The 144,179-nt window shown below is 43.1% G+C and overlaps 1 protein-coding gene and 1 non-coding gene across 3 annotated transcripts; both read left to right on the forward strand.

Moving 5' to 3' along the window:
- Positions 1–24,600: 24,600 nt before the first annotated feature.
- On the forward strand, positions 24,601–24,707 carry LOC140719844 (U6 spliceosomal RNA). The gene has a single exon (XR_012097027.1). It is a non-coding gene; the product is annotated as a U6 spliceosomal RNA (small nuclear RNA).
- A 7,656-nt stretch (positions 24,708–32,363) lies between these two features.
- LOC140719551 (uncharacterized) lies at positions 32,364–108,214 on the forward strand. Of its 2 annotated transcripts, none has more exons than XM_073034246.1 (9): positions 32,364–32,561; positions 76,963–77,045; positions 80,608–80,664; positions 83,674–83,735; positions 85,339–85,431; positions 87,614–87,782; positions 93,144–93,220; positions 98,941–99,039; positions 104,327–108,214. In XM_073034246.1, the coding sequence occupies exons 2-9, from the start codon at positions 77,009–77,011 to the stop codon at positions 104,585–104,587; spliced, it is 855 nt and encodes a 284-aa protein (XP_072890347.1). In that variant the 5' UTR covers positions 32,364–32,561; positions 76,963–77,008; the 3' UTR covers positions 104,588–108,214. The 2 variants fall into 2 exon arrangements, with proteins under 2 accessions (XP_072890347.1, XP_072890348.1); XM_073034247.1 differs by lacking the exon at positions 32,364–32,561 and adding an exon at positions 63,476–63,586.
- Positions 108,215–144,179: the final 35,965 nt, after the last annotated feature.

A 144,179-nucleotide genomic window follows, 5' to 3' on the forward strand; every position in this document is an offset into this window, starting at 1 on the left:
TGAGGGTTAGAGTTTAAGAGTCGTGATGTAATGATGCAGCTCTATAAAACTCTAGTTAGGCCACACTTGGAGTACTGTGTCCAGTTCTGGTTGCCTCAGTATAGGAAGGATGTGGAAGCATTGGAAAGGGTACAGAGGAGATTTACCAGAATGCTGCCTGGTTTAAAGTGTATGGATTATGATCAGAGATTAAGGGAGCTAGGGCTTTACTCTTTGGAGTAGAAGGAGGATGAGAGGAGACATGATAGAGGTGTACAAGATATTAAGAGGAATAGACAGAGTGGACAGCCAGCGCCTCTTCCCCAGGGCACCACTGCTCAGTACATGGCTTTAAGGCAAGGGGAGGGAAATTCAAGGGGGATATTAGAGGAAGGTTTTTCACTCGAGTGGTTGGTGCGTGGAATGCACTGCCTGAGTCAGTGGTGGAGGCAGATACACTAGTGAAGTTTAAGAGACTTCTAGACAGGTATATGGAGGAATTTAAGGTGGGGAGTTATATGGGAGGCAGGGTTTGAGGGTTGGCACAACATTGTGGGCTGAAGGGCCTGTAATGTGCTGTACTATTCTATGTTCTATGTTTATTCCCCTAAACTATCTAAGTCTCCCTGCAGGCTCTCTGTTTCCTCAACACTACCCACTCCTCCACCTATCTTTGTATCATTGGCAAATTTAACCACGTCCATTAACTCCATAGTCCAAATCATTGACATACATCGTAAAAAGCAGTGGTCCCAACACCAACCCCTGTGGAACTCCACTGGTATCTGGCAGTCAGCAAGAATAGGGTCCCTTTATTTCCACTCTGTTTTCTGCCAATCAGCCAATGCTCCACTCATGCCAGTAACTCCCCTGTAATTCCATGGGCTCTTACCTTGCTAAGCAGCTTCATGTGCGGCACCTTGTGAAAGGCCTTCTGAAAATCCAAGTACAGCACATCTACTGCATCTCCTTTGCCTACCGGGCTTATGATTTCGTCAAAAAATTGCAGTAGGTTAGTCAGGCAGGATTTTCCTTTCAGGAAACCATGCTGACTTCGGCCTATCTTGTCATCCCTAATAACTGATTCCAACAACTTTCCTACCACTGATGTTAGGTCTATAAGTTTCCTTTCTGCTACCTCCCACCCTTCTTAAATAGTGGTGTAACATTTGCAATTTTCCAGTCATCCGGTACAATCCCAGAATCTACCGATCCTTGAAAGATCATTGTTTTAATGCCTCCAGAATCTCTTCAGCTACTTCCTTCGGAACCTGAGGGTGCATTCCAGCAAGTCCAGGAGATTTATCCACCCTCAGACCATTAAGCTTCCTGAGCACCTTCTCAGTTATAATTTTCACTGCACAAACTTCACTTCCCTGACACTCTTGAATGTTCAGTATACTGCAGATGTCCTCCACTGTGAAGATTGATGCAAAATACACGTTCTGTTCCTCTGCCATCTCTGTGTCTCTCATTACAATGTCTCCAGCATCATTTTCTATTGGTCCTATATCTACCCTCAACTCTATTTTACCCTTTATATATTTAAAAAACTTTTAGTATCTTCTTTGATTCCTTCATAATTCATCTTTCCCTTCCTAATGACCTTCTTAGTTTCCTCTGCAAGTTTTTAAAAGCTTCCCAATCCTCTATCTTCCCAACAACACACACAAAATGCTGGTGGAACACAGCAGGCCAGGCAGCATCTATAAGGAGAAGCGCTGTCAACGTTTTGGGCCGAGACCCTTCGTCAGGACTAACTGAAAGAAAAGATAGTAAGAGGACTATCTTTTCTTTCAGTTAGTCCTGACAAAAGGTCTTGGCCCGAAACGTTGACCGTGCTTCTTCCTATAGATGCATTTTCTTCCAGTTAGTCCTGACGAAGAGTCTCGGCCGGAAACGTCGACCATGCTTCTTCCTATAGATACTGCCTGGCCTGCCACGTTCCACCAGCATTTTGTGTGTGTTGTTTGAATTTCCAGCATCTGCAGATTTCCTCGTGTTTGCTCTATCTTCCCACTAGCTTGGGCTTCCTGGTATGCCCTCTCTTTTGCTTTTACTTTGGCTCTGACTTCAACTTGTCAGCCACGGCAGTGTCCTTCTTCCATTTGAAAATGTCTTCTTATTTGGAATATATCTGTCTTGCACGTGTCTCATTTTTATGTGAGGATTATCATCTTTCTCTCCACCATCAGATTTCCGAATGGTCCACAAAGCATGGAGGCTGCCTCACTATTTTGCACTCTTTTTTTTCATTCTTTATTTTTTGTAGTAAGTTGTTAGCATTGCTCGGTACTGCAGCTGCAAAACAACAAATTTCACGACATGCCTCAGTGATAATAAAACTGATTCTGATTCTGAAAGGCATGTATTAATGCTTTTGTTCTGCAGTGAAAGCTTATAAAGCTAATATTTTTACGGCTTTGGTCAAAAGCATTTCAATGAAAACTCACCAACAGGGCTTTGAATAGAAACACGTTTCCCCATAGAGAATGGCCTTTCCATGTACTGGAATACAGAAGCAGCATCTATAATTGTGACACAGTCTGATTTCTTTCATTTAACGTTCAGAATAAATGGGTGAGAGCTCTGGAAAATCACTGTCTCAAAGAAAGACTTCACTGAGGGATCTTTTTATTCACTGTGAGCTGTGTAATTATCGGCAAATGCTAGTGGGGTATCCCTGGACACTCATTATTATTTGGTCTTCTCTGAAGAGCTATTATTTTAATTTCACTGTTATGCTGGCAGAGAGAAAGAGAGAGGGAGAGAGAGTGAAAGACGGGAAACGGAGAGTGGAGAGGTGAGAAGAGGGAGGAGGGGTAAAGGGAGAGGGGAGAGGAGGGGGAGAGGAGAGGGGGAGGGAGAGAGGAGTGGGGAAGAGAAAGGGGCAGAGGAGAGCGGGAGGGAGAGAGGAGTGGGGAGAGGGAGAGGGGAGGGAGAAGAGGAGAGGGGAGGGAGAGGAGGAGAGGGGAGATGGGAGATGGAAAGGGAGAGGGAGAAGGAGATCATGAATATAGTTTTAATATTTTTAACGTGAGGAATTTGATACGTTATGATAACAGACAGTGTATGTAGCATTGCAGGAATTTTCCAACTAGTGTTGTAGGTCAAACATCTTAGAAACATAGAAACATAAAAAACCTACAGCACAATACAGGCCCTTTGGCCCACAGAGCTGTGCCGAACATGTCCCTACCTTAGAAATTACCTAGGGTTACCCATAGCCCTCTATTTTTCTGAGCTCCATATCCCTGTCCAGGAGTCTCTTAAAGGACCCTATTGTTTCAGCCTCCACCACCGTTGTCAGCAGCCCATTCCAATCACTCACAACTCTCTGCGTAATCTCCTCTGTACCTACTTCCAAGCACCTTAAAACTGTGCCCTCTCGTGCTAGCCATTTCAGCCCTGAGAAAAAGCCTCTAACTAACCACATTATCAATGCCTCTCATCGTCTTATACACCTCTATCAGGTCACCTCTCATCTTCCATCTCTCAGATTTATGCCGCTTCATCATAAAACCAGGAAAGGAGCTGTTTACTGAAGTTTGAACAATGTTAAATTCAATTTGCAACTCGTCAGCAAATGAAACAACACATCCCTGTGAGAACGCTCAGGCCTGTGTGGATAAGTAGCAGGTAGCATTCATCCCAAAAAGGCACCAGGATATGAAGATCTCCAACAAGAGAGAGTCTAACCCTTGACAGTTAATGGGATTGACATCACTGAGTCTTCCACCGTCAAAATCCGGTGATCGATACTGACCATAAAATTAATTGGGCCAGCCGCATCAGTACTGTAGCCACAAGAGCAGATCCTGTTGTGAGTGACCCACCCACCATAAGCAAGGATTGTGATAGAGTACTGTCTACTTGCCTGGACGAGTGCTGCTCCAACAATACTTCAGAACCTCGACACCATCCAGGAGAAAGCAGTATCTGGCATCCCAGCAACCAGCTTAAAGTCTTGTTCCTCCCCTACTACTGCACATTGGCTGCATTATGTACCATTCACTGCAGTTATCCAACCTTCTCTAACAACGCCTGTGACCTCAAGGTCCCGAGCAGGACAGAGAACATCACCACCTGCAGGTTCCCCTCCAAGTAACACACCATCCTGGCATTGACAACGTCACCATTCCTTCAATGCCACACTCAGGGGACTCCTCGCCCCACAGCCCTGTGGGACTATCTTCACCCAAAGCAGTCTAGATAAATATTGGCCTTACCAGAGATACTGAGGTATCACTTGAAAACAAACAAAAATGAAAAATACACATTTCATATCTAAAGTGAGAGGCAGAAATCAGACTAATGACTGGTGTTGCAGTTTCTTGCATGAGGTATATGAGAAGTGATTTGAAATGTGCAATATTCTTAAGGGATTTGACAGGATGGCTATTGATTTGAATTTTCATCCCCGAGGGCTGCGTGTCTAGAACACTTTCTCAACGTAAAGGATCAGGAGCAAAATGAAGCAGAAATGTCCTCACCCTGAGTGGAGATACTTTGGAATTCTGTTGCCTGAAGGATCCAGGGGGCTCACCTACTAAGGGCAGTCAAGGCTTAGGCAGCAGTTGATGCTGGCCATGACCAACCCTTCAAAGCATTTTGTCACAGTAGATGTGAGTGCATCAGGGTGATAGTTGTTGAGGCAGCTCGTCCTGCTCTTCTTAGTCACTGGTGTGATTGTCATTCCTTTGAAGCAGCTGGGAACCTTCGGCTGCAGCCGTGAGAGACTGACGATGCCCCGAACACTCCGCCAGCTGATTGCCGCAGGTTTTCAGGGCCCTGCCAGGCCCACCATCGAGGCCGATGCCTTCACCCTCTCAAAAAAACCTTCTGATATCAGCCTCCGGGGACACAGGGTCACCAGATGCTGCAGGCACTCGCAGGTGTAGTTTTATTCTCACTTTCAAAGTGTGCACAAAAGACGTTGACCTCATCTGGGAGTGCCTTCACAGCCATTCAAGATGTTAGGTTTCGCCTTGTGGGAAGTAATCGCCTGCAAACTCTGCCAGAGTGGATACGCATGCGATTTCACCTCTAATTTCAATCAGAATTGTTTTCACGCTCTTAAAGTAACCTTCCAGTGTACGTACTTGGGCTTCTTGTATAGTTCTGGGTCATCGTTCCTGGATGCCATAGATAAAGCCCTCAGCAGACTATGAATCTCCTGGTTCATCCTCAACTTTTAGCTTGTAGTTTGGGCATGTCTGGTATGTCCTTAAAGCTATCACACACATCCGCACAAGTCTTGATGAAGTCATTGACAACTGTGGCCTAACTGCGAACTGTGATGAATCCATGAACATTGTCCAGTTCACCAATTCCAAGCTGTCCTGTAAGCGCCTCTCCACCTTCCCATGACCACACTTCCTTGGTCGTCGCCACTGGTGCTGTGATCTTTAGCCTCTGCCTGTTCGCCAGGAGAAGAAGTGCAGCCAGGTAATCGGTCTTTCCAGAATGCGGGCATGAGGTGGCACCGTAAGTGTTCTTGATGGTGGCGTAGCAGTGGTCAAGCTTTTTGGCTCCTCTGGTTCCAAAGGTTGATATGTCGGTGATAGTTGTTCAGAGTCTTCTTCAAGCTGGACTGGTTGAAACCCCCTACAATAATAGGGAAGATATCAGGGTACAGTGTTTTGTGACTACTGATCACAGTGCTCATCTCCTTCAGTGCCTGCTTGACGTTGGCCTGAGGTGAAATGTACGCTGCTACCAAGATAACAGCGAAGAACTCACTCGGCAGATAAATAGACGACACTTGCTCTCTAAATGTTCCAGGTCAGGTGAGCAGGATTGAGAAAGACTGCCACATCTGAGCATCGTAATGAGTTAAGCACAAACCATACTCCTCCTCCTCTACCTTTAAAAGACTCAGGTGTCCTTTCTTTGCAGTGAAAGATGAAACCCTCATTCTGCAGTGCTGTGTCCAAAATGGCGGGGCACAGCCATGTTTCCATGAAGCAAGGTATACAGCAGTTGCTTATCTCGCCTTGATACTGCGATCTTGCTCTGAAGTTCTTAATTTTATTTTCAAGAAACTGTACATTCGCCAGCAGGATAGTCGGGAGTGGGGGTCTAAGTTACCTGTAGCCCAGCATGCCTTCTGACCTTCCATTTCTTAAAGGGAACTGCACTCGCAACCTGAGTCTGCCATCCAGGGTCCTTACTGGAGAAGCTGCAGCAAGATTTCCAATAGCTCTGCTAGAATCGATGGTCCAACAGGACAGTTTGAAATGAGCCACACTTCCGCTGTAAGGAGAAGACAGAGTTGATCTGATAAAAATATAGAAATGTCTGACAGAGCAAAAGAAAAAAGAGGTTTTGATTTGCAGGAGTAAGAACAAAGACCTGTTGATATAAGCCTTATTTAATAAAATCAAAGAAGATTTCAGGGGAAAAGTCTTTACCCAGGTGGTGATCAGAATATGGGTCATGACACTATAGGAAAAGCCTTAAGTGAACAGCATTGCAGATTTGAAGAATATTAATTAAATATATACAGGTTAGATTAAGATTTAGATAAAGAAGGCATAAACTAGCATGGGCTGGATGGGCCAAATAGCCTGTTCTGCTCTTATAATTATGACACAAATTACCATCCTTCATGTCTGCTGTATTGTGGTAAGCAACATTTTCCACTGTGAAACTACAAGCTCTATTCTATCTTCAACAAACAATTACTGGAGTTACTGCCAATAGATTAACATTGTTCAAAGAATCAAACTCCGTATTTTAAGTACCTTCAAAGCAAATACTTCATAAGGATGTAATTTCCTAATAACTGAAGAAATACCATTTAAAATGCTTGCAGTAAGTGTTGTATTTGTATTTATACTGTGTTCAGAAGCTCGTGAGAAGTTGTACTCTGGGATTTCTGTCATGGCCTTTAGGCAATTCCAGCTCTCCCTTGTACCGTGCCTCTGGTGTACCATGCCCTCCAAAGGAACTGAATTGCTTTATTTTTATGAGTCACACAACTGGGATTAAAACTATACCTGTAAATGATGCATGCCCTCTGTTTCTGTGTGCGCCGTACATAACCTCATGGGACTGGAGGAAAGAATACCCACAACAGTTGCAATAAAATAAAACAGAAACGCTCCATTAAGTAAACATCTTGCGCAAGTCCAAATATTATTTATTCTCCATGAGATTCAGATCATTTGTGGTACCTCGGGGTTTTCTTATCCTGGCTGGGGTTAAAGCGGTGGTCACACGGGTGAAGTTCGCTGGGATAATTAGCTGCCTGCCCAGGTTTGACACAATGAGACAGTTGTCCACTGGAGGACCTGCTGATCTCTGTACTGAATCAGCTGCTGGGCGTCTGCCAACTCGGAAGTACAGGACTGTGAAAAAGTCTTATGCGCATAGATATATATATATATATATATATACTGTAGCTAGGAGGTCTAAGACTTCTGCGCAGTTCTGTAGTAATTTTATGTATTGCTCTGTGCTGCTGCCCCAAGAAGGAATTTGCACTGTTACATTACTGTGGCTTGTTTGCAGGATGCTAACCATTCCTGATTGCCTTTGAGGAGGCTGGTTGCTGGAGTCATCCGTAGGTCTGATCAATAAGGATTGCCGATTTCCTTCACTGAGGAACAGGGGCATTGATCGTGTGGCTAGCCAGAGGCTTTTTCCCAGGGCTGAAATGGCTAACAGGAGGAGACGTAGTTTTAAGGTGCTTGGAAATGGGTAACAAGGTGAAGTCGGGGGTAAGTTTTTCACGCAGAGAGTGGTGGGTGTGTGGAATGCACTGCCAGCAGTGGTGACAGTGCTGGTGGAGGCAGATACAATAGTGTCTTTTAAGGAACCTCTTAGATAGGTACATGGAGTTTAGAAAAATGGAGGGCTATGCGCTAGGGAAATTCTAGGCAGTTTCTAGAGTAGGTTACATGGTCAGCACAACATTGTGGGCTGAACAGCCTGTAATGTGCCGTAAATTTCTATGTTCTATAATTTCCTGACAGATGGGAGTAATGATAAACCTGATTCTGAAATGGGTCTCTATTGCAGACTGAGTGTGGGAAGGGGGGAGGGAGAGGGGAATCATGGTTGGGAAAAGGGGAACGGAGAGGGCAGAGAGCAATGAGCAGCAGAGGGATATTCTGTCACTGCCTGTAAAGAGTTTGTACATGCCCCCCATGACCAGTTGCTGCGGTTTCATCCCACAGTCCAAAGACGTACCAGCTGGTAGGTTCATTGGTCATTGTATGTTGTCCCATAATTAGGCTGGGATTAGATTGGGAGATTGCTGAGCAATGTAGCTCGCGGGGCCTGAAGGGCAAACTCCACGCTGTATTTCAGTATATAAACAAAACATAAATAAGCCAATTGTTTGGAATCAAATGACTTTGCCTGGCGTCTCAGGGCTGAGTGTGTCCTGGTACTCCTTCTCTGCAACCTGTCGCGCACCTTCCCCACGGCGCTCCGCCCTCACCTTTCCCAACATCCTCTGCTCCTGCCGGATTTACAAACTTGCTCTCCACTCCACAGTACTGTGTAAATGTCTTAGGCACCCCAGCTACAGTATATATATGTGCTAAGACTTTTGCACAGTCTATAACTTGTGCCCACTCTGATTCCAAATGAAAGCATAACCCTGAAGCTTCATGAGAGGCCTCCTTTCTGTCATCTGGGAAGACGGGTCTACTGATACAATGTTAGAATATTAAACAAGAGAAAATCTGCAGACACTGGAAATCCGAGCAACACGCACAAAATGCTGGAGGAACTCAGCAGGCCAGACAGCATCTATGGAGAAAAGTACAGTCAACGTTTCAGCCTGAGGCCCTTCAGCAGGCCTGGAGGAAAAAAGATGAGGAGTGCAAGTTAGAGGATGGGGGTGTAAGGGTGAGGGGGTAATACAAGGTGATAGATGAAACCAGGAGGGGTGAAGTAAGGAGTTGAGAAGTTGATTGGTGAAAGAGATACTGGGCTAGAGAAGGAGGAGTCTGATAGGAGAGGACAGGAGGCCATGGAAGAAAGAAAAAGGAGGAGGAGCTCCAAAGGGAGGCGATGGGCAGGCGAGGAGGTAAGGTGAGAGAGAGAAAAGGGGATGGGAAGTAGAGAAAGGAGGAGAGGTTATTAACAGAAATTCGAGAAATTGATGTTCATGCCTTCAGGTTGGAGGCTACCCAAATGAAATCTAAGCTGATAATCCTCCAACCCGAGTGTGGCCTCATTACGACAGTAGAGGTGGCCATGAATGGGCATGTTGGAATGGGAACGGGAAGTGACATGAAAATGGGTGGCTACTGGAAAATCCTGATCTTCTGGGAGACAGAGCATAGGTGCACGACAAAGCGGTCTCCCAATCTGCGTCAGGTCTCGCCGATATACAAGAGGCCACAACAGGAGCACCAGATACAGTAGATCACCCGAACAGACTCACGGGTGAAGTGTCACCTCACCTGGAAGGACTGTTTGGGGCCCTGAATGGTAGTGAGGGAGAAGATGTAGGGGCAAGTGTAGCACTTGTTCTGCCTGCAAGGATAAGTGCCAGGAGGGAGATCAGTGGGGAGGGACAAATGGACAAGGAGGTCGCATAGGGAGCGATCCCTGCGGAAAGCAGAAAGTGGGGGGGAAGGAAAGATGGGCTTGGTGGTGGGATCCTGTTGGAGATGGTGGGAATTACGGAGAATTTTGTGTTGGACATGGAGGCTGGTGAGGTGGTAGGTAAGGACAAGAGGAACCCTATCCCTAGTGGGGTGGGGGAAGGATGGGGTGAGGACAGACACGCACAAAATTAAACTTGCTGCCTGTTTTACCCACCTTTAAAATGCCCTATTTCTCTCCCCCATTCTGACACCAATTCTCCAAACCGTCTTCTTTTCCTGACAACCCCTCCCAGACTACTGAACTTTCGTACCTCTCCCAGACCATAGCCAGACTGCCCAGGTACTTCCCTGGGTCCCACACGGAGCTGGAGACCCTGACTGGAGCACTCACTCAGCCGGAGGCCTCTGTCCTGAGACTTCCAGATGTGATGAGGGAAACTCAGTGGCCCTCTGAAATGTGAGGGAAGTGACTGACGGTTGTGCTGGGCGATTCAGCTCAGTAATGTACTCTACCAAAGGTGGGAGAATTGAAGGTTAGCTTATCGCCAGTTCCACCTCACTTTCCACCATATTCAAAGAAAGGGAGGCAAGTGTTAGATTTGGTTGGAAAGGTGTAGGTTTGCCACTCAAGGTGATACAATGCCATCGAGGTTGTACTCTCCACCAAAATCTTGGTCTCAGGTCCCTGAACCGAGATTTCAACAATATTACTTGAACCACCGAGTCTTCGATTTTGACCCGTTGGGTCCGTGTTGACCAACAGGCAGCTTATAATGTGTTAATCCCAATCTGTTTCCCCACCTTCTCATCAGCTCCTCCCAAATTGTGCCTCTCGTCTATTCATTAAGCACAATTTTCCAGTGGCTAATTAACCTATCAAACCACACCTTTTTGGGATGTGGGAGGAAGCCCACAGGGAAAATGTGTAAATTCCACACAGATACCACTGGAGATCAGGATGGAAGCAAGGTGGATGAAACTGTGAGATGCCTTTTTTATTATCTGAGCAGCTGCGATGGCCAAAATGTATAAAATAGACTCAATAATTCTTCATACATTACTCTACACGTATATAGAGCTAGGGTGCCTAAGACTTTTGCACAATACTCTATTAAATTGGCTTTATTTCTTACATCCTACACATACATGAGGAGTAAAAATCTTCATGTTACGTCTCCGTCTAAATGTGCAATGTGCAATCGTAGTCATTTATAATAAATAGAACAGTCAATGTAACATAGAAATCCACTCAAATCAGTGTGAGTTAATCAGTCTGATGGCCTGTTGGAAGAAGCTGTCCCAGAGTCTATTGGTCCTGGCTTTCACGCTGTGGTACCGTTCCCCGGATGGTAGTAGCTGAAATAGATTGTGGTTGGGGTGACTTGGATCCCCAATGATCCTTCATGCCCTTTTTTTCACATCTGTCTTTGTAAATGTCCTGAATCGTGGGAAGTTCACAACTACAGATGCGCTGGGCGATGTATCTCTGCAGAATTGTGTGATTAAGGGAGGTACAGTTCCCATACCAGGCAGTGATGCAGCCAGTCAGGATGCTCTCAATTGTGCCCCTGTGTAAAGTTCTCAGGATTTGGGGGCCCATACCAAACTTCTCAACTGTCTGAAGTGAAGGAGGCGCTGTTGTGTCTTTTTCACAACACAGCTGGTGTGTACAGACCACACAAGGTCCTCGGTGATGTGGATGCCGAGGAACTTAAAGCTGTTTATCCTCTCAACCCCAGATCCACTGACGTCCATAGGAGTTAGCCCATCTCCATTCCTCCTGTAATCCACAACCAGCTCCTTTGTTTTTGCGACATTGAGGGAGAGGTTTTTTCTTGACACCACTGTGTCAGAGAGATGACTTCTTCCCTGTAGGCCACCTCATTATTGTTTGAGATTAGGTCAAATCAATGTAGTGTCGTCAGCAAATTTAATTAGCATATTGGAGCTGTGGGTAGTGACACAGTCCTGGGTATATAGAGAGGAAAAGATGGGTCTTAGTACACAGCCCTGATGGGCTCCTGTGTTGAGAGTCAGAGGGGTGGAGGTGAGGGAGCCCACTCTTACCACCTGCCGGTGATCTGACAGGAAGTCCAGGACCCAGCTGCACAAGGCAGGGTCAAGGCCGAGGTCTCTGAGTTTCTTGTCGAGCCTGGATGGTATTACGGTGTTGAATGCTGAACTGCAGTCCAAGAACAGCATTCTCACATAAGCATCCTTCTCCAGATGTGTAAGGACAGTTTGTAGAGCAGCGGCTACTGCGTCATCTGTTGATCAGTTGTGTTGGTAGGCAGATTGTAGGGAGTCCAGGCTGGGTGGTAGCATGCTGCAGATGTAGCCCTTGACCAGCCTCTCAAAGCATTTGCTTATTATTGAGGTGAGTACAACAGGACGTCAGTCGTTCAGGCATGTTACTTTGGTCTTTTTTTTTGGTGCAGGGACAATGGTGGATAATTTGAAGCAGGACGACACTCTATACAGGGAGAGGGAGAGATTAAAAATGTCAACGTGGAGCGGAGATTGAGTTTGTAAATCTGGCAGGAGCAAAGGGTGTTGGGAATGGGGTGGGTGGAGCATGTTGGGAGAGGAGTGGGACAAGCAGCAGAGAAGGAGGGCCAGCGGTGGGTGAGGGGGCGACGTGGCTGCAGATCGATCCAGCCCTGAGACACCTGGCAAGCTCATTTGATTCTGAACAATTGTTTTATTGATCATTACAGAATCTCTGGTGTTTCCTGCTCCCTCCCTCTCCCTTCCCTTTTCCCAAATCCCCTCTCCCTGCCTCCTTCCAACTCTCAGTCTACAATAGAGACCCATATCAGAGTGAGGTTTATCATCACTCACATTTGTCGTGATTTTTTCTTTGGTGGCAGCAGCACAGTGCAATACATAAAATTGCTAGAGTACTGTGCAAATGTCTTAGGCAACCTAGCTACATATATGTGCCTAAGACTTTTGTACATTTCTATATCTGTACAGCAATCTCCATTTCCAGTTCAATTGACAAATAATATTAAACGTTCTTCTCTCTTGAAACATTAATGAGGTGAAACCAATTATTATAAGCCAGTATCACTGGACGTTACTGACAACGAATGTCAACATTGTTAACAATTGCTTTCTGTGGTGTAACTACATGCTAACCAGCTGATGTAATGTCATATCATCTTACATTTCTATAAATAGCTGAGCAAAGAGCTATTTTAATAAGGAGTTGTGTCTTTTGTGGATAAGAGGAGAAAAAGGAGACATAACTGGCATGAAAGAAAGGATTAAAATCATTTGAATAAACTAAATATGAGACTGATCACATCTTCTGTTTTGTGTCGTGGCTTGACGGATGCATATTATCTAATGTACCTTCCCTATCCTTTCATAACACAATGCTTAAGAATAGAGAAAGTCCCAGTTTAATATGTACTCTAGAAGTCTATTTAACTACTGTATTAAGTTATTAACCTGCACTCTTATGCTCAAGTGTCAGGCGTGAAACTTGAGCCCACAGTCTTGTAGCTCAAAGTTGAGTATGCAGAATGCTTACTTGGAAATTAAATGATGGTATTTAAGAAATAAAATAATAAGCTATACAAGAACGTAGAACAGTACAGGCCTTTCGGCCCATGATGTCATGCCATCCTTTCAACCTATTCTAAGATCAATCTAACCCTTTCCTCCCACATAGCCCTCCATTTTTCTTTCATCCAGGTGCCTAGCTGAGAGTCTTGTACAGTAAAAGTCCCTAATATATCTGCCTTTACCACCACCTCTGGCAGTGCATTCCACACACACACACACACACACACACACACACACACACACACACACACACACACACACACACACACACACACACACACACACACACACACACACACACACACACACACACACACACACACACACACACACACACACACACACACCACTCTGTGTAAAATATCTACCCCTGACGTTCTCTATACTTCCCCCATTTCAGGTATGCTTCTCCAAGCGCTCGTAAGTCCTGTCTCTAGCAATCTGATCTAAGACTCAATGGTCTATAATTTCCAAGTTCATCTCTATTGCGTTTCTTGAACAAATGAATAACATTTGCCATCAGCCAGTCTTCTGGTACTACTCCTGTGGCCAGTGAGGGCACAACGAACATTGCCAATCTCTCCCCTTGCTTCCCCACGGTAACTTGGTTATCCACGCAACCCCTTGTTTTTTCCTCTTCATGGGACAGACTTTCCTCTGATATCAATTACAAACCTACGGACTCCCATAGCTATTTACATCTCCTTTCACTCAATCGTTTGGAAGAATATGATTCCTTTTTCTCAGTTCCTCCATGTCTATGGCATCTGCTCTCAAGATGAGGTCTTACACTCCAGGATATGCGCGATGTTCCTCCTTTTTTTAGAAAAGAGGGTCTCCCCACTTCTCAACCCCACCATTGTTATTGATGGAACCCTCACCCAGGTCTCCTCTAGTTTCTGCTTACTCTACCACTGCACACCGTCACCCCCACCACCACCTCCTCCCCACAGACAGAACAGGGGGAGACTACCACTATTCGTTTCCTTTCGCCCCACCAACCTACACATCCAGAAGATCATTCTCCACAACTTCCAATTGCTACAACGCGATCGCACCACCAACCATGTCTTTGCCCACCCCTCCCCTTTCTGCTTTCAGAAGGAACCACTGTCTCCATGATTCCCTGGTTGTCTGCACACCCTTATGCCTTAAGTTACCTTCTCCTGAGGCAACTAACACTGTACTCATAGGAAGAGTTTTACATTCCTCTGTACCTGCTCCCTCTCCACCATCCAGGGCCCTAAACAGCCCTCCCGGTGTGGGAGTCTTAGGTTCCACACCGCCAGGTTCAGGAATAGTTATTACCCTTCAGATATCAGGTTCTGAAACCAGTGTGGATAACTTCACTCAAGTCAGCACTGAATGAATTCCACAAGTAACACACACAAAATGCTGGTGGAACGCAGCAGGCCAAGCAGCATCTATAGAGAGAAGCACTGTCGACGTTTCGGGCCGAGACCCTTTGTCAGGACTCACCAGCATTTTGTGTGTGTTGCTTGAATCACCAGAATTTTGTGTGTGTTGCTTGAACTTCTCTCTATAGATGCTGTCTGGCCTGCTGCGTTCCACCAGCATTTTGTGCGTGTTGCTTGAATTTCCAGAATCTGCAGATTTCCTCGTGTTTGCTTTTTAAATTTACTACTGCGAAGCCTCTGCCAGTGATGCCGTTAGTCCTGACGAAGGGTCTCGGCCCAAAATGTCGACAGTGCTTCTCTCTATAGAGGCTGCCTGGTCTGCTGTGTTCCACCAGCATTTTGTGTGTGTTGCTTGAATTTCCAGCATCTGCAGATTTCCTCGTATTTGAATTCCACAAACAATGGATTCACCTTCAAGAACTCTACAACTCTTGTTCCCAATATTATTATTTTTTTTTTGTATTTTGCTGTTTGCCTTCTTTTGCACATTAGTTCATTGTGTGTAAGTTTCAATTGAATGCCCATAAAGAAATGTATTTCAGGGTAGTATATGGTGACATACACGCAGTGGCCACTTTATTAGGTATCTCCTGTAGTTAATAAAATGTCCAACTAGCGTACGTTCGTAGTCTTCTGCTGCTGTAGCTCATCCTCTTCAAGGTTTGCTGTGATGTGCATTCACAAATGCTCTTTTGCACACCACTGTCATAAAGCATGATTATTTTAGTTGCTGTCACCTTCCTGTCAGCTGGAACCAGTCTGGCCTTTCTCCACTGACCTCTCTCATCAACAAGGCGCTTTCATTCACAGAACTGCCACTCACTGGATCATTTTAGTTTTTTTGTGCCATTCTCTAAATTTTAGAGACTGTTGTGCGTGAAAACCCCAGGAGATCTGCAGTTTCTAAGATACTTAAACTGCACCGTCTGGCACCAACAATCACTCCACGGTCAAAGTCAAATTAGATTACATTTCTTCCCCATTCTGATGTTTGGTCTGAACAGCAACTGAAACTTGTTGTTCACGTCTGCATTGAGTTGGTGCCATATAATTGGCTGATTAGATATTTGCGTTAATGAACAGGTGTACAAGTGAATGCAATAAAGTGGCCACTGAAGGTTCACATACTTTGATAATAAATTTTCTTTAAACTTCGATCTTCGATGAGGCAGACATTCACATGCAAATACATCAGCTGTGTTTATTGTAAGAAATATTCAGAGCAAGTGCACACTCATTGAATGAGAAGGAGGATCTCTCATTTCCAGATCTCAATGGGTATAGAGAAGGGTAGAGAACAGATATAAAAGAAAGCTTATGACAGCCACTAACCGTTCAACACCAGAGAAAACCTGCAAGAGTGTGAACTTATAAAGAGAAATTAGGATGAACCGAAATGTTGACCATTTATCCCCCTCCATGGATGCTGACTGACCTCCTCCAGAATTTTGTGTGTGTGTTAGGGTGACAGCTATGGTGCCTGAAAATATATTGGCCATTATGATCATGGAGGTCTGCAGATGTCCTTGGATTTGCGAAGGGAAAGAGGATTAGAAGGGAAAGAACTGGACTGGTTAGAGGTACCTAAAATGACAAACAGTTCTCTGAGTACTTTGCATCTTTCAGCACAAAAAACAAGAATGATCTGGATATTGACATTAAGGCGGAGGGGTGTGAAGAACTAGGGATGATATAGAGAAGATATATTATGGTGTGGTTTATATAGAGATAGGAGCAGGTGTGGGCCATATGACCCAGCACGCCTACTCTACCATCCAGTAAGATCCTAATCCAGCATCTTTAAAAGTAAATGGATTGTCATAAAAAAAATAGATTGTATTCCAGGCTCATTCAAAGCAAGGAAAGCCAATGAAGATGCTGTGACTATCAGCTTCCTGCATGGTGACAGAGAATTGGACAGTTGTGGTGTGGCATTCTGCTTGACATGGAAAAAAGTGATAGACCAGGTCTGAACAAGCCATTCAATTAAACATTGTAGCAGGCAAATTGTAGGAAATATTTCTCAAGTTCTGCAGGGCTCAGTTCCAGTCTGGTGCTTAATATGAATTTGGATTTTACTGTAAGGAATATAGATAATATCAGAATAGGGGTGGGGAGGCGGGTTATACTAAGCAGAAGAATATGTGACAAAATATTAAGTTCAAGGGACTGGAGTACATGTCTATAAATTTTATTTTATTTATTTATTGAGATACAGCACGTAGTAAGCCCTTCCAAACCTTCAAGCTCTGGTGCCCATCAATCCCCTGATTTAATCCTAGTCTAACATGAGACAATTTACAATGATTTATTAGCCTACCAACCTGTGCGTCTTTGGACTGTGGGAGAAAAGCGGAGCACCCGGCGGGAAAAGCCACGCGGTCACGGGGAGAAGGTAGAAACTCCTTCCAGGCAGGGGCGTGAATTGAAACCTGGTTTCCTGTACTGCAGAGCTTTGTGCTAACCACTATGCTACCATGACGCTTTATTAAAGGTGACAAGGCAGATAAACAAGGTGATCAAGGAATACTTGCCTTTGCTGGCTGTGGCATGCGCGTAATATTAGAGCAGGGAGATCAGGCTAGAATTGTCTGGTCACAGCTGGAGAACTGAGAACTTGCCACATTGCAGGAAGAATGTGATTACAACAGAGAAGTGAAATGAGATTTACGGTGCTTCCACAGGTATACTCCTGTAACTCCACTTATGTAGCTTCCTAATTTTCATTAATTCTGGCTGCTTGAAGAATTTCAAATTTTTGCCATTGGTAGTCATATGAGCACACATACAAGCTTATGAATTAGATTTTAAAAGACACTTAGACAAATACATAGATAGGAAAGCTTTAGAAAATTATGAGCCAACTGCGAGCAAATGGGGCTGTAAGTTTATTGTAAAGAAGAAACACTATCCATGGTGCAATTGGTTGCTTTTAAACAAAGGAGACTGGGGAAGAATTAACTGAGGTGTTTAAAATAATGGGAGATTTTGACATAAAGGAAAATAGAATACAGATTTGTGAAAAGGTTTCTTGATTTAATGACAGGGTCTGAAGATAGGCACCAAACAGTGGGTTGAAGACACCAACCATGTGCTTTAGTCAGACCTTCATACTATGACACCATAGTGGAGAAAGGACAGTGTTTCAGAATAATACAAATAATATTAGAAATTTCCTTATGTTAATTATGTCCCCTCCCTCATTTTCCCCTTTATTATTTTGCTCATTCAGCAGTTGTACCTTTCTCTAGTAGCCATTTTTTGAGAAGGAGCCCAGATGGAGACCAATTTTATTTGTTCTTAGAGACAGCACAACTAATAGTTTTTGTGGCTTCACTGATGTCTGTATCCACATACAAAACATCAGAGGTCACTTAACATTGACAAGAAGTTGTTGCAACACACATACAAAATGCTGGAAGAACTCAGCAAGTCAGGTAGCGTATATGGAGGAAAATAAACGGCCGATGCTTTGAGCTGAAACCCTTCAAAAGATCTGGAAAGAAGGGAATAAAAGGCCATGTAACTAATGCCAATTTCAGCAGATGAGCAAAGTTCAAGCCCAGACTACAGGAGGGTAAGATGGCATGCAGAATACAACGTTGTGAAAAAATAGTGCTTTTGCAAAGGATTTTTCACTTATTGAGTAGGGTCCAGGGTTTCTATGAAGAAGGACTGATGGGCAGGCAAAGTGAGATGTTTGGTGCCATGGCAGGACCGTTTGAAAGCATGTCTTGCAAGGCTAGAGGGGAACAAACTTCCAGCCTTGTACTATGGTTTGCATTGGGGAAGTTTCTCTCTCCACAAATGCTGTCTGACCAACTGTGTATTTACAGTGTTTTTTTTTTAAATTTTATGTCCCTTCATTTTGTTAGTAGCTCTTTCAAATTAGTCATTCTTGCAGCCCAGGGAATTGTTACTTTCGAAGCATTTACTCCATTCTCCTTTGAAAATGAATGCATTTGCAATCATAACAGCTCACTGTGTAAGTTTGTTTCCTCATATCTATAATTAGTCTGGAGCGAAAGACCTTTGAGCTATTGACAGAAAAGACCGCATTGATGTCCACTCTGTAAAAGGAGGAATGCAGGCATAGTTACGGTTTGTTTAACCTCTATCAAACAGGGTGAGGGGCAGAAAGCTTCAAGGGCACATCAGAATGAACTCATTTCAATAATTCTGCAATTCATCTCAAGGTATGTTTTATTTTACAGAAAGTATGTGCCTTAAATCCCTGAAGTGTTCTGGCAGGAAGCAGCAATCTTCATTATAGTCACGACTAGCATTGGATTACGCATTGGCAACAATGGGACATTTCAGCATAAGGTTCATGTTTGAACTCATTGTATTACAAATATATCAAACCTTTTGTTTGAATGCTGTAATACAATACTTGTCTCAAGAATAACATTTCTAATTCACTTGGCAAAGAACAAGAAGTCAAGCACAATTATGCCTATGTGTAATGGATTTAGTTATGATGAGAAACTAGTTATTTCCTGCTGATGAAAAGTTTATAGATAATCCAAAAGAGGAGTTTTTAAGTTGTGAAAGAGGAAAGGAATGACTCTCTTTGCCAATAGAGGAACAATAAAGATCCAGAATGTCTTAATGATGGCAGTTAAATATTGAGAATGGTTGAAAAAAAAAGAAATCTTTTGTGCAATGGATTGTGAGAACCTGGAATGTAATGCCCGCAATGCTATTGTTCAAAGGCAGGTAAGGTGTTGAAAAATGAGAGAATTGTTTACCTACAAGGGATTAATAAAACATAGTGAGGAAAGGATGAGAAAATAGGTCTAAATGATTGTCATGACTTGCAAAAACTAGAACCAGGACCAAAGGGTACAACTCTATCCTTGATGTTCAATAATATTATATTCAGTGTTTATCAGACATAAATTTAATTAATTTTTAGGCATCTGTTAGTCTCGAGAGACCATGGATTTGCGCCTTGGAAAGTTTCCAGGTTGTAGGCCTGGGCAGTGTTGGATGGGAGACCAGCAGTTGCTCATGCTGCAAGTCTCCCCTCTCCACGCCACCAATGTTGTCCAAGGGAAGAGCAAGGGCTGATACAGCTTGGCACTGGTGTCATCGCAGAGCAATGTGTGGTTAAGTGCCTTGCTCAAGGACAAAACACGCTGTCTCTGCTGAGGCTCGAACCAGTGACCTTCAGATCACTAGACCAACGCCGCAACCACTTGGCCACGTGCCAACTAATTTAATTAATGGTGGTGATAGATCACACCCATAACCTCATAGACTAAGATGCATTCAATTGAAATGTACTTATCATTTATATATATATTACTCCAATATTAACACCAGTGTTTTACATTTTCAACTATCTTCAATTTCAATGTAAATATCACATTATTACACTTACTTTAGGGAGGAGCACTGTGAGAATAGATCATCATTATATGTCATTTCATATGACGTGGACAGTCACGGTCTTGACCGTGATTGTTCTTGGCAAATTTTTCTACCGAGTGGTTTGCCATTGCCTTCTTCTGGGCAGGGTCTTTACAAGTCGGGTGACCTCCAGCTATTATCAATACCCTTCAGAGATTATCTGCCTGGTGTCAGTAGCCGCATAACCAGGACTTGTGATATGCACCAGTTGCTAGACCAACCATCCACCACCTGCTCCCATGGCTTCACGTGACCCTAATCGGAGGGGTAAGCAGGTGTTACACCTTGCCCAAGGGTGACCTGCAGGCTAGCCAAGGGAAGGAGCACCTCACACCTCCTTTGCTAGAGACATTTCTCCACCATGCCACCCTATGCAAATAGAAGCGGATCCAAATGTCCAGAATGGTTTGGTACAATATATTATTGGTTCTCTACTCCTAAATGCATCTAGCTGGCTTGTACCGAATCACTGCAGTTAAGCTGAAGGGAAGGGCAATAGAGCAGTTAGAAGTTGATAAATCTGTGTTTTTGTTTGCCCTGATAACAAAGTGATTTTCTTGGCAACCTAGAGGTTTATGAAATGAGAGCAATAACATGGCAGTGGCATATGAATACTGTTAGTCAAGGGTAAAGTTAAGTTGAAGATCAGTCTCTCTGAAGTATGGAGTATTTCCTGTGCATACCATGACACCTACATCTTCAGCAAACATCTAGTTGAAGTGGGACTGAAAACCAGCACATACGTGACTAGTTAGTCCAAGTTTTCCCTCACTGTATCTCAGCAGAACAAGCACTCCTCTGATAAAGGGATTAAATTCAGTTTTTTTGATTGTGCAAAGTGTGTGATGGTGAATTCGTTGCCCAAGACCAATCCCCTGTCCACTTTTAAATTCCTCCTACTTAATTTTGTGCTATGCGCTGGTATTTTAATCCCAGCAATGCGGGACGCATTCTTCAGGAGGTTGCTGACGTGAAAGTAGTTGAGATTGTTTGCATCTTGTGGGGTACTGTTGAAATATGTGGACCAAGGACAGTCAAGGTCCAGTGACTTGTCTCTTATAAATCTGATTCCTACACTAGAATTGTTTTCAAACTATTTCAGATTGCAAATTGCAAATGACAAGAATTAATGCTTTTTTTTTCCTCTCAGGGGATTGGGAGCCTTTGAAGTTGTCTCCCTAAAGGATGAAGAAGCCACTTGGATCCACCTGAGTAGCAAATTGGACCTGCTCCAATTCGCCTATCAGCACAACAGATGCCAACTCATTGATTCTTCGCTCAACCCTAGAACATCTGGACAGCAAAAATACATATATCTGGAAGCTCTTTATCGACAACAGCTTAGTATTCAGTGCCATTGTGCACTCCAAGCAAATCACTAAGCTTCATGACCTTGGACTCATTACCTCCTCCGCAATTGGATCCTCGGTTTCCTCAATAGCAAAGCCCAGTCAGTTCGGATTGGCAATAACATCTCCTCCACAATCTCCATCAGCACAGGTGCACCACAAGGCTGTGCGCTTAGCCCCCTGCTCTACTCGCTTTACATTTATGACTGCGTTGCTATGCACAGCTTCAATGCCATATTCAAGTTTGTTGATGACACCACTGTTGCAGACTGAATCAAAGGTGGTGACGAATCAGCATTGAGGAGAGAGATTGTAAATCTTATTGAGTGGTGACACAACAAGAACCTTTTACTCAATGTCAGCAAGACGGAGGAGCTGGTCACTGACCTCAGGAGGAGGGAAGTTGAGGTCCGTGCACCAGTTCCCAATAGAGGGTTGGAAGTGGAGAGAGTCAGCAACTTAAATAGTTTGGTGTTATCATTTCAGAGGACCTGTCCTGGGCCCAACACATAAATGCAATTGCAAAGAAAGCACAGCAGTGTCTCTAGGAGTTTGTGACGATTTGGCATGACACCTAATACTTTGACAAACATCTACAGATGTGTAGTGGAGAGTATATTGACTGACTGCATCACAGCCTGGTATGGAAACACCAATTCTCTTGAACAGAAAATTCTACAAAAAGAAGTAGACACGGCCCAGTCCATCATCGGTAACACCCTCCCTACCATTGAGTACATCTACACAAAGTGTTGTCAGAAGAAAGCAGCGTCCATTATCAGGGATTTCCACCACCTATGTCACGCTGTTTTCTTACTTCTGCCATCATGAAGAAGGTACAGGAGCCTCAAGACTCTCAACAGCAGGTTCCGGTGCAACTATTACCCCTCAACCATCAGGCTCTTGAACCAAAAGGGATAACTTTACTCAACTTTACTTGCCCCATCATTGAACTGTTCCCACAACCTATGGGCTCACTTTCAAGGACTCTTCAACTCATGTTTTCAATATTTATTGCTTATTTATTATTATCATTTCTTTTTGTATTTGCAGATTATTGTCTTTAACACATTGGTTGAATGCTCATTTTGGTGTGACCTTTCATTGATTCCATTATAGTTATTATTCTATTATGGACTTATTGAGTATGCCCACAAGAAGATGACTCTCAGGTTTGTATATAGGGACATATATGTACTTTGATAATATATTTACTTTGAACTTTGAAGAGCCATTTAATATTTTAAGGTAATAGATTTATATTAAACAAGGAGGTAAAAGGTTATCAGTGGCAGGCAGGAAGGTGGAGTTGAGGTTAGAGTGAAAACTGGAATTACCTTATGGAGGAAATTCAAGGGAAATAGAAGGATATTATCTAAAAGTGGACAAACTGATGGACGTGGTGGATTGAAGGACCCACTTCTGTGCTGTAGGCTATGATTCTTGGGCATGGAAATGGAAGCTCATTCAGGGTCAAACGGAAATCCCAGATTGTGAACAGTCTGATTCACACTGAGACAATGATCGGGGTGGGAAATCACACACACCCGAGATTCCGCAGATGTTGGAAATCTTGAGCAATGCATACAGAATGCTGAAGCAACTCAGCAGGTTGGGCAGATTTCATGGAGATCAATAAACAGTCAACATTTTGGGTCAAGTCCCTTTGTCAGACTAGAATGAAAGGGCAGAAATTTGAATAAGAAGGTGGGGAGAGGAAGGAATTTGTGAATTTAAGGAAGTATATACAGTTCATCTCATATTCTTTTTGGATCGTCTCCAAGCTGATGGCACGAACATTGACTCATCTAATTTCTGGTAATCACTCCATGCTCTTTTCCCATTACCATTCTATTTACCCTCTCACCCCTTCTCTTCTCTCCCCCTCATGAGCAGCCCATCACCTCCCTCTGACTCACCACCTCCTTTTCTTTATTTCACGGTCCACTGTCTTATCCTGGCCACGTGACCACACCAAGGCTTCTGCAAGTGGGGGCTATTGACAGAACAATGAAAGTATTGTATGTTGGGCTGCCCTTGGATTTTTCCATCCTTCAATTATTTCTACTCCAGGGATTCGAAACTCACGAGCCCTGCCTTGTACCAACAACAGCCAAAAATATCCTCCACACAATCCACAGAGGCAAATGCAAACTGGGAAATGACCTTGAGTCTTTGAAAGCGGCACCAGCAACAGAGGCAAAAGCATTTTGAAGGTGAGAATGGAAGTATGATTTGTGTACGGTGTGGTGTGATGTGGGGTTTGACATGTGGAAGCAGTCTGATGTGGGTCAGTCCACCACTGAAGTTACTTCCTTTTGCCTTTACAATATAATTGATCTTTCTGTCAAACTTACTGAACTAGACTATAAGGCATAAGAGAAGAATCAGACCATTCAGCCCATTGAGTCTTTTCCATCAATCGCTGATGTATTATCCCTTTTAACCCCATTCTCCTGCCTTCTCCCCATAATCTTTGATACCTCTACTAATCAAGAAACTATCAATCTCTTCTTTGAATATACCAGTGACTTGGGTTCCACAGCCACCTGTGGCAATGAGTTTCACCAATTCACCACCCTCTGGATAAAGAAATTCCTCCTCACCTCAAATAGTATCCAAAGGCTGGATCAATGATTCTGAGATATGAGTTTGATTCCAACATGCTAACTGGGAATCTAAACTCAAGAAATTAAACCTGCAACTTAAACTGAGCAATGAGCATGCAGCTACTAGAGTTTGATTTTAACACACCAGGATCACAGATGTGATTCTGAATGGGTACTCTGCAGCCTTGCCTGGTCTGATCTATTTGCGTCTCCCGACCCACCAATGTGGTTGTTTCACAACAACTACACCGTCATTCAGTGGCAATAAAGGAAGGCCATTAAAAGCTGGAATATCCAGCAATGCCTGTATCCTATGAATGAATAGATGTTAAAACGATTCTGTGTACTTCACTCATTCCTCAGAAATACCTCCCACCTTCCATCTTCCATGAACTTCAGCTTTTCCCACATTCTAACTCACACCAGATAGCATTTCCCCATTAAGATGAGCCTTGCCAACCTTCTGATTTCATTTCATTCTTGATATCAATTCTCTTCATTGCCAGTCACCTATAGGTCAGCTTCAGCCCAAATATTCTTCATGTTTGCCTAACTGGTATATTCTCCCACCTCCTCCAGTCTAACTTTATCTATCGTTTAGCCTAATCTCTGGAATTTCCTCCCCATTCGCCTTCACCTCTCCACTTTCCTCTCCTCATTTAATACTTAGTTTAAAAACTATTTGCCTGTGCTCGCTTCGGCAGCACATATACTAAAATTGGAACGATACAGAGAAGATTAGCATGGCCCCTGCGCAAGGATGACACACAAATTCGTGAAGCGTTCCATATTTTTTTAAAAAGAAAAAAAAACTATTTGCCAAAGCATTTTGCCGCTTATCCTAATATCTCCGTCTTTGCTTTGCGTCGACTCTTTGCCTAATTACCGTATGTGTCTGTGAAACAAACTTTCTTGCCTGAAAATTCAAATCCAACCAGTACAGCTAAACATAAGAAATTGGCTACTGTGCATGGAATTTAGCTACAATGACCTGATTTGGATTATAGACAAATGAAAGATATCTTTTCAGGGAGGTATTTATTGTTTGTTTGTTAATTTATTTATCTATTTTATTGGTTGTTTATTTTTGTATTTGAGCAGTTTGTCTTTTGCACATTGATTTTCTGTCTTATTATGTGCAGCAATTTCATTGATCTTACTGTGTTTCTTTGAACATGGTAGAATCAATGTGAATGCCTGCAAGAAAATAAATCTCAGGGTAGTATGTGGTGACGTGTATCTACTTTGATAATAAATTTACTTTGATCTTTGAAAGCAAGTTGTTATCAACATAGAGGCACAAGAGTCTGCTGATGCTGAAATTGGGAGTGACACACAAAGTTTCAGAAGAACTCAGCAGGTCAGTCAGCATCTGTGGAGGGAAATGGACAGTGAATGTTTCGGGTCTCAAGCTGAAACATTGACTGTCCTTTTTGCATCATAGGTGCTGCCTGACCTGCTGAGTTTCTCCAGCTCCTTCGGTGTTGTTATGTAAGTACTTACCTGGAACTGCGGCCATTGAGAAACCATCATCAGCAGTAACAGCCATTGGAGTATATGGTATTGTAAATTCAAATTTAATTTTGCCATGTCCATTTCCCTGTTTACTGAAACATTAAGATCCATTAATTCCTACTTTATTAAGAGTGCCAGGATAATGGACAGTTAAAAATAAACTTTGGTTACAGGGGAGCAAAAACCATCTCAGAGAAATGACACAAAACAGAGAATCTCTGGGGAATATTGAGTATAAATCTCATAAACATAACATCCTGCAGAAAGGTTATGCTGGGCTAAAGTAAACCTAAACAAAATAAAAGTAAATCAAATTTCTTTAAAAATCAATCAATAGTAAAATTAAATGTTTTCTGAAGATAGGAAGAATTTTAAGTAAATTTAAAGAGAAAAGGAAGAACGATGTTTGTATTGAGTTCAGAGTTAAACAGACGTAGAATAAAACAGAGAATGTGGTATCTATCAGGAGGGAACTGGAGAAGATGAACATGTAAAGTTAAGCTCTGACTTCTCATCTTTTTTTCCAGTCCTGGTAAGGGGTCTCGGCCTGAAACGTCAACTGTTCACTCTTTTCCATAGATGCTGCCTGGACTGCTGAGTTCCTCCAGCATTTTGTGTGTGTTCCTTTTCGTAAACTTTTATATTGTGTGAGACCCCTTCTCAAGATCCTGGCATGTGGGTCTTAAACAACTCTGTCTCAGCTCAGAAGTAAATTTGACAGAAGATTGGGTCAGGATACCCAAGTAAAAAGGTTATTGCACATGGTTAGGAATGGAATTGCATGTTGGGGAGACACATGATTAAATCAAATTTCATGAAGTTCAATGCTAATTGTGCTCCTGAAAAACCTTGTTTGATGTTCTGCCCAAAATCCCAACAACCGTTTTACCCCCACAACCTTGCAGATGCACATGTATATTTTTGATGCCACAAAATCTACTCAAGTTCTACCCAAGTTCCCTTGCTGGCCACTGCATATCTCCTGTTACATATCTTATTGAAAGATAACCGATGCCTGTCAAATGCCATGACTTGAACTAACTGAGTTGGAAATATTTTCCTTGCACACAGAAAGCTGGAACAAGTTTGCTAAACCAACAGCATCTTCCATGAACAAACTTGCGAGCCATCAGTCACATTCCATCTATCATCTACGGTGCCACATCATAGCCTCTATTTCAGCTAATTAAGAAAATTTTGATCATGGTAATTTTTGGGGGTAAGACTGTCCAAAAGGCTTGTGTGGATTTGAGCGGTGGTCAGAGGGATGAAGGAATGTGCTGGTGTCAGTGTTTTCATTTAGAAATTTAACTTCCTAAGTCTCTATTAAAATTAACTAAAAAATGAAAATGGGTTTGAGGTAAATTGGGATGTGCTGCTGAAAACCACCTATGTAGAAATTTTATTGCACTTATTTACAGATTTGCTGTCTGGATTAGAGGGCCTGAGTTTCAGGGAGAGGTTGGCCACACTGTGTTCTCTGGAACCCAGGAGAATGTGGGGTGACCTCATGGGGGAGAGACGGATAGTTGGAGTTTAATACTTTTGTTGCTGTTTGCGCAATTTGTTCCTCTTTTTGGCGCGGGAACGATGGGGTTTGGGGTTTGATATTCTTGTTGCCATCTGCACGATTTGTTTTCTCGTACATGGGGGAGGAGGGTTGATGCTTTTCTTTGAATTGCCTCCATGGTTTTTTTTTTGTTTCATGGCTGTCTGGAAAAGAAGACAAGTTGCAGGGTTGTGTACTGCATATATTGATAATAAATGTACCTTGAATATCTACTTACAAAATCATTTGGGGTATGGATAAGGTGGGATGATCATAATGTTTTCTTCGGGGCGAGGAGTCCATACCTAGCAGGCAACCAATAGAAGATAAGAGAGGAGAGATTTAAAAGAGACATGAGAGGTAACTTCTTTACACAGAGGGTAGTGAGAGCTGGGAGCGAGCTGTCAGAGGAAGGGTTTGAGTTGTGTACAATTACAACATTTAAGAGGCATTTGGTTAAGAACATGGAGGGGAAGGGTGTTGGAGGGTTAAGGGTCACTGGGACAAGCATGAAGGATACTGAGGTCATCGTGGATCAAAGGGTTGGTTCTGCGCTGTATTACGCTGTGACTGTTCTTGTTGTGATATGAAGAGCCATTTTAAGCATGAACACCAAATCAGGTTCCCTGCAGAAAGTCATAAATACATTGGAGATGGTTTGTTACTATAGTCAGCATCCAGAAACATCACCTGACACTTAGCACTGCAGCAATCAGTGAAGAGCATCAACCCATGGATATCGCCAACATGAGAAAATCTGCAGAAGCTGGAAATCAATGGCAAAACACAGAAAGTGCTGGAGGAACTCAGGAAATGAATAAACATCGGCGTTGCGGGTCAAAACCCTTCATCAGGACTAATGAAGGGTCTCGGCCTAAAAGGTCAGCTGTTTAACCCATGGATATAGTGGCTTCCATAGGTTGAAAGGGCCAGGGGGAGGGGAGGGTGGAGATTTCCATTCAAAGGTTAATGAAATTCCTGGTTGATGAGATACAAGTGGGAGGTTTGATGAACTTGTGTGGACAGGAGATTCACTAGTTATCCCTATAGAAAGGAGCCTGACAACTGTATCCTCCACAGGCAAGTCGAATGCCCATTAGAGCAATATTAGAAGACATTTTTATGTCCTCACAAAGCTTATGTTACACCTGCAGAATGGAGATCTTCACAGGGACATATATTTTATGTAGGAGTCGACAGGGCCCTCGTATAACAGATTCGGACCACTACATCAGTTCTGTCACAGCAAATGGTTAAGTAATTGGAACATTATAGTCGTTGAAGGTGGATCCATAAAGTGGCATCAGAGGGATTTTTATCTATCGCCTGTGTGTCTGACTAATTTGCACTAATTAGATGGAGCTGATTGGAATGCACAGGGTTTCAACTGGGGAGTTTTCAGGATTGTAAGTCTTTTTTGACTGGGGCAGGAGGCTGTGAATGCTGAGCAAGGATATGCCCCCAGTAGTCGTCCACTTCGGGCTTTGCCTCATGTCCCTCAGGCTCTGGGTCTCTTTGTTGCTCTTCCTTCTCCGCTGTCTGCTGTTTTCACGCATGCGAGGCCTGCGGAGCACACTGTGAGGAAGTCATTGCATCTGAGTGGTTGGCACTGAGGTGCAGCTAACAGAGCAACTCATGATGCCGAAGAGCTGGGTTTCTGCCACAGAAACAATAAATTTCACAACTGATACCAATGATTCTGAATCTGAATTAGAACTGAGATCAATGTAAGATGAGGGTAAATAGGGTGGCTGTTGGTGAGCAGGGACGCAAATGGACCAAAGAGCCTGTTCCTCTCCTGTATGACCCCGTGACTAACGCAGGCAATAAACCTGATTTTCAGGAGTCAGATATCATTCTCTACAATTATTCTGGTACCTACAAGGCCCCATTGTTCAGCTGCTGTGTTGGGAGAGTACACTGGTGTGAGGGCCCTGTGATATACAATACATGTATACAGCTAGGGTGCCTAAGACCTCTGCACAGTGCTGTATTCGTCGACGTGGAGCGGAGAGCGAGTTTGTGAAGCTGGTGGGAGCAAAGGATGTTGGGAATGGTGAGAGTGGAGCGCTGCGGGAAGGGTGTGGGACAGGGGACAGAGAAGGAATGCCAGGGTGGGGAGTGGCACGAATGCAGACATACCCAGCCCTGAGACACCAGGCAAGGTTAGTTGATTCCAAACCTTCGGTTCATTGATCATCACAGAATGTCTCTCTGGTGCTTTCTGGTTTCTCTCCTCTCCCTTCTCCCTTTCCTTTCTCAACCATGATTCCCCACTCCCTGCCCCCTTCCCACTCCCAGTCCACAGTAGAGGAGGTGTAAACTCTTCCTGTACTTAAAAAGACCTTGGTTAAGATGGTGCACAAGTGAAGCCTATGCTGGTAAATCTCAATGCCTGAGATGGTACCTGCTCCTCAATGAACTTGAAGTGAATGAAATCGCCTCTCTGCAGAGAGACCTGCTGGGTGAGCTCTCTGTGACAGTGGTGGTCTGTAAACTGGAAGCCCAGGCGAAGATATTCTACAATCATTTGGAAAGATCCTGTGGTGAGGGATCGATTTGACCTTGATCTCCAAATAAAGAGAAGGTCAAGGGCCTTCTTGCAAAATGCCATCTATCCCAGTGATGACTGGCTTCAAAAAGCTGACCAAACAGATATTATTGTTCACAGGGAAGAAGAGGTTGGTGGGGTGTTTCCGAAGACTCTTTGTTACTATGCTCCATATGGATATTTTAGCTGTCTGTCCTGAGGTCCCCTACCTTCTTGGGGAGGTCAGCCACGGTTATAACAAATCTAGTAATGGAGTTCTGCTAGAGAGGCCCCCAGCGAATGTGTATCACTAGTACTAAAAGCTATTAAAAGCACCCCCTTTCAGTTGCAGCTCCGCTATAGTCCTTGGAAGGCATTTGAGCAATCTGCAGACATTTCTGAACTTATCCATTGAGATTTGCAAATACCCGTATCGGACCGCAAAGCACTCCAGCGTGCGGTGAAAACTGCCCAGCGGATTAGCGGCACCCAATTGTCCACCATTGAGAACATCTACCGTAAACGCTGCCTGAGCAGGGCAAAATGCATTATCAAGGATGCATCTCACTATAACCATGGATTTCTTACTCTCCTCCCATTCAGTAGGTGCTACAGGAGCCTCCGCTCCCGCACCAGCAGGCACAGGAAGAGCTTCTTCCCTGAGGCTGTGACCCTGCTGAACCTCACATCACAACGCTAAGCAGTATGGCACCCATATTGTACTGTTTCAGTACTTTTATATTTGTGTGCTGTAGCACTTACTTTTTATTCGCAGTTATTTTGTAAATAACACTATTCTTTGCATTTCTGGTTAGTTGCTAACTGCATTTCATTGGCTTTGTATCTGTACTCGGCACAATGACAATAAAGTTGAATCTAATCTAATCTACAATGCTTCAGTAAAAAAACCCAAGAAAAACAACTAATTGGAGCAATCAAGCTATCCGGATGGCAAATGGGATGTTGACCTTCATTGCTAGAGGGACTGAGGTTAAGAGCAGGGAGGTTATGTGGCAACTGTACAGATTACTGGTGAGGCTGCATCTGGAGTACTGCGTGCAGTTCTCGTCTCCTTACATGAGGAAGGATATACTGGCTTTGGAGGTGGTGCAGAGGAGGTTCACCAGGTTGATTCCAGAGATGAGGGGATTTGACTATGAGGAGAGATTGTGTTACCTGGGACTGTACTCGCTGGAATTCGGAAGGATGAGAGGAGGTCTTAGAGAAACATATAAAAGTATGAAAAGGATAGATAAGATAGAGGCAGGAAAGTTGTTTCCTCTGGTAGGTGAGACTAAGACTAGGGGACAGAGCCTCAAGATTGGGGGAGTAGATTTAGGACGGGGATGATACTGCTTTCCTCAAAGAGTGGTGAATCTATGGAATTCTCTGCCCAATGAAACTGTGGAGGCTGCCTCAGTAAATATATTTAAGACAAGGTTGGATAGATTTTTGCATAGTAGGGGAATTAGCAGGTAGGTGGAGATGGGTCCGTGGCCAGATCAGCCGTGATCTTATTGAACGGCGGAGCAGGATTGACGGGCCAGATGGCCAACTCCTGCTCCTGTTTCTTATGTTCCTATGTATTCCTGATTCAACAGTGATGTTAGTGTGGAAGGTACATGTCAGGATATGTGGGTGTTATGTGCCTTGTGACATTATGCATGCCTGCTAGATGCTGGAAGTTCAGTGGTACTAATATGAACTGCACCTGGAGTTGCCCAGGCCAGGCCAGTTTTGTAATTAGGTTGATTTTCCTTGCAAATGTTCTCCATAGAGAACTGTTCTTGGTAAAGCTGAAGTTGAATCTCATAGGGCCAACAACCTAAATTTACTTAATAAAATTCTGACCTATTAGAATGCTGAGACACATCCTAGGATGTGCTGGGACACATCATCAGTGAGGTAACCTGGGGTCATCAGGTGTTTCGGGTCTTTCAACATCAGACACCCTCACCCAGGCCACCCAGCCAGGGTTGATCAGACCCTGGCTTTTGCCCCACCAGCATTGGTCCACGGGTCACACCCCTTGATCCATAACCACCTGGAGGCTCGCTCAGCAGTCTCTGTGATGGTCCTGATTGCTCTTTTCTTTGCAGCCCGCATAATGCCAAGGAGAGAGTAGGTTCTGCACAGCGAGCAGCCACCTCTATAGGCTCACATCGCGCCCTCCACCCCTGTCCCTGACACTGCTCTACCACCTCCTGTTATCTGGCTCTCTGCCACTCAGACGCATCCTCAATCCGGCCTTCCCAAGGAACTGACAGCACTCCCATGACCACCTGCTTCGAGGTATTCTGACAGAACGACCGTGTCAGGCCTCAGGGATGACGATGCGACGGAGTCGGGGAACTCAAATGTGAATGCTGCACCGGGGCCGGAAGGCTATGGGCAGGAGAAACTGAAATAAGGAAAACGAGCACACTCGAAAGTGTTGCAGTCAGAGAAAAGATTCAGCTGAAGAGCAATGGTTCCAGAAAACAATCCTGAGGCCTTGAAATTGAAACCACCTTGGTTGGTTTATAATCACTTTGGAGTCCAGGAATATGGAAAATCATTCACCTGTCATCTTGTCTGTTAGATTTGTATCCCCCGGATTACTCTGCCTGTTATGCTCTTGTTCCTTATATGTTTTTTTTACCAGAATCAGAATCAGGTTTAATATCACTGGTATGTATTGTCCTCTAGGATCATATTTTACCTGCCTTTTCCTGAAAGCACAGTTTTAAAACTCACCTAATCAAACAGAGGATTTATTTTTCTACCACTTCAGTGGATGAACCATCCCCCTCACTATTACAAGGTGAACACCAATCAGAGGGAACGGCTTAATTACCCTGAGCTGCAGGTGAGAACTTCCTGCATTTCAGTTAAATTAGACTCGCTGTCTGACACCAAAGAGGCAGGGGAAAAGTTGCTTGAGCGACTTCCAATCACTCCACCTCCACAGCGCACACCTGCAGCACGCCAAAGCTTGTAGGCTTAACTCATTTTCAATACTTCACTGTGATTTGCTCTGAAACCTCCAGCTACTGACTTGTTTAAAGAACACAGGGTAAGTTAATAAAATTATTTACTTTCTGCATGTTTTGAACCAGATGATATTTAGGCTAGAGGAATATTTGCTTTGAATTGCAGCCTTGTAGAGCTGAACCTCCCTTTCACAGTTTGTGGCTTCTCTTTGTCCATTATAAGGGCACAGATATTCAAGGCTGAGTCTTAAGTTTAAAGTCAAGTTTATTGTCATATATGAAATAAATATATATATATATATATATATATATATAGACACTGGAGTAAGGAGAAATCTGTGGGTCTGGTGAGGGAGGTTTCCAGATGTTGCAATTAACCTCTACTCTTTATTTCATGAGATTCACAAATAAAAAAAAAACGATTCTCTACTAATCAGATTCTCTGCAGGTGCTTCTCTACTAATCGGTTGAGGGAGATTAGGATGTTCAGAAATTAATGAAGTTTAAAGAATCACCTCTCTCTCCTGAAGTGTAGTTTCAAATCTCATGACTATCTGTTGCTCTGGCTATTAATCTCATAACAGCTGTAGATTCTGTGTGTGAGGATAAATTGCAGCCTAAATTGCTTCAGTCTCTTCCGACTCGATATCAAAGTCAGCACTGGATCTTTCATCTAAGCTGTAATTATTCGCAGATGACAGACATGATTTATTGAAAGAGTGGTGTGATGAAGCACTCTCTGTCTATTTTCTTATTTTTAAGGCAACACCTATGAATGATGTTCAAAATCAATGTAATCCATCTGCCCAGTCAGTAAGATGTAATCATAGATTAATACATATATTCAGCTCTCTATTGAATCTGCTTCTTCTGTGCTTTCCAAGATAGAATGGATCACCACAGATCAGTTTGTCTCATCATTTTCTCATCTGATTGCACAATTTCCCAAACAGCTTTCCAGCACTATCATTAAAGAACAACTTGAGCGCTTTCTGGGACGTGTTCTCTTGCATTTGCACATGTTAATTAAAATGACATTTGCCATGGAGATGAGCATTAATGGAGGTTCCTTTCCTTGAGCTGTTGATCTCTGTTTAACCAGAAGGGCGTGTGGAGAGGTGGGGAAGGACTTCGCGTCAGAAGGCCACTCACATGGGGAGAGGTAGAAAGCCAGAATTAAGATTTCATTTCAAAGTAGTCTGCTGGTCATTACTGTACATCTGCATCATTCCAATTTGCAAAGCATCATCATGAAGACAAGGGTGACGGGCAGTAAAGATTCTTTCCTAAGAAAATGGGACTGGAATTAATGGAGGAGCCTTGCTTACCCATTCTTTTTATGAGCTGTTTTGCAGGATTAAACTGCCAGAAATTAGCTAAAGCACAACTAGAAGTTCAATATCCTTCTTTGCAAAATGGTCAATGAAATACAGAAATGGCTCGCATAATCCTTTCTGCCTCAGATTTTAAAAGTACTTCCTCTCTTTCTGAAATACTGCAAAAACACATTGGCGGGAATAGTTGAGAAATCAAAAATCAGGGTGGGGCATTTCTATGAGTATTTATCGGAGGACAAACTGTTCAAAATAAATTCTTCCATTTCACCTTCCAGCTTCTCACTTCATTTCCCACCCCCTCCGCACCCATCACATTCTCACTTACCTCGTTTCGTCTATCACCTGCCAGCCTGTAATCCTTCCCCTACACCCTCCCATCTTCTTATTCTGGCTCCTTTCAAGTCCAGATGAAGGGTCTCAGCTGGACACATCAAATATTTATTTCCCTCAATATGTCCTCCGACATTTTAAGACCATAAGATATAGGACCAGAATTAGGCCATCTGGCCCATCAAGTCTGCTCTGGAACTTGAAGCTGCTCACCCATTCTCTGGCTAAAGAAATTCCTCCTCATCTTTGTTCTAAATGGACATCTGAGGCTGTGGTCCTCGGTCTTGGACTCCCCCACCATAGGAAACATGCTCTCCACATCCACTCTATCAAGACCTTTCCAAATTCGATAGGTTTCAATGAGGTCACCCCTCATTCTCCTGAATTCCAGTGAGTAGAGGCCCAGGGCCATCAAATGCTCCTCATATGACAAGCCTTTCAATCCCGGGTTGTCTGTGGTGCTTTGACAATAGCAGAAATATATTTTTTGTTTGTTCTCAGAACACTGCTGAGACAAGGCTGTTTTCCTAAAATATTCGGAAGGAGCTAGAACTGGGAATAGATCAGCCCAGGTAAAGATGGCAAACGTTAGCTCTTGTAAATAAACATCAGTGAAGTAGCTGAGTTTTAACAACAAACAAGCCATTTCGATGGGTCCCCTTCACTCCTATCACACACAGATGCATACAGACACAGTGACATTCAGACATGAACACACAGACACACAAATTAACTGGAATATTACACCACCTGCTGCAAAGAGATGAAAGCTCCCATTCACATCCTACTAAAAACTGGAAATGTACTACTTTCTTGATTGTCTGCAGTCCAGCTGGTAAAGGTGACTCTTAGCATTACTGGGTAAGAAGCCACATTGAAATTATGTTGATATAGTTCCAACTCAGAATGGTGCAATATTTGGGCTGGTGATGTTTTCAGAGAAACACACTCAAGATGCTGCAGGAACTCAGCAGATCGGGCAGCATCTATAGAAATGAATAAATGGTCGGCTGTTTCGGGCTGAGACCTTTCTTCAGGACTGAAGGGAAAAAATAAAACATTACTGTAAAGTTACAAAAAAACGAAAAATAAATAAGTAGTGCAAAAGAGGAATAGTGAGATATTGTTCACAGGTTCAAGGATCGTTCAGAAATCTGAAGGCAGCAGGGAAGAAGTTGTTCCTAAAATGCAGAGTGTGGGTCTACAGGCCTATGTCATAAAATCATACTTTGAATGACACGGAGTCCCTGAGCCATCGTATAACAACTGCAGAGACCAGTTGCATCTCATTTCATGGAAAAAATGGTCCCAATTAGCAGAAATTATGAAGCCTGCTACATCTGCTTGCTGTCCTCAGGGAAAGACAATGATTTATCGGTTTAACCAGATTTAAGGAAACAAGTGGATAGATGCTTTCAAACCACTTTTGCTTGACGTATTGCTTCCATGTAGGCTTTTGAGTGTGTCTTGTTGAGTTTGGATGAGAACGTTGGGAGGCCTATTGCACATTGTGTTGACAATTGAGACTAGTGTAAGATTACTGGTTTGATTAAAAATAAAGGTGGCTTTAAAACTCTTGGAGATACTGCCATATCAGGGATAGGATGCTTAAGTCTAACGTGTACCTACTGAATACAGCACCTTGAGTACAGTTCAGTATCCTAGCCTGTTTAATAGAAGCTCTAGATTAAAACATCAGTTTGCCTTCTACAATAAAACTACAACTATACATTTAAATAAATACAGCAATTGGTAACTGAGTTTATTATTGTCACATCTACCGAGAAATGGTGTAATTGATAAGATTATTAGATAGTTATCCATCTTCCAAGTCAAGTAGAGCCGGCTGGTGGTGTAGAGGCATCAGCACTGGACTTCAAGGAGAATGATCCTGGGTTCGAATCCAGCCGACCCCTTGCACGCTTTCCATCTGAGCTGGGTTGGCTGTCGAGCTGGCAACCTGACCTCGTTAAAAAAAAAAACACCAGACAAATGCTAAGGAAATGGCAAAAGTTGCAGCTCAGGAAAGGAACAAGAAGTCGTAAAGCATCCTACGCTCTACCAAAAAAAAAACCTGGGTCAGTGATTGGTTGAGCTATTGTAGCCATAATAGGAGTGGAAACATTAGAGTTGGCACCAACTTCCTTCAGCCCTGGAAGGGTGTATCAGCCAGTATCCTTCCTTCTATTTGTAGTCTAGCAAGATGCTAAATAGTCTATTCAAATATCTGAGATCATATATGAATATTGGGCCATTTGGATAAAGGAACAAGTTTTCCTATGGAAATGTTGACCAGATCACCTGCCTCATAGGAAAAGATGCATTACAGGGTTGGGTAACAGTTGACAGACTTAAGGATCATTTAAAACATATGGCCTATTCAGTCAATTAATCGGAAGAATCAGCTTCAGTTCAAGTACACGGTATAGTTTACGTTACAAGTTGTTTGTGAAGTAAAAAATATCAGAGGTTGTTTACTGTGCAGTGTATTAAAATTACTCAAGCCCAGATGGAACTTGGCTTATTTTTTTTCCCACCAGTATCCGATGGGAATTTCAGTTGCAGTGAAGCTGCCGTGAGTACAACAGAGTGAAAAATATGATATCACCACTCATGGCAGCAATAACAGGTCACAGGAGGCCTGAGGATAAACTCACTCACTGAAGCAATCACCACAGCAGCCCGAGTGAAATTCTCCCCCTCGTGCAGGTGCCTTGGTAAACTGATCGAGGATACACACCTTCTCTCTGGTCACGATGAATACACTCTTCCTTTCAATTTCAAAGCTCATACCTAGAAATTCAACAGCCCTGTGCCAGTCCTTGATAGAATACTATAAAACTCTCTATTTTGTCATGCATTTCAGCTTTAATAATTGACACATTACATACTGTATAATATGACCTTCATCCAAAGGTTAAAAAATGAGGAAACACACTGGGGACTAATAAGCTTATGAAAAATAAACCATTAGCTGGTACTCGTGAGTAACATGGCCCCAACAGAAGAACTTTGTTTTTCTTAAAGTATTGGTCCTAAAATAATTCATATTTTTACAAAAATGATGTTTTTTTAATAATTTAGAATGGCACTTTATTGATGCACGATTCATGAGGGAACAAAGCTTATGTGATCCTAAATATATCTCAAACATTCATCTGAATCCAAAGTTTGTGAACAGAGGAGATATTTTCTCTTTGAGCCACAAATTTAAGAGCAAGGATGACATTTCTTCCGTTTCCAAGGGTGATTGATGAAGTGGTTTCCAATGTCATGTGAAAGACAGACTCAGAGCAATTTTGTTGTGTAATATTTAACCACAAAAACACCTGTTGTTTTTGTTAAAAGTGACGGTCCTGTGACCGATTACGCCAAGTCCCTGCACAAAAAAATGTTCCATTGGTAGTTTCTGTGAAATACTAACCACTGGGTGTGAACTATTCCAAACATCACACAGCATAATGCAAAGAAATGTCTCAACAGCAATTACCTCTCACTAATAGAACTAAGTAACTGATACCACGAAATAAATATTCCCTACAAAACAATGTAGCATTCAGATTAGGGTTTTCATAGAAGGGAAGTAACAACCATCAAGTCATAGAGTCACAGCACAAAAACAGGCCTTTCATCCCATCTAATCCATGCCAAAACCATTTAAGCTACCTAGTCCCATTGACCTGCACCCAGGCCATGGCCCTCCATACCCCTCCCATCCATGTACCTATCCAAACTTCTCTTAAACATTGAAATCCAGTTTAGATACTTCACTTGTGTTGGCAGCTTATTCCACATTCCTACACTCTGAGTGAAGAGGTCAAAGTATGTTTTTACCACAATTCACCAAGCCACATATTTCAGAACTAACAGCCCAAAGGAACAGGACTTATAATATTTTTACTACTTTGTGGTGTACATTTTGATCTTGTGTGAGAACATAGAGTAAGTAGTGGCAAATTAATGGATTATTTAAATCTGTACAGTGCATCACATAACATGTGATGGTGGTTGGCGCAATGCTTTACCGCCCCTGCGATCGCTGATCGGGGGTTCGATTCCCGCCGCGGTCTGTAAGGAATTTGTACGTTCTCCCTATGGGTTTCCTCCAGATGCTCCAGTTTCCTCACAAATTCCAAACGCATATGGTTAGTATTAGAGTTAGTGTGTTATTGGCATGCTATAGTAGATTGATGTTGGAATCATGGTGGCACTTATGGGCTGCCCCCAGCATGGCCCTCGGACTGTGTTGGTTATTGACTCAGGTGACGCATTTCACTGTATGTTTCGATGTTCCAATGCACGTGACAAATAAAGTGACACAGTAGCATAGTGGTTAGCATATTGCTTTACAGTACCGCAGACCCGGGTTCAATTCCCGCCACTGTCCGTAAGAAGTTAGCACCTTCCCCTCCATGTCCGCGTGGCTTTCCTCCGAGTGCTCCGGTTTCCTCCCACAGTCCAAAAACCTACAGGTTTGTAGATTAATTGGTCATTGTAAATCGTCCCATGATTAGGCTCGGGTTGAAGGGGTGGGGGGGGGGGGGGGGGTTTACTGGGTGGCACAGCTCGAAGGGCCGGAAAGTTCTGTTCTGCATGTATTTTTTTTTTAATCTCTGTTTTTTCCCGGATTCTTGCTTTGTGGCTGCCTGTGAGCAAACAAACTCAAGGTTGCATAATTTATACATTTTTGATAATAAATGTACTTTAAAATCTCAATAAATAAATAAACAAACATTACCAAAAGCGTGAGGATAGCCCTGTTAATCCTGTACGAAACAGCAGATTCCGTTTATATGACTTACGTGACAGTTTGCAACGTGCATTGCACGAGGGGCTGGGGCATATCTGAGATCTCTCTAATGAGTGAATTGCATAGATAGGAAAACAGATGAGCAGGCAATTTTCCTCTATTCGCTAGACTTGTAATATCATTGTTGAACTCGGCTTGTGAATTTTCAAATTTCACTTGCAGAATTCAACATTCATACATCACGTGCTTAGCGCTCAACACCCAAATGTCCCATTTTTGTAGTTCTCAGACACCCAAGGTTCCTGTGATAAAGCTACAGCACAATTCTACACATTTGCAGTTGTTTCTGGTTTCCCTCAGATAAAGATAGGAAATGCCACTCAGATTTATTTGAATTGGTGATATTTAAAAGTCATTATTTAAAATAACAAAAAGATCTGCAAGTTAGTGCCGGTGAGTTAATGATCTAAGGAAATCAAAATAAGTCATGGCCTTCAGAAGTCAATTTGTGTGATTCGTCACAGAAATTCGTCACCATAGACTGGATTTTAAACACAAGCCCATCATGGTATTTGTTAAGCAGCACCTGGTCTTGAAGGCATTAATGCATTAAAAAAAAATCAAGTTAGCACCTTGGGAAACTAGAAGAGAACTGCCTTAAACTTGCCCAGAGCTGGCTGTGACTGCTCCTGCAGATAACTGTCCCCACCCCCTCTCCTCTTTCCACTCGCTACCTTCCCAGGGACTCGACCTTTACTGTCAACAATGCTTCTCCCCCACGCATATACTCCTCTTCCTGCCAAGTCCTTCCAGTAGGTTAGCTTTATCTCCAAGTTTCAACACCTTCAGCTTCCTGAGCTCTGCACTACTGGCTGCTGTCTAGTTGTAAATGGTGTCAAGTCACTCCCTTTTACTGGCCCTTCCCACGTCTGCACAGGAAACTTGGAGATGGATAGTTACAGAGCTCACTTGGAAGGTCACATAACGCTGAAAGCGAGTCTGTAGGCCCCTGACTGCAATTTTAAGCACCCATTGTTTGTGAGATCATTAGAGTTATAATGCTTCAAAATTACTCCATTCTGCTCTTGGCTTTTAATTGAGTCTTCCCAACATTAATCCCACCATCACCACTGCAGCTTCTCCATGAAAGCTCTGCTTTCCAATTGGCTCCATGACTAATTTCGAATCTCCCCAAATGATTAACTATCTCTGAATCTTAATTGAATGCCGAAAACTTGTTGGCTGCAAGCAGATAAAACCAAGGCCTTAAGATGGCTAAGGCTACACCTGGAGGGCAGGTTTTTATTGCTTATTCTCAAGTGTACAGCTGAAATGGAAGTGGCCCTTTAGTAATATTACCAATGGTCAGATAGACTAGACAAGAGGACCCCAGACTCCTGTGGAATCCTTAGCAATACCTGTATCAGCTTCCAATTGTATGGCAGTCAGAGGGCAAGGAATATCACAAGCAGTGACAAAGAAAATAGTCATTGAGTCAGAAGAAAGAGGTCAACAGGGTGACTGATGGTACCATAGAAAAAAAGTTACGTGAGGACTTTGAGTTTGCAGACTAATGTTGCTTTTTTATCAATACTGAATCCATAGAATGCTGGAGGCTTGAGAAGGAAGTGCTCATGATGAGATAAAGAGCTGCTGCAGAAATTTAGATATTTATGAAGCATCTCTTGGAACTTCCTGTGGGACAGAATTCAAGGGCTATTTGTGTACATGTTGAAATTTATTGAGGAGCTGAGATTTCTGGAGTGTTCTGGAATTGGGTTAACTCCAGAAGAGACAGAAGGAGAGGACAAAGTGCAGGTGACAAAGGCTGCCAAGATAACACAAGTGGTTTTATTCATGAATGGGATGGAATGTAGAAAGCTCAATTCCGGTTCAAACTGAACACCATGAGGATGGATGGTCTGGTTGAGCCTAACCCTTTGGCAAGGGAGGAACAAAAGTCAGGGACAAAGTTCAGAAGTTTGTAACCGGGCCTGACGTTGTCACCTTTCCAATGTCGTAGGCAATGAGCCAGACTATCACAAAATGGAGTACAGCACTGCACGTACACGTGGGGCAGAGGGCAATCTTCTCCTGATGTCAAGCAGGCACAGTGACACAACTGTGACAGCTGAGTGGACGACAAAAGCAGCAGAGAGATCTAAGTCTGTAAATTCGTCCCTAGACTTCAGTGTTAGGTGCGTCGCCATTTTGATTTCTGCCTCCTAATCAGAGAAGTCAATGGCATTCATTTTGAAAAAGGTGTAACCACACAGTTGCCACAACATGCCTGTTCGGCACTACTGCATAAAGTCCATGACAAAATCATTTTGGGAAAGTGTGTCTGTCCTATGCTATGCATTACAGTAATTGGAACCCTTGAACATCATATCCCATTATCTTTTACCTAACAATACTTAGTAATTTGTTATCCAGAATATATAAAGGAAAGAATTACCATTTGATTTTAGTCTAATCTTCGTGATCAGGTGTAAAATGTTCTGCACAAAATGTACCTCATTGAACTTGCTGTTTGTTTAAAGCACAAAGCCAAGAAAACAAGTTAATCAATAGAAGGATTCTTTCAAAATATTTATTAGAGCCAACATAGGATATAGAGGTTTCTGTGCCGTGCAAAGGGAAGGACAAAGCTCTTGTTAAATTCTATTTGCCTCTATAGTTAAAAAAGTTAAAGTCTGTCCCAAGCCTTTAGGCTCATCAGGCCAGTGCTTATGCCGGTTTCTGAGAGTACGAGACTCCCCCCTCCACCCCCAGATAGGACGCCAGTCTATCACAAGGTTAACCCCCAGCAGTTTGCCAGTACCCATGTTAAGGTGGGTGGACTGGAGCAATGTGCGGTTAAGTGCCTTACTCAAGTGCCTCGGTTGGGGCTCGAACTCATGACCTTCAGATCACTAGTCCAACGCCTTAACCACTTGGCCACACACCACACCACTTGCCTCTATAGATCACTGTAATTTCCTCATACGCAGGGGTTTTGCTATTGCTTGCTTGGTGGGTAGAGGGTGCAGATGCTTTTAGCTGAATGAAACGGGGAAGGGGAGGGTCGACACTTTGCTGCTGCTTGTGTATGGGAGGGGGGGAATTAGGGTTCCAACATCTTTAGTGTCACTCATTCTTTGGAGTACTCTTCTGTTTTTGTTGAGAACAAGAATTCCATATTGTATATTGTATACATCCTCTGATAGTACGTGGAACTATTGAACTATTGATTGGTTTAGACTTCACCTCAGGAATTCAAAAGCAGTTTGACCTCAGAAGAACTTATCAACTACACACATCTTCACCTTTGCAACAGAAAAACTGCACTGCAATGAACACAAGATATAATGCTTCACATCTTTAATGAATTCTCTAGATGTGCATGTCAAAAGCAAATATAACACTTATGGCCCATTCCTAGTTACTCTACAGAAATGTTTCTGGGGTTTCTTCTTGAATTATTAGCAGCCATTAGGCGTGTGAGTCATTGTAAAATACAAGGACAAGTGCAGGACTGAATTCACAGAGATGTCAGTGCCTTTGGGAAGGATACAAGCATTTATTGGGTCCTTACTACAACACTAAGCTTTGTGATTACTTTTATTGACAGCAGATTTTTATAGGCAGCTCCTGGTAAGAATATAATATGGTTCAACACAGAACGAACAATGGTGTGAGGAATTACTGCTATATGCTATAGAGCTGTATTCTCATAAAATTACAGTGTAGTAACAACACATCGTTAAATAGGATCTAAATGTTAGCAGGCAGTTTTAATTGTTTATTGGTTCCTCTCCGGAATGTTAGTACAACAGATAGGATTTGCAGTGAGAAATCAAGGACTGTAGTAACTAAGAACCACCATGGGCCATGAGAAACCAAGTTCTATATAGACATTATAACTTTTGGACTAGTAATCTTGAGGCTAAGATACGAATCAGAATCAGGTTTAATATCACTGACATACGTTGTGAAATTTGTTGTCTTTGTGGCAGAAGTACATTGCAATACATGATAACAGAGAGAAAGAAAAATGTGCATTACTATATATATATATATATATAGTTAAATTAAATAAGTGGTGTAAATAAAATGGAAATAAGAAAGTAGTGAGGTAATGCTCATGGGTTCGATGTCCATTCAGAAATCAGATGGCAGAGGGGAAGAAGCTGTTTCTGACTCATTGAGTGTGTCCCTTCAGGCTTCTGTACCTCCTTCCTGATGGTAGCAATGAGATGTCCTATTATTGCACTTCTATGTACTAAGGAAGTCCAAAGAAAAAAAAAATACTCAGAGATCTGTCCTGGGAACCCCTTCTCTTCATGATTTTTATAAATGACCTGGATGAGGAAGTGGAGGGATGGGTTAGTAAATTTGCTGATGTTGGAGGTGTTGTAGATAGCGTGGAGGGCTGTCAAAGGTTACAGCAGAACATTGTCAGGATACAAAACTGGGCTGAGAAGCGGCAGATGGAGTTCAACCCAGGTAAGTGTGAGGTGGTTTATTTTGATAGGTAAAATATGATGGCAGAATATTATATTAATGGTAGGACTCTTGGCAGTGTGGAGGATCAGAGGGATGTTGGGGTCCGAGTCCATAGGACACTCAAAGCTGCTGCGCAGGTTGACGCTGTGGTTAAGAAAGCATACGGTGCATTGACCTTCATCAACCATGGGATTGAGTTTAGGAGCCGAGTGGTAATGTTACAGCTATATAGGACCCTGGTCAGACCCCACTTGGAGTACTGTACTCAGTTCTGGTCGCTTCACTACAGGAAGGACGTGGAAACTATAGAAAGGATGTAGAGGAGATTTACAAAGATGTTGCCTGGATTGGGGAGCATGCCTTATGAGAAAAAGTTGAGTGAACTCAGCCTTTTCTCCTTGGAACGATGGAGGATGAGGGGTGACCTGATAGAGGTGTATAAGATGATGGGAGGCATTGATCATGTGGATAGTCAGAGGCTTTTTTCCAGGGCTGAAGTGGCTAACATGAGAGGGCTCAGTTTTAAAGTGCTTGGAAGTAGGTACAGAGGAGATGTCAGGGGTATGTTTTTTATGCAGAGAGTGGTCAGTGCGTAGGATGGGCTGCCAGCAACGGTGGTGGAGGCGGATACAATAGGGTCTTTTAAGAGATTCCTGGATAGGTAGATATAGCTTAAAAAAATAGGGCTATGGATAAGCCTAGGTAATTTCTAAGGTAAGGGCATGTTCAGCACAGCTCTGTGGGCCGAAGGGCATGTGTTGTGCTGTAGATTTTCTGTGCTTCTATGTGTAATGTGCTCAGTAGCTGGTCGTGATGCACTGTTCCAAATCCACTACCTTTTGTAGGATTTTGTAAGAATATTAGAGTCAGGCAGCCTGGAAACAAGCCCATTCTGCAGCTACCAGCAAACACCTATGGACACTAATCCTACACTTTATTTTTATCTTATTATCCTGCACATTCCCATTAGCTAACCCCAGACTCTAGCACTCACTTGGGGCAATCCTAGCCTAATCTACTAGGCTGCAGGTATTTTTTTAGTTTGTGGCTGGAAACTGTGTCACTTGAGGGGAAACCCATGTATTCACACAAGCCACATGGAAGATCAGGATTAAACCCAAAGTAACCTGGCAATAACCTGGAAATATTTCTTTTGCTGGAAGAACTCAACAGATCAGGCAGCATCTATGAAAATGAATAAACAGTCGACGCATCAGGTCGAGACCCTTCTTCAGGTCTGGAAAGGAAGGGGGATAGATGCCAGAATAAACGTGTTTGGGGCGGGAGAAGAAGGACCAGCTGGAAGATAATAGTTGAAGCCAGGTGGGTGGGGAAGGTAAAGAGCTGGGAATGAAGGAATCTGATAGGCGAGGAGAATCGACCATTCAGATTCAGATTTATTTACCATACAGTGAAACGCATCGTTTGTGTCAACAGCCAACTCACTTAAGGATATGCTAGGCCAGCCCTGTAAGAGTTCGATGTTTCGTTTTAATATCAGAGAATGTATACAGCCTGCAACCTGAAATTCTTACTCTTCACAGACATCCAGCAAACAGAAAAGAAAGCCAAAGAATGAATGACAGGAAACATTAGAAACTCAAAGGCCCCCCCCACGCACAAGCAGCAGCAAAACCTTCAACCCCCCCATTCCCCTTTCCGCACTTGCTCCAGAAAAACATCAACCCACACCACCCACCATGCAAGCAAAAGCAAGGCCCTATGGAGTGTGTGGGTGTTCCCCGGGTGCAGTTCGAAGCTATACCGGGTAGGTTAACTGGTCATTGTAAATTGTCCCATCATTAGGTTGGGGTTAATCGGATTTGTCAGGGGTTGGTGGGGTAGCGTGTCTCATAGGGCCAGTAGGGCCGACTCCGCACTGTATCATTAAATAACGGTGGCTTGTCGAATTAGGCTGAAAGTTCTAAAGGAAAGACTGTGGGGAAGTGGAGGGTTGGAAGCAGATTCCATAACATGTCTTTATAGAAAACAAATTGCTTGCTGCTGGTTGTGCTAGACAGGAATGGGGAATGTTCAAAGCCAGAATCAACGTTTTCGCTAAACAACGCAGTTGTGGAGCAAATTTAGATGAAGGAAAAATGGGTCACAGATTCCAGCGCTGACAGGGCAGTACATGATAGAGTCATTGTTCTGAATGTACCAGTACTAAATGAAGGCAGAGACTGTGAGGCAGTCCACGGCTGTACTGAGATAAAGAATTTGAGAATGACGCTATGTGCTCCAGAAGAGGGACAAAGCAGGTGACAGAGGATGATATGAAGGTGGAAGGTAGAAGCAGTTGTAGATGTACACGACTTGGAAATGGAACCTTTGGCCCTACTTGTCTATACCAACCAAGTCTTTGAGAATGGGATGTGGAGTTACTCCTGAACATTTACAAAGGGGCCAAGAATGGAGAAAACATTCATTGAAGTGCTCTGGTTCGGATTAGCTAAGTTAGAGTGAATCTTAGTCTAAGGGTTCAACCAGGGGAGAAGCACTGAAGAAAGATCATTTCAGATGCTTTCCTGAGGCTGAGGAACACAAGAGTTACAGACAGTGCGATTCTCGTTTAATTCATGATTGGCTAATCTTAGATCCTGTACACAAGGAGAACAAAGTTATTAGTCTCTGGATCTGATGCAGCACAAAAATATACACAAAAAATGAATAACTCAAAAGTAATTATTAAAATACACAAGAAATATAAATACATAGGATAACTTGAAGACATAGATTGATTACATGACCCTAAAGTGATACTAGGTTGTACATAAGGTGACCGATGGGAAACAATAAAGTAGTGGTGGAGTTAGTGGGTGGAGGTGTTGATCAGTCCTACTGCTTGGGGACAGTCACTCTTCTGTGAGTCTGATGGTCCTGGTGTGGATGCTACAGAGCATCACCCTGATGGGAGTGGGAAAAACAGTCCCCGAGCAGGGTCGGTGGGATTTTCATGAAGTCACTGGCTGTTTTCTGGTGCCCTTCTGTATATATTTCCTTGCTGGAAATAGACTGGTGCCCATGGTGCGTTGGGCAGTTTTGACTGCCCGTTGTAGAGCCTTTCTGCCTGCTGCTATTCTGTTTCTGCACCAAACAGTGATGCAGCATGTTAGGATGCTCTCTATTGTGCATCTATAGAATGACATGAGTATAGACGTGCAAAGTCCAGCTCTCTTCAGCCTCCTTGGAAAGTAGAGTCACTGGTAAGTTTTCTTGACTGTGGAGGATGTGTTCTGGGACCGTGAGAGGTTGAGTGTGATGTGCACTCCCAGGCATTTGAAACTGCTTGCTGTTTACACTGCCGTGCTGCTGACGTAAAGGGGGTATGAGTCATGTGAGCTCTTCTGAAGTCAATGACCATCTCCTTTGTCTTTTTGACATTAAGGAAGAGGTTTTTTTGCCTGGCAACAAGCCTTGACTTCTCCCACCTACTCTCTGTCAGCTGTCTCATCGTTGTCAGTGACAACGCCTTCCACTGTGGTGTCATCGGCAAGATTGATGATGTGATTGTTTGGGTGCTCGGCCATGAGCTGAGCGTACAGTAATGGATTCAGTACACAGCCCTGGAGGACACTCGTGTTGAGAATGATGGGGAGGGAGGAGCGGTTGTGCATCCTGCCTATTTGAGGCCTGTTTGTTAGGAAGTCCTACATCCAGTTGCACAGTGGTGCATTTGGACCGAGGAGTAGGAGTTTGTTCACCAAAGTCTGTGGGTCAATGGTGTTGAATGCTAAACTGAAAACCAGAAACAGCATTCTGGACATGAGCGTCCTTATTGTCTAGGTGTGTCAGGGACAGGTGCATGACTGATGCTATGGCATCTGTCATAGAGTGGTTCTCTCGGTAAGCACATTGGTGAGCGTCCAGTGTGGCAGGAATGGAGTTTTTGATATGTGCCATTACCAGCCATTCAAAGCACCTCATGATGATTGGCATCAGTTCCTCTGGGCAGTGGTTCTGAAGGTGTAGACTTCTCTTGTACAGGGATAATGGTGACTGATATGAAGCACGTGGAGACAGCACCGTGTACTTGTACTGCTGTGAGAGGAAAGGTGAAGGGTTCCATGCAGAAAACTGCAGAGGAGAGGAAAATGGATCACTTGAGGAGAACGAGTTCTGATTTATCATAGTTAAATCGCTGTCTTATAGCTGACACAAAGAGTGCAGTTAACTTTTTAAGTTGTATATAATAAGGTCTTGGCTCAGGCTGGTGTCTGTAACCTCACTTTTGCTGGACTTCATCACAGGGGAAATGCTGCAGCTGTCAGAAAATTATGAGAAGCATCTAGAGTGTGAAGGACTTGCTTCAACGTTCTCATTTTATCATGAGCTGAATATACTTTTCCGACTTATAAAAGGTGTCTGGAAAATATCAGAACGAAACGAGTAAACTTTCATCTATTTTCTTTCTAATTCTTTCATTCATTGGGCATGAAAGTCATTTCAAAGTCATTATTTATTGCCAAAATATAATTTTATGGAGAAGATAATGTAAGACCTTGCTTTGAGCAATTAAACCAAGATTGCATCTAGAATTTGAATTCATTTGACCTACACTCAAGATTTTAAGAACAGCTTCTTCTCTTCCATCAGATCTCAAAATTGACAGTGAACTCATGAATGCTACCTTGTCATTCATCTTTTGCACTATGTATTTATTTTGTAACATAAAATAATGTTTATGTCTTGCACTGTACTGTGGCACAAAACAGCACACAGGTATGACAGTGATAATAAACTCAATTTTGATTCTGACTTTGGGGTAGTCACTATAAGATCTTTTCCTGCAGGTTGTATCAGAGTCAGTTAGGTTTTGCTTGTCCTACCAAAGTTTTTTTGAGTAAATTGAATGTCAAAATAGAACCTCTCAAAGCTGCAAACTCAAAATATGATGTATCTTCATTCTCCAGGGCCCAAGGGGCTCATTGCTAACCTCAGCTTTCTACCACAACAAGGTGGCCTTCTCAAGGGGTCAGCATTGTTTATGACAAAGTTAAACGTCTCACCTATACTCTTTGCTCAACTTCTTGTTGTAAACAAGTAAGCAATGACAGCTTGAAGGCCTGTGTTTAGTCAACTTTAGAAAATGGGGGTATGTTAATTGGCCTGCATTAAACCAGACAACACTGGATAAGTTATTTGCACCATTGTGACTGAGTTCAAGAAAGCTTGCTGACCAAACTGAGCTTGTCAATCAGAACATCAAACATGGTCACAGGTGTAGATGATCAGTCAATGGTTGAGGTATTCCTGTACTCAGAGAGTCAGCCCTCACAGCGCTAATTGTGGGTATCTGGGATCTACCTGCCCAGAAGTTTTTAAACCATCTACGTAAATTACTTTGTCCCTGAAAAACATCACATGCAAATAATGCAAACAGTATAAATACATGAATGCACTGGGGATTATTAGGGTTGACAAAGAGAATAACAGAAAGAAGAACTAGAATTCATTCCTCAACATTTGGTTTCTGCTATGGACAACTTGATCGCCTGCATATCGTTGGTACATTGTTTTAGTTCATAAGAATTGTACCTGTATTTGGCAATCCTTTCTAGTTTAGAAGTCTTTTGTAAAAGAGTTTTGACTGATGTATGACAAATTATTTTTGAAAGTACATGGGATGCAGGAAGGTGCATGGATGTTGGAGAATTCCACCCACAGAGAAAAAAATAGATGAAGATACCGTTTTTGTGCAATTGCACTGGTTAGCAATCCTTAGAAAGGAGTGCAGCTTGTGACCAGCAGTTCCATTCAATTCCTGGACATCTCTTTCAATCCAGTAACGAAATGAACAAAGACACAGCATCTTTCTCCATTATTGTGCCACTGGAAAGCTCTTGCTCGCCTGCAGCTGGAGGTGTCAAAGTTCAGAGTTCAAACCCGTTGTCCTCTGTGAGGAGTCTGTACATCCTCCGTGCGGAAGGATGGGTTTTCTCCAGATGTTTAGATTCCTCTCGCATTTCAAGGGCATACTGGTTAGTAGGGTAATTGGTCATTGTAAGTAGTCCTGTGATTAGGTTAGGAGTAAAGCAGAGGTTATCGGGGCTTGCTGGGGGGGTGGGTGTGTCAAAGGGCCGCAGGGGCCTGTTGCATGCTCTATCTCTAAATAAAATAAAAATAAATACAATAAACATGGTATTAACGAGCAGATCAATAAATATAACAAGCTCAACAACAGAATGGTGCAAAGTGTAGCAGTACAGCCTGAGGTAATGCAAAAACAAATGCCAAAATAACAATAACAGAAGAGGTTGAATTAAGGGTTCGAGAATGTGTCAGCCCCCCTGTGAAGGGCATGTGAAAGGTTATTGTTTCAGAATTTTGATAACCGCGGGGGAGAGACTATTCTCAAGTTTGGTGGTCTGAGATTTCACGGTCCTCCAGCTTCTCTTAGAACATAGAGGAGAGTTAAGGGAATGGCCTGAACGGCAGAGAATACTGCCAGCTCTCCTGAAGCAACACACCATTCAGGTGGACTAGATGGAAGGAAGTGATGAGGCTGTGATGGACTGGACAGAGATTACCACCCTCCCCAGGGTCCGTACCAGGATGGGATGCAAATGATCACCTTTAGAAATTTGAAACTCAAATTTGAAACTCATCGACAAACTATACCTTCTCAGATACCCGAGAAAATATTTACGCTTATGCCCTTCCTTGATCACCGCATCTGTACGTGGGAGGGGTGTGGGGTTGGGGGACTATCAACAGCATCAGGTTGTTGGCCATATGGATTCTTAAGAGCTAAAAGCTATTGGCCGTCTCTGCATCAGTTTCATTGATGAGAACAGGGTTATGCTCACTGCCTTGTTTCCTTAGCTCAGTAGCCAGCTCTTTAATTTAGCTAACATGAAGGGCCAGGGTGTTGTTCTGATGTGATAACACAAAGTTCACGCTCTCGTTCCTGTAGTCCATCTCCTCCTTGCCGTTGGTCTGGTCCCTATAACAGTGGTGTCATTATCAAATTTGAAGACTAAGTTGGTGCTGTATTTGGCCACACGACATGGATATGTAGCGGAGTAGAACAGAGGACTGAGCACACAACCCTGGCGAGCACCAGTGTGGAAGAACAGGGTGGATGAAATATGACTAATTTGGGCTGACTGAGGTCTGCCAGTCAGAAGATCCAGAACCTGGTTATAGATGCCCCCCTCCCTCGAGGCCAAGGTCCAAGAGTTTAGCACTGAGCCTTTGAGGTATCAGTGACAGGTATGGGATTATAGTCATAATTCTTTGCACAGTGAACTCCTCATTTTGTTAGTTCATTGGAAAAGAAAATGCAGCTTCCAAATGCCTTAACAATTCAAACATTAAGCAAATTGAGTTACCCTGGTGACATTATTCCTGCATGTAACGGCAGCCCAGGTTCCAGGTCGAATGTAAAACACTACAGCACAGTATAGGCCCTTCAGCCCGTGAGGTGCTAACCATATAGCTTACTCAAAGAACAATCCACCCCTTTTCTACCCCCTAGCCCTCCATTTTATATCATCCATTAGCCCATTTAAAAGTCTCTTAAATGACCCTAATGCATATATGTCAAACTCAAGGCCCGCGGGCCAAATCCGGCCCGTGGTGGAATTATCTTTGGCCCGCGAGATAATATCTAATTACTATTAAAGCTGGCCCCAGTAATCGAAGCGCCTATGGCGTATGATATGGCTAATGCTGAGTTTATTCAGGTACCAGGTTTTCAGGGTTTTTAGTGTTTATTCGGCAGTCTTGCTCGGCAGTCTTCTTCATAAGAAACGGAATTTGTAAAGTGAAACACTTTGTAGTTATAGCAGAGACTGAGACACATGAGAGCAGGCTGAAAAAACGGAGGCAACGAAAGCTGCGTTCGCACGCGTCCGACTGATCCGGCCCGCATGAAGCTGCATTTTGCTCAATCCGGCCCATGACCTAAAATGAGTTTGACACCCCTGCCTTAATGTATCTATCTCTACCACCATCCTTGGCAGGGTATTCCATGCCCCCTCTAGTCTCTATGTAAAAAAACTTATCTCTGATAATCCTTCTGTACTTTCCTCCAATCACTTGAAAATTATGCCCCTCATATGAGCCATTTCTGCCCTGGGAAAAGTTCTCTGACGGGACACTTAATCTATGCCACATATCATCTTGTATACATCTGCTAAGTCACCAGCCATCCTCCTTTACTCCAGGGAGAAAAACCCTAGCTTGCTCAACATGTAAATTATTATCCTGGACATGATTTGCTCGTACAGCACCTGAGCTGCCTTTCACCCTATGGGAAGAATGAGGAAACAACACTAAGCATTTAGAACAGGTCTTGTAGCTTTAGTTTTTGGTCTTGTTTTGTCTGGTGGGATTGCAGCTCCTTTCCGGGGAACGCGCTAAGAGGGTAGCGCGATATTAATATGCAGCAGCCTCTCCGGACTCTGGATTGGGGATTGCCAAACGTTATGTGGATTTTCTGGTGTAGTCTGTTTTGTCATGTGCTTTTGTGACATCATTCTGGGGGAACGTTGTCTCATTTTTTTAAACTGCATTGCATTTGTGGTTTCTAAATGACAATAAACTGAATCTGAATCTGAAAATCCTTGGCACAATGGTTCCTCACAAAGATTCCTATGTCGCACTGGGTTGTAGTATTCCAAATAGTTGAATTAATAAACATAAAATATAATTATTTTAAGATGTGTAATTTTAATACCATTATTCAGAATCAGGATCAGGGTTAATATCACCAGCATGAGTCATGAAATTTGTTAACTTTACAGCAATAGTACAATGAAATATATGATAAATAAATATGGAGAAAAACTGAGGTACATGTATATTTAATAATTAAGTTAAAATAAGTAGTGCAAAAATCTGCAATAAAAAAGTAGTGAGGTATTAGAATTCAAGGGTTCAATGCCCATTTGGAAATCAGATGGCAGAGAAGAAGAAGCTGTTCCTGAATCACCAAGTGTGTGCTTTTAGGCTTTTATACCCCTTCCTGACGTTAACAGTGAGAAGAGGGCATGTCCTGGGTGATGGGGATCCTTAATGATGGATGCTGCCTTAAGTTACCGTTCCTTGAAGATGTACTGGATTCTGTAGAGGCTGGTACCCATGATGGAGCTGACTAATTTGACGAGTTTCCACAACTTACTTCAAACTTGTGCAGTAGCCCCCACACACCCCCCCCCCCGCCCATACCAGACAGAGATACACCAAGTCAGAATGCTCTCCACGGAAGATCTGTAGAAGTTTCACAAATGGAACTAATCTAAGTCACAGGTTGAATCATTAAACTCTGACATTTGGTGCACTAACATAGGTGTGCTTGAGCGACCTGGTGACATAAACCTTTTCAGACAATGGTAGTTTATGGTTCAATTACTTACACATCAATGGAAGGCATTGTCAGGAAAGGAAAAGTACCTGATCAGTTAGATTCTGTATGTGCCAAGGGTTTGCCTTCCATCTGTATGGACACACCCCAGGTCACAATTGAGAACTCAGAAAATGTCAAATCCTGAAATATTTGTGATTATTAACAACAAAAAATGTGCTGGCAGAAGCCAGCAGGTCGAGCAGTATCTGAGCAATTGTCGGCACTTAAGGTCAAAGCCCGGCATCAGGACTGTGCAGGTACACGTAGGGTGAAAGATGAGGGCAAGAGGAACTCTGTCTCTGTTCTGTCTGAGAGGAGATGGGATGAGAGCAGAAGCACAAAAAACAGCGGAGAGTGAGAACAGGCTTCATCAGCTGCAGTAGAAGGGAAGCCGTACTTCCCGAAAAGGGACAACTCAGATGTCCTGGAGCAGAAAGCCTCATCATGAAAGCAGATGTAGTGGAGTCAGAGGGACAGGGAGAAAGGAATGGCATCCTTAGAGTGTGAAGACGTGTAGACTAAGCTGCTGTGGGAGTCGATGTGTTTATACACGGTCTATAAAAAGTATCCACCCCCATTTGGAAGTGTTCATGTTTTACAACATTGAACCACAGTGGATTTAATTTAGCTTTTTTCACGCTGATCAACAGAAAAAAAACTTTCGTGTCAAAGTGAAAACAGATCTCTACAAAGTGATCTAAATTAATTACAAATATAAAACACAAAATAATTGATTGCCTAAGTATTCACCCCCTTTAACATGACACAACAAATCATCACGGGTGCAGCCAATGGGTTTTAGAAGTCCCATAATTAGTTAAATGGAGATCACTTGTGTGCAGTCAAGATGTTTCAAATGATTGTAGTGAAAATACACTTGTAGCTGGAAGTACCAACTGCTGGTGAGTCAGTATCCTGGCAAAAGTTAAACCATGAAGACGAAAGAACACTCCAAGCAACTCCTCAAGAAGGTTATTGAAAAGCACAAGTCAGGAGATGGATACAAGAAAATTTCCAAGCCACTGACTATCCCTTGGTGTACCGCTAAGTCTATCAACAAGAATATGGCACAGCTGCAGATCTGCCTAGCGCAGACCGTCCTCAAAAACTGAGTGACTGTGCAAGAAGGGGATTAGTGAGGGAGGCCTATGACAGCTCTGGAGGAGTTACAAGCTTCAGTGGCTGAGATGGGAGAGACTGAGCATACAACAATTGTTTTCTGGGTGCTTCACCAGTTGCAGCTTTATGGGAGAGTGGCAAAGAGAAAGCTACTGTTGAAAAAAATTCACATGAACTCTCAGCTAGAGTTTGCCAGAGGCACGTGGGAGACTCTGAAGTCAACTGGAAGAAGGTTCTATGGTCTGATGAAAACAAAATTGAGCTTTTTGGCCATCAGACTAAACACTATGTTTGGCATAAGCCAAACACTGCACATCATCAAAAACCATCCCTACTGTGAAGTACGGTGGTGGCTGCATCGTGCTGTGGGGATGCTTCACTGCAGCAGGCCCTGGAAGGCTTGTGAAGATAGAGGGTAAAATGAATGCAGCAAAATACAGGGAAATCCTGGAGGAAAACCTGATGCAGTCTGCAAGAGAACTGCAACTTGGGAGAAGATTTGTTTTCCAGCAAGCCAGTGACCCAAGTATAAAGCAAGAACTACACAGGAATGGTCTAAAAACAACAAAGTTAATGTCCTGGAGTGGCCAAGTCAGAGTCCAGGCCTCAATCCAACTGAGAATTTGTGGCTGGACTTGAAAAGTGCTGTTCACTCATGATCCCCATGCAATCTGACAGAGGTTGAGCAGTTTTGTAAAGAAGAATGGGGAAATTTTGCAGTGGCCAATGTGCAAAGCTGATAGAGACCTATCCACACAGACTCAAGGCTGTAATTGCTGCCAAAGGTGCATCTACTAAATACTGACTTGAAGGTGGTGAGTAATCATGCAATCAATTATTCTGCGTTTATCACTGCAATACATTTAGACCAATTTGTAGAAATTTGTTTTCACTTAGACACTGAAGAGTCTTTCCTGGTGATCAGTGTCAAAAAAAGCCAAATTAAATCCATTGTGGTTCAATGTTGTAAAATAGTAAAACATGAACACTTCCAGAGGGTGCGAATAATCTTTATAGGCACTGTAGCAAGTAACTCCTGAGCTGGAGACAGTCAAGTGCAGAAAAGGGAGAGAATGAACAGAAATGGGCTGGTGAATTCGACAGCAATGTGAAGGTTGGAGGAATGATGATAAACTTGATAAGTTCTGCATGGGTGCAGGAAGCAGCACCAATGCAGTCATCTGTGTAAGGGGGAACGAGTTGGGGAATGGTTCCAGAGCAGAAGGCCCCAGCGTACAGCGCTCCCTCAGCTGACACCTTCCAGATAGCAAACGCAAATAGCATTTTTACTTCTGTTTTTCACCTTAACTGTGTTCCCGGAACTGTTAGAGCCTGTAAGTTACAGTTTGGAGATCGTTTGAGTGATCCATCGCTTTACTGGCTCCAAGAAGATTCCAGGAAGCAAGCTCGTACTTGGACAGGCTCAACGCGAAGAAACTTCGGGACTGGGCGCGAGCTGATGTTTGACTCCATTTCGCTGTTCAAAGCGTCCCTTAATCGCCAATTAAAGCATTGGGCAAGAGCGAGACACCGAGGCGAATGCAGAAGGCGAGCGAGAGTTTCAGTGACGACTGCCTGTCTTGTGATCGCTGCCGGAGAAAGAGTCAGCGGGCGGCCTATCACTGTGTGGCTCGCTATGGCAGCCGTGTAGCCTCTCTGGCCAGTTCGTCTTCCTCTCTGGATGAATGTGGTTCTCCACGAATGGGTTCGACTATTCCATTCATGGACTGTGGACTTCTGCAGGCTTATGGTTTTTACATTCTGTGGTTTTCGTTTAATCGCCCGTTCCTTTTCTGTTTTTTTGTGTGAGGGGAGGATGTTTGGGGGTTGCTGTTCTGTTAGTTTTTTTTGTGTGGGCAGAGGTTGTTTTTTGGGTGTCGAAGTTCCTGTTCCATTTTGTGGATGGGGAGGGGGTTGATGATCAGGGTGCCATTCCTGGGGGTGGAATTGATATTTCTCTTTGAATAACTGTCGTGCTCTTTCTTTGTTCCGTGGCTGTGTGGAGAAATGCAAATTTCAGAGCAGTATGCGGATACATACTTCGATAACGAACCTTTGAAAAGGTACTGTTCCATGGTCTGATGCGGGGTTTCAATGCAAAATGTCAACGATTCCTTTCCTTCTGCAGATGCCACATCATCTGAGTTCCTCCAGCAGAATGCTTGTTGCTCCAGATTCCAGCATCTGCAGTCTCTTGTGTCTCATCTGTTGGTGGAGGTTATTGCTGAGACCCTAGACATTCATTAAATTTCAGTTAGATGTTAGCAAGCCCCCTGTCTTTCCCCCAACCCTCCAGCAGAATGCTTGTTGCTCCAGATTCCAGCATCTGCAGTCTCTTGTGTCTCATCTGTTGGTGGAGGTTATTGCTGAGACCCTAGACATTCATTAAGTTTCAGTTAGATGTTAGCAAGCCCCCTGTCTTTCCCCCAACCCTCCAGCAGAATGCTTGTTGCTCCAGATTCCAGCATCTGCAGTCTCTTGTGTCTCATCTGTTGGTGGAGGTTATTGCTGAGACCCTAGACATTCATTAAGTTTCAGTTAGATGTTAGCAAACCCCCTGTCTTTCCCCCAACCCTCCAGCAGAATGCTTGTTGCTCCAGATTCCAGCATCTGCAGTCTCTTGTGTCTCATCTGTTGGTGGAGGTTATTGCTGAGACCCTAGACATTCATTAAGTTTCAGTTAGATGTTAGCAAACCCCCTGTCTTTCCCCCAACCCTCCAGCAGAATGCTTGTTGCTCCAGATTCCAGCATCTGCAGTCTCTTGTGTCTCATCTGTTGGTGGAGGTTATTGCTGAGACCCTAGACATTCATTAAGTTTCAGTTAGATGTTAGCAAACCCCCTGTCTTTCCCCCAACCCTCCAGCCTGCTCCTGTCTCTAGAATCACCCAAAACTACCATAAGTCATGTCAAGGAGAAGATTCTTGTCAGTGAAACCTTACCCATAATGGGACAAGTCGGGCCATACTCTTACTGAGCTTGGAGAGTGAAGATAAAACAATCAAGATGACTCAAGTCAGGGTGACTCTTGACTATTTTGTCAACTGGATACTTCTCCATGGTGGGCAAGGCTTATTTTAGCTTGTCCAAATGTGCAAAGGGTCACATTCTCCTCACTAGAGCTCCTCGATGTGAGAGAATGGACCTTTCATTTAGCTCAAACTAAGAATTCTCATCAGCCATCCCCAATAATAAATATTCACGATGAGGCTGTGGAAACATGGACCACTTCCAGTTTCCCAGGAATCGTGTCTCAACATAGGCAGATTGATGAAGGAATTCACCATTGTCTTCAGTGCAACTTCTATCAAGTGAAGATTAATATCTCAAACAATATAATCTACTGGACAGTGATCATCCCTGTCCTCCCAGATAAATCTATAACCCTCCATGGCCATTTTTTTTCCATTGGAGCTTTCATACCAGATAATGATGTAGCCAGTTAGAAAGCGTTCTATGGTACATCTGTAGATAACTGCTAGAGTCTCTTTGACATATCTAATCTCCTTAAACTCCTACTGAACATTAGCCACTGCCATGCCTTGGTCATGATTGTATTGGGCCAGGACAGATCCTCTTAGATGTTGACACCCAGGAACTTGAAGCTGCTCACCCTTTCCTCCACTGACCTGTCAATGAGGATTGGAGTGTGTTCTCCCAATTTCTCCTTCCTGAAATCCACAGTCAATTCCTTGGTCTTGTTGACATTGAGTGCAAGGTTGTGACACCACTCAACAAGCTGAACTATCTCGTTGCTATACTCTTCCTCATCACCGTCTGGGATTCTGGCTACAACCATTATGTCACTGGTGAATTTAGAAATGGTATTTGAACTGTGCCTAGCCATGCAGTCATGAGTATAGAGAGAGTGAGTGGTGGGCTAACCATGCATCCTTGAGGTGTGCCAGAGTTGATCATCAGTGAGGAGGAGATGCCAGTACTGATCAACACTGATGAAATGAGGGATCCAGTTGTAGAGAGAGGTACAGTACAGAGCCCAGATTTTGAAGCTTGTTGGTTAGTACAGAGGGAATGATGGTGATGAACATCATGCTGTAGTCAATAAATAGCAGCCCGATGCAGATATTGCTGATTTGCATTAACATCCAGATTCACAGACCAAGTAAATTAACGTTAAGTGTCCTCACCCAGATGAACTTCCCCAGCACTGTGTCCTGAATCAGCCCCTCTACTCTGAGTTCCAACTCCGCAAGGGGTTACCAGTTGGACAGACAAAAAGATAATTTCTTTGAAGAAGTGAAACATCCCTACTCGCTCATGAGAACTGACATCCCATGACTGAATGAAGAATGAAACGCTGAGGTGGTGCTGAGAACCATCTGTTGCAAAGGTATAGAAGATTAGCATAAAAAGGCAGAATGAATGTTTCACCTCTCAAACTACCACCTAATCAAGCATCCCCTCAACTTGCAGCATCGGTACACCTAATAGTTTGGCAATATACACTCAGTGGCTATTTATCAGGTACACCTGCCCTTAAAAGCAAATATCTAATCAGCCAATCATGTGGCAGCAACTCAATGCACGAAAGCATGCCGACATGGTCAAGAGGTTCAGTTGTTTTCAGACCAAACATCAGAATGGGGAAGAAATGTGATCTAAGTGACTTTGACCGTGAAATGATTGTTAGTTCCAGATGGGGTGGTTTGAGTATCTCAGAAATTGCTGATCTCCTGGGATTTTCACTTACAACAGTCTCTAGAGTTTACAAAGAATGGTATGAGAAACAAGAAGAAAATTCAGTGAGCGACAGTTCTGTGGGTGGGAATGACCTTCTTAATAAGAGGCGTCAGAGGAGAGTGGCCTGGTTGGTTCAACCTGACGGGAAGGCGACAGTAACTCAAGTAACCACACGTCACAACAGTGGTGTGCAGAAGAGCACAACGTGAACACTCAACATGTTGAACCTTGAATGGATGGCCTACAGCAGCAGAAGACCACACTGAGTTCCACTCCTGCACCCACTGAGAGTGTGTCTCTTCTGAGGAGGAAACCAAAGTCCATGAGCCAGTCCTCATCAGGGGTCCAGAAGTGGAGAGGGTCAGCAACTTTAAATTCCTCGGTGTGATCATTTCAGAGGACCTGCCCTGGGTCTAGCACGCATGTGCAATTACTAAGAAAGCTCGGCAGCACCTTTACTTCCTTAGGAGATAGCAGGCATGGCATCTAAAACTTGGAAAAACGTCTATAGGTGTGTGCTGGAGAGTACTTTGCCTGGCTGCATCACAGCTTAGCATGGAAACACCAGTGCCCTTGAATGGAAAATTCTATACAAAGTGGTGGATAAGGGTAAAGACCTCCCCACCATTGAACGCGTATACAGAGAGCATTGTCTCAGGACAACGACATTCATCACCAGGGACCACCACCTCCCAGGACATGCTCTCTTCTTGCTGCTGCCATCAGGAAGAAGGTTCAGGACCCTCAGGACTCACACCACCAGGTTCAGGAACAGTTACTACCCCTCAACCATCAGGCTCTTGAATCGAAGAGGATAACTCCACTTGCCCCAATCACTGAAATGTTCCCACAACCTATGGACTCACTTTCGAGGACTCTTCATCCCACGTTCTCAATATTTATTGTTTATTTATTTATTGTTATTATTATTACTTTGTACTTACACAGTTTGATGTCTTTTGTACACCGGTTGTGCACCCAGCTGGTGTGGTCTTTCATTGATTTGATTACGGTTATTGGATTTATTGAGTATGTCCACAAGAAAATGAATCTCAGGGTTGTTCATGGTGGCATTTATGTCCTTTGATAATAAATTTGCTTTAAACGTTTTGATTTCCACATGTGTTTCTCCATTTAGGATAGGGCACTTGGAAATTTACTCATGTGTAAGTACTTCTGGGGAAAATCAGTCTGCTGAGCTCGGAACAGGTTCAGAAACGCATTGATTGTCCCGATGGAGCCTCAAGGTTAAAAAGGGACTGGACAGGTGGAGCATCGGTGAGATGCAGGAGACTTAATACGTTTGTCCTCGCCACGACCCACCCTTTCCGCAGATGATGATATTTATTTATTTAGCGATACAGCATGAATTAGGCCCTGCCAGCCCTTTGAGACACGCTGCCCCAGCAACCCCACAACCCCGATTAACCCTAACCTAATCATGGGACAATTTACAATGACTAATTAACGTACCCAGTACGTCTTTGGACTGTGGGAGAAAACAGGAGGACTCAGAGAAAGCCCACATATTAACGGGGAGGATGTATAGAAACTCCTTGCAGAACGCCCTGAGCTATAATAACATCATGCTAACTGCTATGCTATCGTGGCATCCATTTTATGGAACAGAGTAATGGTGCACATGCCGTCTCCACCCAGACTTTGAATTGCATATCAGCTTCATAACTGGCACCAGCTTTTCTAAAATTCACAAGAATTTCCCCAAGTAATTGCATTATTTCCATTTTTACTGGGGAAAATTTACATGTATCCACCCTGGACACTTTAAATTTACAAGTGCCAAGCAGTTCCAATGCTACCTTCTCTCTGGCTCCCCCTGCTGGGCTGTGGCCATGTTCCCAGCGCAACAGTTGTGCCGATGACTCGACTGTCATGGGTAGAATCATAAATGGCCATAAGTAGGCTTGGCAGGAGTGAGATAGATCGGGTGGTTGAGTGGTATCGCAGCCTTGCACTCCAGTGTCAGTGAGACCAAGGGGCTGGTTGTATACTTCAGAACGGTGAGATGAGGAGAGCACCCGCCAGGCCTCACTGAGGGGTCAGCAGTGGAAAGGGTGAAATCCTGACAGATTTCTATTGATCTGCAGTGGAAAGCATTCTGACTGGCTGCTTCATAATCTGTACGGAACCTCCAGCGCACAGGACCGCAAGATGCTGCAGAGCGTTGTAGACGCAGTCAGCTCCATCACGGGCACCACCCTCACCACTATCAAGGACATGAAGGCTGCATCCATCATTAAGACCCTCAGCATCTTCTCATTACAGCCATCACGGAGCAGACCCACACTCAACGTCTTCAGAACAGCTTTTCTCCCCTCTGCCACCAGATCTTTGAACAGTCCACGATGTCACGAACAGCCGTTCTTTTTTTTTTTTAGCTCTACTGAGTTGTTTTTATGATTTATACATTTTTAAATCTTTGCACGACAAATTAGCCAAACAACAAATTTCACTTCATTTGCTAATAATAATAACTCTGAATCTGGCTGTAGGATGTAAGCAAACATGTTTGTTTTTAAAGGGCGGAAGATTCCCCATCTCCCACAGGTGTGAATAAAGTAGAATACTTGCTCACTTACTTTCCTGCTCATTGTGGGGCTTTTCTATAGCTAAAATTGCCACTTGCCCTTGTCTACATTGCAATGGTGAGCGCCCTCTAGAAATTCTTCAGTGGTTGAGCAGGACCCTGGGGTGTGCTGAGGTTCTGAAGAGAGAATGTTGCCGATTATTGCACCTCCTGCATTTGGCCACTGGGTGGTGCCCACACCGGCCTGCTCGTGTTTCCGGTGTAGAGAAGGCTTTGTTGGTAGGGCTGAGCCGTCGTCAGACCATTGATGTTGAGATGAGGTTTTCTAGAAAGGGACTTATTAGCTTCAAAATTTTGTACTATAAATGATACACTGCATACTATAACTATGCAAGCACACAGCTTCTGCAATGTAATAGTCATAGGGGCATATGGCACAGTAACAGATCATCTGAGCCCAAAAGGCATAACTTAGCAACGAGACCCTAACCCAACACACAGATCAAAGCTTATAGTTATCAAATAAAAAAATATGGTCTCATGTACTACAATTCCAAAAAGATTTAAAGTATATCTATTATCAGAGTATGTATACCGAATACAGCTCTAATTGGATATGTTTGTGCTTTAAATTGTGTACCATAATGTTTTACATTGCCATTATCATTTTTACGACTGCATAGTAATGACAAATTTAAAAATGCTTGCTGACAGCTACTAGTTGTGCACTGTTACCAACGGAGTGTGGGGCTCCAAGTTTAAAGCCAATTGCTTTCTAGCTTGCAGTTGGCAGGTGACCATATAACCATATAACAATTACAGCACGGAACCAGGCCATCTCGGCCCTTCTAGTCTGTGCCGAACACTTACTCTCACCTAGTCCCACCGACCTGCACTCAGCCCATAACCCTCCATTCCTTTCCTGTCCATATACCTGTCCAATTTTTTTTTAAATGACAAAATCGAACCTGCCTCTACCACTTCTACTGGAAGCTCATTCCACACAGCTACCACTCTCTGAGTAAAGAAATTCCCCCTCATGTTACCCCTAAATTTTTGCCCCTTAACTCTCAACTCATGTCCTCTTGTTTGAATCTCCCCTACTCTCAATAGAAAAAGCCTACCCATGTCAACCCTTATCTATCCCCCTCATAATTTTAATTACCTCTATCAAGACCCCCCTCAACCTTCTACGCTCCAAAGAATAAAGACCCAACTTGTTCAACCTTTCCCTGTAACTTAGGTGCTGAAACTCGGGTAACATCCTAGTAAATCTCCTCTGTACTCTCTCTATTTTGTTGACATCTTTCCTATAATTCAATACTCCAAATTTGTCCTCACCAATGTCTTGTACAATTTTAACCAAGGATAATCTAGAAAACCAAGGTGGGAACTAGTCTGGAAATCCGTAATGGACATTGTGAAAGCTCCGAAATGAAAGACAGTCAATAACGAGACACGGTGATGGGGGATTCCGTATTTGAATGGAAGATGAGCTGGAGACACCAAATGAATTAACTAGTTTACGCATTTTACGGGCTATGGGAGAACATGCGAGTAGCACATCAATAAATAAGTAAATTAAGTATAATAAACTCACTGGAATTCAGACGAATGAGGGGGGATCGCATTGAAACATAATGAATATTGAAAGGCTTGGATAGGTTAGATGTGGAGAGGATGCTTCCTACAGTGAGTTTGTCTAGGACCAGCAGGCACAACCTCAGAATACAAGGACCTCTCTTTAGAACAGTGATGAGGAGGAATTTCTTCAGCCAGAGGGTGATGAATCGGAGGGATTCCTTGCCGCAGATGGCTGTGGAGGCCAGGTCATTGGGTGTATTTAAAGCAGAGGTTGATAGTTTCTTGATTAGTAAGGATGTCATACGTTATGGGGAGTTTTGCAAGAGAATGGGGTTGAGAGGGATAATAGATCAAACATGATGGAATGCCATAGCAGATTCGATGGGCTGAATGGCCTAATTCTGCTTCTATGGTCTTGTGGTCTAATGAGCTGCACATATATTTAACTATCAATCTTTAGGAAGCTTACTTTTATTCTACTGTGCTTGCAAAATTTGCATAGCCATTTAAAGTGATATTTCTATTTTTATTTTGCAATGGACAGGTCAGTACATCTTCTTAAATCAATAAATCAAACCCAAAAATCAGACTCCTTGTTTTAATTGAGTGCTAGTCTCCGTACAAGTGAGTACCAGTCCCCGTATAAGTAAGTACCAGTCTCGTTGTGAGTACCAGCCACTTATAATCATTAGTCTCCGTGCAAGAAACAAGCACTTTTGTATTGGTGCAGGTCTCTCTGAATAAGCTCTAATTTCTCAGAATGCTAAACTATTTCAGCGGGGCACACAACGTAGCCTCTGTGACTGGAGCAGTCGCTGGTGAGCATCATGTCTCTCTCTCTGTCAGGATCACTGTCTGGTAATTGAGTTCCAGTTTCCAAGTCGCAGAGCTGCTCTATCAGTAAGTGAGTTCTACTCTCTCTGTTGAAATGGATTCCAGTCACAGTGTAAGCAATCTCCTGGTCTCCGTGTTACCCTTTGTGAGAGCGTGCTCTTGTAGCCAATGTCTGTGATAAAAGCTGTTAGGAACCTTCCTCCTTCAGCCTGCGATCCTTTTGAAAACATCACAGGATTCCCAAAATGATGGGGAATTGTGCTTCAGCAGGGTGTTCAATAAATAATGGCTTGGGATAGGGCCGCTCTGAGCCTCATTTGCACAAGAGAGACGGGTTCAATCCTGTCTTATTATTTATTTATTGAGATATGGCACAGAGTTGCCCCTTCTGGCCTTCCAAGCTACACCGCCCGGTGATCCCCCCGATTTAATCCTAATCTAAGCACGGGATGATTTACAATGCCCAATTAACCTACCAACCAGTATGTCTTTAGACCGTGGGCTGGAGCACCTGGAGAAAACCCATGCGATCACAGGGAGAACGCACAAACACTTTACAGGCAGCAGCGGGAATTGAACCCTGGTCACCAGTGCTGTAAAGTGTTGTGCTGACCACCACGCCACCGTCTTGTTGCCCATGTGAAGTTTACACGTTCTCCCCGTGACCAAGTAGGTTTCCTCACCGTGTCCAATTTCTTCCCACATCCCAAAAAGAAGCATAAGCTGGTAGGTTAATTTGGCCAGCTGTAGGTCATCCCTCGTGTGTAGGGGACTGTCCGAACATGTGGGAAGTTGATGGGAATATTGTTCCTTCATTGTGTGTGTCATGTTGAATGACATAGGCCTTTCCATGACCATGATTGTTCTTGGCAAATTTTTCTGCAGAACTGGTTTGCCCTTGCCTTTTTCTGGGCAGTGTCTTTACAAGACGGGTGATTCCCCAGCCATGATCAATACTCTTCAGAGATTGTCTGCCTGGTGTCAGTGGTCGCATAACCAGGACTCGTGATATGCACTAGCTACTCATACTCATTACTCATTACTGATACTCATTAGCTAACACCTGCTCCCGTGACTTCACGTGACCCTGATTGGGGGACTATCAGGTGCTACATCTTGCCCAACAGTAACCTGCAGGCTGGCAGACAGAAGACATTCATTGCACCTCCTTTGGTAGAAATGTATCTCCACCCTGCCACTCTATATAGGAAATATAAAAATATGGGAATATAAGAACAGGAAAATGAGATTTTAGTTGGAAGGTTTCATTACCAGTTCCTGTGCTGTATGAATGGAGGAAGATAGTAGCTGTAGGTTCTAGTTACAAACTTTGGCTCAATAACCGAACTGTTCCCACTTTTGAGCCCGTACGCTCACGCTCACACACACCCTGTGGCATAATCATAGTGTATAAGTGAGGGGTTAAACTGTGCAGCTAGCAGCCATCAGAATTCGAAGTCAGAATCAGAATGAGTTTTATTATCACCGTCGTTTGCCATTAATCTTTTCCGCAGCAGAACAATGCAGTACATGATAAATATAGAAGAAAAACTGAATTACTGTAAGTATATATATATATATATGTATATTAAATAGTTAAATTAAAATAAGTAGTGCAAAAACAGAAAATTTAAAAAAAATTAGTGAGGTAGTGTTCATGGGTTCAATATCCATTGAGAAATCAGACGGCAGAGGGGGAGAAGCTGTTCCTGAATTACTGAGTGTGTGCCTCCAGGCTCCTGTATCTCCTTCCTGATGGTAACAATGAGAACAGGACATGTCCTGGGTGATGGGGGTCCTTAATGATGGACGCCGCCTTTCTGAGGCATGGCTCCATAAAGATGTCTTTGATTCTACGGAAGGGAGCAGAATGGTCAATACTCCTGTGCAATTAGTCGTGCCAGATTAGTGCTCAACACAATTAAATCCACTGTGGTTCAATGTTGTAAAACAATAAAACATGAAAACTTCCAAGGTTGGGGGTGAATACCTCCTATAGGCACGGTACATCCTCTTACTTCCTAGAGGTGTGCATCAGCCAGATGGATTCTTCTCAAGGCCTCATCAACATCTCCGGTACTTGTAGGTTAATTGCCGGTTAAATTTGACTTGGTGTTGGCACAATTCTCCAAGTGTTTAGTACTTTGGAAAGTGCTCGAATGTTGCCGACATTTTCAGGGGAGTGTGTGGCAGGGGCAGAAGACATTCACTTTAAACCTTCCACTTAAACTTGAAGTATATTAGTGTGCATTCCCTTAGTGGTGCAGCAGAAGTGGGAGAATAAAGAGGGGCACATTGGGGGACAAGTTTGTGCGGGAAGAGAAGGAGGGTGTAGATCTATCCAGAATGTCCTGAATGCAGCCCCCTGAGGAGAAACGTGAGGAGGCTGGCGGACCAAGATGGCGCTGAGTTGCCATTTGCGAATCTCTGCGATTCAAGATTCAAAAACTTTATTGTCATTCTAACCGTACATCAGCTCTGCAGGGCAGAATGAGACAGCGTTTCCCAGGAGCAGTGCAATCATAGCATAACAAATGCAACACTAAGTCATAAACATAACAATAAATAGTAAAGCACAACAGCCACATGTCAGTTAAAAACAAGTTCTAAGTGTCCAGTGCAAGTTAAAAGTGTCCAAAGCAGAGTCAGGTAGAGCAGCTATTTAGCAGTCTGACTGCCTGTGGGAGGAAGCTGTTTAATAGCCTTGTGGTTTTAGTTTTGATGCTCTTGTAATGTTTACCTGATGGCAGAAGAACAAACAGTTCATGGAGAGGGTGTGAGGGGTCTTTAATGATGTACCGTGTCTTCTGGAGGCATCGACTCTGAAAGAGGTCTTGGACAGAAGGTAGGGAGACCCCAATAACCTTCTCTGTTCCCCTAACCACCCTCTGCAAGGCTTTTTTGTCGGCAGCACTGCAGCTGGAGTACCAGGTTGTGATGCAAAAGGTCAGCACACTCCAGAGGCCCAATGTGTGATGATCCACGAGTCCGCTGGGGGCTGGAGACTGCAGATGGCCTGTCTAGGGCTTAGAGGACTGTGTATGTCCATTGGGAGGGAGAAATGGTGCCTGTTTGGCCGTAGTTGTGTCTTGAGTTGTTCTGCCGAGCATGGTAGGCGTGCTACGTTGGTGCCGGGATGTGTGATGACACTTGCACATCCTCGGGTGTGTTGGTTGTCCTGGTTGTTCATCTTAATATTAAATAAGATTGCAGAGAGTCAGAGTTTCATATTGACACCCACAATGCCCAGGGACCAGAGTGTATAACAGAGACTGCTTTTCCCAGTGTTTATTTGGATGAAGTTTCTGCTTAAGTAAGATTGGATGTTGGACGTCCTGCCAACTGGATAAAGACATTATCACAGACAATATCCTTACTCTCTGAGGGTTCTGGCAAGATGTACGCTCTCAGTATATAGCTGCTCCAAAATACTTTGTATATTTCTGAGCATTTTGGTTGTAGAAATTCAGGAAGAAGCTACTGGGATGGAATAAAGGACAACTTGTAGACTTCCAGGTTCAATCACATCTCTTGGTGCTGCCTGTGTGGAGTTTGGACATATTCCCTGTGAACACATGGATTTCCTCCGGGTTCTCGAGTTTCCTCCCCCATCCCAAAGCTATGGGAACTGGGGGGGGGGGGGGGGCTCGGTTTAATTGGCCAGTGTTTACCTCTGACATTTCAGATTTAGTGGGTGGATCAGGAGAGACACAGTGAGTCTGGCTTTTCAGATACACAACTGGACACTGTGTTTTCATTCATGGTTTATTATCTATTTATTGAGGTACAGCGCAGAATAGACCCCTCCGTCCCTTCGAGCCACACCACCCAGCCAACCCCAGCTTTAACCCTAGCCTAAACACAGGACAATTTACAATGACCGAGGAACCTACCAACTGGTACACCTTTGGGCTGTGGGAGGAAACCGGAGCACCCGGAGGAAACCATGCAATCACAGGGAGGATACACAAACTCCCCGCAGGCAGCGATGGGAATTGAACCTAGCTCACCCGCACTGTAAAGCACTGGGCCAACCACTATGTCACCGTGCCGCCCAGTTCTACAATAAAGATGGATCATTCAGAAAAGAGCATGTGAAACATGATTTGAGTGGAAGGATGGTGCCTTGGGGAAAACCGAGGGTAATGGCACTGAAATGAGAAGCATGTTGTAATCTATCCTTTGAGTGAAACAACACAAAACTACACTAGACTAAGTGAAACAACACAAAACTACATTAGACTACCTGGAACGACACAAAACTACACTAGACTACCTGAAACAACACAAAACTACTCTAGACTACCTGAAACAACGTAAAACTACACTAGACTACCTGAAACAATACAAAACTACACTAGACTACGTGAAACAACACAAAACTACACTAGACTACATGAAACAACACAAAACTATACTAGACTACCCGAAACAACACAAAACTACACTAGACTACCCGAAACAACACAAAACTACACAGGACTACGTGAAACAACACAAAACTACACTAGACTACCCGAAACAACACAAAACTACACTAGACTACGTGAAACAACACAAAACTACACTAGACTACGTGAAACAGCACATTAGACTTCAGACCTACACAGGACTACATAAGATGCACAAGACATTGCAAGACAGTATTATAATTAATAAACAAGACAATAGCCACAGTAAAGGGCAAATTACAATATAATAATAAATGATGTAAATGTAAACAATGTTTTAACAGCAATTGAGTAAGAAATGAGCAAAAATTGCAGAGGGAGTGGAGTATCTAGCTGCGCAGTGATAGAGGTCTCTTGGTGCGGTGTTTGCCAATATTAAAGGCTTAAGGTTTCTGTCCCTCCTCTTTCCTCCAGCCACTGAATCATGGTTACCATGGTTCCCATTTATGTTAACCTCCTTTAATAGTTTTAGGTCTGCTGCCTTAGTTCATCCAGATACTTTTAAAATGTTTGAGTGTACCTGCTTCACCACCCTCCCATGTGTAATGCTGGTCACCACCACCCTCTGGGTGAAATTTTTTCCTCAGATTCCCGTTCATTCCTCACTGTAAACCTACGCAGTCTGGTTTTAGATGCCCCCGTTGTGGAACAAGGTCACCCTACATATTAAATGATAGGGGGGGAGGGAAGGAGCTGCAGCTCATGTGCTCCAGTGTACTGCCCGTTCTGGTTTAGCTGCTGTCAATGGGAGTCGGTTGTGAAGTGTGGAGATGAGTGGTACATGGCTGCGAGTGACGTGGACAAAATAAATGCTCACAATCTCTGATTGATAAAGAAAGCGCTTCTGGTTAAAATGGCGCTGAACTACAGTCCCCGCTGATGTCAGTTGTGTTTGGTTTTAGTTTGTAGAGATGGTTTTGGGAACAGAGAGCGGAGTTAGGGTAAAGGGACAGGGACGTAAGGAGTCAAAGGTCAGGCTGGATTCTTGGCCTCTGCTTTCGAAGACGTGGACATGTGACGAAGGGCTCCTGGAGTCTGGGTCTTCTCTCTGACTCAAAGGCTAGCAAAATGGACATGGGATGGAGAACATCCAGAGTCCAGGTCTTCACGCTCGAAGGCCAGCAACGTGGACAGACAATGAAGGACATCCGTCGACGTCAGACTGACCTGGGTCAATGGGTTTCAGGATGAGATGTCCCGTGTGAGCAGGAGGCATGAGGGCCGGTGAATGGGTGACTCTGGAGTTTGGGATCCCATCACTGTCTAGTCCGAGGATCAACACTGAAGACGGAAGGTCGGAGGCTAGAGACTGGAGACCTGTCCTGGGGTTGGAGGACTGTCCGTGTCTGTGGGTGAGTGTGAGGAATGAAACAGGCTTGTTTTGCTGTTGTGGTTTTGTTGCTTGTCGTGTTCTGTGTTGTCCCGCTGAGCATTGTGGGCGTGCTACTGTATGTCAGTGCTGGGATACGTGGCGACATTTGCAGGCTGACTCTAGCACATCCTGAGGTTGCAACGCACACAAGATGCTGAAGGGACTCGGCAGATCAGGAGGCGTCTACGGCGAGGAATAAAGAGTTGACGTTTCGGGCCAGGACCTGAGATTGCATTCATTGTTAACATAGACTGCATGTTTTGATGTTCATGTGATAAATAAATGAATCTGCATCTGAGTCAGATCTCCGTGCTGAACTTACTTTTCCTCTTGGAAGCGGTGGCCTGAGCAAAAGTGAAAAGCTTCTTGATTCGCCGAGAGCCCGTGATTCTGGGGTTGGTGCTCTGGTACGAGCTCAGCAGGGCAACTCAAACTTGCTGCTGTTTCCCCTCTGCTGATTGGCCAGTGTCAGCTCCATCTGGAGAATGGGAATGCAAGGAATTGCCAGGATAAATTTCACGCAGCAATTAAAGTTACGTCAACAAAAAAAAGCTTGCGCACAGATTGTGTCTAAATGCTCCTTGTAAATAGAAGCTATTTCTCTTCTCACTACTGAAGTAACCAGCTGCTAATGTGCCAAAGCAAAGATGTCAACAACTCCTCTCTCCTATCCTCTTCAGTGATCCCACTTCTTTAACCTCCCCCAATCTTCATATCTGCCTCAACACCTCCAGTCTGCACCCCATCTCTGGTTAAATAACTGACGGCAGCTTCAGAGTAATTGCCTCAGTCCCTTATTACATAGATTCAGCAATAAACCTTGGTGCTGGCATTTCAACTCAATCTCAAAGAAACTGCAATTTGGACATCAATTTTCCTTTGACCGTATAGAAACAAAGGGTTGTGGTTGGGCGGTAGGTTGTCGTACCGCTGGAAAGTGGAAAATAGTTTACAAGCCCTCTGTGGGTTAAATCAGCGTGTTTCGTACACATTTAACCAAAACAAGCTTGTAAAGGTAAAATAATTGTCACACGTTGTCTGACGGGTATCAAGGTGTTTACCTCAAAGCAGCTGATGTGTAGCTCTCATGTTCTCTCCCCTGGGTCCTCCATTTTTCTCCCACATTCCAAAGATCTGCGGGTTGCGAGGTGAATTGGACACTGGGAATTGTCACTGGAAGTGGAGGTGAGTGGTAGAATGTGGGAGATGGTAGAATGCCAGGGAAAATGAGCCGGTGCAGGATTAGTGTATAGGGGTGTCTAGAGGTCAGTATAGAGTCAATAGACTGGGGGACCTGCTTCCATTGTGTTTGAGTGAATGGATCTTTGTTCCCATTCAATAGACAATAGACAATAGGCACAGGAGTAGGGCATTTGGCCCTTCGAGCCAGCCGCCATTCAGTATGATCATGGCTGATCATCCACAATCAGTACCCCATTCCTGCCTTCTCCCCATATCCCTTGACCCCACTATCTTTAAGAGCTCTATCTAACTCTTTCTTGAAAGCATCCAGAGAATTGGCCTGCACTGCCTTCTGAGGCAGAGCATTCCGAAGATCCACAACTCTCTGGGTGAAGAAGTTTTTCCTGAACTCCATTCTAAATGGCCTACTCCTTATTCTTAAACTGTGGCCTCTGTTTCTGGAACCCCCCCCCCCCCCCCCAACATTGGGAACATGTTTCCTGCCTCTAGCGTGTTCAATCCATTAATAATCTTACGTGTTTCAATCAGATATCCTCTCATCCTTCTAAATTCCAGTGTATACAAACCCAGTTGCCCCAATCTTTCAACATATGAATATCATCATATGACATTCAGTGTGAAATCCAGACATGTTTTCAAAAGGTTTTCTCTGGGTGGTCCAGTTTCCTCCCACAGTCCAAAGACATACCGCTTGGTAGGTTAATTGGTCTTGGTCATTGTAAATTATCCCGTGATTAGGCTAGCATTAAATTGGGGGATTGCTGGGCGGCCTGGCTTGAAAAGCTGGGAGGGCCTACTCTGCACTGTATCGCAATAAATGAATAAACACGATTGTGATAATTCTCTTGTTACTATCTCACTTTAACAAGTCACTCGTTCATTATGTGCGATGTTGAACGATATGGGTGATCGTGGTCTTTCCATGACCTTGATTGTTCTTGGCAAGTTTTTCTACATAAGTGGTTTGCCCTTACCTTCTTCTGAGCAGTGTCTTTACAAGACGGGTGGCCCCAGCCATCATCAATAATCTTGAGAGATTGTCTGCCCTGGCGTCAGTGGTCGCATAATCAGGACTTCTGATATGCACAATTGCTTATGCGACCATGCACCAACTGGTCCCATGGCTTCACATTATTCTGATCGGGGGCCTATCAAGTGCTACACCTTGCCCAAGGGTGACCTGCAGGTTAATAAAGGGAAGGAGTGCTTACACCTCCTTTGGTAGAGACATATCGCCATCCTGTCGCCCCGTAACAATTATTAGACAGGCACTAATACAAGGGAGAAGAAAAGAATTCAAGAGTAATGCACACATAAGCAAATGCACCTATATGTATACCAAGTAACAAAAACATTCTGAAGCTCAGCTAAAGGCCTCGATGGTCCAAGAGAGTAATGTGATTATAGTGCCGAAGAGAGATTCAAATGACTATTTTTTATTTATTGATATGCTGTGTGGAACAGGCCCACTTGGCCCTTCAAGTCATGCCAACCAGCGACCTCCAATTTAACCCTTGCCTAATCATGGAACAACTTATAATGATCAATTACCTACCAACCGGTTGGTCATTGAACTGTGCGAGGAAACCAGAGCACCTGGAGAAAACCTATATTGTCAGGTGGAGAACATGCAAACTTCGTACAGACAGTGGCAGGAATTGAACCTGGGTTTCTGGAGCTGTAAAGCATGGTGGAAATGGTTACGACTGCAGGAGCTCAATTATCTCAGGCCCCAGACATTTTGGAGTTCCTCAGATAATGTCCCAACCATCGTTAGCTGCCTAGCCAATGGCCTTCTTCCTAAGGGAATGTCTGCAGTACAATGAGGGGGATCACAACCTTGTTCCCAGGTATGAAGGCTTGCAACCTCAATGACCCAGAGAGCTATGTTGGCTGGAATCAGGGGCTTGCCCCTTGACTCTTGGGAGGGCCACCCATGCCAAACAGGTCAAAGGACATTTGGCCAGACTAAGAGTGGTCCACCAGTCCCCCAGGTTCCGGGGTTCAGCTCAAGGCTAACAACTCTGACCAGTCAGGAACAAAAATATTACAGAAGCATAAAAGCTGCCCAGAAGGCCAGCCATGTAATAGGCATTTGATGGTGATGATGGGGCAGTCTAGGGACAGAATTAGAAGGACCTGGACAATACTGAGGCACACGCTGCCAAGCTGAAAGGAACATCTTCCACCTCACAAGCATCTGACAATAACCAGTTCCATCAGAAGAGAATCAGGCCATCTACAGTTGACATTCAAAGACTTGGCCATTCCTAGTTACCTATCATGCATCTCCTGGAGGCCTCTGTTACCAGAAGCTTAATTGGAAAGCATGCAAGTATAAGAAGCTTGTGTGATCTCCTCATTACTATGTGCGTTTCCTCCGAACGCTCCAGTTCCTTCCCACATTCCAAAGGACAGATGTTTAGGTATAATGTGGACATGCTAGGTTGACACTGGAAGCATGGTGACATTTGCGGGCTGTCCCAGCACATTGCAAAAAAAAAAAATCAATGATTTTTACAATGCATTCCACTGTATGTTTCAATGTATTTGTGACAAGTGAAACTGATTTTTCAAAATCTATAAAGACACAAGCCAAGGAATTGTTGGGAAACTCTCTATAGAGCCAAATACCGCATCATGCATAACATACAAATAAATGTCAGTGGCACTTCATCCACTACCCTGTAACATTGACACCCTCAACTGCATGTGCACTGTGATCATAGTGTGTTTTCCTACAATATGTATCGCAGCAAGTTCTTTCCATAAGAACCGTCCAAACAAATGAATCTCTATCAAGTGGAAAGATAAAGGCACGCAAGGGTCCCGACCCTCAAGTCACACACCATCCTAACTTGGAAAACGCCATTATTCTTTCATCAGTGCAGAATCACGTTTCTGAATGCTCTTTATTAGTAGCACTAGGGAGTACCATATCATTCCCCCATGGCTTTTGAAAGAGACTATCCACCAGCTTCTCAAGGGACACTTGGGGGAACCAACTGTAAATGTTGGTCTGCCTAGGGAGATCCATACTTTGTAAAAAATAATTAAGTCTTACTTTTCCTCTACTGCTGTTATTTTGCTCACCATGGTTCTGACAAACCAGGAGGCACAAGATTAACTTAAAAATCTTTTTTACTATTGCACAAATTAGGTTGTAGACCTATTCAAATATATTCCGCCCCTCCTAAGGAGTTTCTTATATGCAGCTTAATGTGCTTGAATTAGATGTGAAACTGGACAGACCGGATCTGGTCTCTGTTGACTCCAGAATGCTTATCCAGTCTGCCTACTCCAGCATTTTAAAATCTGTCCTCAGCTTCTAAATCTAGAACGGGGGTTTCCCAACCTGGGGTGCCCGCACCCCCAGGGGGTGCGAGATGGAATTTCAGGGGGTGCGACAAAGAGTGGCTTGCGTGCTTGAGTGACAAGTCACGAGTCATCACTCAGCCAGCTGCCAGTGTACCTTGAGAAGTGGTAGTAATGTTTGTCCCAAGCGCACTCCAGTCTCCCGCTGCCCGAGTCGAGAGAGATGTAAACTCACTCCAGTCTCCCGCTGCCCGAGTCAGCGTTGAGGATTCTCATCAGTGTTACCTGGGAGTTACACCTCAGAGTTGAGGAGTCTCATCAATTTACTGTTTACAATTTTTTCTGAATAAATTAGAATCTAATTGCTCAATTTATATTTGCATTTTATGCACTGAGTTAAAAGCTTATTTTTTTTAAGTTCAATTTGTTCACCTGCAGTATTGTATGTGGTTCAATAATCAGAAATTAGACTTCTTCATCTTCAAATGTGATATTACATTTGTAGGGGGTGCGAACATTAATCAATCATTTCCTAGGGGTGTGGGGCATAGAAAAGGTTGAGAACCACTGATCTGGAATGATCATATTGGCCATCTCGGAGTTTTCCTTTGGTTTGCCTTCAAAGGTGATGCCAGGTAGAGGTTAGCACAACGCTTCGCAGAACCAGTGACCTGTGTTCAATTCCTGTCACTGTCTGTAAAGAGTTTATATGTCCTCCCTGTGACTACATCCTTTGGGTGTCCTGGATTCCTCTCACAGTCCAAAAACCTACCGGTTGGTAGGTTAATTGGTCATTGTAAATTGCCCCGTGATTAGGTTAGCATTAAATTGGGGGATTGCTGAGCAGAAGGGCCTACTCTGTGCTTTATCTCGATAAATAAAGAAGATTGTGTGAAATCCTTTATTCGATTTAAGCCCTCAGTGTTATTGTGTGAGCAGTAGAAGCAAGAATAAGTTTCTTCCCCTATTAAATGGTTCCCTAGGATGATGAGATGGACTCCTAATTGTTATGATGTTTGCTGGCACTGCACTTTCACTGTAGCTGTGTAATGAATTGATCTGTATGAACAGTATGCAAGATAAGCTTTTCACTGCATCTTGATATGCACTCTGCGGCACTTTATTAGGTAACGAATAAAGTGGACACTTAAGTGTACGTTTCTGGTCTTCTGCCACTGTAGCCTATCCACTTCAAAGTTCGATGTGTTGTGCATTCGGAGATGCTCTTCTGCACACCGCTATTCTAACGATTGGTTGTCTAAATTACTGTCACCTTCCTGTCAACTTGAACCAGTCTGGCCATTCTCTGACCTCTCTCATCAACAAGGCGTTTTTGTACACAGAACTGCCACTCAATGGATATTTATTTTTGTTCTTGCACCATTCTCTATAAACTGTTGTGAGTGAAAATCACAGCAATTTCTGAGATACTCAAACCACCCCATCTCCCCATCTGGCACCAACAATCATTCCGCAGTCAGAGTCACATTTCTTCCCCATTCTGATGTTTGGTCTGAACAACCACTGAACCTCTTGACCATTTGTGCATGCTTTAATGCGTTGAGTTACTGTCATATGATTGGCTGATTAGATATTTGCATTAATGAGCAAGTGTATCAAATAAGGTGGCCAATGAGCATATGTCACAGAGTCATAGAAAACTACAGCATAGAAACTAGCTCTTCAGCCCATCTAGTCCATGTTTTCCTATTATTCTGCCATCAACCTGTACCTGGACCATAGCCCTCTGTACCCCTCCCATCCATATACTTCTCCAGATTTTCCTTATAAGTTGAAATCAAACCTGTACTCACCACTTCTGTGAATTTCTATAACAATATTAATAAACCAAACCAAACCAAAGAGTCTGATCTGGTCCTAATTCCATTCTCAAATGCCGTCTTATTTTGAATAATCCCGGGCCAGAATCAGCGGAGTTACTGCATTTTTCCTCAAGGGGGCTTTGAGCATACATGGAGTCATAGAGCAGTACAGCACAAGTATAGGACCTTGGCACAACAAGTCCGTGTTGACCACAGTGCCAAACCATTTAGTCCCAATTTCCTGTATTTGGCCCATATCCCTCTAGAGACCCAACCCTGAATGTATCAATCCCTTTGCTTCTTAAATGATACTATTGCACCTGCCTCAACCACTTCTTCTTGCAACTCATTCCATGTACTCATCACCTCTGTGTAAAAATGTTGACCCTCAGGACCATCTTAAATATTTCCCCTCTCACCCTAAGTCTACGCCCCCTAATTTTGGACTCCCCTATCCTGGGGGAGAAAACTGTTACTGTCTGTGCCTCTCATGAATTTCTATAAGGTCACTCCTTCATTCTCCTACATTCCAAGGAATAAAGTCCTAGTCTGGCTCACCTTTCCCGATAACTCAGTCCCTCAAGTTTTGGCAACATCATCATAATCTTCGCAGTACTCTTTCCTATGACAGGTGACCAAAACCGTACACAGTGCTCCAGATATGGCTTCACCAGCAACTTGTGCAACTGCAACATAATGTCCCATATCCTGTACTCTGTGCTTTGACTGATAAAGGCCAGTGTACTAAATGCTATTTTCACCACCCTGTCTAGCTGTGGCACCACTTTTTAGGAACTATACACTAGTACTCCTAAGTCCCTCTGCTTCACTGCACTCCCTAGTGCCTTACCATTCATTGTGTACGTCCTATTCTGGTTTGGCTTTTCTCTTGATTCTTTTTCTTCTGTCCACTGGTAATCTCTTCCTATGGAATACAGAGTCTGATCTCACTATATAGATAATATGACCTACCCAGTAGATCTGATTGAGTCTAGGTAAGGCATCAGTATGAAGATATTAGCATGGGAGTGAATAATGATACTGGTTCACTTGTCCTTACAGTGAGTTTGAAGTATTTTGTAGAGACACACTGGTGATATCTTCAGTGCCTTGGGGAGTCTTCTGTAGGAAGTCTATGTCCCAAGAGCAGGGATCACTGCTGCTTGGTAGGCCATAAGTTTTACATACAAAATATTACACAATGCAGCAGTGCTTGGGTACGTAAAGGTATGTAAGCTTCAATTGACTTACTAATCAGAGCAGTTAATTCTTTTTCAGATTTGTTTGGTGACCTGCCCGTTGGACTTCCCTCAGGGTTTGAAGTATGGTAATCAGAACCAACAAGATCCAACATCTTATAAGTATATATCTTATATTTCTGTATTCTTTGTTGATAAATATTCATTTAAAAGTTTTTCTGATGATGGTCATATGTATTTATGGATTTGTGGGATGCTATAACATTATGACACTAATTATATTATGGGAAAAGGAATCAGGCTTATTATCACTGAAATTTGCTGTTTTGCAGCAGCAGTACATCGCAATACTAGAAATACATATAAAAAATAAGAGTTGCCTAAAGAGAGCAAAAATAATCAGGTAGTGTTCATGGGTTCTTTGTTATAAATTGTTCTTGTTTAAGAATGAAGTTGAAGTGAGGAGGTGGAAAGTGATGGGCGGACATGCTCAGGGCTGAAGTAGAAGGAGCTTGATTGAAGTGGAGAGGGCCACTTCTTCCAGATTAAGAAATTATCCTTCATCTCTTTCTTAAATATGTGACCTCTCTTACTCCAGAACTATGCTCTCTTGTTCAAAGTGACCCCACAATGACAGCCTCACACTGTCATATGGCATTGAATACTTGAGGTTCTCAGATGAACTGGTTAACTACCTTAAGCACAGGACTCACCTGTATTTTATATGAACCAGATGTTATTAAAGTAAATTGAAAGATTTTATTTACATCGAATCTAAATTCAGACAAGGTATTGACTAGCACATGAGCTAATCGGATGGGGCACGTGGGGTGAATGCACATCCTAGATCCCACTCCAGAGTGGGGACAATCCCTCTGAGCAATACTTCTATTACTTGTGCTTGACTCACTAATCCAGAGAAAAAACATAAAAACAACAAGTACTCAGCATGGAAGGCAGCATCTGTGGAGAGAGAAGAGCAAAATTTAACTTTTTAGGTTGGCAGCCTTTCATTGGAACTGCCTTTGCCTTCATCCATGACCTGAGTTTAACACACAGTACAACAAATATACAATGTAAGAATCAGAATCAGGTGTACTATCAAACACATATGTTGTGAAATTTGTTAACTTTGTGGCAGCAGTACAATGGTGTGTGTGTGTGTGTGTGTGTGTCCATTTCTCAATGTCCATTCAGAAATTGGATGGCACAGGGGAAGAAGCTGTTCCTGAATTTTTCAGCTTCTGTACCTCCTATCTGATGGCAGCAATAATTAATTTCACAACCCTCTGCATCTTACTTCAATCCCATGCCGTAGCCATCCCATACCAGACAGTGACGCGCCAGCTAATATTCTCTCCACTGTACATCTGTAGAAATTTGTGAGTGCTTTTGGTAATATCCCAAATCTCCTCAAACTCCTAATGAAACATAGCCACTGTTTTGCCGTCTTTTTAGCTGCATTGATATGTTGGGACTGGATTACAATCTGTAAGTGCTGATGTATATTATTGGAGTAGTGATAAAAGTGACTTGTATAAGGCATGTCCCCACAAGCGGCATTCTAATAAATTATCCAGCCTGTATGTTTTTGACATTGGAGTTGAGGGTTGATTTTAGGATAATGGTCTAAGGTCTCTGCCATCACTAAGGTGCCAATTGAAAACTCGTTTCACATTTGAAAGATAATAACTCAGAGATGTTCATCCTCACTGCTTTTGGTTCTACCAATTTCAGTAGAAAAGGGTATAACTGCTGCTATGGTTCCAACACTTAAGCCTACCAATCACTTCAAAGCATAGAACAGCACAGCACAGCACAGCACAGGCCTCTTGGCCCACGATATTTTACCAAACTAATTAAACTAGTAATTAAATGCCAAACTAAACTAACCCCTCTTGCATATACAATGTCTATGCCCCTCTATTCTCTGCACACTCATATGCCCATCTAGGAAACACATCTACCATATTTGCCTCCACTATCACCCTTGGCAGTGCATCCCAGGAACCTGCTATCCACAATGTACAACAAACTGCCCCGCATTATCTCCTTTGATCTTTCCCCTCTCACCTTAAATACATGCACTCTAGTATTAGACATGGCATATACGGTACTGAAATTGCAAAAGGTGTTATATACATAATGGCTCTTCTTTGTACCTAACATATAGCTTTAACATACATGACAAATTGGGTTTCATTACAGCCGCACCAACCAAGAATAGTGAAGAAATATAGCAATATAAAATCATAAATAATTAAATAATAATAAGTTAATCATGCCAAGTAGAAATAAGTCCAGGATCAGCCTATTGGCTCAGGGTGTCTGACACTCCGAGGGAGGAGTTGTAAAGTTTGATGGCCACAGGCAGGAATGACTTCCTATGCCGCTCAGTGTTACATCTCGGTGGAATGAGTCTCTGGCTGAATGTACTCCTGTGCCTAACCAGTACATTATGGAGTGGATGGGAGTCATTGTCCAAGATGGCATGCAACTTGGACAGCATCCTCTTTTCAGACACCACCGTCAGAGAGTCCAGTTCCACCCTCACAACATCACTGGCCTTACGAATGAGTTTGTTGATTCTGTTGGTGTCTGCTACCCTCAGCCTGCTGCCTCAGCACACAACAGCAAACATGATAGCACTGGCCACCACAGACTTGTAGAAAATCCTCAGCATCGTCCGGCAGATGTTAAAGGACCTCAGTCTCCTCAGGAAATAGAGACGGCTCTGACCCTTCTTTTAGACAGCCTCAGTGTTCTTTGACCAGTCCAGTTTATTGTCAATTCGTATCCCCAGGTATTTGTAATCCTCCACCATGTCCACACTGACCCCTTGGATGGAAACAGGGGTCACTGGTGCCTTAGCCCTCCTCAGGTCCACCACTAGCTCCTTAGTCTTTTTCACATTAAGCTGCAGATGATTCTGCTCGCACCATGTGACAAAGTTTCCCACCGTAGCCCTGTACTCTGCCTCATTTCCCTTGCTGATGCATCCAACTATGGCAGAGTCATCAGAAAACCTCTGAAGATGGCAAGACTCTGTGTTGTAGTTGAAGTCCAATAACACTCCATCACTACTCCACTTTTATGACGTTTATTTATTTATATTTTATCATAACTTATAGTAATTTGTTCTGTCAGTACTATACTGCTGCCACAAAACAAGAAGTTTCACAACTTACATCAGACACAATAAACCTGATTCTGATTATACTATGATGTATTTTTTACGAGACTGAATTTTTAAAATCTTAACTATTATAACTTAATAAGTACAACCAAAAGTTAACTGAAAATGTGTGCTTTAAATTTACATGACTAAAAGTCTATTAGAAATATATTTTATATTGTCAACAAAGTACATTGCTGTTAGAACGTGCTTTTTATTATACAGATACTTTGCATGGATTTTGTACACCCATTCTTTTGTGATTAGACAATAGAATACAGTACTCAGTTTTGCTTCTGGGTAACTTGGGGAAAATATTTCACAGCAGTAAAATGCCTGTGGTAGTTGAAAGTTAATTATGTATAGTAATGATTTACTGTTGCTAATTTAGTTGCAACTTGCTGTGGAAACAGTTCAGATGATATTATCAAGATGCTATTAATATAACCAGCACATGCCCAGCTTTGGCAAGCAATAATAACTAATATACACCAGAAATAAAAAAGTGGAAGTGGTCATTGCCTGATGATTTATGCCCTTCTCCCACAGGTTTCCTCCTGCTTTTTATTGCATTGTACTACAATGTACAACATGCTTCAATCGTAGGTAAGCCAATTAACAGTAAAAGTGTGGCATCTGTAGAGAGAGAAACGTATTTAAGATTTGTGTTTAATGAGCTTTCTTCAGCATTTTTGCATTTTGTTGCCATTCTTATATCAGGCCTTGCAATTGTTTTGGTTCGGTCCTCTCTGTGGCAAAAGAAATTAGGCGCAGAGCAAAATACTCGAGATGACTTACTTCTTTATTATGCAGGGCGTGAGGTCATAAAATCAAACCTATGTTAGAGCACAGGAGGAGGATGTTAGGCACATTAAGTTGTACAAGAGCTGTTGAGTTTAACCTCACCACCTTCTCCTAGGCCGGTGACTCTGCAGGTCATGTAAACTTTTGAAATGTACTGGTTGATTCAGACCCCTGCCACCTTAGGATAGAAATATCTCATCGCCCCTCTAATCCTACCAATTAATTTAAGTCAAACTTCTTTGGCACTTTACACCTTTGCTATTAGAAATGGATCCTCCCTTTTTATTCAGTGCAGGCACTCTATTAAATCCCTTTCCCCAAAAAGAAACCTTGCTTATCTCCTCTTTCCTCTTGGCTCCAATTTTCCAGTCCTGAAATCATCCTTGTAAATCTCCCCTTCAACCTTTCCAGTACAATCATATCTTCTGTCATGTGGTGATAAAAAACATGTGCAGTGTTCAACCTATGAACGAGTTCAAGCTGAGACCTCCAATTCTTTTATTCCATGCTCCAGGTAATAAAGGAAAACATTTCATCTAACGTTATTCAATATACATTTCAAGGTCCTTCTGTTCCTTCACTCCAATCAATACCCAGCCAGTTGCTATATAATCCTTGGCTTTTCCACATTTCCCAAACACAAAATCTCACCTTTTTTCTCTGAATGAAATTTAATTTTCTTTTTGACTAACTGACTAAACCAGCGACCTCTTCCTGCATTTCAAAGCTTTCTCCCTTATCTACCATCCGACCAAATTTGAATCATTATGCTCCCTATACTTAATACTAAGCCATTAATTTATATTACTAAAAACAAGGGACTTGGGACACAGTTGGAGCCAAGTGGTATCGTCCTGCCAGTCATAAGCATACCTGCCAAATATTACCCCTCGCTTTCTGATACTGAGCCTGTTGTGAATTTAATTATTTTCTGTATGTTTAGCTATGCCTAATGTTTACCTCTTCTTTACCTACACTAAACTTTACCTAAACTATACCATATCTGTACTTTCTAGTATGATCTTTTTTCTCAGTCTTCAGTCTTCAATTTTCAGAACCCAATATGCTAAATTCTCTTTAATATTTTAGAATCAGGCAAACAAGTAATTAATATTTTAAACTCCAGATTGAAAATAAAGTTCCCATAAGACTTAGGAGCAGAATTAGGTCATTCACCCATCGAGGCTGCCCCACCATTCCATCATGGCTGATTTATTATCCCTCTCAACCCTATTCTCCTTCCTTCTCTCTGTAACCTTTGACACCCTGACTAATCAAGAAACTATTAACTTCCAATTTAAATAACCCAACGACTTGGCCTCCGCAGCAGTCTGTGGCAATGAATTCCACAGATTCAACATCTTCTAGCTAAAGATATTCCTCCTCATCTCTGTCCTAAAGGGACAACCTTGTACTCCGAGGCTGTGACCTCTGGCTGTAGACTCCCTCACCACTGGTAACATCCCCTCCATGTCCACTGTATCTAGGCCTTTCAGCATTCAATAGGTTTTGGATGAAATTTGGAGTGGAAAATGCTATTTTGAAAAGGGAATATGATTAAACCCTTATATGGGTTCATTACACAAGTATCAAAGAATCTGAATACTAACATCTAGACAATCATCTCACTCGCGGGAGGCAGGTTGTCCACCTACATATTCTAATGAAGCAGTCCAGGTAGAACCCACACAATTGGGTATCAGACCAAGCACACTTGCCACTAACCACTCTTTCTCAGGATGGGCAGTGATCCCTCCACAGATCTGGATTTCTATGTGAGCCCCGACCTTCTTTCCTGCCTGTGAGCGACAGCTTCTATCTGAAAGACACAGTTTGGATAAAGATGGCACAGCATCCAGTGAACCCCAGTCAGACCAAAGTTTTTCTAGCCCCACCCGCAGATCTCTCTACAGTTAATCACAGAACAAAATATCCTTTCTACAATGTGATGCCCAAAATTGCCCATGATTTCTGATCATCATCTTATAAACATTGTTCCTAATCCCTTTGCTCTTGTACTCCTGACCTATTAATGAAAACTCTTTCACCCATTCTATTGTGTTTTTATATTCCTTTCAATAAATTACATATTTATAACCAATTCCCTGAACCTCCAAACTCCACCATACTCTTCAATCTGTGTTTACATCCAATGAGTTTAAACAGATAAATCATTCACTAAATACAGTCATAGCCTACTCTAGGCCATGACCGTGACTAGTCGTTCTGATCCCAGCCAGATGGACTTGATCATCCATCAGTAAATGCTGGCAATTTTGACTTGGCCTGATGGAGGGAGTGATGGTGTATCAGCAGCTCGATTGGCACCTCTATTCTATATCCATTTGAGGTCATTAAAATACTAATCAGCTGTACAAATCCATAAATGAATATCTAACTCAGTGAGTCGTCGTAGTAATTCTCTTGGCGCAAGGAAGGGAACCAGTCAGCACAATTTCCACTTGATACATTTGGGTGGATCATTTTGGAACATCGTGACTACTAAAGGGGAAGACTGAAGTAGAAAGTACATCACTAATCATGATCAAATAGTGCATTTGTAAATTTTAAAAAACTTTGAAGCGGTAATTTCTATAACACATTTTCCAAAGGAAGCAAGATATTTGAAAATACGTAACGTGTTTATTAACAAACGAGAGAAAATCTGAAGATGCTGGAAATCCAAGTCACAGACACAAAATGCTAGAGGAACTCTGCAGGTCAGGCAGCATCTATGAAACAGAGTACAGTCACAGTTATGGGTCGAGACCCTACAGCAGGACTATATATGTTAACTTTATTTTACTGCAGCCTCTGCAATGACCAACATGACTGATTCAAATATGACAAATGGAATGGAAATGCCAGAAAATGTAAGTTATCTTCTTTTTAATTCTTGCAAAAAAAATTTGCTGAATGTGTACCTTGGAAGAAAGCAATGTACGAAAAGAAGAGAGATCTCATCTCCAGTTATTTTCCAGTAATTCCTCCTGTCCAATGGATGAGCAAGTGGTGGGGCTTGTTGGGTAGGGGCAATCATGGGTTGAGTTGGTGTTGGGAAAGGAGCAATGGTAAAGGGGTGTTTTGGTTCACGTTAATGAATCTTCCTCACCACCAACTGACTAGCAAATGCACAGCTGCAGGACTCTCCCTCATCAATGCTCATTACCGCTGGAATCTTCACTCCCTCTGGTGAGGAAATGATCACTGTTGGATTCTGGAAAGAGTGTGGGCTGAATGTAGAATCGAGACCAAGAACCTAAAATCTCTCTGAGCTTTGTTTTGTACGTGATGTTCTCCAAGGACTTCCTTTCCCTCACTTCAAGCCTGGTTGTCATGAATAGTATGAATGATTGGCAAACTGTAAACATGGAAACTTAATATTGTGATAACAGTTTATTGGATGCATTGAGAACAGTGGGTCTGGGTGACGTGGTAGAGGATTAAAGTGAGGGCATGTCCTAAGTCCCATATTTCTCCTCATGTTTGTTGCACTATCTCCTTTTTTATACCTTGTCTGTCACATCTGTAGCCTAAATACATTCAGGGTTCCTGCTTCCCAGCGACCAGGAATGAATGACTTATAATGTCATTTGCAGAGGAAGTAATTTCTTTTTCAGCTGAAATTGTACTGGCCAAGGAAGGAACCTTGCAAGGGGAGCTGAAAGGGTTAGCTGACTATTGTAACATGGGAGAATTTTCTACATTTATTTTCCAGAAAAGGTTTTAGATAATGTCCATGCAGATCCCAGAAAGACTGCATCTTGGTTATTGTCCTGCCACTGCCTGTAAGGAGTTTGTATGTTCTCCCCATGACAACGTGGGTTTCCGCCGGTGGTCCAAACATGGACCAGTTGATAGATCAATCAATTAGTCATTGTAAATTGTTCTGTGATTAGACTAGGGTTAAATTGGGGAATGCTGGGCATCGTGACTCAAAGGGCTGGATGCCTTTATAAATAAATAAATTGTTGATATATATGATCATCCAGAAGCATCACACTGAAGTATTAAATATTTGAAAGGCCTAGATAGCATGGACATGAAGAGGATGTTTCCTATAGTGTGGAGTCTAGGGCCAGAGGGCACAGCCCCAGACTACAAAGATGTCCTTTTAGAACCGAGATGAGGAGGAATTTATTTAGCCAGAGTGTGATAAATCTGTGGAATTCATTGCCACAGGTGGCTGTGGAGGCCAAGTCATTGGGTACATTTAAAGCGGAGGTTGATAGGTTCTTGATTAGTATGGGCATTAAAGGTTATGAGGTGAAGCTAGGAGAATGGAGTTGAGAGGAGCAATAATTCAGCCATGATGGAATGGAGGAAAAGATGGGATAAATGGCCTAATTCTGCTCCTGTGTCTTATGGTTTTATCCAGCCATAACCCCTTCTCTCAGCAGTGGTGAACAGTATCTGTGTAACAAATAGTATAGACACTAATGAAAGAGGTTAATAAATATTTGTAATTCTTTACAGTTCTCCTGCCAGACATTCAACTGCTCGGGCTATGAGTGCTACGAGAACCAAAACGTCTGGGAGGAATGTCCCTCAAGTCAAATGTTCTGTGAGGTAGGTTTGCATGATTTAGTTCAATAATATGGAGAAAATGCTAAGCCAAATTTCTTAAAGAACAGTTACTACCCATATACCTTTAATGCAGTATCAAGCTACTGCAAATAGGCTGTTGCCAGCATTGTTTCCTTACCTGTGCTCAATGTACTGATCTCATCTGCAATTGTCATTTTTTTGTCTAAAAAAGACACCTGGATCAAAGTCCAGCCAAACCTCCTGCTCTTTATAGGTCTGCAGTAGTTTCTGGCAGAGAATATACGGCACGTTAGCATAGTGGTTAGCACGAAGCTTTACAGTGCCAGCAATGCAGGTTCAATTCCCGCTGGTGTCTGTAAAGGGTTTATACCTTCTCCCCGTGACCACATGGGTTTCCTCCAGGTGCTCTGGTTTCCTCCCACAGTCCAGCTGATAGGTTAATCGTCATTGTAAATTGACCCATGATTACGCTCAGATTCAATTGGGGGTTGCTGGGCGACACGGCACAAAGAGCAGGAAGGGCCTATTCCAAGTTGTATCTTAATACTGTAAATAGTATACAGACTGAGGTGCATTTGTTTCTCATGTTCAAGCAGCTCCAGTGTTAATCTTGGACAATACAGATATTTGACTAATTATCATTTGTGTGAGGGTAATGGGGTGGGGGTCTGGTACCCATGAAGCCATTTTTAGAAGATGAAGTGAAAGGAGAGAATCCGAGAAAAGAAGTTTCTGTGTAAGGCATTTTCCAAACCAATAGCTACTTACACTCATTTATGAAATGCCCAAATGAGAGTGTTTATTTAAAGTTGAAAGTCAATTTTATCAAAGTACATATGTATCACCATATACAACCATGAGCACTTTGTGCAGTCCTGGGTAGGTCTGTAATCTAGTGTAGTTTTTCTTCTGTGTTGTTTTTTGTGTAGTTCAGTCTGGTTTTTGTACTTTGTCATGTAACACCACGGTCCTGAAAACCCGTTGTTTCATTTTTACTATGTACTGTACCAGCAGTTATGGTTGGAATGACAATAAAAGTGACTTGAATTGAGATTTTTTTATTGTCATACTCAGCAAATCTTTAGCATAGTAACTATAACAGGATCAAAGATCAACCAGAGTGCAGAAGACAACAAACTGTGCAAATGCAAATATAAATACAAATAAATAGCAATAAGTAATGACAACATGAGATAGAAGGTCCTTCAAATGAGATCATTATTTGTGGGAACACGTCAATGATGGGGCAAAAATCCCTTTTTGTTCAAGAGCCCAATAGTTGTGGGGTAATAAATGCTCTTGAACCTGGTGGTAGGAGTCCTGAGGTTCTTTTACCTGATGGCAGCAGTGAGAAGGGAATATAACCTGGGCAACGGAGATTTCTGATTATAGATGCTGTTTTCCTGCAACATACAGATGTGCTCAATGGTAGGGAGGGGCTTTGCCTGTGATGTACTAGACAGAATCGTCTACTTTTTGTTGGATTTTCCATTCAAAAGCATTGGTGGTCCCAAACTTGTGTTGTTAAGTCAACTATGCATGATGACAAAACATTGGGACGCAAGTGAATTATCAAAAAATCTGTCCAATGTGCTGTATTATCTGAGTTCCTTAGGGAATGTGTCACAACGTGCATTAGATTTTCTGCCTTTTACTGAACGTGCATTTCTACTGAGAGCCAGTTTGTTCACATCTCACAGGAAATGTTGAGTGGAAGAAAGGTACATCCTTGTAGCTCAATAACAAGAGACGAACAGCTTCAGCTTTGAAGTCCCATAGTGGATCTAGGTACAGATGTTGTTAATGCAAGCTGTATTTTTTCACCCCACTGAGGTTGGGTGAAATGACGACCAGAGGTCACAGGTTAAGGATGAAAGGTGAAATATGAAAGGGAAACTGTAAGAGAACCTCTTCACCCTGGAAGTGGTGCAAGCATGGAGTGAGCTGCCAGCACAGGTTCGATTTCAGCATCAAAGAGAAGTTCAGATATGTACATGGGCGCACGGGGTATGGAGGGCTATGAGACGAGGCAGCATAACAGTTCAGCATGTACTAGATGGGCTGAAGGGCTAGTCTCTGTGTTGTAATGCTTTAAGCCTTTAGTGCTCTATCTGACCATTTTAAGTCCTTCTAGATCTCAAAGGTTTAATAGCCCCGCATTTTAGTTGTTTTTCAAACTATGAACTTTCATTTTGTTTTATAGCTGTATCGTAACTCCAATGACTCGTACTGGGCAGGCTGCAGTGACAGTTGCGCTGGCACGGACAACATCTGCTGGAATGTCTCACAGACCATGTGTACAATGGAATGCTGCAACGCAACCCTCTGTCTGATGCTGAATGGCACAATCCAAGAACTACCCTGGGATTATGGTAGAGATACTTTCCACGTTCTGTAGACTTTGAAAACGCCGGCCAAGTTACTCAATCAATATAATATTTTTGTGCCTATAGTAAGATTTGAACCCCAATTGCCAAATGCATATTCATTTTGTGTCATCCATTGAGAGTGGGGACCTTCTTCATCTTTAGTTGAAGAGAACATAGTCTTTTTCAGTTCTTTGCTAGGGATTCTAAAGTGTCCGTTGGCTTCCAGATTGGTCCTCGTTGAATGGTTACATACATGTCGGCCGCCACTTAATCCCTTTTTACACTTGCTGTCAGTGTCCTTATGGTCCCAGTTTACTGAACACCTGACTGCCAAAACCGCAGTCCAGTTCATGCCACATGAATCCCAGCACCCAAACCTCCCCTCCATGTTCTCTGTCCACCCAATCACCTGTTGACTAACCCACATGACCTCCAGTCACTGCTGTACCTGACCATGATCCCCAGTCACTGTCCACATTGAACTCCACGCGCCCACTGCACCAAAGCACTGGGTCAAGCACTGAGCAGCCTACTAACACCTTTCAACCTCTGCAGCACACCTACCCCATTCCCCCCCCCCCTCCATCCACCATTTGCCTGTATGACCTATAACCAACCTTTCATCACTGTCCAGCTGACCCCAGTCACTAACCTCCACCCAGGCCAATCCTCTCACTTAGATTGGTCCACCACCCTGCCATAGACTCACACCCTTCATTTATAATCTGAAGACTTTAGCCACCAGCTCAACTTGAAGGCAGAAAAGGAATTAAGGACTTTTCTATTGACACCATGTGCTCAGTAAATTCCTTTTCCAGGGCCTTAGACAAAGCTCACATGATACCATTTTATGAAGCATTTCCATGTCTCACTCTTCCTGGTCCCACAGAAAAGCCACAATTCAGATGCTAAATCCCTATCACACACCCAGGTGATGACTTTTAGAACTGACGAATCAATTCCCTAGCCCAGTCGGGTCTGGAAATGAATAGTCTACCCTTTGTTTATCAGTGATATTGAGAACGAGTTCTCAGAAAATGACTGAAGCTGATATTGTCCATATGATTAATAATAGACCCTTTCTCAACTTTTCGGATTAGTGAGATAATTGTTTAAATTCATTCATATGGCCTTGAGCCACCGATAGAAACCTTTTAACTTCATTTCATAATTCTGTCATTCTTTGAAGTCCGCACCACATGTGTGCCCGTTGAATAAGGTCAGGTAGGAAACTTGATCCTAGTGTTCTGCTTTATTGCTGGCAAGTGCAATATGCCTGAGCTTTGTGCGTAAGTCCATCTCACCCCACTCACCGCGCATCAATGCAAAATACTATCAGTGCCAAGGGACAACAACAGCCGGTTACAGTCATAGATTTTAAAAAATAAACAGTAACATCTTACAAGTACCTGTGGAGAGAGAAACGGAACACATCGGTTGCTGGAAATCTGAAATAAATGTGAATGCACTCTTGGTAGTGGGGGAGGAGATTGTACGTACCCTGGTTATAATCTCCAAACATCTGTAGATTCAGGGCTCAAAATAGATGAGCGTGTTTGGCTTCACTGGTGGGGAAAGTTACAGAAACTAAAAGCAGAGGTCACTTGGACACATGTGGGTTGCTTAGAGATTTCCAGAACTTAAGGCAGTAACAATTACTAGTGAGATATTTATATTGATTTTATTTAGAACCTTTCAATTACCATGTGGAAAATGCAAAGGCCATTTGCTTAAATGTCTTAGAAAGACATTACTCTTTCTGACTCGTGTCACCTTACTCTGTGCTGTGTTTTTACCTTGAAATCACTGCCAGCACCACTATTGTTTGCCTCTTCTTATGACAAAGGTTTATATGACCATCTAAAGGGATTGACAGTCCTTGACTAAAATATTGTATTCCAGCCCCATGGCCTTTATCTGTCACAACCAAAAGACCTGGCACAGTGCAATAATAGTCGGAAATGGTCAACAATGTTCTTTCAGGTCAGATCAGTTGCCTCCTGCATCAGTACAGGGGGAATTAATAATTCCACACAGGGGTTTATCAACTCAAGCTGAAGAATACTAATTTGTTATTAGTGGTGCTTCAGAATGTTATTGTACTAAATCTTCCAAGCTACAGTATATTTGAACTCCTCCCCAAAACAGAACAGGTATTTGGGTTATCAAATTCAGCTGCATTTCTTTAACTACTATATTTCTTTAAAGTTACCAAGTCTTTGTCGCACCTTTCCCGCTTCCGACAGGAGGAAAAATTAGACTTCTGAATGTTGCCTTGTGGGAAGATTCTAGTTCATTAGAAAAGTAAAAGTGGCAGACAGGCAAATCCAGGGCAAAAAGCAAAAAGAGCCACTTTTCAACATAATTGTATAAGGGCTAAGAGTGTTGTGAAAACAAGCCTGAAGGCTTTGTGTGTCAATGCAAGGAGCATTCGTAACAAGGTGGATGAATTGAATGTGCAGATAGTTATTAATGAATATGATATAGTTGGGATCACAGAGACATGGCTCCAGGGTGACCAAGGATGGGAGCTCAACATCCAGGGATATTCAATATTCAGGAGGGATAGACAGGAAAGAAAAGGAGGTGGGGTAGCATTGCTGGTTAGAGAGGAGATTAACGCAATAGAAAGGAAGGACATTAGCCTGGAGGATGTGGAATCGATATGGGTAGAGCTGCATAACTCTATGGGGCAGAAAACACTGCTGGGAGTTGGGTACAGGCCACCTAACAGTAGTAGTGAGGTTGGGGATGGCATTAAACAGGAAATTAGAAATGCGTGCAATAAAGGAACAGTAGTTATAATGGGTGACTTCAATCTACATATAGATTGGGTGAACCAAATTGGTAAGGGTGCTGAGGAAGAGGATTTCTTGGAATGTATGTGGGATGGTTTTCTGAACCAACATGTCGAGGAACCAACTAGAGAACAGGCCATTCTATATTGGGTATTGAGCAATGAGGAAGGGTTAGTTAGCAAGCTTGTTGTGTGAGGCCTTTGGGTAAGAGTGACGATAATATGGTGGAATTCTTCATTAAGATGGAGAGTGACATAGTTAGTTCAGAAACAAAGGTTCTGAACTTAAAGAAGCGTAACTTTGAAGGTATGAGACGTGAATTAGCTAAGATAGACTGGCAAATGATACTTCAAGGGTTGACAGTGGATATGCAATGGCAAGCATTTAAAGATCGCATGGATGAACTAAAACAATTGTTCATCCCAGTTTGGCAAAAGAATAAACCAGGGAAGGTAGTGCACCCGTGGCTGACAAGGGAAATTAGGGATAGTATCAAGTCCAAAGAAGAAACATATAAATTAGCAAAAAAAAGCGGCACACCTGAGGACTGGGAGAAATTCAGAGACCAGCAGAGGAGGACAAAGGGCTTAATTAGGAAAGGGAAAAAAGATTATGAGAGAAAGCTGGCAGGGAACATAAAAACTGACTGTAAAAGCTTTTATAGATACGTGAAAAGAAAAAGATTGGTCAAGACAAATGTAGGTCCTTTACAGTTAGAAACAGGTCAATTGATCATGGGGAACAAAGACATGGCAGACCAATTGAATAACTACTTTGGTTCTGTCTTCACTAAGGATGACATAAATAATCTTCCGGAAATAGTAAGGGACCGAGGGTCTAGTGAGATGGAGGAACTGAGGAAAATACATGTTAGTAGGGAGGTGGTGTTAGGTAAATTGAAGGGATTAAAGGCAGATAAATCCCCAGGGCCAGATGGTCTGCATCCCAGAGTGCTTAAGGAAGTAGCCCAAGAAATAGTGGATGCATTAGTGATAATTTTTCAAAACTCCTTAGATTCCGGATTAGTTCCTGATGATTGGAGGGTGGCTAATGTAACCCCACTTTTTAAAAAAGGAGGGAGAGAGAAACCGGGGAATTATAGACCAGTTAGTCTGACATCGACGGTGGGGAAAATGCTAGAGTCGGTTATCAGAGATGTGATAACAGCACATTTGGAAAGAGGTGAAATCCTCGGACAAAGTCAGCATGGATTTGTGAAAGGAAAATCATGTCTGACGAATCTTATAGAATTTTTTGAAGATGTAACTAGTAGAGTGGATAGGGGAGAGCCAGTGGATGTGGTATATTTAGATTTTCAAAAGGCTTTTGACAAGGTCCCACACAGGAGATTAGTGTGCAAACTTAAAGCACACGGTATTGGGGGTATGGTATTGATGTGGATAAAGAATTGGTTGGCAGACAGGAAGCAAAGAGTGGGAGTAAACGGGACCTTTTCAGAATGGCAGGCAGTGACTAGTGGGGTACCACAAGGCTCAGTGCTGGGACCCCAGTTGTTTACAATATATATTAATGATTTAGACGAGGGAATTAAATGCAGCATCTCCAAGTTTGAGGATGACACGAAGCTGGGCGGCGGTGTTAGCTGTGAGGAGGATGCTAAGAGGATGCAGGGTGACTTGGATAGGTTAGGTGAGTGGGCAAATTCATGGCAGATGCAATTTAATGTGGATAAATGTGAGGTTATCCACTTTGGTTGCAAGAACAGGGAAACAGATTATTATCTGAATGGTGGCCGATTAGGAAAAGGGAAGATGCAACGAGACCTGGGTGTCATTGTACACCAGTCATTGAAGGTGGGCATGCAGGTACAGCAGGCGGTGAAAAAGGCAAATGGTATGTTGGCATTCATAGCAAAAGGATTTGAGTACAGGAGCAGGGAGGTTCTACTGCAGTTGTATAGGGCCTTGGTGAGACTGCACCTAGAATATTGTGTGCAATTTTGGTCCCCTAATCTGAGGAAAGACATCTTGCCATAGAGGGAGTACAGAGAAGGTTCACCAGATTGATTCCTGGGATAGCAGGACTTTCATATGAAGAAAGACTGGATCGACTAGGCTTATACTCACTGGAATTTAGAAAATTGAGGGGGGATCTTATTGAAACATATAAAATTCTAAAGGGATTGGACAGGCTAGATGCAGGAAGATTGTTTCCAATGTTGGGGAAGTCCAGAACGAGGGGTCACAGCTTAAGGATAAAGGGGAAGCCTTTTAGGACCGAGATGAGGAAAAACTTCTTCACACAGAGAGTGGTGAATCTGTGGAATTCTCTGCCCCAGGAAACAGTTGAGGCTGGTTCATTGGCTATATTTAAGAGGAAGTTAGATATGGCCCTTGTGGCTAAAGGGATCAGGGGGTATAGAGAGAAAGCAGGTATAGGGTTCTGAGTTGGATAATCAGCCATTATCATACTGAATGGCGGTGCAGGCTTGAAGGGCCGAATGGCCTACTCCTGCACCTATTTTCTATGTTTCTATGTTTCTATTATCCATTCTAGACTGTCATTTGCTAGATTTGAGCTAAGACTTTACTTTTCACTTTTTAAGAAATGACCGAACCAATGACTGAATTTACAACTATGGAATCAACTGCTACAACACCTGCTCCAACAACAATAGGCAGTGTGAGTATTCATTATTAATTTCAGCACAGTGTGAGAGGATGCATGCTTATCCTGTAAGCTGTTTAATCAATGAAATTACAGATAATGTTCCAAATAATGTTTCTGTTTTTCAACCTTGAGAATTCTAAGATGTTATTGAAAAGAAGCCACCCCAATAAATAAGAACTTGGAGAAATATTGAGAATGGCAGGGCCAAGATTGGATCTAACCATGTTCTAAAGGGTGTACAGTAGGGTGACCCACTTTTCCCCATTTTATTTAATATCATTATGGACATCTTTTTATGTTCATCAGATAGATACTCATCTGTTTTTTGTTTAGCTGATAATACAAGCAGCCTGCCATCCTGAGACACAATTCCAATGGGGCCTTTCAAGAGTCAGAATCTAAATGCTGCCTCTGTACAAGTCCAAATATGCTGGGAGGCTTCTGCAGGTCTTACTTGTACTGTCCTCCAGGCTTTGTGAATGAGAGGAACCATCAAACTACAGTGTCAACAGTCTAACCTTCCATCAAAGATGCACTAGAAGGTTCCATCATTGAGAATCCCCACACAATAGTTATAACGTGTTGTACTTCCACGCGACCCTTCGTACACAGAAGATCTTTTAGCACTTAGTTCTACACTGACTCCCAGAAGAGAAATCGTGACAGTCCCATACAAAGTTCAAAAGTTGGAAGTAAATTTTATTATACAAGTCCATAGATGTCACCATATACAACCCTGAGATTCATTTTCTTGTGGGCATACTGTAGAGTAAAAACCATAACAGAATCGATGAAAGACCACCCAACTAGGGTGTTCAGAGTGCAGAAGACAACAAACTATGCAAGTACAAAAAGAAGATATAATAATAAATAAACATCAGATGAAAAGTCCTTGAAAGTGAATCGATTGGTTGTGGGAACACTGCAAGTGAGGTGGGGGCAGGTTCAGGAACCTGATGGTTGAGGGGGTAGTAATTGTTCGTTCTATTGCCTATATTGTCTCTCACAGCTCCATTAGCTCCCATTCAACTTTTTATGCTACTTACATACACCATTTCCAATAGAAATTAACAGTAGTAAATTAACATGGCAGAATATGTTTGGCATGTTGGTGCACTGGGGGAGACCCAGTCAGTCATAGTGAAAATACAGCATGTAAACTCCATGTAGATGTAGAATACACCTTGTGGTGCTACTTGGACATATCTTCAGTGATGAACCCGGGGTCGTAAGATGTTTCGGGTCTTTAATCATCAGACACCCTTGCCCGGGCGACCCAGCCGGGGGTCATCAGCCCCCGACTTGTGTCCAAGTGGTGCACTAATCCACGGATCCCCCCTCCGGATCCACAGCCACCGCGAGGCCTTTTCAGCAGCCTCCAGAGTGTTCTCGGTGGCTCTTCTGCACTGTAGTCCTTCAACTCCAGGGAGTTTAAGAGTCCGCTGCAACGAAAGGCCAGCAAAGTCCAGGCTCCCAGCTTCGACTGGCTCTCCAGAGAGCTCTCCAGCCATCGCTCCAGCATTCTGCAACAAGATCTGTGTATTCAGCCCTCTTGCGCTCGTTGGCCTCTTCAATCCGGTCTTCCCAGGGGACAGTAAGTTCCAGCAAGATCACTGGCTTTGTGGCCTCGGATATTAAAACCATGTCCGGGCGGAGCATAATAGCTGCAATAATCTCAGGAAACTTGAGCTGTCTCCCGAGGTCGACTTGGAGCCCAGTCTCATGTAGTGGCAAGAAGCCCACCCGAGGAGCTAGGCCAAAGTTGAGCCTTCTCCCCCACTCTAATAAAGGTGATGGACTGCTTGGGAGCACACTGATTTTTGCTGTTTTGAATCGCTGTGCTGATTGCATCCGCCACAGACCTTAGGGCGTGGTCATGGTGCCAGCGGTATTGCCCTTCCCCCAACGCTTTCGGGCAGCAGCTGAGGATACGCTCCAAAGTGCCCCTCTTCTGGCACAGTTGGCACACTGGAGAGTTTGCCATGCCCCACCTGTGCAGGTTGACCGGGCTGGGGAGAACGACATAGACTGATTGGATGAGAAACTTGATGGCAATGGTTCGGCTCTCCAGAGCTCTGTCCAGGTGAACTTGCGAGGTTCCGCATGCTCCCATCTAGTCCAGGTGCCCTGTTTGTGCATGCCGACCATCCTGTTGTATCGTTCTTCCTCCACTTCTGCTCGTATCTCGTCCTGAACCAGTTGGCGCTTCTCCTTCCCATACAGGGCAATGCTGCCTAAGGTCTGGGGTTTCCCCAACCACCTCCAGAGAAACTGACTAATGGCCTTCTCTGGAGCCTCCACTGTTGACATTGGCACCTTGTAGACTAGAAGGGGGCAGAACCTTGACAAGACTCCGTGTTGGTACATCCAGGTTTTGAATTTTCCTGGAAGCCCCAATTTGTCAATAGCAGTGAGCCAGGTTATCAAGTCGCTTCTGGTTTGTTGAAGTGCGGCTGTGTCCTTCAGGGAACGGGCGAAGATCTTGCCCAGGCTCTTGACTGGTTCTTCTGTCACCGTTGAAATCTGGATCCCTCCCAGGGTAAAGTGGAATCGGTCGGCCACTCTTCCAACTGGGGGCCTGCACCTGCTGCTCCACCGTGCTACCAGCAAACTAATGCAGAGACCATCATATGTCCCTCTCATAGAGTCACGGGGCAATACTGCACAGTCCGTTCAGAGCAACGAGTTCATGTCCAGCATTTTGTTCCCCTAGCCTCCCAATTTCCTGTGTTCAGCTCATATCCCTCCAGGCCCCTCCCCTCCACATACATGTCCAAGTGCCTCTTCAATCATACAATTATACCTGCCTTGCCCACTTCCTACAGTCACTACCTCAGTGCCTTGGCCAATGAAGGTCAGTGTGCAAAATGTCCTTTTCACCACCCTATCAGCCAACAATGCCACTTTCAACTGACTATACACTTGTAATTCTAGATCCTGCTGTGGCATTACACTCCTTCCTACCCTACCATTCGTGCTGATTTGACTTTGTGCGTCATCTCACATTTATTTGCATTGAACCCATTTGCCAATCCTTGGCTCATTTCCCTAAATGATCAAGATCCCCCTGTAATCTATGATAACCTTCTTCACTTTCACAAACGCCTCTTAATTTTACATAATCTGTAAACTTACTGACCAAGCTTTTTGCATTCACATCCAAATCATTTTTAGAAGTAATGAATAACAAGGGCTCCAAAACCAACCACTAGTCACTGGTCTCCATTCTGAAAGACAACTTCGAGTCACCAAACTCTGCTTCCTCTGAGTCAAGTCTGAATCCACCTAACTAAACCTCTGTGGATTTCATGTGACCTCACTGCCAGACCACTCTGCCATGTGAGATCTTGTTGAGGCCAAACAGACAACATCCATTCCCTACCCTCATCTACCTTTTCGGTTACCTCTTCATGGAGCGCTAAAAGATTCATCAAACACAACTTTCCTTGCACAAAGCTATGTTGACTCCTCTTAATAAGAATCTGTCTATCCAAATGATGGTAAATACTCTTCCTCAGAATACCCTCTGTTAACTTCCCCACCACTGAAGTCAGCCTGATCAACCTGTGGTTCCATGGCTTGAATAATACCCTTCTTAAACAACAGAATAACATTAGCTGCCTTCCAGTCTTTGGGAATTTCAGTACTGACTAATGATGAAGCAAGTATCTCCACAAGCCTCTTCAATTTCTTCTCTCACCTCCCACAAAGTCCAAGGATATACTTAGTCATGTCCTGGGGATTTATCCACCTTAATGCACCTCTGAAAATCTCTCCTCCCTGATAATACAAATGTTCTCCAAAACATCTTCATTCATTTCCCTTATTTCCTGAGCAATTGTAATTTTCTTCTCAGTAACTACAGAGAGGAAATATTTGCTAAAAATCCCACCAATTTCCACTGCTTGAGACATAGGTGGCCCTGCTGATATCTAAGAGGAAATATTCTCTCCCTAGCCACTCTTTTAATCTTAATATATCTATAGAGCCTCTTGGGACTTTTCTTAACTTTACTTGCCAAATCTATCTCATACTCTCTCTTTGCCCTCCATATTACCCTCTTAAGAGTATTCTTAATCTTTTTTTAGTGACCAAGGGATTCACCATTCCAAACCTCCTAAACTCTATGTATGCTTCCCTCTTTTGCTTGACCAGAGCCTCAACTTGGCAAGTTTAAAGGTCAAAGTCAAAGTACATTTTATTATTAAAGTACATACATATACAAACCTGAGATTCATTTTCCTGAGAGCATACTCAGAAAATGTATGGAAAAGGATCTGTAACAGGATCAATGAAAGATCAACCAAAGTGCAGAAGAGTCCCTGAACTTGCCAGGTTATAATATTGCCAAAATATAACAAAACTTCTTTCTAAATATGTTTCTGAACAAACCGTGGAATGAAAGAAAATGTATAGGGTTCCTGCATGTTTAGTCTTATTGATCTACTAACCTGCCTACCTTTTCACAACGTGCTGTTAAAAAGAAATGTTTCCACAAGCACTTGGAGCTTGTATTTAGAATATGCTTCCCCGGACTCTTGATATCATATTCTTAAACCCTTCTTATTTGCCATCCATTACTTTCCCTTCAAGCAGTCTTTCCCAATTAACTTCCAATACATCAAGCCTAATACCCACAAAATTAGCCATGCTCTAGTTTAGGACTCTAACCTATAGATTGGTCCTATCCCTAAAGCTGCTAGTATTCCTTGACTATCTCCTCAGTTACTTGTCCTACCTCATTCCCCAAAAAGGAGGTCCAGCATTGAACCCTCTCTTACCCTCTCATACTATTCTCATGCTAAGAATACAAAGGGTGATTGAAAATCTAGCACATTTATTTTTCAACATAGTCCCCTCCCAGCAGTCATGGAACACACAGATCCCTTCTTTGGAGAAGTCAGGGTCTTGGACTTCCAGAAGTGGTCCACAGCAGGGGTGATTGATAAGTTCATGCCCTAAAGTAGAAGGAGGTGAGTTATACAACGAGAGTTGTATGCACGTGCAGTTCAACTCTTTGAGTGATTATGCAGAAAGTTTGAAGTTAATAACTCATCTCCTTCTACCTTAGACCATGAACTTATCAATCACCCTTGTAGACTGCTCCAACTACTCTCTGTACCAGGTCCAGTGAAACCGAAGTCTTATACAAAACGATGATTTTATGACTCCTCTAGTCTATGGCCTTAGTGTGTCGTACATCTTCTTTACTTTTCTATCCACTTCTGTTTCCTTTCTCAGGGAGGTATGAACTTGGATCCCAATAGCAGTTTTATCGTTAGGGATATTGGACCCTCATTGCAGCTTCAGATTGAGGGAACAGATGCTGATAAATCTGAGGGAAATTGCCTTACAGCAGTTTCTATCCCTCTCAGTATGTCAGCACAGCCCAAAAGGTTGGCAACGGGTCGAGACCCAACACAAGCTCCAAGTGCTTGTGGAAACTTTTCTCTTTATCAGCGCATTGTGAAAAAGGAAGGCGGGTTAGTAGGTCAATAAGACTAAACGTGCAGGAACTCTGTCGATTTTGTTCAGAAACACATTTAAAAAGAAGTCTTGTTATATTTTTACTTGGCTTTTTCAAGCCAACACAGGCACATCTGTGACGTGGAATCAGGTTTAAAAAATGTTTTCCTTTTGCCGAGGTAGAAAATGCTCAAAGCTTCTCTCTGTGTTGCTCTATAAATTGTTATAGCAAGCTGAGATATTTTCCTCAAAAAAAAATGTTGCAGGGCAATAAGTGCGGCATGGTTAACTGTACTGGAGATACCTGCTACCAAAGTCAAAAGGTCAAACATGAATACTGCTCTGAGACAGAACTATACTGCAAGGTAAGACCTATCTAATTTGTATATAGATTTGATAGATGGGAAATATGTATGAAAAAAACAGCTTAACGTCAAGAGATGGCATTCTGCACTGTCTCAGTGAGAGATGTAAGGGTGATTCTGGTTTGTTTATGACCCATGGCCTTCATGTTTCTAGTAAGTTCATATTATGTGTCTTTATCCACACTTCAGTCAGAATTTGGTTGGAAATGGATTTGAAGATCAAAGTTAGAGGGTTTCGGTTCACAGCCACAGTATTGTTGCTTATTACCCAGCCCCAATGAAGTAATTTAACATTAATTCTGTTGTGTATTTAATAATTCAATATTATCTGAGTAATCTTGTGTATGTTGTTTGATTAAGCATTCTTATCTGTTTAAATAATTATCTGTAAAAATACATTAGTTGCATACATCATCGCGTTACCAAGTGATACATGCTTAAAGTAAATATGAAGTTAGACCCAGACAGCTCAGACTCCCGTGTCTTCCTTTGAATTAATTTAATTTTACAAAACCTAACAGTGAGCTCTGCTGGTTTTGTCATTTTGGTCAGAGCAGTTGTCACCCCAAACCATGACGCATCAGGATAGGATGCTTTTTATGAAAACCGGTGAAGGTCAAAGGGGATATGCCAATTTTCTTTAGCCTCCTGAGGGTACAAAACATAGCCCAGGTGACGAGGTGTTTTTAAAACGAACTCAAGACAGCTACAGACCCATTCAATCACAGCGAGGAACAGTGAAACAGAGAGCAACGCGTTTCTTTGGATGCTCCTATCAGCTTTATTTGCCAAGCACGCATCAGAACATACTGGGAAATGCATCATTAGTGTCCACAACCAACGCAGTACGAGGAAGTGCTGGGAGGCAGCCCCCAAGTGCCGCCGTGATTTTGGTGCCAACACAGCATGCTAACCCTAACCTGCGCGTCTATGGAACTGGAGCACCTGGAGGAAACCCACATGATCAAAGAGTGAACCTAAAATCTCCTTAAAGATTGTGCCGCTGTGAAGTATTACGCTAACCGCTGCACTACGGTTGCGGCATGGTAGCGTAGTCATTACGGTACCAGTGACCCGGGTTCATTTCCCGCCGCTGCCTGTAAGGAGATTGTACGTTCTCCCCGTGATCACGTAGGATTCCGCCCACAGTCCAATCATGTAGTAGGTTAATTGGTCATTGCAAATTGCCCCATGATTAGGCTCTAATTAAATCGGGGGGATTGCAGGGCTGTGTGGCTCAAAGAGCCAGGCGGGTCTATTCTGCACTGTATCTCAATACATTAATTAATTAATTAAAAATAAATGCCGCCCAATCATATCCTGACTTTCACAAGGATGACCTAGCTATGGAAATCATCACCTTTGCTCAAACTTAGACTCAGTAGAACCTCAGAAATGAGATGGGATGGACAGCCCATTACATCAAAGCAGCATCTGACTAAATATGGCCAATAAAATAGAAGTCATTGACCATCAAAGAGAAAATATTCTACTGGTACAGTCATACGTTGCTTGAGGTATAGCAGTTGTTCTCATTCCTAAGGCACCAATGCAAGAAATCTTGGGATCAATCTCCTGGCTCAAACATCAGTGACCTTCTCTGCATCCTTACATCTGAAGTGGGGATGTTTGCTAACAGCTCCACAGTGTTCAATTCTGACACAACCCTTCAGAATGTAGATCAGCCTATTAACACGGAGCAACACCTGGAATATTTTGGACATGAGTTGATTAAGGGGCAAACAGCATTCCAGCCACACAAGTTCTGAGCAATGACCATGTCCTTCAAGGCAAAGCCTACACAATTAGACCTAACGTTCAATGATATTACCTTCACTGAGTATCCCAGCAGTAATATCCTGAAGGTCATCATTGCCAAGAAACTCCATAGGACCAAGCACAGAAATTCCAGTGCAAATACAGAGAACTGAACGATGCAAGGAGCAAATCAGAAACTGACACACGGTGGTGTAAGACCACTTCTTAAATGCCCATAGACTTATCACTGACTGCAAAGCTTGTCAAGGGAATGATGGCATTCTGTCCACTTGCCTGAGTGAGTGCAATTCCAACAGTTTAAGTTCAATATCAGTTAGTACAAAGCAGGCTGGTTAAGTCATATTCCTATCCTTCTGTGCATTTATTTCTTCCAGCACTGGAGGCTATGTTGTTATTTAGGTAGCTTATTCCAATAAGAACCCTTCTTCTACTTCTAAACTGAACAGTGTATAGACCTAACTTCTCCTACACCCTAGTCTGTCAAAATGTAGTCAGTCAAGCAGGTTTTCTGGCTCTTTTCTTTTCAGAAACACCCAGCCTGTACCTCACAGGTCCAATATGTCTTTGTTTTTGGCTACCTCTAACTCTGCATCTCCCTCTCCAGCTCCCACCGTCCAAAAGTGTATTAGTTGGTAAGTTAATTGGTCATAGAGTCATAGAAAAGTGCAGCAGAGAAACAGGCCCTTTGGCCCATCTAGTCCATGCTGAACCATTTAAGCAGCCTACTCCCATCAACGTGCACTGGGACCATAGTCTTTCATATCCCTATCATCCATCTACCTATCCAAATTCCTCTTCAACATTGAAATCGAACTTGCATACACCACATGTGCTGGCAGCTCATTCCGCACCCTCATGCCTCTCTGAGTGGAGAACTTTTCCCTTATATTCCCCTTTAACTTTTCACCTTTCATCCTTAACCCTCGACCTCTAGTGGTAGTCCCATCCAACCTCAGGGGAAAAAGGCTGCTTGTGTTATACCCCTCATAATTTGTATACCTTTATCAAATCTCCTCTCAATCTTCTACATTCCAAGGAATAAAGTGCTAATTTATTAAATCTTTCCTTATAATGCAGGTCCTCTAGACCTGGCAACATTATTGAAATTTTCCTCTTTACTTTTTCAACATTATTTACATCCTTCCTATAGGTAAGTGACCAAAACTGCACACAATAGCCCAAACTAGGCTTCACAAATGTCTTGTACATCTTCAACGAATATCCCATCATCCATATCATTGATACAGAAGACAAACAATAATGGGCACAGCGCTGATCCCAGTGTCACTCCACCAGATACAGGACTCCAGTCAGAGAGGCAACCAACCACTACCACTCTCTGACTTTTGCCTCCAAGTGAATGCCTAATCCAATTTACTATCTCAACTTGAATGTTGAGTGACTGAACCTTCTTGACCAGCCATCTCTGTAGGGTCTTGTCAAATTCCTTGCTAAAGTCCATGTAGTCAACATCCACTGCTTTTCCATCATCAACTTTCCTGGTAACTTCCTCGAAAAGTTCTATAAGATTGGTTAGACGTGACCTACCACACACAAAACCATGCTGACTATCCTTAATCAGTCCATGTCTATCCAAATACATGTATATCCGGTCCCTCAGAATATCTTTTAATAACTTTCCCACTACTGATGTCAGGTTCATTAGCCTACAGTTTCCTAGTTTATTTCTAGAGCTTCTCTTGAACAGAGGAACAACATTAGCTATCCTTCAATCCTCTGGTACCTCACCTGTCACCAAGAATGATTAAAATATCTCTGCTAGGACCCCAACAGTTCCTGCACTTTCCTCAGGGTCCATAGGAACACCTTGTCAGGCCCTGGGCATTCATCCACTCTAGTTTGCACTAGGACAGCAAACACCTCCTCCTTTGTAATCTGTATAGAGTCCATGAAGTTGATGCCGCTTTCCCTCACTTCTATAGCCTCTGTGTCTGATTCCATTGAGTAAAAACACATGCAAAGAATTCATTTACCATCTCCCATATCTCTTTTGGAGTACCATGAATTAACATTTTGATCCCTTGCAATCCTTCTGCTCTAAACATATAGGTAGAATCCCTTGGGATTTTTCTTCACTTTGTCTACTGGGGCAACCTCACGCCTTCTTTTAGCCCTCCTGATTTCTTTCTTATGCATTTTCTTGCATTTCTTATATTCCATACACTTTTTTTCTGAATCAGGGCCTCAATATCTCTTGAAAACCAAGGTTCTCTGAACCTGTTATCTTTACCTTTTATTCTGACAGGCACATGTACTCTCAAAATTTCACTTTTAAAGACTTTCCACTTACCAAGTAGACCTTTGCCAGAAAACAGCCTGTCCTAATCCACACTTGGCAGGTCATTTCCGATAGCGTTACAATTGGCCTTTATCCAATTTATAATTTCCACCCATGGACCAGACCCATCTTTTTGCATATTTACTTTGAAACTAATGGCATTGCCATCTCTAGATGTAAAGTGTGCCCCTACACAAACTTCTGTCACCTGCCTGCCCTGTTCCACTCCTAGTAGCAGATCAAGTATTGCACTCTCTCTCATTGGGACTTCTCATTAAGGAAACTTTCCTGATCACTTTTGAAAAATTCTATCCCATCTGGCCCTTTTACAATATGGGAGTCCCAGTCGATATGTGGAAAGTTAAAAATCACCTACTATAGCAACCTTCTGTTTCTTGCAACAGTCTGCAGCCTCTCTGCAAATTTGTCCCTCTAAATCCCTCGGACTGTTGGGTGGTCTGTAATATAGCCACATTTACGTGGTCATACCTTTCTTATTTCTCAGTTCCATCTTAATGCGCGAGTTCTCCAGTCTCTCCTGACTGAGCACTGTCGTGACATTTTCCCTGACTAGTAATGCCACCCTCCTCCTTTACTCCCTCCTGGTCTGTTATGTCTGAAACAATAGAATCCCAGAATATTGAGCTGCCAGTCCTGTCCCTCCTGCAACCAAGCCTCACTAACGGCTTCAATTTCATTATCCCATGTGTTGGTCCAGGCCCTGAGCTCATCTGCCTTTCCTACGATACTTCTTGCATTGAAATATACACAGCCCAGGACACTAATCCCACCATGCTCAACCTTTAGCTTTCTGACTTTGTCTCTACGACTTCTCTACTGACTGTTCTGGTACTCCAACTCCCACCCCCTTCCCCTTTCCCTCCAACTCTAGTTTACACTCCACTGTGCAGCACCTAGTAAACCTTCCTGGAATTTTTAAACTGTCCAGTGATTAGGCTAGGATTAAATAGGGGGGAATTGCTGGGCGCGGCTCCAAGGGGCTGAAAGGAATGATTCTGAGCTCTATATCAATGAATGAATGAATTAATTAATTAATTAAATTAATAGCTGCGGTGCATTGTGGCCATGGCAACCAGCCCATTCTACTTTGCCATTTGCAGTTGTGGAAATTGATGGGAAGGACTACGATGGATGGTAAGTGGCTGAAGCCTAAGCTAAAAATGTCCTTGTTTTTTTTAATTGACTTAGCTGGAAAAGGAGTCAAGTAGCAACAGATGGACAAGCGGCTGTGACAGTAGCTGCAACACAGTCTCATCTGGATGTTCTTCCAGCGGCAGTGCAGCAACATGTATCCAGGAGTGTTGCCAGGCAGCCACTGATTCCTGTCTGAAGTTAGACGGACAAGAATACTTGCTGGGAGCTGCAAGTATGGCACAGTCTATGAAGGTGATGATGTACACAGTTGCTGCATTTGCTTTGGCTAATCAGTTTTCTCCCTTTAGTTTTTAATAGCAAGAGCCGATAATTGACACCAGACTTAATAAAATTCGGACATCAGCACCACACTGCATAAGCCTTTTTATGTCAGTATTCAAAGTGAGCAGATTTTTTTTCTGTGAAACTAATTAGCCTTAATATAATTAAAACTACAAATTTATCCACCCAAAAGAGGATTATAGTATAGATAATTGGTTTCAGTTCTGTTGAGGTAATAATTCTCTCTCTTTCTCTCTTTGTCTTTCTGTCTATCCCTCCCTGTCTCTCTGTCTATTTCTTTCTCTCTCTCTCTGTGTCTCTGTCTGTGTTTCCTCTCTCTCTCTCTCTCTCTCTCTCTCTCTCTCTCTCTCTCTCTCTCTCTCTCTCTCTCTCTCTGTCCATGTTTCCTCTCTCTCTGTCTCTGTCTGTTCCCTCTCTCTCTCTCTCTCTCTCTCTCTCTCTCTCTCTCTCTCTCTCTCTCTCTCTGTCTCACTTTCACACTCTATAAGTATCATTGTTAAAAAGACCAAAAGCTGCGAGTAGAAGTAAGGAAAGGAATTCAGAAGAACATGATCAAAATCAGATCAAAACATTAAAAGGAGCATGAATGCTTTAGCTCTGTCAACACCACAGGAATTTTACCATGTTAAATGTCACAGCCTCGAAATATTCAGTGAACAATGACCTTCAAAATAGATATACCGGTAGGTTTTATCAAGGGCCATTGAAAATAACCAACAAATACATTCTAATTACAAAAGAAAGCAAACCACTTTCAATATTTCTGTTTTCACTTAAAGTTGCCTTTTGGGTGTCTCAATGCGTGATGCAAAATGGTTGAGAAAATGGGACACCGTTTCCTTGCCAATCTTAAAAAAAAATATCAACCATAGGCCAAATGTTAGCACAGAAAGCAGTGTTTATTCACAGATATTCACAGTTTATTCAGTGATACTGAAATGGATATCAATAGTTTGAAATTTGATGTGCGGACTGCAGATGGCGTGACATAAAACATGAACTTTTCTGGAAATTTTCATCTCTATAGCACCGTGTTATAAAAATGCATAAAGAACTATACAGAAAAAGGCTTATGCAGTATATGTCATGGTTCTAAATAAGCGTCAATCATTGTAATGTCAATTGATATATATTATAAATAGTTAAGGGGCCTGTTCGGTACTGCAAGGCTGCATTGTTGAAATATTTTTAGCTTATTGTAAATAACAATATTACTCTTGCTCTTCATTATGCAATGGAGGAGGTGCAGAAGTGGGTATGGAAGTATGGTAGGGTAAACGTCAAGGAAATCTAAGAAGCATTCAGATCTCAGTAACTGCTATTCTCCACTCTAATATCCTCCAATATCCCTCTTAAATTGCAGATCATGCTGAACCTGAGGTAAACTCCATTTCATTTTTGGTTCTTTACAACAGGCCATTCACCCCCTCTTACACCTGCAATGTCATGCCGGTATTTTCCTATAGCACTGCTTTCCTGTGCTAATCCCACAACCTTTAATTCCTTTAATTATTTACTGAAAACTCAGCAACATCAGTTTCAATCCTCCATCTGGTTGTTTCTGTCTGTAATGGAAAAGAGCCATTATCTGTGAAAGAGTGAGGGATGTAACGAGCTCATTGGTCATCTCTCACCAACTAATTATCATTAAATATTGCATGTGTAAGCAAGTAACATTCAATGTTGAACACTTTTAGATGGGAATAATATTCATATTTTCTAAAGCAGATTTTACAAGCAGTTACCTAGAAGTCAAATGGACTGAACAACAGGAAAGCATTTCCCTTATTTATTATGGTTAAGAACTTATGTGAGAATATGCATTAGGATTACATTAAAATTGTGGGCCGGCTGGTGGTCTAGTGGCATCAGTACTGGACTTCAAGGCAGATGGTCCAAAGTTCAAACCCAGCCAGGTCCCAACCTGAGAAGCAGCAAGATCTGTGCAGAAGAAATCTACTTCTGCATCTTGCCAAGAAAACCCATGAGGTCACCACTTATTGACTGGATTACAAACATCAAAATTTTAAACTGAAATTTGGCATCAACCCAATCAGGTCGCGTGAATGTTCACTTCTCCATACGTTGAAACAGGTTCAACAACTTGTTCTCATATCCATTTAACCTCCATAATTCAAGTCTATCATATCTAATAGTGACATAATTTTGGCCAAGTCTAGAATAAAGATCCACAGAAAACAAAAGAGATATTTCAATCTGGCACTGGAAGCATTTATTTTGTCACCTGGGAAAATGCAGTACTGTGGAAAACGCGGGAATGAAAGCTGATCTTTCACTCCCCAACCAACCCACTTCCATAAGCCAGGAGTTTCCAGAAGCACCGGAGAATGATTTGTATGCTGCGGCTTTACTGTTTTCCCTCCTTAGTATCTGCAATGAATTGGCCTTATTTTTGGCATTCACTCTGTGCAGTTCCAGTGCTGAACAGGCCCTTTAAGAATGATCTAAACAAAGTCAAATGTAAGTCTGAATGGTTGTAGTTGCTGTTATATTTACTGCAGAGCACACAACCAATTCAGATTCTGGCAAGGTCTGGTCACCCTGCTCGTCTGTGAATATGTAGTCAAAACCGATGTCTCGTGATGTTTGCTTCAACCACAAAATATATGTTTGATTAGAATATAATAAAATTCAAACAGAATTATATTTCTATAATGCTAGAGTAATGTATAGAATATGAATAAAGCATATAAGAGAAATTATATTCCTCACTTGAGCAACAATAATCTGTCTTTTTTTCCCTCCATAAACAACGATATTGGGTTTTCAGGAGCTGTGTTATTTCATTTGTTTTGTTTCAGATTATTAATTAATAAGAGTTATGAACTTTCAATTTTTGTTAAAGGGGTGATTTCAATCTCTTGAAGAATTAACTGAAAGCAGCTGGAGGTTTTCAATTAGCATGTTAATATTTCAACCGCTTTACTCTTTCTGTTATGTGAGGCTCAGAGGTAATTAAGTACATTTGAAAATAGGAGTGTGTCCTGATTAAAAACTTTCCTCATGCTTCTCTAGTGAAGCTCACTCATTGAGATTGGTCTATTTTGCAACTCTGACCCTACCAAGTTTCCAGCAACACTAAAAATTATCAACAGTGTACCAGCTACCAGTGGCTGGACATTTTGATAGATTGCTATTCCATGCTATATCACAATAAATAAATTAATAAATAAAATTAATTGAAGGTGCAGGGTTGATTTTCTGATTGGCTGACCATTGCTGTAAAGACTCTTGCAATAGTGCCAGATCACCAGTTAAAAAGTTCCTGATATCTTGAAAGCAGATAAAAGGATGAGCACAACTCTCAGATATATTAAGTATCTCTGAGTCTCCTGGCATTTTTGAGTTCTGCATCACTATAGAAAAAGAAATGCATATTTATTATCTAAGTATCATTAATGTGGTTAAATCTCTTTTTCCATAATCTCTCACAGAAATTTTTGAATTAGTTCAAACAAAAGCACAGCAGAAGATTGTTTCCCCGACAATGGCTACAAGTGTTTAATTGTGCTATTGTTCGGATAATGTTATTCTTTCAGGCAATTTCCATCAGTTCATAGCTCTATGTAGCATCTATGTTTAATTAAATGAGCTCTAATAAAATTAAACTCTAATACATATGGTTCTGTGGTGTTGTATTTCGCTACTTTAATTTTACAGTATTTTTTTGTAGTTTTTTTATTGAAGTTCATCATCAAACAAACATTTCCATAAGATGTATTTCAGACATTGTACATATATATCATATAATCATATATATCACAAATCTCCACAAAGTATTTATCTGAGATATACACTTATAGAAAAGAGTGGAAAGAAAAAACAAGCAAAAAGAAAAAACTATGTACAAGTAGGGGGTGATTTTTTTTTACAACATATTGATTTGTGAGAATAAAATCAGGCCTATGAGGCATTCTGTAGTTAAACCATTTTTCCCAGTATAAATCAAATTGTTCCAGCTTATGATTAACAGATGTTACCTTCTCCATTTTGTAAATGTCCATTGTAATTTCCATCCATGCATTTAAAGTTGGGCTCTCCTGTGATAACCATTTCCTAGTAAGAGTCTTTTTACCATCTACCAACAGTATATTCATTAAATATTTATCTCTTTTCAACCATTCTTGAGGTATATATCCAAAATATATGTATTTTAATGCTATTTTAACTCTAATTAATCTGGATTCCTGGAAAATTCTCTGTAGTTCCATGTGGAACTACCAGATTTTCCCTCCAAGATGATCAGCAGGCTTGAGACTCCTGCTCAAACATACTTGAAATCAGAGGTCCCAAAATTCCAGAGGGGATCATACCCTTGATTTTTTAGCTGTGCTCCTGGGAACTGTGCTTCCTGGAGCATAAAGAAAAGGGAAATGTACTTCAGCAGGACTTGCACAGGCTAGTTTATAGAGAGTACTAAAGGATGGAGTTAAATTGGAAGATTGTTGAAGTAACAAATGTAGATTAGATTTCATATTTCATACTTGTTTTTTTCCATTCATGTAAACCAGAATCAGGTTTATTATCACTGGAATGTTTGTAAACTTCATAACATCTCAGCTAATTTGAGCTTATTTAGCCAGCCTATTTGCTCCATTTCTTCCAAAACAACAGCCGTGTATCTAAAGAACCTGAATGGTGGAAAACATAGAGACCTCACTGTACCCTGTCAGCACTTCAAAAGAATTATTCAGTCAGTTTAACTCCTCTGTTCCTTTGTCAATAATCCTGCAAAGTTGACCTTTACAATTATGTGTTCAATTCCATTCTTAAAGTTAATATTTTAACCCCTTCTACCACACTTGTGCCGGCTGGTGGCGCAGGGACATCAGCCCCGGACTCCGGAGCGAAGGTTCCGATGTTCGAACCCAGTCGGGCCACTTCCAGGCACGCTTTCCACCCGTGCCGGGTTGAGTGTCGAGCTCGCAACTCAGCCTCCTAAAAAAAACAACAACTGCGCTGTGAGGTGGACCTGGGGGACCACTCACAGAATCTTTCCTCCAAGACAACCACTTGGTCACCGAGGCTCTGGCAGAGTATGGCACACCAAAAAAAAACCCACATTTGTACAAATGTTAGATCTCTTCTCTTTGCTACCATTAGGAAGGAGGTACAGAAACTTAAAGGCACACACTCAACAATCCAGTAACAGCTTCTTCCCCTCTGCCATCCGATTTCTGAATGGACATTGAATGCATGAACACTAACTCACTACTTTTTAATTTAACTTTTTAACATATATAGTTACTGTAATTCACAATTATTGCAATGTACTGCTGCCGCATCACAGATTTCACGACAGACACCAGTGAAATTAAACTTGATTCTGATTCATAATAATTTGCTTTATAACAAACTAATTTTGCATTCTCTTATTTTCTCCCGATAAACTAATCAGGACCCTCCAGCCACCGGAAACACTTTGTCCTTTATTCCCCTGTCAAAACCCTCCATGATTTAGAAGGCTGCATTTACCGTAGATTCCGGACTACAGAGCGCACCTGATTAAAAGCCGCTGGCTCTAATTTTAGAAATAAAATCAATTTTTTAATTGTAAAGGCCGCACCGGATTTTAGGCCGCACCGGATTTTCGGCCGCAGGTGTCCCACGTTGTAATATGAGATATTTACACAGAAAGATATTACACGTGAGGATTTTTTAACTTTTAATTAAATCCATATGGTAACAAAAACAAATACATATTGCAAATGCTTTTTTTCGAACCGTGCCCGTAACGCGGCTACTTTTAAATATACGTTGCGTATACTTCTTTACTGAACAACATTCCAATATCTCCTAACGACTGGTAAAAAATATATATACTGCAGCCTACCAGGAAAAGTTATTGATCGCCTTTAACTTAAAAGCAGCGTTTCGCTCCGCCGCTCGACCCCCACCTTTCCGTTTATTCGCAAACGGCGTTTTCCCACAAGACACCGCGAAACCGGGTGTGACGTCATAGCATCCCGCGATGTAGTACAGAAAACAAATATAGTTAAAACTCTTCTAACTTTAACTAGAAAATGAATGACTAAGCGAAAATATTATAAACTAAATAACTGCCATAAGGCAGCACAATGCTTCGAGTGTTTTCCATGTTGATGAGGGTGAGTACAAATGACTGATTTACAATAATTTAATTGTGAAAGTGCGCTTGATTTATCATACAATTTCATTGGACCTCTGTGAACTACTCATCAATTTTATTGGTCTACTGTTACGAGGCAAAATGTTTACGAGGCGGCATGAAAAAAATCATGTATTAGCCGCTCCGTTTTAAAGGCCGCAAAGTTCAAAGCTGTTCAAAATGTGGGAAAAAAGTAGCGGCTTAAAATCCGGAATCTACGGTAAATTTCTTCCTTGCCTTCTCTGTCTTAAGGGGAATGAAGCAGCATTTCTAAAGAAACCACATAAACAAAGCAGTTCATCCCAGGAGACCAGACAGTGTGGTCTATTGTGCTGACTGATGTGCAAACAACTTCACTTGTAGCTTAGTAATGCACGGCAACTTGTGCATTACTAAATCTGCTTTTATACTTCTTGTGGCTTGTGGCAAAATTGATCCCTAGTCTCAGTGGGCCTCACTGATTTTGCTGGAAGCAAAGTGACTATTATAATCTCTTGTCATCATTGTAACATCATGAATTTCCTAAAAGAGAGGTATGTATTTCCCACAAGTATTTGGAGGTAATTATGTAATTTTAATGGTAAGTATTTTGGGTAATTCTATTGTATAATATTGCTATCAGTTTATTTTTGTCTTGAAGTTCTGAAGCATCAAATTATCACATTTCCCAGAATTTAGAGCAACTGCTGTAATTTAAGAAGTCTCCTCCTTATCTCCAAATTCCTCCATGGCCTTGCCTCTCTTTATGGATGGGACTTCCTCCAGCCCTACAAGTTTTTGACACTACCGCAGTCCTTAGATTCCAACAACTTGCCCTTCTCCAAATGCAAACATCCCAGCATACACAGTGTGCCATTTCATGCTGAATACTAGAATTCCTTCCCTCAACGAACCTTTCTTTTGCTTCAAGATGTTAAGATTTCCCCTTTGATCTTGATTTTAGTCAAATATTCTGAAGGCTCTTCTTAAGCACCTTAAGACATTTTGCATTGTAAAAGGTGGAGCAAGTGCAAGTTGTTGTGATGATATATTTCCTATCATCATTAATATGTACAGAAATATTTAATATATATTATTGACACCCTTTTAATTGTTTTCAAAAGCCATTTGACTATGTTTCTGGTAAGTAATCATGGGTCATTCTTGGTGTTGCAATCAGAATTATTGCATGGTTTCTTTATGTTGTATTAGATTTGTTTCGTGACTGCAATATCTCATTTGCTTTCCACAGAAACTGTTTGCTTCAACTTTCGTACAAATAAGAACAATGAAAGCGTTACTCCCGGTAGAGCTGGTTGCTCCTGGGCATTGTATCACTCTCAGCAATTGTGCAAAATGAATGTCTCCAGAATTTATGAGGCCGATTTCACAGAATGAAATCTGCTGCAGGCGGAACAGTAAAGATTCAGTGTGTTAGTGCACTTAGAATCAGAAATGGAGTTCAAGGGCAGAAAGATCTAGATGCCATAGTTGAAAGAAGATGCTGGCATGGTAACATAGTGGTTAGCTCAACGCTTTACAGAACAGGGTTCAATCCCCGTTGCTGCCTGTCAGGCATTTGTGTGTTCTCTCCGTGACTGTAGAATTTCCCCTGGATGCTCCGGTTTCCTCCAACATGCAGGTTCTGTTTATAAATAAATTTTGCTCATGTGTCAGAAAATCCATTTGGTGGCCTCCAAATATTGCTAAATCCATTTGGTAGCCTCCGCAGTATTGAAATCAACAGCATCAAAAGCACAAGACTATTTGAAAGAACAATTACTTAAAAGTAGAAAGATAGATGAAACTAGTCCTACCATTCTTAGGAATAAATGTAGGTAGACTTCTGAATTTACAGATATTATGGGAGCTTGTTCATATGTATGGGGTCCCCATTATTCAGGCTTTCATGATCTGGAGATAGCCTGTAATTGGTAATAGAGCTGCTGATATTTTGAGTGCTTACATTGGTGTACTAAGAGCATTAAAATAAATGATAGGCAAAGTTGTGCAGTGGTGGAGACACAAGAGATTCTGCAGAGGCTGGAAGTCTAGACCAACACACCCAAAATACTGGAGGAACACAGCATCTGTGATGGGAAACAAACAGTCAACATTTCAGCCGAGACTCTTCATCTGGCCCAGCGCTGATAAAGACTTTCAGTCCAAAATGTCAACTGTTCATTTGTCTCCATAGATACTGCCTGACCTGCTGAGTTCCTCCAGTATTTTGTGTATGGATAGTGGTGGAAGAAATTCTGTAACTGTAATCAGAACTATTGCCAGTATAAAGGAGTTATTAAAATGAGTTATTTTTAATACATTTGGAATAATAATGATATATTTCTTTGCTCTTGTAGTGAAAATGTACTGAGATTTAACAGGGATTATTTACTTCCCTGTAAGCTCGAAAATTCTATGCACCAGGCAACACAGGTTGTTTTTCAGTATTTGGATTTGGAAGTGATTCAAGTTTCCATTTGAAAGGTTCATTTATTATCGAAGTATGTATACAGTATACAACTCTGAGATCTGTCTTCTCCAGACAGCCACGAAACAAAGAAAACCATGGAAGTCAGTTCAGAGAGAAACAGCAAATTCAGCTCTCCACACACTAAAAAAAAGAATGGCAACATGATCATCAAACCCTCTCCTCCCCACACAGAACGCAACAAGAATATCAGCCTCCAAATCCCCCCCTCCTCACTCCGCACAAAATGTAACAAGAACATCGGCCTCCGAATCCTCCTCCCCACACAAAAAATGAACACGAACACAGAAAGAACATCGAACCCCCCCCAACCCCTTCCTGCCACACAGGAAAAAAAATGAGAAATAAGGGACAAAAACACAGAATGTAAAAACCATAAGACTAAAAAATTCCATAGTCCAAATTTGTATGAGTGCAGCAATAACGGAACGTACAATTATCTTGATTAGTTTGCTAATACTCTTTTAAACGTGTCTGAAGGTGTATTTTTTTAAATATGCATCATCAAGTAAGCTATGTTTCTGTTGAATCATTAATTTAACCAGTGCAGTTTATTCTTTAAAACCTCTGGAGGTCTGACATCAAGTACATAGGCAAGCAAGTTGGAATGGTAATGAATGACTAATTCAATACAAACAATATGAAGAGGCTCGGTTATCTGTCTGTGATCGAACACAAAAGGAAAGCCCTGTCTCACAAAAGTATAATGTGCTTGATGAAGTTGGCTGTCTACCACTTATCACCACAGAAACATCAGTGATTTCCAATATTTTACAGACGTTCATGGTCCAAGGTTTGCTGACAAAATGTGTCGAGACAATTGAGCAGTTATGTAAATTTTTGCTTAATCATTCTGTTTAAGCATGCTAACAGAACTTGTAGCACCACCGAAGTTTTATTTAAGTAGATTGATTTCAAGTCTAACTCAGTTTGTTTCAGAATAATGATTGAAATCCTTGAAACGCATAGCATTGAGACTAATGAACCTTGGAATGCCTCGAGGTGCAGTATTCAACTCGCAGTTTCAAAGAGAGTAGCTTATTGTTTTGATCTTCTAATTACGTAACCGGGCTTAATTAACCACTGCTGCCCTGCGCCATGTACCAATCCCTTGTGTGGAATGAAAACAGAAAATGCTGGAAACACTCCAGCTGGACAGGCAGCAACGATGGACAGAGAGAAGTGCTAATGTATCAGGTGTGGGATTCTACGGCAAAACTGGGGAAGAGAGTGATGCACCATCAATAACTCACTCTGAGACGTAAGAAGCGAGATATCGGCTTTTATTGACTGGAAGAATGAACAACACTACATCCTGGAGAATGAGGCCAGGCTCAGGCCTCAATCGCCTTTATACAGCGGTCTGTGGGAGGAGCCACAGGAGCAGTCAGCAGGGGGTCTGTGGGAGGAGCCACAGGAGCAGTCCAGACAGGCATATGTAGTTCACCACATTCACCCCCCTTTTGTTTTAAAAAGAGTCCCCAGGTGGCGAAGTTTCTTACAAGTATATTTACAAGTTAAGTCTATCAGGTGGTCAAATCTGTCGCTGCGATCTATGTAGCACCGGCTGTGATTGCACAGGTGCCGGTGGTGATTGCACAGGTGCCGGTGGTGATTGCACAGGTGCCGGAGGTGGTGATTGCACAGGTGCCGGTGGTGATTGCACAGGTGCCGGAGGTGGTGATGGTTCTTGCCTAACTGGAGGTGTCAGGGATCCCTCACGTGTGTGTGAGGCGCCCAGAATATACGCGTACGAGATGCCTGGTACATGAGCGTCGTGAGGAGTCTGTGTGGGGCACGGTGTGCGCGGTGTCACCTCGGGTACAGGGTTCATAGTTACCGTGGAGTGTTCGAGGTAGTGGTCTGCTGCTCCTGCGGGCGCCAGGTCGCGGACGGAGACCGTGTCCTCCCGCCCATCAGGTAAGACCACGTAGGCATACTGGGGGTTCGCATGTAGAAGGTGAACCCTCTCGACCAGCGGGGAGTATTTATTACTCCTCACATGTTTTCAGAGCAGCACTGGCCCTGGGGACATCAGCCAAGCTGGTAGGGTGGTCCCAGTGACAGACTTCCTGGGAAAAGAGAATAGGCGTTCGTGAGGGGTGGCATTGGTGGACGTACATAACAGGGAGCGGATAGAGTGGAGTGCCTCGGGGAGGACCTCCTGCCATCGAGAGACCGGCAACCCTTTTGACTTAAGGGCTAAAAGTGTGGCCTTCCACACTGTGGCATTCTCCCTCTCCACCTGTCCATTCCCCCGGGGATTGTAACTTGTGGTTCGACTAGTAGCAATGCCCCTAGCTAGCAGGTACCGGCACAGCTCGTCACTCATAAAGGAGGACCCTCTATCACTGTGGATATAGCAGGGATATCCAAACAGAGTGAAGAGCTGGCGCAGGGCTTTTATGACGGACGTGGTAGTGGTGTCGGGGCAGGGAATGGCAAAGGGGAATCGCGAGTACTCGTCAATAATATTGAGAAAATAGACATTGCGGTCGGTGGAGGGAAGGGGGCCCTTAAAGTCAACACTCAGTCGCTCAAAAGGGCGGGTGGCCTTGACAAGTTGCGCCGTGTCAGGACGGTAGAAGTGCGGTTTGCACTCAGCGCAGATTTGGCAGTCCCTGGTCATCATCCTGATGTCCTCCAGGGAGTACGGCAGGTTCCGGGCTTTAACGAAATGGTAAAATCAGGTGACCCCCGGATGGCAAAGATGTGCATGGAGGGCATACAGCTGGTCGAGCTGTGCGCTAGCACATGTTCCCCGGGATAGGGCATCAGGGGGCTCATTGAGTCTGCCAGGCCGGTACAGGATATCATAGTTGTAGGTGGAGAGTTCTATTCTCCACCGCAAAATTTTATCATTTTTGATTTTGCCCCGCTGTTGGTTGCTGAACATGAACGCAACTGAGCACTGGTCGGTCAGCAAGGTGAACCTTTTGCTGGTGAGATAGCGCCTCCAGTGCCTAATAGCTTCCACTATGGCCTGGGCTTCTTTCTCCACCGCGGAGTGCCGAATTTCAGAGCCTTGAAGGGTACGAGAAAAGAATGCTACAGGCCTGCCTTCCTGATTGAGGGTAGCGGCAAGCGCGAAATCGGAGGCGTCACTCTCTACTTGGAAGGGAATGGTCTCGTCCACCGCATGCATCGTTGCTTTGATAATGTCCCCTTTAATGCAGCTGAAGGCCGCGCAGGCCTCGGCTGAGAGGGGAAAAGTGGTAGACTTGACCAGGGGGCGGGCCTTGTCTGCGTAATGGGGGACCCATTGGGCGTAATAGGAAAAAAAAACCCAGGCACCGTCTGAGGGCTTTGAGAGTGGTGGGAAGAGGGAGTTCTAACAGGGGGCGCATACGGTCGGGGTCAGGGCCAATGACCCCGTTCTCCACGACATACCCAAGGATAGCGAGTCAGGTGGTTCTGAACACACACTTGTCCCTGTTATAAGTAAGGTTCAAAGCTTCGGCCACTTGGAAAAATCGTTGGAGGTTGGCGTCGTGATCCGACCAGTCGCGACCACAGATGGTGATGTTATCTAGATAGGGAAATGTTGCCTTCAGGTTGTACTGGTCTACCATCCGGTCCATTTCCCTCTGGAAGACTGAGACACCATTGGTGACACCAAATGGGACGCGCAGGAAGTGATAGAGCCTGCCGCCCGCCTCGAAGGCGGTGTAAGGGCGGTCCTCTGGGCTGATGGGGAGCTGGTGATAAGCGGATTTCAGATCTATTGTCGAGTACACCTTGTACTGAGCTATCTGGTTGACCATATCCGCGATGCGGGGTAGGGGGTACGCGTCAAGCTGCGTGAACCTATTGATGGTCTGACTATAGTCCACAACCATCCTATTTTTCTGCCCAGTCTGAACAACAACCGTCTGCGCGTGGCCAAGCGATGTCTGGCGTAGACGGCGTTCACCGGCCGCAGGTACTGTCTTTTGAGGGCGTCAAGCGCCCCTTCGTAGGTCGAGAGGTCCCTGATGAATGAATAAACTTTTGGGGCGACCCTTGAGAGGAGAATTCTGTGCCTAACAGCGGGGTCAGTTGCACGAACCTCCTCCAAGTATGATTGGAAGCATGCAAGCCAGAGTTCAAAGGCAAGAGCTGCTTCAGGGTCTTGGGGGTCCAAATCCAATCTTTCCGGACGTAAAACGGTTTCCATGTTTTAACTTCCAGTCAATAAAATTGATGCACCATCAATAACTCACTCTGAGATGTAAGAAGCGAGATATCGGCTTTTATTGACTGGAAGAATGAACAACACTACATCCTGGAGAATGAGGCCGGGCTCAGGCCTCAATCGCCTTTATACAGGGGTCTGTGGGAGGAGCCACAGGAGCAGTCAGCAGGGGTCTGTGGGAGGAGCCACAGGAGCAGTCCAGACAGGCATATGTAGTTCACCACAGAGAGTAGCTAGTTAGTTTTCAGCAGCAGAGAAGGTCAAGAAAGCAGAAGGGGAGGTCAAATGACTCGTGCCTGCGTCGCTGCTCAGTAGCGCAGTGGTTCGCTCAATTGCTTCACAGCATCATGCATCGGGATTGATTCCTGCCACAGTCTGTAAGAAGTTTGTATGCTCTCTCTGTTTCTACTTGGAGTTCCTCCAGGTGCTTCAGTTTACTCCCACATTCCAAAGGCATATAGTTAGAGTTATTCAGTTGTAGGAATGCTATTTTGGCACCGGAAGCATGGTGATTTAGGTTGACCAAGTTAGGTCTTTATTCTTTGGAGCGTAGAAGGTTGAGGGGGGACTTAATAGCGGTATTTAATATTATGAGGGGGATAGATAGAGTTGACGTGGATAGGCTTTTTCCATGGAAAGTAGGGGAGATTCAAACAAGAGGACATGAGTTGAGAGTTAAGGGGCAAAAGTTTAGGGTTAACGCTAGGGGGAGCTTCTTTACTCAGAGAGTGGTAGCTGTGTGGAACAAGCTTCCAGTAGAAGTGGTAGAGGCAGGTTCGATATTGTCACTTAAAGTAAAATTGGACAGGTATATGGACAGGAAAGGAATGGAGGGTTATGGGCTGAGTGCAGGTCGGTAGGACTAGGTGAGAGTAAGTGTTCGGCACGGACTAGAAGGGCCGAGATGGCCTGTTTCCATGCTGTAATTGTCATATGGTTATATGATACTTACAGTCTGCCCTAGCATATCATAAACAATAGCGCATTGTATGTTTCAATGTACATGTGATAAATAAAGCTAATATTAATCTTTACTATCTAACGTGGTATGAGTTTCCTTTATCCTCCCCAACTGTAAGTCAGATGAATGGGTACACAGGGAAAGAATGAGCTCGGATGTTAAGGCAAAATGATGCATTTCACCCTATGTTTCAACATACACGTGATCAATAACATTGAATCTTGAATGTGCTACTGATAATCACTAAACACTGTAAGGACACCTGTATCATATAAAATGTAGTCACATATATATAGCTAGATTGCCTTAGACTTTTGCACAGGACTGCAGTAATTTTATGTATTGCACTGTACTGCCGCTGCAGCAAAAAAGCAAATTTCATGACATATGCGAGTGATGATAAACCTGATTCTGATACGAGTCTCTCTTGTGGGCTGAGAGTGGGAAGGGGTCAGGGAGAAGAGTGGAATCATGGTCGGGAAAAGGCGCAGGGAGAGGGAAGCACCAGAGAGACGTTTGGGAATGATCAATAAACCAATTGTTTAGAATCAAATTACCTTGCCTGGTGTTTCAAGGATGGGTGTGTCTGCACCCACTCCACCCACCCCCCTTCGGTCCCAGGCACTCCTTATCTGTCAAAGGTTCCGCACCCCTCGCAGGCAGCTCTACCCTCACCATTCCCAACATCCTTTACTCCTGCCAGATTTGCAAACTTGCTCTCCACTCCACGTTGACAAATACAGTACTGTGCAAAGCTATATATACGTGCCTAAGACTTTGCACAGTACTACGTGCAATCTGCCTACAGGCTTCTCTCCATTGGTCAGTATCAGATTTGGAGTCAATATCACCAGCACAGGTGGTGAAATTTGCTGTCTTTGCGGCAGCGGTACATTGCTATATCACTGAGCGTGTGCCTTCAGGCTCCTGCACCTCCTTCCAGATGGTAGCAATGAGAACAGGGCACGTCCTGGGTAATGGGATCCTTAACGATGGATGCCGCCTTTTTGAGGCAGTGCTCCTCGAAGCTGTCCTGGATGCAATGGAAGTTACTGCCCACGATGGAGTTGAATAAGTTTAGAAGTCTCTGCGGCTTATTCCTATCCTGTGCAGTAGACCTCGAACACCCCCTCCCATCCCATACCAGACGGTGAAGCAGCCAGTTAGAATGCTTTCCACGGTACATCTGTAGAAGTTTGTGAGTGGCCTTGGTGACATACCGAATCAGTTAAATTAACATCTTCCACTCTGTAGGACGCAACTCCTTCTGCAGGTCGACCTCATTTAGTAGTAGACACTACCGCATAGTTTTATTTACTTGTGTCTATTTTACTTGCGTGATTTTGCGCATGGGTTATTTGTCAGTCTTTGCTATTTTAAGTTTTTCATAAATTATATTGTGTTTCTTTACTTTCCTGTAAATACCTGCAAGAAATCTCGAAGTAGTACATGGTGACAAATGCGTACTTGGATAATAAATTTGCTTTGAACTTTGTCAGAGAGCTGCTGGGTGACGTTCATCAGTTGACGACTCTTGTGGATTTGCCTGTTGTGAACAGTGCAATAGCTATTGCTCTGGACCACATGATCTAGGGCAGCGTTCTTCATGACCAGTCACAAGTTTTGTTGGCCCAGAAACCGCCCTCAGGGGTAATTCCATACAGAAGGGAATTGTGTTTTGAGGACGAGCTTCAATAACCAGAGATGACAAGCAGCTGCACACCAGCTGTGGTCAAGTTGCACAGTAAACATCAGTGTCACAAGTATCTGATTACTAAAATTTCCACTAGTTTTTTTTTCCCGTTGAGCCTTCTGGTTACCCTTAATAGGAGAACATAGAACACCACAGCAAAGAAACAGAATCTTCGACCCACAGTGGTGTGCCAGACCAGCTAAAGAATAAATCAAAAACACCCAACACTAATCCCTCCATCTTTCTCACATTCACGTGCCTATCCAAATGTCTCTTAAAAGCCTCTAATGTACGTATTTGCCTCTCCCACCATACCAGACAGTGCATTCCAGCCATCCACAACTCTCAAAGTAAAGAATTTACCTCTCACATCTTCCTTGAACCTACTCCCTCACTTTCAATGCATGCCCTCTAGTATTCATTTCTACCCTGAGAAACAGAAGTTTGACTGCTTTTTATAATAGAAACATATAAATTGTTATACTGTTAATTATGAACTTTTCACATGATAAAACTGAAAATCAGTAACATTGAAAATCATTAAAATTCAAATTCTAGCTACACCAAGAATTTATCTTTTAAGCACGACTATTAAAATTCCCAATAAGGTGTTTGCATCACCACATACTTTGAGTTAATGACATTAAAAAGCTAAGTATAATGGACACCAGACAACTGTTATCAGATCTGTCTTTGAGTAAACTGGATAAGATATTGCCCACTGTCCTGTGGGCAGCCTCGGGAGTGATGAAGGCTACAGGAGTAAAACCCAGATAGAAACCCAGAGTGGAGCCCCTAAGGCGGCTGGACGTCATTGAACATCCTTCCGGCAGCTCCTGCAGCTGAGCTGGTATCAAACATATTGCTTCATGAGCTTTCCGTTGGACTACACTGGTGAGGCCAAGAGGGGCATCTTGGCGACTGGGCATCTCAGGATCTCCAAACCCTCCAACCAGGCTTATGCTGATCATCATCATCACCCTTTGTCCTTCGAGACAGACGGATGCCAACCATAAGATATTGCATTTCAATTAGCCTTGTTAAGTATTGTTACTCCGATTCAGGAATTACTATCAACACCGTTGACAACATCCTGAACTCTTGGCTCCTGGTTTGACTCAGTTTGGTAACAAAGGCAGCCTTTAGCTGACAAGCAAGTGGTGCTCAGCTTGACTCCAACAATGCTGTCAGGATCTGTTGAGAGGCAATACAAGGAAATCAGCCGACATAATAGTCACTGCATTGGTTTCCATCCAGCATTTTCTATATCCCATGACAATCTCTTATTTAATATTCCCTCAAAGAGTTGAAATACATAGAAGTTTATCAAGAAGGCCTGCCATCTACTGTATGCCCTACAATTCACTGTACTCAGTGGAACAGAAGAATGATGAATGTTGAACAGCTTCAATAGAGTAGATCTGGAGAGGATGTTTCCTATGGTGGGGGAGTCTAAAAACAGAGGACACTGCCTCAGAAATTAGGGATGTCCATTTGGAATTGAGGTGAGGAGGAATTTCTTTAGCCAGAGCGAATCTGTGGAATTCATTGCCACAGAGGGCGGTGGAGGCCAAATCACTGGGTATATCTAAGGCAGAAGTTGATAGCTTCTTGATTAGTCAGGGCATGAAGGGACAGGGGGAGAAGGCAGGAAACTGAGGCCGAGAGGGAAATGGATCAGCCATGATGAAATGGCAGAGCAGACTCGATGGGCCAAATGGACAAATTCTGCTCCTGTACCTTATGGACTTATGGACTTCCTGTATCCACCTCACCAGGAAACTGGACCTGGCCTCCATTTAGAGTTGGAATCATGGTCCACACCCATATTAATTCTAGAAGTTGTCACCTGATCTTCGGACCATTAAAAATGATAATGCAAAAGCAGAAGGGTTATGAAGACAGTGGTAACAGTGGACAGATGTACACTTACAATCAGTCACAATGTCACCCATTACCTGTATCATGAGATTAGATTGAGCTTAACGTCTTCTTGCATGTATTGGTATTAGTTTCACTCTATCAAACCAGCTCAAGACCTCTATTTATACACATAAGGGATTCTGCAGATGCTAGAAATCTTGGGCAGCACTAACAAAATGCTAGAGGATTTCAGCATGTCAGACAGCATCTATGGAGGGGAATAAACAGTAAAGTTTCAGGCAAGACCCTTCATTGGCACTCTCACTTTAAATGGATACCTCCTGGTATTAGACATTTCAACTCTGGGGGTAAAAAGGGACTGGCTGTCTACCAAGAGCATAAGACCTTAAGATATAGGAGCAGAATTAGGCCATTTGTTCCATCAAGTCTGCTCCACCATTTCATCATGGCTGATCCAATTTTTCTCTCAGCCCCAATCTTCTGCCACCTCCCCGTATCTCTTCATACCCTGACCTATCTAGAATCTATCAAATTCTGCCTTAAATATACATAAAAACTTGGCCTACACAGATGACTGTGGCAAAGAGTTCCACAAATTCACCATTCTCCTGCTAAAGAAATTCCTCCTCATCTCCATTCTAAAAGTATGCCCCTCTATTCTGAGGCTGTGTCCTCTGGTCTTAAACTCTTCCACCATAGGTAATATTCCCTCCACAACCACTCCATCAAGGTCTTTGGCCATTCAATAGGTTTCGATGAGTTCACCCTTCATTCTTCTGAATTCTAGTGAATACAGGCCTCGGGCCATCAAACACTCTTCATATGACAAGCCGTTCAATCCTGGAATCATTTTCGTGAAACTCCTTTGAACCCGCTCCAGTTTCAGAACATCCTTTCTAAGATCATTCTCTCCCTATTCTCTATGCCTCTCATAATCTTATAAACCTTTATCAGGTCTTCCCTTAGTCGCTGCTGCTCCAGAGACTAGCAACCCAAGTCTCTCCAACCTCTCCTTCTAGCACATCCCCTCTAATCCAAGCAGCATTCTGGCAAAACTCTTCTGCACCCCCTCCAAAGCCTCAACGTTCTTCCATTAATGGCAAACAGAATTGAATGGGATACTCCAGATTTGTCCAAACTAGAGTTTACAAATCTAATTAACTTCCCAACTCCTGAACTCAGCAAGTCAATCTTTTGCATTTTTACCACCCTATCAACCCATGTGGCTGCTTTCATAGGGCTGTGGACTGCAAGATTCCTCTGCACATTAACACTGTTGGGATCTTGGCATTAACAGTGTTCTGTTCCTTTACAATTGATCTCCCAAAGTGCAACACTTCACATTTCACCAGGCTAATCTTCATCTGCCATTCCTCCCCCTATACCTGTAACATGTCTATATCCCACTGTCTCATGTGTCAGTCTTCTATTCTATCCACAACATCACTTATCTTCATATCATTTAGGAACATACATCCAAGTGGCCAATTCACCATGCACCTTATTCTTGAGAATGAGTGTCCCATGAGGAACCCTGTTAATCGTCTTACAAAAATCCATATAGACAACATCCTACCTTCATCACCTCCTGAAAAGCTCAATCAAGTTATTGAGACACAACTTACCCCACACAATCCAATGCTGACTGTCCCTACCCAGGCCATGGTTTCCCAAATACTCATAAATCCTATCTCTAAGAATCATCTCCAGTAATTTCCCTACCATTAATGTGAGACTCACTGGGCTGTAGTTTCCAGGAGATTTCCTATTTCTCTTCTTAAATGATGGAACAACATTAGCTCCATGCCAGTCCTTCAGGGCCTTGGTTACAGCTAGAAAGGGCAGAAAGATATTGGTCAAAGTCCCAGCAATCGCATCTCTTACCTCTCTCAATAACTTGGGAGATCTCATCAGGCACTTGATCTACCTTAAGAGACCAAACACTACTTATTTCATGATCTCAAAATCACCTAGCAAATTAGTGCACTTGACACTGATCTCCCTATCCTCCACATCCTTCTCCTCCATAAACTCTGATGCAAAGTACTCATTTAGGACCTCACCACATCCTCTACCTCCAAGCATATCTTCCCTCCCTTATCCTTGAGTGGTCCTACCTTCTCGCTGGTTATCATTTAACTCTTGATGTTTGTATAGAATGCCTTGGGGTCCTCATTAATTCCACTTGTCAGGTAGCCCTTCCTGAATGAATCCAGTGGAAAATGTGAAATAAACTGCTGGAGAGAACTCAGTGATTCAGAGAGCATCTGTGGAGAGAAAGAGGTGGTTGACATTTTGTGATGAGGACCAAGGGTGTAGAGGAAAGATGGCCAGTAGAGCTGCTCTAGGATATCCAATCTGTTTTCCTTTTTCCAGCTTCCTCTCTGATGTAGACAGATGATCTGTCAAAGACATTTTCTCCATTTCTCCTGCCACCTCTTTCTACTGACAGACCAGTGGCAGAGTTTCCCTAGTCCTTATATTTCACTCTACCAGCCTCCACATCCAGCGCACATTCTTTTAAACTTCCACCAGCTGCATTGGGATCTCACCCCACCAGCCACATCTTCAAACACGAGGAAATCTGCAGATGCTGGAAATTCAAACAACAACACACACAAAATGTTGGTGGGACACAGCAGGCCAGGCAGCATCTATAGGGAGAAGCGCTGTCGACATTTCAGGCCGAGACCCTTCGTCAGGACTAACCGAAAGGAAAGATAGTAAGAGATTTGAAAGTAGTGGGGGGAGAGGGAAATACGAAATGATAGGAGAAGACTGGAGGGGGTGGGATGTAGCTAAGAGCTAGAAAGGTGATTGGCGAAAGTGATACAGAGCTGGAGAAGGGGAAGGATCATGGGATGGGAGGCCTCAGGAGAAAGGCCACACCGGGAGCACCGGACGCAGTATACCACACCAGCCGACTCACAGGTGAAGTGTCACCTCACCTGGAAGGACTGTCTGGGGCCCTGAATGGTGGTGAGGGAGGAAATGTAAGGGCAGGATAAGTGCCAGGAGGAAGATCGGTGGGAAGGGATGGGGGGGACTAGTGAACAAGGGAATCGTGTAGGGAGCGATCCCTGCGAAAAGCAGAAAGAGGTGGGGAGGGAAGGACGTGCTTGGTAGTGGGATCCCATTGGAGGTGGCAGAAGTTACGGAGAATTATACATTCAACCTGGAGGCTGGTGGGGTGGTAGGTGAGGACAAGGGGAACCCTATCCCGAGTGGGGTGGCAGGTGGATGGGGTGAGGGCAGATGTGCGGGAAATGGGAGAGAAGCGTTTGAGAGCAGAGTTGATGGTGGAAGAAGGGAAGCCCCTTTGTTTAAAAAAGGAAGACATCTCCTTTGTCCTGGAATGGAAAGCCTCATCCTGCGAGCAGATGCGGCAGAGACGGAGGAATTGTGAGAAGGGGATAGCATTTTTGCAAGAGACAGGGCGGGAAGAGGAATAGTCCAGGTAGCTGTGAGAGTCTGTAGGCTTATAGTAGATATCAGTAGATAGGCCGTCTCCAGAGATGGAGACAGAAAGATCAAGAAAGGGGAGGGAGGTGTTGGAAATGGACGAGGTAAATTTGAGGGCAGGGTGAAAGTTGGAGGCAAAGTTAATGAAGTCAACGAGCTCAGCATGCGTGCAGGAGGCAGCACCAATGCAGTCGTCGATGTAGCGAAGGAAAAGAAGGGGATGGATACCCGTATAGACTTGGAACATGGACTGTTCCACAAAGCCAGCAAAAAGGCAGGCATAACTGGGACCCATACGGGTGCCCATGACTACACCCTTGGTTTGGAGGAAGTGGGAGGAGCCAAAGGAGAAATTATTGAAGGTATGAACTAACTCTGCTAGACGGAGGAGAGTGGTGGTAGAGGGGAATTGGTTGGGTCTGGAATCCAAAAAAAAGCGAAGAGCTTCAAGACCATCTCGATGGAGGATGGAGGTATATAGGGACTGGACATCCATGGTGAAAATAAGATGGTGGGGGCCAGGGAACTTAAAATCATTGAAAAAATTCAAAGCATGAGAAGTATCACAAACATAAGTGGGAAGAGATTGAACAAGGGGGGATAAGGTAGTGTCAAGGTATGCAGAAATGAGTTCAGTGGGGCAGGAGCAAGCTGAGACAATAGGTCTACCTGGATAGGTAGTTTTGTGGATCTTGGGTAGGAGGTAGAAACGGGAAGTGCGGGGTGTGGGAACTATGAGGTTGGTGGCAGTGGATGGGAGATCCCCAGAGCTAATAAGGTTGGTGATGGTATAGGAGACAATGGTCTGGTGCTCCTTAGTGGGGTCACGATCAAGGGGTAAATAAGAGGAGGTATCAGAGAGTTGTCGCTGTGCCTCAGCCAGGTAGAGGTCAGTACGCCAGACAACAACAATTCCCCCCTTATCAGCAGGTTTTATAGTGAGGTTGGGATTGGTGCGGAGGGAGCGGAGAGCAGAGCGTTCAGAAGGAGTGAGGTTGGAATTGGAACAGGGTGTGGTGAAGTCAAGACAGTTGATGTCCCATCGGCAATTAGCAATAAAGAGATCCAGAGCAGGCAGAAGACCAGAGCGGTGTGTCCATGAAGAGGAGGAGGGTTGAAGACGGGAGAAGGGGTCTTCGGTGGGGGTAGGAGAGTCCTTGTCAAAGAAGTAAGCTCGGAGACGGAGCCGGCGGAAGAAGAGTTCAGCGTCATGGTGTACGCGGAACTCGCTGAGGTGTGGGTGAAGGGGGACAAAGCTGAGGCCCTTAATGAGGACAGAGCGCTCTGCCTCAGAGAGTTGAAGGTCGGAGGGAATGGTAAAGACCCGGCACGGATGAGAGATGGGATCAGAGGCCACATCTTCCCCTCTTTCCCTCCCTTCTCCCAATGCCCATAATTTTACCTCCCCACCTGACCATCTGGTTCCACCTATCAACTACCAGCTCCATGTCTCTTCTCTTGCACTGGCTACCTCCCCTCTACACTCTCAGTTCTAATACAGAGTCTCAAACCAAGATGTGGACCACTCCTTTGCCTCCTCAGGTGCTGTTTGGCTCATTAAGTCTATTACATTGTCTCCAAGAACATGCATTTTACATTCAGATGCATGCAAAAGCACGTGCGTACACACACGTGCAAAAATTCAGATGCAAATCAAAAATATGCTCACATCTTTGCAGAGCAGAGATGCAAATTGCTGTTTACATTGCTGTTTACACTGCTAACACATGACTGTGCAGCCAGATTCAAGGAGAACCTGATCATTAAATTTGCTGATGATACCACAGTGGTGGGGCTCATCAGCAAATATGATGAAACAACGTACAGGGAGGAGGTTAAACACCTAGAGAGCTGGTGCAGTGACACCAACTTGATGCTTAATGTCACCAAAACCAAGGAGATGATCGTTGATTTCAGACGGTCTCAGCCTGAGCACACACCCCTCAGCATCAGCGGCTCCACAGTGGAGAGAGTGGAAAACATCAAGTTCCTTGGGGTGCAGATCTCGGACGATCTCACCTGGTCCAGGAACACCACTGGGATTGTGAAACAGGCCCAGCAGAGATTGCACTTTTTGAGGAAGCTTAAACAAGCATCACTCCCCACTAACATCTTAACTACATTCTACAGAGGCGTGGTTGAGAGTGTGCTGACCTTTTGCATCACAACCTGGTACTCCAGCTGCAGTGCTGCGGACAAAAAAGCCTTGCAGAGGGTGGTTAGGGGAGCAGAGAAGGTTATTGGGGTCTCCCTACCTTCTGTCCAAGACCTCTTTCAGAGTCGATGCCTCCAGAAGACACGGTACATCATTAAAGACCCCTCACACCCTCTCCATGAACTGTTTGTTCTTCTGCCATCAGGTAAACGTTACAGGAGCATCAAAACTAAAACCACAAGGCTACTAAACAGCTTCCTCCCACAGGCAGTCAGACTGCTAAATAGCTGCTCTACCTGACTCTGCTTTGGACACTTTTAACTTGCAATGGACACTTATAACTTGTTTTTAACTGACATGTGGCTGTTGTGTTTTACTATTTATTGTTATGTTTATGACTTAGTGTTGCATTTGTTATGCTATGATTGCACTGCTCCTGGGAAACGCTGTCTCATTCTGCCCTGCAGAGCTGATGTATGGTTAGAATGACAATAAAGTTTTTGAATCTTTAAATCTCTTTGAATCAAACGCTAACATGTATATACAGATACACATGAATATAGGCTCCAATTCTCACTAAAGCACACGAGACTCGTAAGCATACACACACTTATAGTCAGGCAGGGAACTACAAACGCAGGGAACCTGGAGCTACTCCACAAATCAACAGCATCTATGGAAAAGGAAGCAGAGCTAATATTTTTGGTTGAAAGAACTGTAGAGGTGAGAAAAAAAGAGTTAGGTTAAATCGCAGAGAGGGTAGAGGAAAGATAAACAGAACAAAGGGAATACCCGAGAGGTTAGGGCGAGAAGTGCTGTTTGGATAAGTTGTAGAGCTCATCCAGTTGACAAGTTAACACTGCAGTTAGAGAGAGAGAGAGAGAGAGAGAGAGAGACAGATCCGTGGAGAATATCTGATCTGTGGAGAGTTATGGTTCTGTGGTGCCCAAGGGGTGTTCAGTTCTACAATAAAGATGGATCAATCAGAAATAGACATTGAACTTTCACTGTTCTACTTCACTGCCTGATCCCAAAAAAAAACCTTAGTTTCCTGATTGTCCAAAATTCTCTCAATACCTTAAATCTTCTTTACTCTCATACTCAACACATCCTCACTTCACTGGAGCTGTCAAAAACAGTTTAGATATAAAAATGCTTTATCATTATTGGTCGCAGTTGATGCACCATCAATAACTCACTCTGAGACGTAAAAGCGAGGTATTGGCTTTTATTGACTGAAAGTTTTAAAACATGGAAAGCGTTTTACGTCCGGAAAGGAACAAGCAGTGAGTGACCACCATACTACATCCTGGAGACAGAGAGCCCGGGCTCAGACCTCCATCACCTTTATACAGGGGTCTGTGGGAGGAGCCACAGGAGCAGTCAGCAGGGGTCTGTGGGAGGAGCCACAGGAGCAGTCAGCAGGGGGCGTGTCCAGACAGGTATATGTAGTTCACCACAGCAGTACAAGAGCTTTGCTCATATAAAGATAATCTGAAATTTTGAGCATAACATTAGACCAAATGGTTACAAACCATCTTGCCTCTCTGCCTATCTAGTAAAGAATTATCGCTTGATGTGCGGAATTCCTGACAAGGTATTGGTAGTAAATGACAAGAAAAATACTTTATTCTCTGGTGAAATGTCTTTAACAGAGTTTGGCTTCATTGTAACAGCAGCCACAAGAATCAATTCTCCTTTCTGCTTAACCCACCACACCATTAACCAAGCAATGTATGTTCCCTGGGGTTAGTCCATTGATACTCCAATGAAGCCCAACTCTAGTGATTGTCAAGACAAGCCTTCCTTCAGTCCAGCCCCTGCTCAGTGGACCACCAGCTGATGTCTGTAGTTTAGATGGGGAAATAAATATTTAAAAGCTTCCTGACACCTGTCCTCTGTACACACATCTTCGCCATAGGAATTTTCTTTATTTGCATAAGGATGTAGGGATTGAAGGAAGTGATCTACCAATTACAATGGGAGATAGAAAATACATGCCAAAAGGGCAATGTTACAATAGTCATGGGCGATTTCAATATGGAGGCAGATCAGGAAAATCATAATGTTGCTAGATCCGAAGAAGGTTGATTTCTAGAATGCCTACAAGTTGGCTTCTTAGAGCAGCTCATAGTTGAGCCCACAAGAGGATTAGCTATTTGGGATTGGGTGTTTGGCAAAGAACTGGAATTGATTGGAGTTTAAAGGTAAAAGAACACTTAGGGGAAAGTGATCATAATACAATTCACCCCTGAAGTTTGAGAAGGAGAAACTAGAGTCTGATGTATCAGTATTACAGTGGATTAGAGGGAATTACAGAGGCGTGAGAGAGGAGCTGGTCAAAGTTGACTGGAAAAGAACACTGGCAGGGATGAAGGCAGAGTAGCAATGGTTTGAATTTCTGAAAGCAATTTGAAAGGTACAGGATATATTGATGCTATAGAGGAAGAAGTATTGTAAAGGTAAGATGACATAACCATGGCTAACAAGAGATGTCAAAGCCAACATAAAAGAGGGCATATAATAGAGCAGAAATTACTGGGAAGTTAGATGGGAAGCTTTCAAATACCCACAGAAGAGGCAAGTAAAAGGTTGTTAAGAAGTAGAAGATGGAATACAAAACCAAGCTAGCCAATAATATTAAAGAGGATACCAAAAATGTAGAAGACAGCCAAGGGTGGATGTCGGACCACTGGAAAACAATACTGGAGAGGCAGTAATGGGGGATGAGGAAATGGCAGAAGAACAGAGTGAGTATTTTGCATCAGGCTTCACTGTAGTGGAAGACACTAGCTGTCTGGTGGAAGCTCCAAGTGTCAAGGATCAGAAGTGTGTGAAGTTGCCATTACTAGGGAGAAAGTTCTTGGGAAATTGAAAGGTCTGAAGGTGGATAATGCACCTGTACTAGATGCTGTACACCCCAGGGTTCTGAAAGAGGCGGCTGAAGGGATTACGGAGGCATTAGTAATGATCTTTCAAGAATCACTAGATTCTGGAATGGTTCCGGAAGACTGGAAAATTGCAAATGTCTCTCCAATCTTTAAGAAGGGACAGGGGCAGAGGAAATGATTTTATGGGCCAGTTAGTCCGACCTCAGTGGCTGGGAAGATGTTGGGTCGAGGATGTGGAGGCATATGATAAAATAGGCTGTAGTCAGCATGGTTTTCTCAAGGGAATATCCTGCCTGACAAATCTATTGGAATTTGTTGAAGAAATAACAAGCAGGATAGACAAAAAAGAATAGGTGGATGATTTGTATTTAGATTTTCAGAAGGCCCTTGAGAATGTGCCACAAGTGAGGCTGCTTAACAAGTTAGGAGTCCATGGTATTAGAGGAAAGATACTAGCGTGGATAAAGCAGGAGGCAATGAGTGGGAATAAAGGGAGCCTTTTCTGTTTGGCTGCCGGTGACTAGTGGTGTTCCACAGGGATCTGTGTTGGGAGCAGTTCCTTTTTACATCACATATCAATGACTTGGCCGACAGAATTGATGGTTTTGTTGCAAAGTTTGCAGGCATTATAAAGATAGGTGGAGGAGCAGGTAGTTTTGAGGAATTGGAGAGGCCACAGAATGACTTAGACAGATTAGGAGAATCGGCAAAGAAGTGACAGATGGAATATAGTGTCAGGAAGTGTATGGTCATGCACTTTGGGAGAAGAAATAAAAGGGGAGTCTATTTTCTAAATGGAGAGGAACTTGAAAAATATGACGTGCAAAAGAACTTGGGAGTTTTGTGCAGGATTCCCTAAAGATTCATTTCCAGAGTGAGTCTGTGGTGAGGAAGGCAAATACGAGGTTAGCATTCATTTCAAGAGACTAGAACATAAAAGTGAGGATGTAATGTTGAAGCTTTATATAGTGAAACCTCACGTGGACTATTGTGAACAGTTGTGGGCCACTTATCTTATCTTATCTTAGAAAGAATGTGCTGACACTGGAGAGGGTTCAAAGGAGGTTCACAAAAAATGATTTTGGGATTAAACGGCTTGTCACATGAAGAGTGCCTGATAGCTCTAGGCCTGTATTCACTGGAAGTGACCTAATTTAAACCTACTGAATGTTGAAATGCCTTGATAAAATAGATGCGAAGATATTGTTCCTTTGGTGGGGGACATTAGAACCAGAGGACATTGCCTCAGAATGGAGGGATGTCCTTTTAGATTGGAGATGAAGAATTTCTGTAGCCAGGGAGTGCTACATGGAGTCTTATAGCTGTTGTTCTTCCTGAAAGTCCTTTCTCATTAACTCCTCACTCAATGGTTTTGGAGTATTTGAGTCTATTTCAGAGGAGTGTTGTAGCTCCATATACAGCCCAAAATCTTAGGGGTCTAAGGAAGAAAAGACATGGTTAGACCACTAAATCTTTTTTCTCTCTCTCTCTCCCTCTCTCTCACACACACACACACACACACACACGTATATATATATATATATTGGGATAATACAATTTTGGTTGACTTCTGAGATTGTCCACCACTGACTGTTTCTTGTTAAATATCCTCTTGTTTAGCCTTAGTTTGGTCAGGAATTGTTCCTGTCTGTATTGCTACTGATTGTGGTTGGATTGGTGGCTCATAGCCTGAATATTTCTACAGCTAAGGTCCTAAGAAGTTTGTGACTGGGGATTGTCAGAAACCCCTTCACAAAGGCTGGGAGACCTAAATATGTGCAGTGGCTCATGGCTCTGATGTACTGTTCCCTGGAGAAATCTCCGAAAGACGGTAGATTGTCAAGCAGGTTAGTGACACAGTGTCACCATCTGGAAAAGGGTGTGCATTGCAGATTGCAAAGACCCACCTGCCCTGAAGAGAGACAGCAGCTTTATTCGTCGCACGTACATCGAAACATACAGTGAAAAGCCTGATGAAGGGTCTCGGCCCGAAACGTTGGCTGCTCTTTTCTCACGGATGCTGCCTGACCTGCTGAGTTCTTTCAGTGTTGTGTACGTATTCAGTGAAAAGCGTCATTTGCGTCAACAGCCAACGCAGTCCAAGACATGTTGGGGGCAGCACACAGGTGTTGCCGTGCTTCCAGCACCAACATAGCATGCCCACAACTTAATAATCCTAAACCGGTTATCTTTGGCATATGGGAGGAAACCCACATGGTGACGGGGAGAGTGTACAAACTCCTTACAGGCAGCGCTGGGAATTGCAGCTGGCACTAAAAAGCATTTTGTAATCGTTACGCTACCCTGTCGCCAAGAAAAGAATTTTGGAAAACGAGTAACGCCACAGATGCTGAAAACTGAAACTAAAACATATATGTTGGAAGAACTCGGCCAATCAGGCACCATCTATGGAAAGACCCTTCCTCAGAAATGGGAAAAGAGAGGAGAGTTTACAGTTTTAAAGCAGAGGAGTGGGGAGTGTAGCATGATAGGTTCTGGTCGTAGGTTAGGCTGATTAAAGAGGATGAGTACAAAAGAAATGGAGTAAGAGGGGGACATGAGAATCAATGAGAAAGTAGTTTACCTGAGGGAAATTCATTGGAGACAAAAGATAATGCAGCTGTTGGAATCTGGAGCAAAAAAGAAACAAACTGTTGCAGAAACTTTGCAGGTGAGGCAACATCGGTGGAAGGGACCAGAGAGTTGACATTTCAGGTTGAGACGTTTCATCCACGGGAAGAGCATGGGCCTGAAACTTCGGCTGTTCACTTCCCTCCACCTGAACCATCTTTATTGTAGAACTGGGGGGGGGCACGGTAACGTAGCAGTTAGCACAACACTTTACAGTACAGCTGATCTGGGTTCATCTTCTGATGTTTGCATGCTCTCCCGATGACCCCTTGGGTTCCCTCTGGGAGTTCCAGTTTCCCTGCACATTCCAAAATCATACCAGTGGGTAAATTAATTGATCATTTGGGTAAATCGTCCTATGATTAAATCAGGGTATTGCCTGGTGGAGAGGCTCAAAGGGCTGTAACAACCTATTTCATCCAGTATCTCAATAAATAAAATCCTTTTGGCCACCATAGGATCATAATTCTCCACAGATCAAAGATTCCCCATAGGTTTTCTTTCATAATCAGTAATATCAAGAATCGTAAATGCATCGTAAATACAAATTGCATTTGTAAATGCAAATAAGCTTTTATTTTAAGAAGTTATGTATCTGTTCAGGTACCCAAACAGGTTTTTCAACCTGCTTTTGCTAATCTTCTTGCCCTGCAGGGGCATTCCCAAAAATCTGTGGAACTCTGTAGCAAGCAATAATCAAGGAGAAATTTAAATCTGCACCTGCTTGAGATGTACAGACGGTCACAAACCTCAGAATGTAAATTTGGAGATGCAGTTTAGAGTGTACTGCTGAAAATCTAGCAGTCTTCCTCCTGTGTTGTGCCACTCAGCCCATATGCTGCTCTTTTGATACACCAAATGAGTTAAAAGGCTGTGAAGAAACTGATCTTGAACATGTAAGTGAAGAAAATTGTCCGTTTGCTTGCTTAAAATTCACAATGGTAAAATATCACCTTGGGCTGGCCGGTGGTGTAATGGCATCAGCCCTGGACTTTGAGACGGAAGGTCCTGAGTTCGAATCCGGCCAGGTCCTCACAAACATTTATTTCTTTATTTCTTACATCCTTCACAAACATGAGTAAAAGCCTTTAGGTTACATCCCCATCTGAATGTGCAATTAGTAGTAATTTGTGATAAATACTCTGTACAATAGGACAGTCAATTAGAAATATAACTGTATTAGCATGAATTAATCAGTCTGATGGCCTGGTGGAAGAAGCTATCCCCAGAGCCTGTTGGTCTTGGCTTTTATGGTGCAGTACCGTTACCCAGATGGTAGCTTCTGGAACAATTTGTGATTGGGGTGACTCGGGACCCCAATAATCCTTCGGTCCCTTTTCACACAGGACATTTCTGTAAATGTCCTGAATAGTGGAAAGTTCACATCTACAGCTGTCCGCACCACTCTCTGCAGATTGAGGGAAGTATAGTTCCCATACCAGGCAGTGATGCAGTCAGTCAGGATGCTCTCAATTGTTCCCCTGTAAAAAGTCCTTAGGATTTGGGGACTCATGCCAAACTTCTCCAACCGTCTGAGGTGAAAGAGGCGCAGTTGTGCTTTTTTCACTGCACAGCCAGTATGTATAGATCATGTGAGATCCTTGGTGATGTGTATGCCAAAGAAATTAAAGCATCCTAGCTGTCTAGATACGCAAGCCTGGGCAGTATGATATGGAGAGCAGGCTGTTGCCCACGTAGCAAGCTCCCCCTCTCCATGCAACTGCTGAACCCAAAGGAACGGCAAAGACCGATACAGTTTGGTACCTACTGCGTCGCAGGACTTGCAGTCAGTGTTGAACCCAATGTAGGACTGCTCCAGATTTTTCCCTCGGGGTTTACTCCTGAAGCCTTCCCCATGACTGGGTATAGCTGCAAAGCAGTGGAGGTTTAAGATCAGAGTGTTTCTTCTCCTAGATGAGCTACCAACCATGGCTAACGAACCCCATCTGACTGACAGTTTTATAGTACTGTAGTAATATTAGTAGCGATCTGATTTGTTCTGTATTTTATTTAAATTCATAACTTGTTACTCGGCTAAATGATAGTTAGTCTTTTTATATTTTGGAACATAAAACTTTGGAATAATAAGGCAGCCACTTAATTGGGCCAAACCATACTGGTTCCAATCTGTCCCAATTAACTAGAATCCACTGTACCTCTATCAGATCCTCCCTCAATCTTCTACATTCCAGGGAATAAAGTCCTAGTCAAAGCAATCTCTTCTGGTAATTCAGTCTTCCAAATCTAGGCAGCATGTTGTAAATCATTTCTTTCTAATCTTTCCTGTAGTAGGGTGACTAAAACTGTACACAATATTCCAAGTTGTAATGAAATAATTAAATGTGATTTCTCCTCGGAATATGCTAAAATATAATGGAAGACTATAAGGCAAAGTTCTATTAGCTTGAAGAGGGATTGTTCTGTGAAGTACTGGAGAACCAGTCCACAACAATGTTTTGAGAAAGTTGAGGAATGGTAGGTCTACACCCGTAACAGTTAAAGATAGTGGAAAACATGTTTTACATGGGAAGGTGAGGTCATCGTACAAGTGCAGATATCCAATGCATGGAAAAGTCCCTGTGTAAGGGGTTTTTGAAGGGTGTAAAAGAGGCACCTTCTTGGTGCATGGGGGAGAGAGTTTTGTCCCAGGCTAGGTCACGGCTGGTGGCTGGCACTGAGATAGAGAACAGTACGTTGAGAGAGTCAGAGTATATCGAGTCAGTGAGAGAGACAGGGAGCGAAGAGAGAAGCTGTGTGAAAGTCTGTCGGTATTAGATGGATAGCAAGATATATACTTTATTGATCCCAAAGGAAATTACAGTGTCACAGTAGTGTTTCAAGTGCATAGATATACTAATATTAGAAGAGAAGTAAGAAAGAATAAAAAATAAGTTACCTCAGTCTAACAGGAGGGCGTCATCACCCCCCGGCTATAGGTTGACTCATTATAGAGCCTAATGGCCGAGGGTAAGAATTACCTCATATAGTGCTCTTTGGAGCAGTGCAGTTGTCTTAGTCTATGACTAGAAGTGCTCCTCTGTTCAGCCAACGTGGCATGCAGAGGGTGAGAAATATTGTCCAGAATTCCCAGGATTTTCCGTAGGGTCCTTTGTTCTACCACAGCCTCCAGTGTGTGCAGTTTGACTCCTATAACAGAGCCGGCATTTCTAATCAGTTTATTGAGCCTGTTGGCATCACCCGTGTTGATGCCATTGCCCCAAGCACACGGCCTCACAGAAGATCGTACTGGTGACAACAGATGGTAGCACATATAAAAGAGAGACTTGCACACTCCAAAGGACCTCAGTCTCCTCAGGAAGTAGAGGCGACCCTGGCTCTTCTTGTACACAGCCTCCATGTTAGTGCTCCACTCAAGTTGTCATCCAGGTGCACCCCCAGGTACTTGTAGGTGCTCACCAGATTCACATCCTCACCATCAATAGTAACAGGGAGCAGTGCAGGCTTAGTCTTCCTAAAGTCCATCACCATCTTCTGTGTCTTACTGATGTTGAGCTGCAGATGATTCAGCTTGTCCTCCAAAGTCCTCCACCAGGTCCCCATATTCATCCTCACGTCCTTCCTTTATATGCCCAACTATTGCTGAATCATCAGAGAATTTCTACAGATGACGTGGCTTAATGTTGTATCTAAAGTCCAAGGTATACTGGGCAAACAGGAAGGGAGCCAATACAGACCCTGTGGATCTGCAGATCAAATTATTTAGAGGATGATGCGTATTATTTTTATTTCTATACTGCTACCTACTGCTATAGACATTAGTTCTAATAAAGTGTTTTCTTGTGGCCTTGAATATGTGTTGTCTCCTCTTGTTTGCGAATATATATCTAAATACCCTGAGCTGAACCAGGGTAACAAATTTTAAAATAATTTTGTTTACACAACTGCAGCCTCACTAATATTTTGTACAGTATATCTGTATCAAAACTTCCCATCTCCTCTACTCGGTGGCCCTGACTGATAAAGGCCAGCACGGCAAATGTCTTCTTCACCCTGCCCCCATCTACCTGTGGCACCACGTACACTCCCAGGTTCCTCTGTTCCATAACACTCACCAGAGTACCACCATCACTACACAAGTCCTACCCGGGTTTGACTTCCCAAAATGCAATACCTCTCATTTATCTGAATTGAAATTTATTCGCCAATCCCCAACCGACATAGTTCCCTGATCAAAATCCCTCTGTATTTTTTCATATCCTTCCATAGTCTATAAACACCACCGATTTTAGTATCATCTGTAAACCTACTAAACGTGTCTTGTGAATTCACATCCAAATTGTTTATGTAAATTACAAGCAGCAAATGTCCCAACACCAAACCTATGGGACACCACTACGCACAGGTTTCCAGTCTGAGAAACAACCCTCGACCTCACAGTTTCACACAACCAGGCCAATTATTAATCCAGTCTGTTACGTCCCCTTTCCCTAAGTGATTTAACCTTCCAGACCAGTCCTCCATGACAGACCTTTTCAAAGGCCTTGCTGAAGTCCTCATAGACGACATCCACTGCCCTACCCTCATCTTCCCTCTTGGTTACCTCCTTGAAAAACTCCAAATATTTGACAGGCTGAACATCCCACACACCAAGGCCATGCTGAGTGTCGCGAATTAGAACCCCCTGTCCCTCAGCATCCCTTCCAGCAAGTTACCACAATTGATGTCAGATGTGAGTTCCCTGGCTCATTTTGTTACCTTTTTTAAACAGTGGTATCACATTAACTGCCTTCCAGTGCTCTGGAACCTTATACGTGACTGGAAGTGAAGCAAAAATCTTTGCACAGACCTCTGCAATTTCCGCTCTAGCTTCCGGCAAGATACAAGAATATCACAGGGATTTATCCACATTAATGCTGTAATAAAATCCCATCAGAGTGACAGCCCCTGTCTATAACTAAGATCTGTCCACTTGGCCTCAATGGACGATTCCCTGGTGAATATCCTCTCGAAGGCCCATTGTTATGTACCCTTTCATCAAGAAGGCAACCCACTCCTTTCTTATCTGCACCTCTGTCACAAGTCTAGCATTTGTATCTTGAGACAATGAGCTGCCAGTTCTGCCCTTCCCTCAGTTTTGTTTCTGTTATGGCTATGATATCCCCAGTCGCCCAGGCCAATCCACATTCTGAGCTCATCTGCCCTACCTGTGAAGAACCTTACATTGAAACCAATTTATTTATTTCTCCTCCCTTACCATGCTCTGATGATAAACCTTCCTTTCTTTGGCTACAGTATTGACCTCTGATCTCTTACCTTTCACTCTATTGCTCAGGGCACCATCACACACACACACACACACACACACACACACACACACACACACACACACACACACACACACACACACACACACACACACACACACACACACACACACACACACACACACACACACACACACACACACACAGTTTAAACCCTCCTGACTCGGACTTCACATTTCAGCACACATCTGCCGAAAGTCCAGGACGTGCTGGATACGAAACAGCTACGAGCTGGGTATGTACGTAGGCCTCCGTTAGTCTCGATAGACCGTGGATTTGCGCCTTGGCAAGTTTCCAGGGCGCAAGCCTGGGCAAAGGTTGTATGGAAGACTGGCAGTTGCCCATGCTGCAAGTTTCCCCTCTCCACGCCACCGATGTTGTCCAAGGGAAGGGCATTAGGACCCATACAGCTAGGCACCGGTGTTGTCGCAGAGCGATGTGTGGTTAAGTGCCTTGCTCAAGGATACACATGCAGCCTCAGCCAAGGCTCAAACTAGCAACCTTTAGATCACTAGACGAATGCCTTAGCCTCTTGACCACGGGCTGGGTATTCTGTTGGTGAAATGTGAACTGATTATCAAGCAGGTGTTAAAACTAATGGCAGGGATGGAACCAACGACTTTGCCCTAAACATTCATCCAAACGTGACCCTGTAGAATCAAAAATACGTTGGGTAGAAACTCATCTGAAATTTTTATTAGAAGCTGTGAATTAGAAGTGAGATATACAGATTTCTTTATTGATCCTTGCCTTCAAATTCTGGAGTGTAAAGTCTGGATTAATGGTAAAATTTGCTGTCTTGGCACAGCTCCATGTGAAAAATGCAAAAAAATACTTCATGAGCACCCTACATAGAGAATCACTTAGATGAGAACTCAGGAGGTCAGAGAGAACAGTGTCTGTATGTAGACTCACAGCCCCTTTGTGGAAATTTAAACTGTCAAGCACAATATTTTGAAAGAAGCACGAGAAACATAAAAGAAGTTAACAATAACCCAAGGGCACAACACTTGCATTTCACGGCTGATTGTTGAGGGGGAACCATCAAGAATCCTGGCAGATCTCAGAGTACTTCTCTAAGCCTGATTACAACCACTTCTCTTACACAGTATGTGATATCTGACAAACGTGCAATTACATCTCTCTGTGTCTTTCACTTCAAGGGAGAATGTGCTTCCAGCCTGCAAGCCTTAGAGCAGGAGGGCGCATATTCTCAAGATCCTTGCTTTGTGAATCTGCAGCTACACATCAGAAAGATAACAGTATGAACTTGGTTGTTTGAAAACACTTCACACACGTCGTCCTGAGCCATGGGTGCTTGGGATCATCCTCCGTGAAGAATTCTAAGCATCCATACCTGAGTGTGTGCCAAGCTCCCGTAACCCGAGCGTTGTGAAGTGCTTCAGTTATTATACAGCGGCAGAAGTGAGTAAGCAAAGTACTAAGGTTGAAGTGGGCGTCTTCAGACTTTTGAACTGCAGACTGCAGGAGGGTGGGTGGCTCCTTGAAATGGCAAAGATACAGAGTAAACATTGCAACTAAAACACTGTCATATTGTCAGTGAGAATAAAATTGACATGATAAATGGCACGGCAGAGAATGGTGTTCCAATAGCTTAAGTGAAAATGCATTGCGGAGTAGAAAGCTATTTCATTAGGCCAATGATTTTAAGATTTTATCCACTTGATTGTTAAACAGGAAGGGAACTGTCAACAATATTACTCATCTTGGAAACCACTACAACCACCAGTACGTGACTAAAGAATCTACACTGGATCGGTACTGACAAGTTCCAATCAAAGGTCTTCTCTCTCCACAAATGCTGACTGACAGGTTGAGCAGCTCCAGCATTTCTGTTTCCACCTCAGCTTTCACACATCAGGAGATATTTTGCATTTGCAAATGGGGCCCTGGCCCATCAGTGCACTGGGATCCAAAATCTAGCTCATTCAGTGCAGCCTCAGTGCCACTCCCTCAGCTGAGATGAAACCATGCACTGAATTCTGCACTTTTTGGGTAATTTAAAAAAAAACATATCTGCTAATTTTTTAGGTGACCCCTTCAAATCCCTTTCTGTCTCTGACAGGTGATTCTACACTAAACTTAAGTTCCTCACATGCCTTTCCTTTTTTAAAGAACCGTTCCCATTCCCCATTTCTCCACCCTCTGATTGCTTTCTCTCTTTTTCTCGATCACTACCATCCTTTTCTCCTCTCCTCTGTGCGAGCTCTGCATCCTCATAATGGTGAGAATATGTAAGATACAGTAAACAATAAGCAGGGGGTAAGGGAATAGACCTGACACACGTGTGTCACGTGCGTAAACCTGGTAAACCACTAACCTTAACAGTGTTGAAATCCCATAGTGTGAGCTGTAAGCTAATACCAGACAGAACGACTGACACTAATAAGGCTTAGTTAAACAGAAATGGTACTAAAGTCCACTGCAAAGATGCAAGAACATCATTTATGATCATTTATGATTATGGAGTCACAGTAGAACAGGTCATGGAAAGAGCCTGAACAAGGATGTAGATTCTGGTAGGAGGCCACTATAAGTTACCATCAGTGGGTGTAAGCTCTTTCTATCTATTGCTGAATTGGTGATGGCCTTAACCAGGGCCGCAAACCTCTGCAGGTCCACTAGGGAATCTAAGACCATTTGCCTGCCAGTCTGAATCTACTGGAGACCAGAGGCCTGGAGATGATTGTTCTGGGGTTAGAGGTTTGTGTGTCCCTGTGTGGTAGCAACAGCAGCAATGGACGTGCTTTGCTGTTGTTATTTTAGACCGTAAGATATAGGAGCAGAGTAAGGCCATTTGGCCCATTGAGTAAGCTCTGCCATTCCATTTTCCCCTCTCAGCCCCAGACTCCTGCCTTCTCCCCACATCCCATCATGACATGACTAATCAAGAATCTATCAATTTCTGCCTTAACCCGAGGACTTCGCCTCCACATCTGCCTGCGGCAATGACTTCCACAGATTCACCACTCTCTGGCGAAAGAAATTCCCATTCACCTCCAATCTAAAAGGACATCTCTCTATTCTGAAGCTGTGCCCTCTGGTTTAAGACTACCTCACCGCAGGAAACAACTTTCCACATCCACACTATCAAGGCCTTTCAACATTTCATAGGTTTCAGTGAGGTCACCCCTCATTCTTCTGAATTCCAATGAGCAGAGGCCCAGAGCCATCAAATGCTCCTCATATGACAAGCCTTTCAGTCCCGGAATCTTTTTTGTGAACCTCTTTTGAACCTTCTCCAATGTCAGAACATCCTTTCCTAGACAGGGGTCACAAAACTGCTCACAATACTCTAAGTGAGGCCTCGCCAGTGCTTTATAAAGCCTCAACATTACATTGTTGTTTCTATTTTCTAGTTCTCTTAAAGTGAATCCTAACATCACATTTGGCTTCCTTACCACAGACTCAACCTGCAAATTAACCTTTAGGGAATCCTGCAAGAGGATTCCCAAGTCCCTTTGTACATCAGATTTTTGAATTTAGAAAATACTCAATACTTTTATTTCTTCTACCAAAGTACATGACAATACACTCCCTGACACTGCATTCCATCTGCCACTTCTTTGCCCATTCTCCTAATTTGTCTCTGATCTTCTGTAGCCTCTCAGCTTCCTCAAAACTAGCAGTCCCTCCACCCATCTTCATATCGCCTGCAAACTTTGTAACAAAGCCATTAATTCCTTCATCCAAATCATTGAGATATAACATAAAAAGAACTGGTCCCAACACAAACCCCTGTGGAACACTACTAGGAACCGGCAGCTAACTAGAAAAGGCTCCCTTTATTCCCACTCTGCTTCCTGCCAATCAGCCACTGCTCTAACCATGCTAGTATCTTTCCTATAATACCAAGGGGTCTTAACTTGTTAACCAGCCTCATGTGTGACATATTGTCAAAGGGATACTTCTGAAATCGAAATACACAACATCCACAGATTCTCCATTGTCTATCCTGCTTGTTATTTCTTCAAAGAATTCCAACAGATTTGTCAGGCAAGATTTTCCCCTAAACCATGCTGGCCACAGCCTATTTTATCTTGTCAGACTAACTGGCCTATAATTTCCTTGCTTCTGCCTCTCTCCCTTCTTGAAGAGTAGAGTGACATATGTAATTTTCTAGTCTTTGAGAACCATGCCAGAATCTAGCGATTCATGAAAGATAATCACTAATGCCTCGACTATCTCTTCAGTCACCTCGTTCAGAACTCTGGGTGTAGACCATCTGGTCCAGGTGACTTATCTACCTTCAGACCTTTCAGTTTCCCAAGAACCTTCTCCCTAATAATGGCAACTTCACACACTTCTGCCCCCTGACACTCTCAAACATCCAGCATACTGCTAGTGTCTTCCACAGTTAAGAATGATGCAAAATACTTACTCAGTCTATCCACCATTTTCTTGTTCCCCCATAATTACCTCTGAAGCACATTTTCCAGTGGAAGAAACTTTTGGTATCCTCTTTAATATTATTGGCTAGATTACCTTTGTATTCCATCTTTTCCTTCTTAATGACTTTTTTAAAGTTGCATTTTGTTGATTTTTAAGAGCTTCCCAATCTCTATCTTCCCATTAATTTTTGCTTTATTATCTGCTCTCTCTTTGGATTTTATGGTGGCTTTGACTTTTCTTGTTAGGCACAATGACACCATTCTGCCTGTAGAATACCTCTTCTTCTCTGAGGTGCATATATCACCTTCTGAATTGCTCCCGGATATACAGGAGGTCAGATAGGGAGCACCAGGTACAGTAGATGACCCCAACAGACTCACATGTGAAGTGTCACCTCACCTGGAAGGATTGTTTGTGGCCCCGAATGGTAGCGAGGGAGGAGGCATAGGAGCAGGTAGGGCACCTGTATTGCTTGCAAAGATATTGTACCATTTGCATTCTGCTTGCTTTTTGTAAGTATGTGAACTGTTTAAGCAGAGATGTTTGATATTCAGCATTAATTAGCTCAACAAAAAAACTTTGATATGTATAAGTCTGGTAATATTGGAATTCTGAAACTTTAGCGAATATCTTTTATGCTAAAATCCATTCTGCAGTTTACAATTTTTGCAGGCCATTGGACCAAGACCAAACTGGCTGGAATCATCTCTGTTAGCTTGTAAATCTTAATCATTATCATAGTGCAGGGTTTCAGGAAAGAACACAGATACTAACTTCTAACTGCATCCTTTTTATGTTTATATGGGTGGCTTCTTCCATTTTCGGTATGCTTAAAACGTTTATTATAATGTCCTTTGTTTCAACACAGCCTGTGGGATTGACATTTTGGATAATTTTTAGGACCACGTTTGCCTGGGAGGAGTTCAGTCACATTTCCTGCAGATTAGTATAAATGTGTATCTAAGCACTTTGACCCAAGGTGAGCTGGACCATTCACAGAATCACAGCACGTTGTCCACCCAGTACACTTCCCCAAGCTGGACATGGTGGCCCCTTCTCTCTAGTACACTGCTCTCCGAAGCTCAGTGACAAGGTCCAGGTGGTGCCTGGGCATTCAGCGGCACAGCATAAAGAGCCCCAAAGAGCCCCACACAGCAACGAAAAATGGATTCCGCACTTCACGCGAGCAGATGCAATTCTGATAAGAAGGACACACCACTAAACTTAAGTGAAAGCACGCACCAACCAGACATTATCACTATAGGAGAAAGAGTTAACCAATGGAAGAGCATGATCCTCCAGGGAAGACATCTGCATGATCTGTGCAGGCCAGATGGTGACAAAGAGCCTTTGAATGCCTGGCTTAGCGTTGGAGACATCTTCCTAGAAACAGAAATACAGGAGAAATGGTTAACCCAAAAAAAAAATTATCGAAAA

This window comes from Hemitrygon akajei, chromosome 32, assembly GCF_048418815.1.
Source record: "Hemitrygon akajei chromosome 32, sHemAka1.3, whole genome shotgun sequence".
In the NCBI taxonomy this organism is placed as follows: Eukaryota; Metazoa; Chordata; class Chondrichthyes; order Myliobatiformes; family Dasyatidae; genus Hemitrygon; species Hemitrygon akajei.

Excerpts from the sequence above, each read along its gene's own strand:
- LOC140719551 (XM_073034246.1), top strand. The coding sequence starts at position 77,009 with ATGGTAATCAGAACCAACAAGATCCAACATCTTATAA. Across the intron at positions 80,665-83,673 it reads ACAACATGCTTCAATCGTAG|CCTCTGCAATGACCAACATG; the intron begins GTAAGCCAATTA and ends ATTTTACTGCAG. Across the intron at positions 87,783-93,143 it reads AGAACTACCCTGGGATTATG|AAATGACCGAACCAATGACT; the intron begins GTAGAGATACTT and ends TCACTTTTTAAG.